We start from the raw sequence: 144,179 nt of genomic DNA, 5'->3' as shown, positions 1-144,179 counted from the left end.
ATATTAGGATGCTCAGACTACAGGGGTCAATGCCCCATTTAATATTTTCTTTTTATCCTATAATTAACACCAGTCTTTGTCAGAACTAACCACTGTTTTCAAAACCTAGTAACTAACCCAGAGATTCTCAACAAGACTCTCAACCCTAGTACACATTAGACTTACCTGGGAAGCTTTTAAAAATACCTAGAAGAAATGGACAAGTTTCTAGAAACATACAACATGCCAAAACTGAATCAAGAACAAAACAGACTGCTTCCTACTAGCTATATATTTTACATTTGGTAGTAGGAAGCAGCCACATAGCACGGGGAGATCAGCTAAGTGCTTTGTGTTCACCTAGAGGGGTGGGTTAGGGAGGGTGGGAGGGAGAAGAAAGAGGGAGGAGATATGAGGATGTGTGTATATGTATAGCTGGTTCACTTTGTTGTATGGCAGAAGCTAACACACCATTGTAAAGCAATTATACTCCAATAAAGATGTTTTTTAAAAAAGAACAAAATAGACAATTTGAACAAATTAATCACTAAGAGTGAAATTTAATTTTTAATTAAAAAAAAAAACTCCCAACAAACAAAAGTCTGGTACTGGACAGATTCACAGGGGAATAAACCAAACATATAAAACAGAGCTAATACCTATCCTTCTCAAGCTATTCCAAAAAATTGGAGGGTGGGACACTCATGAATTCATTCTGCAAGGCTACAATTACCCTGATACCAAAACCAGACAAAAACACTACAAAAAAAGAAAATTACAAGCCAATATCTTTGATGAATATAGATGCAAAAAACACTCAACAAAATATTAACAAACTGAATTCAACAATATATAAAAAGCATCATACACCATGATCAAGTTGGATTTATTCTAGGGATGAAAGAATAGTTCAATATTCACTAATCAATCAATGTGACACACCACATTAACGAAAGGAAAGATAAAAATCACCTGATAATTTCAATCAACACAGAAATAGCATTTTACAAAATTCAACATCCATTTATGATAAAAACTCTCATCAAAGTGGCTATAGAGGGTATAAATCTCAACATAATAAAAGCCATTTACGAAAACTCACAGCTAACATCATACTCAATGGTGAAAAGCTGAAAGCTTTTCCTCAAACATCAGGAACAACACAAGGATGCCCATTCCTGCCACCCTTAGTTAATATAATATTGGAAGTCCTAGCCACAGCAATCAGATAAGAAAAAGAAATAAAAATCATCCAAATTGGAAGGGAAGAAGTAAAACTGTCACTATTTGCAGATAACATGATACTTTATATAGAAAATTCTAAAACCTCCACCAAAAAAAAAACTATTAGAAATAATAAATGAATTTAGCAAAGTTGCAGGATACAAGATTAATATACAGAAATGTGTTGCTTTTCTCTACACTAACAATGAACAGTCAGAAAGAGAAATTTTTTAAAAAATCCCTATTAAAGTTGCATCAAAAAAGAATAAAATGGGCTTCCCTGGTGGCACAGTGGTTGCGGGTCCACCTGCTGATGCAGGGGACGCGGGTTCGTGCCTTGGTCTGGGAAGATCCCACGTGCCGCGGAGCAGCTGGGCCCATGAGCCATGGCCGCTGAGCCTGTGCTCCGCAATGGGAGAGGCCACAGCAGTGAGAGGCCCCTGTACCACAAAAAAAATAAATAAATAAAATAAAATGAAATAAAATAAAATACCTAATAATAAATTTAACCAAAGAGGTGAAAGACCTATACTCTGAAAACTATAAAACATTAATGAAGGAAATTGAAGATGATACAAAGAAATGGAAAGATATCCCATGCTCTTGGATTGGAAGAATGAATATTGTTAAAATGGCCATAGATTGCTTAATCTACAGACAACACAATCCTTATCAAAAGACTCAAGACATTTTTCACAGAACTAGAACAAATAATCCTAAAATTCACATGGAACCACAAAAGACCCTTAACTGCCAAAGCAATCTTGAAAAAAAAGAATAAAGCTGGAGGTATCATGCTCCCTGACTCCAGACTATACTACAAAATTACAGCAATCAAAACAGCATGGTACTATCACAAAAACAGACACATGAATCAATGGAACAGAATAGAGAGTCCAGAAATAAACCCACATACTTATGTTCAATTAACCTTCAACAAACGAGGCAAGAATATCCAGTAGAGAAAAGACTGTCTTTTCAATAAGTGGTGCTGGGAAAACTGGGCAGCCACATGTAAAACAGTGAGATTAGAACATTTCCCCACACCATATACAAAATAAACACAAAATGGTTTAAAGACCTAAATGTAAGACCTAAAGGCATAAAACTCCTAGACAAGAACATAGGCAGAACACTCTTTGACATAAATCATAGCAATAATTTTTGTATCTGTCCCTTAGGCAAAAGAAATAAAAGCAAAAATAAACAAATGGGGCCTAATTAAACTTAAAATCTTTTGCACAGAAAAGGAAACCACTGACAAACCAAAAGACAACCTATGGAGTGGGAGGAAAATATTTGTAAATGATATGATCAACAAGGAGTTAATATTCAAAATATATAAACAATTCATACAACTTGATATCAAAAAAAAAAACACAATAAAAAAAAATGGGAAGAAGACCTGAACAGATATTTTCCAGAGAAGACATACAGATGGCTAACAGGCACATGAAAAGATGCTCAATGTCTTTAGAGCTAATCTTTAGAGCTTTAGAGCTAATACGTAGAGACATACAAATCAAAAAAACAATGAGATATCACCTTATAGCGCTCAGAATGGCTATCATCAGAAAGACCAGAAATATCAAATGTTGGTGAGGATGAAGGGAAAACTTTACATGGTTGGTGGGAAAGTAAATTGGTGCAGCCACTTTTGAAAACAGTATGGAGGTTCCTCAAAAAGCTAAAAACAGAACTACCATATGATCCAGCAATTCTACTCCTGAGTACATATACAGAAAAAATGAAAACACTAATGTGAAAAGATACATGCACCCTAATGTTCATAGCAGTACTAGTCACAGTAGCCAAGATATGGAAGCAACCCAAGTGTTCATCAACAGATGAATGGATAAAGAAGATGTGATATATATACATATATATATATCACATTATATATGATATATAATGGAATATTAGTCAGCCATGAAAAAGAATGAAATCCTGTCATTTGCAGCAACATGGATGGACCTAGAGAACATTATGTTTAGTAAAATAAGTCAGACAAAGACAAATACAGTATGACATCCCTTATATGTGGAATCTAAAAAATAAAGCAAACAAATACATACAGCAAAACAGAAAGAGACCCACAGATATAGAAATCTAGTGATTACCTTTGGGGAGAGGGAAGGTGGAGCGGCAAGATAGGGATATGAGATTAAAAGATACAAATTACTATGTGTAAAGTAGTTTGGCAACAAGGATATATTTTATTTCACAGGGAATTGTATCCATTATCTTATAATAACTTTTAATGGAGTATAATCTTTAAAAATATTGAATCACTATGCTGTACACCTGAAACTGATATAATATTGTAAATCAACTGTTTATCAATTGAAGTATACTTCAATTAAAATTAAAATAATTATCCCTGGGCTTCTCATTAATCAAATTATAGAATTTTAAGGGATGATAAGAGATTACTTACCACAGGATTGTTTTTTAAAAGCTCATCCAGTGACTGTAATATGCAGCCAGGATTGAGATTTGCTGCACTAAGAACATTGATAGTGAAACCTGATCCTCAAGTAGATGCAGATATGACTGCAAACAGACCCAAAATGTGCCACATCAAATTGGGTCCAAAAAAGGAAGAAGAGTCCTTTTCCCAACCCAGGCCACTATGGGGAAAGGATTTTCCTCTCTTAAGTGGCAATGATTATGAAAGAGCATGTCAAACTGCCGAAGTTTTCTGAGTAGTTCTGTATCCATTATGAGACCTTTACTTGTGCTCAGTCCCCTGAGAATATCAAGAGACAACTAGGAAAAGAATACCATTACCCAGGCTTCCTATTGAACTCAATCTCCCATGCAATTCAATCAAAGAACTTTTCCCACAAGATTTATGAGTTACATGCCCTCAGTCTTCAGCATTTCTGAAATAGCTTGGGGAAGACACTTGCATCCTGAACACCGGACACTTCTATCAAGTTTTACCCTGAGAGAGCTAGCTATACTGCAGGATATGTTTGCAAGTCAGGTGAATCCTTGGTTTTATGTGCACACACTCCTGGGACATGAGCGCTGTAAGATCCTTGCCAAGGTTGGTGACAGTCCCAGCATTCTCCAGACCCACTGTAGAGTTTAACATCAAGTTTAGCATCTCTGTCCTGGCCCTGGTATTTAATGTGCTAGGGATAAGCCCTGAGTTCCTGCATTTACATGGGATTGCAGCTCTTCCTTTTTAGCTCTCCATCTCAACAATAACCCTCACTTAAGCCCACCCTCTTTGGCTGGGGAGATCTGACAACTCCCTTCATTTGCAAGCCCTCAACCCCTGGAAGCTAAATATTATACTCTGTGCTCTGTGCCCCTATTCACTAACTGAAAATTTGCTGTGAAGGGATGTGAAAATGGGCACCTTAACTTCCTAAATATTGCTGGCCTTCTTCTGTTTACATGTCCACTATCAAACGCTGAACTAGGCTTTCTGAATTCCAACACCTGCTCCAACAACGTGAATATTTCACAGCCATTTTAACACTGTGTATCGGATCTCTAAGTTATTCACTGTAGTTTTGTCAGTGTCCTTGGGTTCTGTCTCCCCCCTCCCTTTTATTTCCAGCTTTATTGAGATATATTTGACATATAACATTGTATAAGTTTAAGGTGTACAACATGATGATTTGATATATGTATACATTGAAAAATGATTACCACAATATTAGTTAACACATCCATCACAGCACATAGTTTCCTTTTTAGTGTGTGGTGAGAACATTTAGATTAATCTCTTAGTTCTTTCAAACATACAATACAGTAATGTTAATGATAGTCACCATGCTGTACATTACATCCTTAGAACTTATTTCTGTTATAACTAGAATTTTGTACCCTTTGACCATCATCACCCATCCCCTCCACCACCAGCCCCTGGCAACCACCAATCTACTCTCTGTTTCTATGAGTTCAGGCTTTTTAGATTCCACATATAATTGAAATCACATAGTGTTTGTCTTTCTCTGTCTAACTTTTATTTCACTTAGCATAATGTCCTTAAGGTCCATCCATGTTGCCACAAATGGCAGATTTCCTTCCTTTTTATGGATGAATAATATTCCTCTGTGTGTATGTATGTGTATGTGTGCACACATATATGTATATTACATTTTCTTCTTCCATTTACCCGTCAAATGACACTTAGGTTGTTTCCAAGCCTTGACTATTGTGAATAATGCTGCAATGAACATGGGAGTGCAGATATCTCTTCAAGGTAGTGATTTCATTTCCTTCAGATATATACCCAGAAGTGGGATTGCCAGATCATATGGTAACTCTAGTTTTAATTTTCTGCAGAAACTCCATACTATTATTCATAGTGCCTGCAACAATTTACATTCCCTCCAGCAGTCCACAAGCGTTCCCTTTTCTTCACTTCTTTGCCAACACTTGTTATCTCTTGTCTTTTTTATAATAGCCATCCTAACATGTGTGAGGTGATGTCTCATTGTAGTTTCCATTGGCATTCCTTGATGATTAGTGCTGTTGAGCATCTTTTCATGTACCTCCTGGCTATTTGTATGTCTTTTTTTTTTAATATCTATTCAAGTCCTTTACCCATTTTTTAATCATACTATGTGCTTTTTTGCTATTGAGTTGTATGAGTGTCACCTTTATTTTGGATATTAACCCATTATGAGATAGATTGTTTGCAAATATTTTCTCCTATTCTATAGATTGCCTTTTCATTTTGTTGACTGTTTCTGTTGCTGTGCATAAGGTTTTTTAAATTTTATATAGTCCCACTTGTTTATTTTTGCTTTTGTTTCTTGTACTTTTGGTGTTATAGCCCAAAAGATGTTGCCAAGATCAACATCAAGGAGTTTTCTCTGTGTTTTCTTAGGAGTTTTACACTTTCAGTTCTTATGTTTAAGCCTTTCATACATTTCAAGTTAATTTTTTTAAGTGTTGTAGGATAGAGGTCCAGTTTCATTCTTCACATGTCAATATCCCATTTTCCCAACATCATTTATTGAAGAGAGTATCATTTCCATTTAATTATCTTGGTTCCCTTACCAAATATTAGTTAACCATATATGCATGGATATATTTCTCAGTTCTGGAATTTTATTAGTTTCTTTTGACGATGTCATATTTACCTGATTCTTCATGATCTATGTAGATCTGCATTGGTGTCTATGTATTTGAAGGAGCAAACACCTCTTCCAGTCTTTGCAGACTAATTTTGGTAGTTCCCCGGGCTGATGGGATTACCTCCAGAATCAGTCATGTTGCACTGGGGCTGAGGCTGTTACTGGGTTTGCAGGGGGTTCTGCAGTCGGCAGGCTTGTTACCAGAAGCTCAGGTAGGCATGGATCCTATCTGTTCCCTGGGTGGATGGCACTGCCTCCAGGACCCTATTCAGTAGGGTGGCACTGGGACAAGCGTCCACTTCAGGGCCCACAGTTAGGTCATCAGACAGATCACCTATACCAGGTGCATGGGTAGGTATGGCTCCTGCCAGGCCCCTGGGAGGTATCTTGCCAGGTCACTGGGTGGGTCGCTGGGTGGACAAGACTATCCTTGGTCCATGGCTGAGAGAGGCTGGAACCAAATCTCAGGGCTGTTTCAGGGTTCAGAGCGATGAATGAGGTACAGGCCTGGCTTTGGAGGCACAGATGGGCATATCCCTCACAAGGTTCCAAGTAGGCTGGACTGCTCCCTGACCATAGCTGGAAGGGCTCGAGCTGATTACGAGGCCATTTTAGCATCTCCTGAGGCTCATACAGGAGTACCTCGCACCAGCAGGACTGCTCACAGACTGTGGCTGGGAGGGGTTGGAACCAAGTGTGGGGCCCTTTCAGAATCTCCAGTGTTGCAGGTGACAGTGTCTCACTCTGGGTCCCTGAGCCAGTAGCACTGCTGGCAGACTGTGTCAAACTCTGTCTTATTCAGCCCTGACTTACTGCAGCGCCTCCCCAGGACCCTGATATTCTAGCACATCCCATGAAGACCCAATCAGAACTTTGATTTTGGAAATTCAGAGTTCTTCAGATGGAAGGAAATGGTATTTTTCTATAACTTTATCTTTTTCCCAAAAAAATGGACATTAATAGCACATCATACACGGCAATAGAATTTTGGAAGGGAAGAACCGCTTTGCTCTAGACTTGCAAGTAATTTTCATCTCTGGTAACCCTAATCAATTAGCAGGGGCTGCCTAGAGAGCCACCATGAGAAGAATTCTGAAGCTGTCTCTGGGCTTGACTAGAAATCTTAGCTTGCTCTGTTAGCAATGTCTGCCATGGACAAGGAAAGGGAATAACAGGATGTATGTCAAATATCTGCAGATATTGATTTTATTTCAAGTTATCCACAAGGTGAAGCCTAAAATCCAGGTTTCCTAACACCAAGTTGTTCATACATTCCATTAAAAAAACGTCTAAGAAACAGATATCTGAGTTTATCAAATAGAAATTGAGTGTGATCTGTTGCATTACAGAACATTTCTTTGCCTTGAAATCTTTTTACATGGAAAATATGAAGAGTTAGTTAAATTAAAGGGTTGGTTTGCAGATCATTAACTACTTGACAGTGAAACCTGGGAGCAGATCATTAGGACTCTCACTAAATGACCACCAGAGAAAAATTAAGCTAAAATCTAAGCTCAGAGATGAAACTAGTGGTGAAATAAGACATAGTTTAAAAGAATTCCAGGGCTTCCCTGGTGGCGCAGTGGTTAAGAGTCCGCCTGCCGATGCAGGAGACACGGGTTCGTGCCCTGGTCTGGGAAGATCCCACATGCCGAGGAGCGGCTGGGCGAGTGAACCATGGCCGCTGAGCCTGCGTGTCCGGAGCCTGTGCTCCACAACGGGAGAGGCCACAGCAGTGAGAGGCCTGCATAGCAAAAAAAAAAAAAAAAAATAGAATCCCATTTACCCTGAGCTTTTCAGAATCACGGCTTTTGAGGGGATAAATATATATTCAAATTGCAAAGAAAAACGAGAGACATAATATTTCATTTTTAGATCTTCATAAGGAGTGAAAATGATTCTTTTTTGTATACATGACTTATGAAGTTAAACATTCATTTTAAAAAAGAAAAGGTTTTAAAGTTTGAATACCCTTTTAGCTAGCAATTTTGCTTGAGTTGATGGATTAGCCAGAAGTCATGTGAAAGGACTTAATATCCATCTCCTGGGAGAAGAAACCTCAAAGCAACTTTTCTAATTGTAACTGAGGTGTAATGAGACATGATGAAATAAAAAGTAAATTAAAGGAGGATATCCAGGGACTGGAACTCGATAGACATGAGTTTCCTAGGAAGGAGTTAGAGCAAAGAAGGAAGGAGTGAACTCTGGCCCTGAAGATTCAATAAAACAGACTCCCCACTGGTCACTGAGCTCTGCTGAGCTGGCACTGGCTTGGATTCCTGGCTAGTGAGGGTTCTCAGGGGGAATAAAGTGAAAGGAGCTCTTCCTCCAGGATGAAATTAGCTGCGTGTTTCCTGGTTATCTGTCTTTCTGGTTGATTTGATGCCACGCTAGTGATCTGATGCCCTGCAGCAGTGTAATATTTAGCCAGGATTTAGGTAATAGCGTTCCACACTTGCCCCCAGTGAAGACTCAGAACCAGCTGCCTGCCACTGGTCAAATCCCTATCTCACCATTACCTTTTTAATCTTCAGCACAATCTATAGTTGCAGCATCCTGGAAGAATAAAGATCCCCAACAATAAATGAACAGGGGTCTCTACTTCCATTGCAGCATGAGCAGCAAATCAACACTTTTTTAAGATCCAAGGTGTGACCTATATTACATCAGTAAACTTCAGGCACTGCAACTGCATTGAGATTTCTATGTACACTGAAAAAGTTCACTGATTTTTTTAACCTACTTTTTTTTTTTAATAAAAGAAAGCTAAAAAGTATTATATCAATAATTTTTGTGGACTAGAACTATGCATCTATGTCAAGTGGCTGACTTTGGCAATTTTTTTTAACTGCATAATTACAAACTTGTAAGATGCATGGCATATAATGAAGTCTCTGGAATAACCTTAACTGGCTCATTGTTAATAGGTATCTCTCTTGTTTTGCAAATTATAACCTGCAAAATGATGACATGCCTGGAAAGCAGTGATGGGGACTCATGAAGTTTAGCACCAAGAGTCAGAAAACGCCCATGAGGGGCTTTCCTGGTGGCACAGTGGTTGAGAGTCCGCCTGCCGATGCAGGGGACACGGGTTCATGCCCCGATCTGGGAAGATCCCACATGCCGTGGAGCGGCTGGGCCCGTGAGCCATGGTCGCTGAGCCTGTGCGCCCAGATCCTGTGCTCCGCAACGGGAGAGGCCACAACAGTGAGAGGCCCACGTACCGCAAAAAGAAAAAAAAGAAAATGCCCATGAGGACCCATCACTGACAGATTTATGATGACATTAGACAGTATGTGTATGGCATTAATTATACCCTCCGAGTTTTGCAAGACTACAGACCCAGAGTGTGTCAGGCAATAACACCACACCCATAATGTTTCTCAGCCACTTACCAATGACATCTTGACATCTTTGTCAAAAATAACTTGCGCACTAGAAGCCCCAAGACCCAGGCCCAGAGTATGAAGGCTCTAAATGTTCCATCCTGACTCCATCTGGTGGGCAGCCAGGTGAACATAAGCTAATGAAGAGAAAGCAGATTCTCTACGCAAAAGAGCCATCTCAAGATTGAAGGGGAAAATGACAATCACCGAGAAGCTGGAAACAGGACTAGAGAAGAAGGATTTGCAATTTAACTAAGGCAAAAGAAGTTTAGAGATGGGAGCAAGAAAAGAAGTGGGGGAGAGGATATTAATGTAAGTCTTTATATTTTTGAATTAATAATTCTCATGACCAGAAAGGACCTGCAACGTCCAGCCAACCCTTTATTCTTAAACCCTAATATGACATACCACCAATAGGCCATCCTAAACCTCCCTGCACAACTCCAACCACAAAAACTCACTGCCTCCCAAGGCAGCCCATTTTGTCTTTGGACAACTCTGATGATAATCAAGTTCATGTTTCTGTGGAGCCAAAACATGTTTCCCTATAACTGAAAGCTGCTAAAGGAAACAGGGAATGACTCTGCCCCTCCTTCAAGTGACAGCCTTTGAAGTATTTTATAAAAGCTATATGTCCCACAGATGACCCTTCCTCAATTTGGCATAGATGTGTCTCTAACCCATTGGGATGTTACCATCAAAAGGACTAAAGAGAGGGTGGACCTTCAAAATGGTGGAGGACTAAGACATGGAGATCACAATCCTCCAACGAATACAACAAAAATGCATCTACATGTGGAATAACTCCTACAGACCACCTATTGAATGCTGGCAGAAGACCTCAGACTTCCCAAAATGCAAGAAAACCCCCACATACCTGGGTAGGGCAAAAGAAAAAAGAAAAAAATGAGACGAAAGAATAGGAATGGGACCTGCACCTCTGGGAGGGAGCTGTGAAGGAGGAAAAGTTTCCACACACTAGGAATCCCCTTCACTAATGGAGACGGGGATAGGGCAGGAGGAAGCTTCAGAGCCACAGAGGAGAGCACAGAAACAGGGGTGCAGAGGGCAAAGCGGAGAGATTCCACACAGAGGATCGATGCCAACCAGCACTCACCAGCCTGAGAGGCTTGTCTGTTCACCCACCAGGGCAGGTGGAGGCTGGGAGCTGAGGCTTGGGGTTTTGAGGTCAGATCCCAGGGAGAGGACTGGGGTTGACTGTGTGAACACAGCCTAAAAGGGGCTAGTGCACGACAGCTAGCTGTGAGGGAGTCTGGGAAAAAGTCTGGAGCTGCCGAAGAGGCAAGAAACCATTGTTTCAGGTGATGAGGAGAGGGGATTCCTTCCCCATCTGCCCATAGAAGGCAGAGCACCACCTAAACAAGCTCCAGAGATAGGCATGAGCCACGGGTATCAGCTCAGACACAAGAGATGGGAATGAAGAGCTAACACTTCTGCTGCAGCCACCAAGAATCCTGTGTGCAAACACAGGTCACTATCTACACCACACCCCCTGAGAGCCTTGCAGCCCGCCACTGTCAGGGTCCTGTAATCCAGGGACAAGTTCCCTAGGAGAACACACAGTACACCTTTGGCTATTGCAACGTCACGTTGATCTCTGCCGCTGCAGGCACATCCAGCATTCCAATTGTAACTACCATACTCCTCCCTCCCCCTGGTATGAGTGAGCCAGACCCCCTAATCAGCTGCTGCTTTAACCTCATCCTGTCTGGACAGGAATGCCTGAGGGAAACCTACACGCAGAGGTGGGGCCAAAACCAAAGCTGAGCCCCAAGAGCTGTGCAAACAAAGAAGAGAAAGGGAAATTTCTCCCAGCAGCCTCAGGAGCAGCAGATTAAATCCCCACAGTCAACTTGATGCACCCTGCATCTGTGGAATACCTGAATAGAAGACGAATCAAACCAAAATTGAGGGTATGGCCTTTGGGAGCAACTGTAGAATTGGGGTTTGCTGTTTGTGACTGACTTATTTCTGATTATTGTGTTTATCTCAGTATAGTTTTTAGTCCTTGTTATTATTGGTGGTTTTATTTCTTGGTTTGGTTGCACTCTTTTTGTTTTAATTACTTTCTTGTTTTAATAATTTTTAAATTTTAATTATTGTTTTCTAATTTACTTTTTTTTCTCTTTTTTTTCTACCTTTTCCTCTGAGCTGTGTGGCTGACAAGGTCTTGGTGCTGCGACCTGGTGTCAAGCCTGAGACTCTGAGGTGAAAGAGCCGAGTTCAGGACATTGGACCACCAGAGACCTCCCAGCCCCACATAATATCAATTGGCAAGAACTCTACCAGAGATCTCTGACTCAAAGCTAAGACCTAGTTCCACTCAACAATCAGCATGCTCCAGTGCAGGATACACCATGCCAACAACTAGCAAGATAGGAACACAACCCCACCCATTAGCAGAGAGGCTGCCTAAAATGATACTAAGTTCACAGACACCCCAAAACACATCACTGGAGGCGGCCCTGCCCACCAGAAAGACAAGATCAAGCCCCACTCACCAGAACACAGGTACAAGTCCCTTCCACCAAGAAACCTCCACAACCCACTGAACCAACCTAACCCACTGAGGGCAGACACCAAAAAACAATGGGAACTATGAACCTGCAGCCTGTGAAAGGGAGACCCCAAACACAATAAGTTAAGCAAAATGAGAAGACAGAGAAATACGTAGCAGGTGAAGGAGTGAGGTAAAAACCCACCAGACCAAAAAAAGAAGAGGAAATAGTCAGTCTACCTGAAAAAGAATTTAGAGTAATGATTGTAAAGATGATCCAAAATCTTGGAAATAGAATGGAGAAAATACAAGACATGTTTAACAAGGACCTAGAAGAACTAAAGAGGAAACAAACAGTGATGAACAACACAATAAATGAAATTAAAAATTCTCCAAAAGGAATCAATAGCAAAATAACTGAGGCAGAAGAACGGATAAGTGACCTGGAAGATAAACTATTGGAAATAACTACTGTAGAGCAGAATAAAGAAAAAAGAGGAAAAGAATTGAGGACAGTCTTAGAGACATCTGGGACAACATTAAACATACCAACATTCGAATTATAGGGGTCTCAGAAGAAGAAGAGAAAAAGAAAGGGTTTGAGAACATATTTAAAGAGACTATAGTTGAAAACTTCCCTAACATGGGAAAGGAAATAGTCAATCAAGTTCAGGAAGCTTAGAGAGTCCTATACAGGATAAATCCAAGGAGAAACACACCAAGACACATATTAATCAAACTATCAAAAAGTAAATACAAAGAAGAAATATTAAAAGCAGCAAGGGATAAGCAACAAATAACATACAAGGGAATGCCCATAGGGTTAAGAGCTGATCTTTCAGCAGAAACTCTGCAAGCCTGAAGGGAGCAGCAGGACATATTTAAAGTGATGAAAGGGAAAAATCTACAACCAAGATTACTCTATCCAGCAAGGATCTCATTCAGATTTCACAGAGAAATTAAAACCTTTACAGACAAGCAAAAGTTAAGAGAATTCAGCACCACCAAACCAGCATTACAATAAATGCTAAAGGAACTTCTCTAGCAGGAAACACAAGAGAAGGAAAAGACCTAAAAAAACAAACCCAAAACAATTAAGAAAATGGTAATAGGAACATACATATCAATAATTACCTTAAAGGTAAATGGATTAAATGTTCCAACCAAAAGACGTTTGCTGGCTGAATGAATACAAATACAAGACCCATATATATGCTGTCTACAAGAGACCCACTTCAGACCTAGGGACACATACACACTGAAAGTGAGGGAATGGAATAAGATATTCCATGCAAATGGAAATCAAAAGAAAGCTGGAGTAGCAATTCTCATATCAGACGAAATAGACTTTAAAATAAGACTGTTATGGGCTTCCCTGGTGGCGCAGTGGTTGAGAGTCCACCTGCCGAAGCAGAGGACATGGGTTTGTGCCCTGGTCCGGGAAGATCCCACATGCCATGGAGCGGCTAGGCCTGTGAGCCATGGCCACTGAGCCTGCATGTCCGGAGCCTGTACTCCACGACGGGAGAGGCCACAACAGTGAGAGGCCCACATACCACAAAAAAAAAGGCTGTTACAAGAGACAAAGTAGGACCCGAGGTAATGATCAAGGCATCAATCTAAGAAGAAAATATAACAATTGTAAATATTTATGAACCCAACATAGGAGCATCTCAATACATAAGGCAAATACTAACAGCCATAAAAGGGGAAATTGACAGCAATACAATCATAGTAGGGAACTTTAACACCCCACTTTCACCAATGGACAGATCAACCAAAATGAAAATAAATAAGGAAACACAAGCTGTAAATGACACGTTAAACAAGATGGATTTAATTGATATTTATAGGACATTCCATCTGTAACAACAGAATACATTTTCTTCTCAAGTGCTCATGGAACATCCTCCAAGATAGATCATATCTTGGGTCACAAATCAAGCCTTGGTAAATTTAAGAAAATGGAAATAGTATCAAGTATCTTTACCCACCACAATGCTATGAGATAAGGTATCAAATACAGGAAAAAAATTGTGAAAATTTCAAACACATGGAGGCTAAACAATATGCTATTAAATAAACAAGAGATCACTGAAGAAATCAAACAGGAGATCAAAACATACCTACAAACAAATGGCAATGAAAACACAACGACCCAAAACCTATGGGACACAGCAAAAGCAGATCAAAAAGGGAAGTTTATAACAATGCAATCCTACCTCAGGAAACAAGAAAAATTTCAAATAAGCAACCTAAACTTACACCTAAGCTAATTAGAGAAAGAAGAACAAAGAACTCCCAACGTTAGCAGAGGGAAAGAAATCGTAAGGATTGGATCAGAAATAAAGGAAAAAGAAATAAAGGAAACAATAGCAAAGATCAATAAAACTAAAAGCTGGTTTTTTGAGAAGATAAACAAAATTTATAAACCACTAGCCAGACTTATCAAGAGAAAAAGAGAGAAGACTCAAATCAACAGAATAGGAAATGAAAAAGGAGAAGTAACAACTTTCACTGCAGAAATACAAAGAATAATGAGAGATTACTATGAGCAACTATATGCCAACAAAAAGGACAACCTGGAAGAAATGGACAAATTTTTAGAAAAGCACAACCTTCCAAGCCTAAACCAGGAAGAAATAGAAAATATAAAGAGACCAATCACAAGGACTGAATATGAAACTGTGATAAAATATCTTCCAACAAAAAAAAGTCCAGGGCCAGATGGCTTCACAAATTCTATCAAATTCTCTCTATTCTATGGCAAATTCTATCAAACATTTAGAGGAGCGCTAACACCTATCCTTCTCAAACTCTTCCAAAATATAGCAGAGGGAGAAGCACTCCCAAACTCATTCTACAAGGCCACCATCACCCTGATACCAAAACCAGACAAAGCTCTCACAAAAAAAGAAAACTACAGACCAATATCACTGATGAACATAGATGCAAAAATCCTCAACAAAATAATAGCAAACAGAGCCCAGCAGCACATTTAAAGGATCATACACCATGATCAAGTGGGCTTTATTCCAGGAATGCAAGGATTCTTCAATATCCCCAAATCAATCAATGTGATACACCATGTTAACAAACTGAAGGATAAAAACCGTATGATAATTGCAATAGATGCAGAAAAAGCTTTTGACAAAATTCAACACCCACTTATGATGAAAACTCTCCAGAAAGTAGGCATAGAGGGAACTTACCCCAACATAATAAAGGCCATATATGACAAACCCACAGCCAACATGGTTCACAATGGTGAAAAACATATACCACTTCTTCTAAGATCAGGAACAAGACAAGGTTTCCCACTCTCACGACTATTATTCAACATAGGTTTGGAAGTTTTAGCCACAGAAATCAGTGAAGAAAAATAAATAAAAGGAATCCAAATCAGTAAAGAAGAAGTAATGCTGTCACTGTTTGCTGATGACATGATACTATACATAGAGAATCCTTAAATTGCTACCAGAAAACTACTAGAGCTAATCAATGAATTTGGTAAAGTAGCAGGATACTAAATTAATGTACAGAAATCTCTTACATTCCTATTCACTAATGATGAAAAATCTGAAAGAGAAATTAAGAAAACACTCCCATTTACCATTGCAACAAAAAGAATAAAATGCCTAGGAATAAACCTACATAAGGAGACACATGATCTGTATGCAGAAAACTGTAAGACACTGATGAAAAAAATCAATGATGATACAAAGAGATGGAGAGATATACCATGTTCTAGGATCAGAAGAATCAACATTGTGAAAATAACTATGCTACCCAAAACAATCTACAGATTCAATGCAATCCCTATGAAAATACCAATGGCATTTTTCACAGAACTAGAACAAAATTTTTCACAATTTGTATGGAAAAGCAAAAGATTCCAAATAGCCAAAGTAATCTTGAGAAAGAAAAATGGAGCTGGAGGAATCAGGCTCCCAGACTTCAGACTATACTACAAAGCTACAGTAATCAAGACAGTATGGTACTGGCACAAAAACAGAAATATGGATCAATGGAACAGGATAGAAAGCCCAGAGATAAACCCATGCATATGTGGTCACCTTATTTTTGATAAAGGAGGCAAGAATATACAGTGGAGAAAAGACAGCCTCTTCAATAAGTGGTGCTTGGAAAACTGGACAGGTACATGTGAAAGTATGAAATTAGAACACTCCCTAACACCATACACAAAAATAAACTCAAAATGGATTAAAGACCTAAATGTAAGGCCAGACACTATAAAACTCTTACAGGAAAACATAGGAAGAACACTCTTTGACATAAATCACAGCAAGATCCTATTGGCCCACCTCCTAGAGAAATGGAAATAAAAACAAAAATAAACAAAGAGAATCTAATGAAACTTAAAAGCTTTTGCACAGCAAAGGAATCCATAAACAAGATTAAAAGACAACCCTCAGAATGGGAGAAAATATTTGCAAATGAAGCAACTGACAAAGGATTAATCTCCATAATATAAAACAGCTCATGCAGCTCTATATCAAAAAACAAACAACCCAATCCAAAAATGGGTAGAAGATTTAAACAGACATTTCTCCAAAGATATACAGATTGGTAACCAACACATGAAATGATGCTCAACGTCACTAATCATTAGAGAAATGCAAATCAAATCTACAATTTGGTATCACCTCACACCAGTCAGAATGGCCATCATCAAAAACGTCTACCAACAATAAATGCTGGAGAGGGTGTGGAGCAAAGGGAACCATCTTGCACAGCTGGTGGGAATGTAAATTGATACAGCCACTATGGAGAACAGTATGGAGGGTTTTTTTTAAATCTAAAAATAAAACTACCATACTACCTAGCAATCTCACTACTGGGCATATGCCCTGAGAAAACCATAATTCAAAAATTGTCATGTACCAAAATGTTCATTGCAGCTCTATTTACAATAGCCAGGACATGGAAGCAACCTAAGTGTCCATCAACCGATGAATCGATGAAGAAGATGTGGCACATATATACAATGGAATATTACTCAGCTATAAAAAGAAACCAAAATGAGTTATTTGTAGTGAGTTGGATGGACCTAGAGTCTGTCATACAGAGTGAAGTAAGTCAGAAAGGGAAAAACAAATGCCGTATGCTAACACATATATATGGAATTAAAAAAAAATGTTTCGATGAATGTAGGGGCAGAACAGGAATAAAGTCGCAGACGTAGAGAATGGACTTGAGGACACGAGGAGGGGGAAGGGTAAGCTGGGATGAAGTGAGACAGTAGCATTGACATATATACACTACCCAGTGTAAAACAGATAGCTAGTGGGAAGCAGGTGCATCACACAGGGAGATTAGCTAGGTACTTTGTGACCACCTAGAGGGGTGGGATAGGGAGCGTGGGAGGGAGATGTAAGAGGGAGGGTATATGGGGATATATGTATACATAAAGCTGATTCACTTTGTTATAAAGCTGAAACTAAAACAACATTGTAAAGCAATTATACTCCAATAAAGATGTTTTAAAAAAAAGCACTAAAAAGAAAATTGTTAAATAAAGTCGTATATAAATTAAACCCATAGAAGAACTATTTGATAATAAAGAGCTGTTAAAGGAAAAATTTTCTCCAAAAAATGTAAAAGCTTGACTCTCCTACAGGTGTAAAATAGACACGTGTTAAAGATTTTATTTAACTCATTATCAAAAAAGGGAACCAGCAAAATGTTATACTCAGTTCAGAGGAGAAACCAAAGAACCAACACATTTAAATGTGAAGAATCTTGGAATGAATGTGCAAATAGGAGCAAACTGCCTTCTTTCACAGTAGGAGAAGAAAACAAATTAAGCCTCCAGGTGGACAGGACAAAATTTGCACGTCTATAGACAAGGATTATTTGCATTGCTATCAGTTATCTATAATTCACAGAGTTTAAAGTGGCTCAAAGTCATGAAAGGTGGATAAGTTTTCTAGGGCTGCCTTAACAAAGTACCACAAACTGGGTGGCTTAAAAAAACACAAATTTAGAACTATAAGAACTGTCTCACAGTTCTGGAGACTGAAAGTCAGAGACCTACATGTCAGCAGGGCTATTTCTCTCTGGGGGCTGTGAGGGAACCTGTTCCATGCCTCTCAACTGGCTTCTGGTGGTTATCTGTCAATCTTTGATGTTCCTTAGGATGGAATGCATCATCCCGATCTCTGCCTTCATGTTCACATGACATTCTCCCTGTGTGTCTTTGTCCAAATTTACCCATTTGTTAAGGACAACAGTCATATTGAATCAGGGCCCTACCCAAGATGAGGTCCAGTACAACCTCTTCTTAACTAATCACAATCACTTTGTTTCCAAACAAGGTCACATTCTGAGTTACTGGTAGTTAGGACTGCAACATATGAATTGGGCAGAGAGGGGAGCACACAATTCAACCCATAGAGGCTCAAAGCCCCTACAAAATCAGAATTAAATAATCTGAAAGGGTATGCTCTAAACAATACATACTTTTCCACTGAAGCACACATTTCTTACTTATAGAAACATGTAGAGAACTTCCATAAGGCAATTTCAAGAAATATTGGAAAAGTGATACCTGGAGAGCTGGATATTCAGAAGTTTCCCCCAGTTTCTTTGTATAATATGTCAAAAGAGTATAAATTCTGCTCTGCTCATCATTCTCTAATAACCCAAAGGGAAATCACAACTCAAAAAGGGTCAGGAAGTTGCCCATTGCTGCAAATTTCCCCACTTGCCTAAAAATCTTATCTAGCTAATTTGTTCTTAGTGGAAGGTGATTGGGCTGGGTTGAAAAAAAGAAAAAAAGGGGGGGGAATATTTGTTATGATAACAATAGTTCATTTATATAGTGTTTTCTAATGTAGTTCTCATGACCTTTGAGGTAAGTAGTTTGTGTCCCATTCTATAAATGAGAGAACTGAAATCAGAAGATTTAAATGAACTCCCTGGAGCCAGAAAACTCTGCACAGGATGTAGGGCAAGAACCCTTACTCAGTTTTGTTGACCTAAAACAAATAGACTGCCAGTTATTTCTCCAGAAAAATTACATGTATTCATAATCAGCAGAGAATTTTAATTCAGGGTCTTCAACCATTGTGCGCCACACAAGTCCCCAGCAAAAATGGAGAGAACACTTTTATGGGGTGTGGAGGGGGGGAGCTGGGAGAGTATAGTAAACTAAGAGTCCATGGCTTCTCATTCACTGAGCTGTGATATTCTCTCATTTGCTGAGTTCTTGTTTGAAAAGAAGAGGAAGTCTTTCTTCTTCTTGTTGGGTTCTGCTACCATTGTAGGGTATGGAACTCCCCCTTCTGGTCTCCCTACTATTTAATTGATACTTCTGTTTACTAATTTTTCACATTTCCCTTTTTTGATCAAGATTTTTCTCTGAAAGCATTGCTGATCAGGAGTCAGGTTTCCTGGTGTCAGTGGCTTTTTGTCCCTCAATGCCAGGAAGAAACTTTCCTAGGTGTACTGTCCCGCATAGGAGGGAAAGTGCACAGATTGGAAACCTATTGAGGTAACATTTCAGTAACAAGTAAAGGCAGAAAGAAGAACTCAGGCACTTTTTCTCTAAAGTCCACATGTTATCAAGATCATAGAAATTGGAGATCATCTGAAGTGTTATGTCATCATCAAAGGTTTGGTGACAAACTTCCAAAAGGCCTGGTTGGGATATCTTGGGAAAGCTGTCTCATCAGATGTCATCTGCTTTAATTTGGGGAAATCTTTACTTTCAACTCACTAAATGATGTGCAGGTCCAGTCAGGGTTTGGTGCTATTTTACGTGTGTCAGGTGAATCAAGGAATCTATTTCCTGGAGTCTGGCAGCAGAAAAGTTGGTTACAATTACCTGATGGGGGTCTTTCCAGTTGAAACGAGTCCTTCTGGAGGTGTCTTTTCTAATAGATGAAATCTGCATTTTGCAAGGTGTGATGTTCAGGGTCTTTGTCTCCTGAGGATACACTTTGAAAAGATTGCTCCAAAACATGATTATTTTTAATAGAAGCAGTTAAGCCTTTGTAATATTGAACTCTCTCTCCTTTTATCAGTTGTGGTTCAAAAGATACAGGAGCCAAGTGCATTGGGTATCCTATGACTATCTCAAATGGTGAAAGTTTATGAGTTCTAAAAAGGGTGGATCTAAGATGTAAAAGGACCGAAAGCAATGCTTTTATCCAAGGTATTTGAAGGGCCTCTACAAATTTTGCCAATTGAGTCTTAATGCCTTTAGTGCATTCGACTAAACCAGAGAGGACTGAGTGAAAGTGTTGGAAAACCAGCCAAACAGCACAGACTAGTTGAAGTACCTGACCACTAAAGTGGGTTCCTTCATCACTAGGAAGTTAGACAGGAGTTCTCAGGTAGGAATAATCTCTTCCAAAAGGACATTAGTCACAGAAGAGGCAGTAGCCTGCCTGCAAGGGAAGATTTCAGTCCAATGTGAAAGCATACCCACCATGATTAAAACATATTTCTATCCATAAGGTGGAGAAAGTTGTATGGAATCCATTTGCCATACCTTGAATAGTCCATTAGACAGGTTAAAATGGGGACAGTACAAACAAACTTCCCTGGGTTGTATTTCAAACAAGTGGAACAAGTGAGGTGGGCACTTTTTGCAGTCTTGCTAATGTTTCACCCCCAAATATTGATTAATGAATACTATTATTTTGCCAGTAGACCAATATTTTGATGCATGTACCATGGTGGGGAGTGGGAATTTTAGAGTCTCTGGTAGAACTAGAAAGTTATTTAGTCCAAACCAGAGCTTCTCTTTTTATAAAACCAATAATTATTGCCTTTCAAATCTTTTTTTTCCCTTTATGAGGCCAAATGTTGGGCTTCTCTAGCCAGTTTTTATGTTATCATTTGGAGAAATATCCTTTTGGACCATGACAGAGGTCTCACTGCTGCTGGTTCCTTTAAGGGTAGCATTTCTTGCAGAAATGTCAGCAAGGTAATTTCCCTTAGCTTCCAGAGAGTCAAGTTTAGAATGCCCCAGAATCATAACAATAGGTAAAGTGTCAGGTGAAAAATATTGTAACCAGTAATTTCTGAATATAGGGGCCATTTTTAATTTTATTTCTGCTGGAAGTAAGGAAGCCATGTTGCTTCCACAACATTCCAAAATCATGAGCTACTCTAAAAGCATATCTATTATCAGTATAAATATTGGCTGTTTTGACCTTGGCTAAAGTGTAAACTCATGTAAAAGCATAGAATTCAGACTGTTGGGCTGAAGTAGCCATAGGAAAAGATGCTGTCTCAACAAATCAAAAAGAGTTGCAATAGCATACCCAGCACAATATTTGCCATTGTCACCTTTTAAATAATAACCATCAGTGAATGATGAGAAGTCAGCATTACCCAAAGTAATTTCCTGCAGATCACCACCAGGAGTCAGGTGGTGATCCATCAGCATTAACCAGTCATGAGGGACTTTGTCAGTGGGAAGGAGGGGAGAGGGCAGGGTTAAGATTATTACAAAGTGAAAAAGTTGTGTGAAGAACAGTTAATAAAAGGACTTCATAGAAGGTGAGGTGGCTGGCTGAGAAATGTTGAGTGTAATGAGAATTCAGGAGGCTTCTACTGCATGATGTACAAAAATGGTTAAGGGGGATCCCACAACAATTTTCTCAGTGGCCTTAACCAAAAGGGTAGTGGCAGCAATGGCTCTAAAGCAAGAGGGGTATCCCTGTGCCAGAGGCTCCAGTTGTTGGCTATAATATCCTATGAGTATAAGGTGGTCCTCATGTTTTTGGGTGTGTACCCCAAGAGCATTCCCTTCCTTTTCATATACAAAAAGGAAAAAAGGGAATCTGATAATTGAGATGTGATGCTCAAGGGTGAGCGGGTATATCAAACTCTCCTTTAAGGCATTAAAGCTTATGTCGTTTGCTTTTTCTCATAAAGTTGGGTTGGGGCTGTTATTCTTTAGTAAAACATACACAGTTTTGGTCATAAGACAAACGTTTGGAGTCTCATTTTGGCAATAACCAACTAGCCTGGGAAGAGTTCACAGCTGGCGCTTAGTTTTGGGTTTGGGGAAACTTAGGACACCATGAAGTCTATCTAGCTCTACTTGTAGCCCTTGTTCTGATATCAGATGTCCTAAATGTCAAGTCTGGGCTTGAGTAAATTGCAATTTTTCCTTGGTTACCTTAAGTCTCTTTAAAGCTGAAAGCTTTAACACTGTCTTCCCATGAAGAGGCTTGAAAAGAAGAGCAAACAAGCAATCATCCACATATTGTGACAAAGTAGAGCCCCTAGGGAGCATTATATCATCCAGACCAGCCTTCAGGATTTGCGAGAAACAAGGACTCTCACTAAAACCCCGAGGCATTACTATCCAAGTGAGTTGTTTTACCTCCCAACTGAAGATCAAAGGGTAGGCCATCTTCATCAACTGGAATACTAAAGAATGCATTACATAAATCAATTACAATAAAAAATTTTCTTCCTATGATGAATGGGTGTTAGTAACATATGAGGATTAGGAACAACATGTTCTCAAGTTATAACAGTGTTGTTTATCGCTTGAAGGTCCTGGACAAACAAGCACCCTCAGGCCTTAGGTTTTCTCACCAGCAAAATAGGAGTGTTACAGGGACTAGTACAAGGGATAATGAGGCTTTGAACCTTGTAATCTTATCTTATGGACTTTATACCTTGAAGGACTTCTTTACATATATGATATCAATTAATTCTGAGAAGTTTTGAGGGATCTATCTGAATCTTGATGGCAGGTGTGCTGTAAATTTTGCCAGTGTCAGTTGGAGATTTTGCCCATAAGAAGGGTGGTAGCTGATTCAATACAAACGATCAATGTTTCCAGAATCATCTCTGGTGCCACCAGAGATGGAGCAAATAAATAATGTCAAAGTCATTTAATTCACCTGATTGGCTGCTTTGATGACTGCTGTCAAGTTCTAGAATTATTTCCCCCTTTTGGAAGAAAGAAATTCCAGAATGAGTCTTCTCCAAGAAGTTCTCAAAATGGATGGGGGTGGAGGAAATAATAAAAGGGGGGGAGGGGTTGTGTATCTCTCAAAGGACCTAAACAAAGGTTCAGAGGTAGGAACCTCTTGAGGTTTATTAGAGATCCCCACTATTTGAACTATTTTAGTACTCTGAGGCAGGGGCTGCCTTATAATAATGCTGAAAGTGTGGCTCCAGTGTTAATTAGAACTAGAAGAGATTCATCCCCAATCTGGAGACTGATTCTCCAAGCCAATTAAGAGGGAGGAATAGGAAGAGCCCCTGTAGGTCCTTGGAGTCTCATCACTGAGAATTAGAAGAACGTTGTAAAGGCTGGTTAGAGAGCTGAAGGTGCCTGGCATGCTTAAAGTTGGAATAATCTCTTTTCCAATGTCTTGTCTTTTTTCATTAACAGCAGAAACTAGGAGGGTTTTGTTTCTTTTTAGGGGCCTTTATTTCCTGGAGTTGAAGACTGAGAATTTTAGAGGTCTTCCTTTTAGGTTACTCATCTAGAGTGTGAGAGAGCTGGCTTACCAGATTAACTAAATCTGGAGTGGACATAGTTTCCCATTCCATCCTGGTCCTCTTTTCTAGAAGGGTGAGGTCCTGGTTCAACCCATTAATAAACATAGAGCTAAAAGCTACCCAGGTGGAATCAACATCTGAAGGAAGACAAAAATTAAAAAAAAAATCAATCTGAAGTCAATTGTAATAGTCATGAACAGATTCATCAGATTTTTGTGAGCAAGCCTTAATTGTGTTCCAATCAACAGGCTTTGGAAAAGCCCTAGGAATTGCCTGATGAAGTCACTTAGTGATTGCCCAAGCCCAGTCTCCCAGTTGTAATTGTAGAAACCTTTCAGGATTTTCCCAGTTAGCAGTTTCCATCCAGTGTTGGCTCTGGCATTCACTGACAAGCCTATGAACTAGCTGATATAAGTCAGAGAAGCCAGGTTAATAAGTTTGAATTACTGTATTAAATTCCTCAGCAAATCAGTAAGGATCTTCAGTTACTTTGGGAAAATCTTTGACCATGGCTCTCAGTTCAGCTTTAATCCAGGGAATATAAGAAATTAAGGGTTTAGCCTCTGGATCCTCAGAAGTCTTAATTTTAAAGGGACAGGTTCTGATAGGTTCAGAGGAAAAGTGAGTGGGGAGAGTTTCAGAGAAAAAGGGAAGTTCAGTGAGAGAATTAGTATTGGGGAACAGAGAGTATAGAGAAGGTGTAGGCAGTATAGAAGGGAAAGTGAAAGATAGCACTGGAGGCAGGACCTAAGCACAAGGAGCTGGGGAAAAGGCAAGATGGCACTGGAGGTGAAGCCTGAGACAAAGGAGCCAGGGAAGAACATGAGGCTTTGGAAGCCATTTTATCTTTTTTTAATTGTTTGTTTGCCTCAGTTAATCTTAAAATATTATTTGGAAGAAAGGAAATTTAGGCTTCTGATAATGTTTGGAAGTCTCAAAATACCAATTGAAATAAGGATTCCATTCAGTTTTAGAAATTTTAGAGCTATAGTTGCCGAATTTGGTTTTAAGGAAAGTAAGTTTTGGGATTTCAGAATTCCCCATAATTGTCATTGACATTCTAAATTGCCTTTGATTAGGTCGGTCTATTTAGTTAGAAATGATTAGAAGAGCCACGGTTTTCAAACATAAAATCAGCCAGGGTCTCTGTGGAGGGACACCCTCAAAATATTTAGATAAATGGATCCCATTTCTCAGAGATTTTTCTCTAGAGTAAGAGAATAATTTTCCAACAGCTTAAACAGCTCAGATAGCCCAAATAGCTTGCAGGCTTAATATCAGCCAGTTCTTAGAAAACAGTCTGGTCCTGGAGGAGCCAGGCTGAAAGCTGCTCAGCACAGTTCCAATAGAACAGCCTTATTCTAGAGGGAATTGGAATGAAGGCTAAACTGGCACAGTTGCAGTGAAACAGACTGTCCCCAAAGGAATGGGCTGATGGCTAGCCCATACCAGTTGAACAGTCTGATTTCAAAACAAGGTCTAAGAACCAAACAGGTACTCACATACAGAACAAATCCTTAACAGAAAGGACAAAAACCTTAAAACAGATCCCAAAATAAATGTGGAGTGTGTCAAAATGCAAAAGGGGCAGAAGGGTGGATCCAGGAGAAATACCCTCAAACCCCAGGGTCAGTAAGAAAAGCAGTGAGCAACCAGCCTCAGAGTCATCCAGGGTCTTCTCTGGATTCCCATACAGGCCACCAAAATGTTGACCTAAAACAAATAAATTGTCAATTATTTCTCCAGCAAAAATGGGTTTATTCCGGCTCAGCAAAGAATTGCAGTTCAGAATCTGTAACCATCGTAAGCCATATGCAAGTCCTCAGCAAAAATGGAAAGGAGAACTCTTTTATGAAGGCGGAAAGGAAGTTGGGAGGGTTTTAGTAAACAGTCCATGGCTTTCCATTGGCTGAGCTCTTGCCAGGAAAGAAGAGGAGGTCTTTCTTCTTCCTGTTGGGCTCTGCTATGGTCATAGGGTATGAGAGCTCCCCCTTCTGGCTTCCCAGCTCTATTTAATTGAGGTTCTGTTTAGTTTCTTACAGCTTCCTCCTATTATTGTCCTGCCTTCTTTTGCCCTTTGTCTAAATTTTCCTATTGATTATTTAAACTGATGATTACCATTTGTTTCTCATGCTATGTCTAAATGCTTTGTTGAAATGGAGCAAGGAATAAATTAGTTAAAAGCCAGACAACCAGAATTTGAATGCAGTACTTCTGCCAATATCAACACAAGATACCAAGACAGTAAGCCCGGTCCCCCAAACATCACACCCACCCCCACCCCAGCCTCCTGTCAGTGGGTCTGGTGAACAGGGCTGGTGGGCAAAACTGATGTCAGAACCCTAGAGAAAACTGGCAAGTGCTAGGCAAACGTTATTTTATGTTGCTGTTGTTGGAGCATCTGCTTTAGTCAAGGATATTCAGCCAGTAGTTGTTTCCCTTGCTGTGCTTTTGGCTTATGAACTTGTGCAGACCTACTCCTTAATGATTTCTGCTAGACAACTGCCAAGTCAAAGCCATTTGCATCTCAAGATGTGCTGAGCCCATTTTATCTTATCACATTGGAAATGAACTCTTTGGACCATTTCAGGCTACATGGTCTTAAAGATACCATATCTTAAAGAGAAGGTAGAAAAGACAAGATTTCAATCATTGCTTTCTTTCCCAGATCCATTTCATCACCTCTTACTTATTGAATTGTGTTCATTTTCTTCTAATGCTTTAAACACTTAAGCTGAATAAATATTTAAACTTTTGTGTAAGCAACTGGCTTTTAGAATTTCTCGCAGATTGATTGCCTGGGAATGACACTTCTAACCAAGTAAAATACTTTTTTTCAAAATACTTTATATTTTATTTTCTCCATTTATTTGTGAACACTAGAACTAAGCCCATATGAAGGGTATTGTGGAGGGGGGGATGCACTCTTTCAAAAAAAATATTAAGGAACTGGACAGAGTAATGCAAATGGAAAATGTAACTTATGGTACCCAGTCTCTCTCTCTCTATATGTGTGTATGTGATTATATATACATACACACACACACATATACATATATATATATATATATATAATTTTTAAGTAATTGATAAATGAAAAGCAAAGAATAATTATTCTTTACATTAAATGCCTCATTCCAAAAAAAACCGAACAAAATGACAAGTATCCCAGATTCTATATATCACACAGGTAGTCAGGATTTTACAGGCCCCTATAGCATCTTCATGTTAGCAAGATCAACAAAAATGACAAGTGTAGAATCTCAGAACAGTAGAGTACATGGATATGCTGCGTAACAGGGACTGACACCTAGCAGGTGCTCAATAAATATTGATTTAGTTAATTTCCTCCTTTTCCATCCCTTGAGTAAAATCAAACTCATACTGTTTGTGCTCTTAACGCATCCCCTTCAAAACATGTTTTTCTTGCATTTTTCAGAGTTCAAAAGAAGAAGGGACATATAGTTTCAGTTTTACAAGATGAAAAAGTTCTAGAGATCTGTTACACAAAAATGTGAACATACTTAACATAACTGAACTGTATACTTTAAAATGGTTAAGACATTAAATTTTATGTTACATGCCTTTTGCCAAAATTTTTAAAAAGTAAAGTTGAAGGGATATATGGAACTTCCTAATCAAGTGTGTTTATTCCTCAGGTGTTAGTGCTTCAAATGATTTTTTTTCCAAATGGGCGACTGGGTTCTTTTCCCCCACATAATCATGATTGACAGGTGATTAGGGAAAGGGACACTGATGAACTTTGTTTTAATAAAACTTTGTTTTAATAAAATACCTAGTGATGGTGATATCTATATTATTCTACACTTTATTAGTATATACATGTTAACTGCAAAATAATGGGGAGAAAAAGTGAGAAAGCAGTGGAACTGCTTGATCTAGGTAACTTTGGGAAGGAGACTGCTTTTCAAGAGTTTCTCATAATAGCCACTCCCTTTCTCAGATTGATGGTAATATGAATTTTCCAAGGAATCTTGTGTATGAATTCTCTATCCCCAATTCCCTGAACCCACCCTCATCCCATCCCAAGCATACCTATTTCCACAATTTCTCTCTTGGTGAGCAGAAGGAAGCAGCAAGCAGTAAAGCCTACTACTCAAACATAAATTGCATGGTGACAGAATAGGAAACAGCTCTTTTCTCTACCCAGGCTGAGGAAGAAGAATCCTCAAAGTAACATCAAATATTTGCTGAGCACTTACCATGTGCCAGACACCATGATGGTTTCTGCAGACTATATTTCTAGGATGTGGTGGACATTTCTATACAGACTTAGCACTACTGCATAGTGGATGGGCAATTCTGACTCCAACTAGCAAATCATTAGCTGATCTCTTGCACATACCAATGTCACAGTAGAGTGAAAATCCCTCTCTGCCCAGCTTAGCAGTGTTTTAACTTTTCCTGAAGCTCCAAACTAAATACTTTTTCTTGCAAAGAATTCATGTAAATCAAAGGCTTTACCTTGCTTCATAGACTTTTCACAAATAAAAATTAATCCAGCAGGAAGGAGGTATCCGCCGTCCAGGTGATATCCATGTTAAGGCATGAGTACAGGACCAAATCCTTTCAGTCAGACCTCCTCTTGGATCTGAGAAGCACTGAGGACAAGAGCTGAGGAGAATCTCAGGAACTGTCCAGCCCCACCTCTTATAGTTACAATGCGGGAACCTGAGACCCAGAGAAGTTAAGCAACTTGCCCCAAGTCACACAGCTGGAGCCAGAACAGAGATCTCTTAACCCAGGAACAGGGGCTTTTCCAACACATCTTAAAGGTCTTGGTTTGAACTTAAAGCATCCACTCTTTCTGCTCCTAGTGACCTTTAATATCTGCCAGGTTCTTTTATGTTTCCTTGGTTTTGTATTATGGGGGCTTCTTAAATAAAATAATAGAAAATATTGACTTGAGGACTGCTTTTGAAATTTCGTGGAGGACAAGCCCCCAGAACATTTGGTTTTGAAGGCCATGAGAGCTGTGGGAAATGGAGAAACCATTCTTAAAGGGCACACACAAAATGTCACACATTCCAGGACCCAGGGCAGAAGCAAGTAATTTGAAAGGAGCCTGGGTCAGACCTACCCACTGATCCTAGAGAGCCTTTCAGAGAGGCAGGAAGCAACTGGAGCTCATAGACATTGGTAGCAGTCATTTTGGGAAGTACATTCTACCATGAGGACACTGGTGCTGGCAGGTGTCCTTTTGGAATCTTCCCTCTATCTTATTAACCCTAGAACTGGCCCCACCAACAAGCCTGGCCCCACCAATCCTAGGATGCCCCAAGCCAAGCAGATAGCTGGCCAGGGACACAGCCCCACTCACCACCAGTCAGGCTACATTAAGACCTCCTGACCTCACAGCTGCCCCAGGATGTAGCCCTAGCCACCAGGGGCACAGGACCTGGATTGACCTATGAGTGGGCTGGCATTATCCCCAGGACCCCCAGGGCCCTACAGCCAGTGACCCCAGGATGTGGCTCCACCCACCAGTGGGCATGCATCAGTCCCAGGACCCTTTGGAACCCAGCTCCACTCACCAGTGGTCTGACAGACCAACTTCAGGACCCGAAGGACCCTGAAGCCAGAGTCCCCAGGACCCTGTTTCAACCACCAGGGGACCAGCCCTAAACTCAGGATCAACCTCACCCACCAGTAAACAGGCATTAGTCCCAGGCTCCCCTGGGCCAGGCCCTGACCACCTGCAGGTCTGCACCACCTCTAGTCCTTCCCACCAGCAGGCAAAAACCAACTCTAGGACACCTTGGGCCCCTCAGCCAGTGGCCCCAGTATCTGGGCCTATCCACCAGCAGGCAGACAACAGATTCAGGACCCCCAGGGTCCTGCAGCCAGAAATCCTGACACAGCTCCACCCACATGTGAGCCACCACTAGCCTTAGGACCCCTTGGGCCCCAACCTGTCAACCATCAGGCCAACACCAGTCCTGGGACTGCCCAGGTCTTGGCCCCACCCACCAGCAGGCCAACACAAGCTCCACAACACCTTGGATCCCTCAACCAGCCATGGCAGGATATAGCCTCACTCACCAATGGACCAGAATCAGCTTTGGGACACCGCAGAATCTGAAGCCACCCATGTCAGGAAGTAGACCCATCCACCAGCAAGCCAACACTAGATCCAAGAATTCTGTCCCCACAACAACCTACCCCAGGATGCAGCCTTCCCCCCAGAGGGCAAGCACTAACCTCAGGATCCCCCAGGACTCTGTAGCCAGCTAACATGACCTGGATCCACCAAAGAGCAGCCAGCAAACACCACACAAGGCAGGGCCTGGCAACCAACCAGATCAGGAGTCAGCCATACCTACCAGTATGCCTCACAGTAGTCAGCCCGCCACAACAGAAGTACACATGCAGACCACGAAGGAGGCACCCCTAGAGCATATAGCTCTGATAACCAGAGGGGAGTGCACTGCTGGGATGCATAGGATGTCTCCTACAAAAGGTCACTTCTCCAAGCAAGTGGGAAAAATAACCACCCTACCAGAGACATAGAAACAAAAACAACAAACTAGGCAAAATGAAGTAACAGAGGAACATGTTCCAAGTGAAGGAGCAAGATAAAACCCCAAAGAAGAACTAAGTGAAGTGGGGATAGGCAATCTACCCAATAAATACCTTAAAGTAATGATTGTAAGAATAATCAAAGAACTCAGGGGAAGATTGGATGAACAGTGTGAGATGTTAAAAATTTGTAACAAAGAGTTAAAAATATAAGAAGGACCAGAGATAAAGAATATAATAACTGAAATTTAAAATACACTAGAAGGAGGAATTCCCTCGTGGTCCCATGGTTAGGACTCCACGCTTTCACTGCCAAGGGCCCAGGTTCAATTCCTGGTTGGGGAACTAAGATCCCACAAGCTGCATGACACAGTAAAAAAAGAAAAAAAAAAAACACTAGAAGGAATAAATAATTAGATATCAATTAGATGATATGGAGGAACACATCTGGGAGCTGGAAAAGGGAGTAGTGGAAATCAGTGAAGATAAACAGAAAAAAGAATAAAAAGAAATGGGGACATTATAAGAGACCTCTTGGTCCCAGAAACGGAAGAGAGAAAGGAGCAGAGAACATATTTGAAGACATAATAGCTGAAAACTTTTCTAACCTGAGAAAGAAAATAGACCTCCATATCCAGGAAGTACAGAGAGTATCAAACAGGATCAACTCAAAAGGAAAACATCAAGACACATAATTAAGATGGCAAAAATTAAAGATAAAGAGAAAATATTAAAGGCAGTAAAAGAAAAGCAACAAGTTATGTACAATGGAACTCCCATCAGACTATCAGCTGACTTTTTGGCAGAAACTGTGCAGACCAGAAGGGAGTGGCATGAAATATTTAACATGATGAAATGGGAAAGCCTACAACCAAGTATACTCTACCCAGCAGGGCTTTCATTCAGATTTGATGGAGAGATCAAAAGTTTTACAGACAGGCAAAAGCCAAAAAGTTCAGCACCACAAAACCAGATTTACAAGAAATGTTAAAGGGACTTCTCTAAGTAAAAAAGAAAAGGACATAACTAAAAACATGAAAATTATGAAAGGAAAAAGCTCATTGGTAAAGGCAAATATACAGTAAAGGTAGTAAATCAACCATATATTAAACTAATAGGAAGGTTAAAAGACAAAAGTAGTAAAAATCATCCATGTCTGCAATAAGCAAGTGAGGAATATACAAAACAAAAAGATGTAAAATACGATGTCAAAACAGTAATTGTAGAGATTGGGGAGTAAAAAATTAAGAGACCAGCTACTTAAAACAATCATGTATAAATATAGATTGCTGTATATACATCTCATGGTAACCACAAACCAAAAATCTATAATAGATACAAAACAAGAGAAAGGAATCCAAACATAACACTAAAGATAGTAATCAAATCACAAGGAAGAGAACAAAAGAAGAACTACAAAAACAACCTAAAACAATTAACAAAATGGCAATAAGTACATACTTATCAATAATTACTTTAAATGGACTAGATGATCCAGTCATAGCTATAGGTTCTTATTTCTCCTCTTTCACTTCTTATTTTGTTTACTTGGGTCCTCTCTCTTTTCTTCTTGATGAGCCTGGCTAAGAATTTATCAATTTTGTTTATATTTTCAAAAACAGCAAGCTCTTGTTTTCAATGATCTTTTCTATTGTTTGCCTCTATTTTGTTTATTTCCTCTCTGATCTTTTTATTTCCATCCTGCTGGCTTGGGGCTTTGCTTGTTCTTCTTTTTCTAATTCCTTTAAATGAAAGATTAGGCTGTCTATTTGTGATTATTCTTGTTTCTTGAGGAAGGCCTGTACAGATATAAACTTCCCTATTAGAACTGCTTTTGCTGCCTTGCACAGATTTGGCAAGTTGTATTTCCATTTTCATTTGTCTTGAGGTATTTTCTGATTTCCTCTTGATTTCTATGTTGACCCATTTGTTTTTGAGTAGCATATTGTTTAGTCTCCATGTGTTTGTGCTTTTTCCATTTTTCTTCCTGTAATTGATTTCTAGTTTCTGACCATTATGGTCAGAAAAAAATACTTGATATAACTTTTATACTCTTAAATTTGTTGAGACTTGTTTTGTGGCCTAGTATGTGATCTCTCATAGAGAACACAATGAGAAAACTACCAAGTTATATTCCAACAAATTAGACAAACTAGAAGAAATGGGTATATTACTAGAAACATACAACCTGCCAAGACTGACTCAGGAAGAAACAGACAATCTAAACAGACCAATTACTAGTAGTGAAACTGAATTTGTAATTTAAAAAAAATTCACCACAAACAGAAATCCAGGACCAGATGACTACACAACCAAACATATAGAGAAGAGTTAACACCTATCCTTCTCAAACTACTCCAAAAAATTACAGAGGAGGGAATGCTCCCAAACTCAATCTATGAGGTCAGAATCAACCTGATACCAAACTGGACAATGATATCACCAAAAAGAAAACTACAGGCCAATGTCACTGATTAACAGAGATACAAAAATCCTCAACAAAATACTAGCAAACTTAATTCAACAATACATTTAAAGGATCATACACTGTGATCAAGTGGGATTTATCCCAGGGATAAAAGGATGGCTCAATATCTGAAAATCTATTAATGTGATGCACACATTAATAAACTGAAGAATAAAAATCATGTGACCATCTCATCTCAATAGATTCAGAAAAAGCATTTGATAGAATTCAACATCCATTCATGATAAAAACTCTTAACAAAGTGGGTATAGAGAGAACATATCTCAACTTAATAAAAGCTATTTATGACACACCCACAGCCAACTTAATACTCAACGATGAAAAGCTGAAAGACTTCCCACTAAAATTTGGAACAAGACAAGGATGCCCACTCTCACCACTTCTATTCAACATAGTATTGGAAGTTCTAGTCACAGCATTCAGATAGAAAAAAGAAATAAAAGTTATACAAATTGGAAGAGAAGAGGTAAAATTTTCATTATATTCAGATTACATAATATTCTATAGAGAAAACTCTAAAGACTCCACACAAAAACTACTGGAATTGATAAACAATTCAGGAAGGTAGCAAGATACAAGATTAACATACAGAAATATGTTGCATTTCTTTACACTAACAATTAAATATCAGAAAGGGAAAGTAAAAAAAAAATTCCTTTTAAAATCACATCCAAAAAAAAAAAAAAACTTGGGAATAAACCTGACCAAGGAGTTGAAAGTTTTATACTCTGAGAACTATAAAACGTTGATAAAGGAAATTGAAGATGATTCAAAGAAATGGAAAGATATCCCATGCTCTTGGATTGGAAGAATTAATATTGTTAAAATGGCCATACCCCCAAAGCAATCTACAGATTTAATGCAATCCCTACCAAATTACTCATGACATTTTTCACAGAACTAGAACAAATAATACAAAAATTGATATGGAACCATAAAAGACCCAGAATTGACAAAGCAATCCTGAGGAAAAAGAACAAAGCTGGAGGCATAACCCTCCCAGACTTCAGACAATTCCACAAACCTACAGTAATCAAAACAGCATGGTATTTGTACAAAAACAGATATATGGATCAATGCAACAGAAGAGAGAGCCCAGAAATAAGCCAACTCACCTATGGCCAATTAATCTTCAACAAAGTAGGCAATAATATACAATGGAGAAAATGTCTCTTCAGCAAGTGGTGTTGGGAAAGCAGGACAGCAGCATGTAAACCAATGAAGGTAGAACACACCCTCACACCACACACAAAAATAAACTCAAAATGTCCTAAAGACTTAAATATTAGACATGACACCATAAAACTCCTAGAAGAGAACATAGGTGAAACATTCTCTGACATAAATTGTACCAATCTTTTCTTAGGTCAGTCTCCCAAGCAAATAGAAATAAAAGCAAAAATGAACAAATGGGAACTAATCAAACTTATAAGCTTTTGTACAGAAAAGAAAACCATGTACAAAACAAAAAGACAACCTACAGAATGGGAGAAAATATTTGTGAACAATATGACTGCCAAGAGCTTAATTTCCAAAATATACAAACAGCTCAATAACAGAAAAACAAACAACTCAATCAAAAAAATGGGCAGAAGACCTAAATAGACATTTTTCCAAAAGAGACATACATGATGACCAACAGGCATAAGAAAAGATGCTCAACATTGCTAATTATTAGAGAAATGCTAATCAAAACTACAATGAGGTATCACCTCACACTGGTCAGAATGGCCATCACTTAAAAGTCTACAAATAATTAGTGCTGGAGAGGGTGTGGAGAAAAGGGAACCTTCCTACACTATTGGCAGGAATGTAAAATGGTGCAGCCGCTATGGAAAACTATGGAAACGTGTGGAGGATCCTTAAAAAGACTAAAAATAGAGTTTCCATGTGATCTAGCAATCCCACTCCTGTGCATACATCCACAGAAATCTATAATTCAAAAAGGCACATGCACCCCAATGTTCTTGCAACACTATTTACAATAGCAAAAACAGGGAAGCAACCTAAATGTTCATCAATAGGTGAATGGATAAATAAGATGTGGTATATATATATACAATGGAATATTACTCATCCATAAAAAAGAATGAAATAATGCCATTTGTAGCAACATGAATGGAGCTGGAGATTATCATACTAAGTGAAGTAAGTCAGACAAAGACAAATATCATATGATATTGCTTATATGTGGAATCTAAAAAAAAAGATACAAATGAACTTATTTACAAAACAGAAATAGATTCACAGACATAGAAAATAAGAAATGTCCTGGCTATTGTAAATAGTGCTGCAATGAACATTGGAGTACATGCGTCATTTTGAATAATGGTTTTCTCAGGGTATATGCCCAGTAGTGGGATTGCTGGGTCGTATGGTAGTTCCATTTTTCGTTTTTTAAGGAAGCTCCATACTGTTCTCCACAGTAGCTGTATCAATTTACATTCCTACCAACAGTGCAAGAGGGTTCCGTTTTCTCCACAACCTCTCATACAGAGTGAAGTAAGCCAGAAAGAGAAAAACAAACACCGTATATTAATGCACATATATGGAATCTAGAAAAATGGTACAGATGAACCTATTTGCAGAGCAGGAATAGAGACGTAGACGTAGAGAATGGACATGTGGACACGGCGGGGGGGGGGGGGGGGGGGGGGGGGGGGGGGGGTGTGAAGGGGAGTGTGGCACAAACTGGGAGATTAGGATTGACATATATACACTACCATGCATAAAATAGATGGCTAGTGGGAACATGCTATAAAGCACAGGAGGCTCAGCTCTGTCCTCTCTGATGACCTAGATGGCTGGGATGGGAGGTGTGGGAGGGAGGTCCAAGAGGGAGGGGATATATATATACATATAGCTGATTCACTTCATTGTACAGCAGAAACTAACACAACATTGTAAAGCAATTATACTCCAATAAATAAATAAATAGGTTTACCAAGTCGGAAAAAAAAGTTAGAGGAAAGCACACACACATACTCTCCCCTTCCACCATAAAAACATAGAAATGTTAGATGTAATATTTTAAATATATAAAAATACATAGTTATGGGATAGACAAATTAATTGCCTTGTATTCATACAGTAGAATAGTATTTAGCAATAAAAATAATAAATCACTGAGACAAGTATCAATATGAATGAATCTCAAAATCTTTACTTTGAACAAAAGAAGCCAGATACAAAATAGTACATACAAAATAGTACATGTTGTGTGATTGCATTTACACCAAGTTCAAACACAGACAAAACTAACCTATGATGATAAAAGTCAGGTTAACTCTTAGAGGGAATGATACTGCCTAGAAAGGACTTTCTGGGGTGAGAAAAATGTTCTGTCTTGGTCTCAGGGTTCCATCTTTTTTTGCGGTACACGGGACTCTCACTGTTGTGGCCCCTCCCGTTGCGGAGCACAGGCTCCGGACGCGCAGGCTCAACGGCCATGGCTCACGGGCCTAGCCGCTCCGCGGCACGTGGGATCTTCCCGGACCTGGACACGAACGCGTGTCCCCTGCATCGGCAGGCGGACTCACAACCACTGCGCCACCAGGAAAGACCTCAGGGTTACATCTTAAGAACACTTAAGCTTTTATCTTTTACTGTGTATAAATTATACCTCAATAAAGCATTGTTTATATGAAAAAGCAGAAAGACAAAATACAAAGTGGTGCTCAAAAATAAGAGGAGAATAAAGAACTGGAAGAACATCAAATTCACGATGATAACTGCCTGTAGAAAGAGAAGGAATGGGTCTGCTTGGGGGTGAAAAGAAGCTCACCTTTATCTATAATATTCTCTATCTTCTATAAAAAATGAAATAGGATTTAATATTTTTAAATTCTGGACTACTAGGCTATGGTATTGTTAAATTAACCTATCTACTTTTCTGTTGTTTTGTTGTGTTTTAAGAAGGAGAAATAAGTGTGAAGGAGAACACAAGATCATAAAGCAGTAAGCAGAAGCATGTCTTCTGTCACCTATTTCAGCAATCTTTCTGCTCTCAAACCTGGCTCATAGGGATATTCTTCCTCAAACATGTGCATTCAAGATTCAGCAGAAATTAACACAACATTGTAAAGCAATTATACTCCAATAAAAATGTTAAAAAAAAAAAAAAGAACACATGGTGTTATGGGGATGGATGGTGGTGATGGCTGCACAACAATGTGAAAGCATTTAATACCACTGAACTGTACATTTAAAAATGGTAAATTTTATATTATGTTTAACACAATTTAAAAAAGGAAGAAAAGAACATATGATAGACCTAGGTTTTTAATTTTGTGTGAACCCAATCAGGAACTAGAATATAGCCTAGAATAAAGTCCTATACATATAATATATCCTTAGAAAACAGTAGTAATTTGATAATTATTAGCATCCTGATTTAAATTAGTAGATATAGGAGAAAAATTTATTCTGTATGTGACTTGCTATTCGTATGATGGTATACAATCACTTTTGTTTACTTCTCATCAACCATCTTGTACCTTGCAATTTGGGGTTTTAGTCCTCAGCATTAAAATGTTTTTGGTATTTCTTCCTGTTCCAGGACAAAAATCAGAAAAATAAAAGGTAGTTGTTTAATAAATTCCTGTACTTTAAAAAAAAAAAAGAAGAAGAAGAAGCTTTTCAATGAAAAGATGTGTGTTAACTGATGTTATGCCTTGTAGTGTTTGCATTTTTTACTCACTTTGGGATGTTAATGGACTCCCTTTATTCACTCAGATTGAAAGATGAGCCGCAGCTCCTCCTCTGAATGATGTTTTATATCTTAGGCTCCTCATCTATAAAATGAATTGTTTGAACAAACTGATCTATAAGTTCCTTTCATTCATTCATTCAGGCAGTTGATCAGCTATTTTTTGAGTTTTCACTACTTGCCAAGCTCGGACCCTATGTCCCTTTCAGGTCTGATGGTCCATGGACACATTCATTCCATATTTATTGAGCATTTCCTGAAAGAGAAGCTCTGTGCCACGTACTGGCCAAGAAAGATGAGAGAGGAGCTGAGGGCACTACTGATCCGTAGGCACGGAATGTGTGAACTGGACAGGAACTCATCAAGTCCAGCCCTATCTTTTCACACGTGAGGGAACAGACTCCCCACCAAGGGATATGACTAATTGTTGCCGAAATATCGGCTTCCCTGTGCACCAATGTCGAACAGAAATATGGAGACAGGGATTTTGGAGGAAGAGGCAGATGGCTTTATTTTTCTGCTTGGCAGAAAGGAAGACACAGCAGGCTAGTGCCTCAAGAACTGTGCCGCCCCCCCCACCCCCACCGGCTAGGTAATCAGGGAAGATTTTTTTTTTTAATTGGAGTATAATTGCTTTACAATGGTGTGTTAGTTTCTGCTTTATAACAAAGTGAATTAGTTATATATATACATATGTTCCCATATCTCTTCCCTCTTGCATCTCCCTCCCTCCCACCCTCCCTATCCCACCCCTCCAGGCGGTCACAAAGCACCAAGCTGATCTCCCTGTGCCATGCGGCTGCTTCCCACTAGCTATCTACCTTACGTTTGGTAGTGTATATATGTCCATGCCTCTCTCTCGCTTTGTCACAGCTTACCCTGCCCCCTCCCCATATCGTCAAATTCGTTCTCTAGTAGGTCTGTGTCTTTATTCCTGTCTTACCCCTAGTTTATTCATGACATCTTTTTTCTTAAATTCCATATATATGTGTTAGTACACGGTATTTGTCTTTCTCTTTCTGACTTACTTCACTCTGTATGACAGACTCTAGGTCTGTCCACCTCATTACAAATAGCTCAATTTCATTTCTTTTTATGGCTGAGTAATATTCCATTGTATATATGTGCCACATCATCTTTATCCATTCATATGATGATGGACACTGAGGTTGTTTCCATTTCCTGGCTATTGTAAATAGAGCTGCAATGAACATTCTGGTACATGACTCTTTTTGAATTATGGTTTTCTCAGGGTATATGCCCAGTAGTGGGATTGCTGGGTCCTATGGTAGTTCTATTTGTAGTTTTTTAAGGAACCTCCGTACTGTTCTCCACAGTGGCTGTATCAATTTACATTCCCACCAACCGTGCAAGAGTGTCCACTTTTCTCCACACCCTCTCCAGCATTTATTGTTTCTAGATTTTTTGTTGATGACCATTCTGACTGGTGTGAGATTTTTATATGTGGGGCTCGCAGTCCTGGGTATAAGATAAGGATCAAAGTAGTAAAGGTCTTTCATTCTTCCTTTCCTTTGCATTATTTCAAAACAGTCCCAGCTGGCGTCAGGCCACCCGGTAATTGGGGTCCGGCAGCCTGGTAATTGAGTCCTTTTGCCTCTGGTTTATCGGCCGGTGACCTTGTTTCTGAAATGCAGATACCACAGAGGTGATTTGTTACGAGAGGCGTATAGAATGTAAGCGCTGGGACGTAATAGGGTTAGGAAGTGAGAGGGATGGGATGTAACTCACACAGAATTGGGGTGATAGGTGCGGAATGTAAATTACATAGTGTCAGGGAGTGAGGTTAGCTTTGTAAAGTACAAATCTAGTTACTACAAATTAGTGACAAAGTAAAACAAGGAGTGATTAACTCTTTCAGGCCAGATTATGCTTCTTCTCTAGCCTGGTTGCTGTTCCCTTTGTTTTCCTTGCTCTCAAGGAGAAGAAGAAAGAAAACTCTCACTTCTATTTACATTGCAACATAACCCAAAGTCAGGTGCCTGGTTAGAGACAAAGCCAAGAAAAAAACCCGATCTAACTAACTCCAGACCAGTGCTATGACTATTTCCATTCTAGCATCTCACCAAGAGCCTTTAGGGTTCTTTCAGTGTAAGCCTGCCATTTTGATGTGATTACTAGGTGACTCTCTCCTTTCCCCTGGCTTGCTGTATTGGACCAAGTCATCTTGAAACTACAAGTTCAAGACCTGTCTCTTTGATAAAGTAAACCCAAGGAATTGTGTCTGTTTTTTCCCTAATCTCACCAGCATCTACAATACCAAACATATACAGGCATTCAATAAACATTAGTTGTACAAATGAATGAATGATCAGTTTGACTCCAAAAAGCTTCTTCTATGGCAGCTATTCAAGTAAAGAAAAAATAATGTAACATAACAGAATGGATTAGAGTATATCATGAGCAAGTAATATTTCTCACAACTTTTATGAGTCATGATATAAAATGTATTTCTTATTATGGGGGTCTCAGTCAAAGAAGTTTGAATGTCCTCTGCTAGAAAATGGAGATGCTTTAATCAGAAACAGGAAATATGGGAAGATGGAGAAGTTTGGGGTTGAGATGGTGAATTGAAATGAAAACTTGTCGCTTCTGAAGTGCAGATGAAGACACTTAGCAGCCAATTGAAATTGAGGTTGTAACAACGACATGTGAGGCAAGCTTACCCCAATGAGAGTGATGACATATCAAAAGGACAATAGAATAACTGTCAAGGGCAGTACATATGTAAATGCAAAGTTGATTTCACACGTCACACTTGATAATGGTTATAGGAGCCAGAGGAGGAAGGCACAGATTCAGCTAGGGTAGAGAGGGAAGCTTAAAGGACAGGTAGCATGCGAAACACGTGAGAAAACAAGAGCAAACCAGGCAGGACAAAGAGAAGATGGCCAGAGGCAAGAAAACATACAGAGTTAGTGAGGAAACCACCTTGGCTTGAGCAGACAATTCAGGATATAATCCTGGGAAAAGATTATCATTCATAAAATTTCTGGTGGATTTGGATGTTTGTGGGCCTGGTGTTGTGGCAAGAGCACTGGAAAGAATTAGAAAACTCAATCCTTCATTCAAAAAATCAATTGAGCAGCTCCTGTTGAGTTCCAGGCTCTGTACTAGGCCACTGGTGCCACTGAAGCCTGAACAAGGCCACTGTGACTACACATTACAATTACTTGGGGAGTGTATTAGCTCAGGCCACATAACAAAATACCACAGACTTCTGGTGGCTTATACAACAGAAAGTTATTTTATCACAATTCAGGAGGCTAAAAGTGTGAGATGGAGGGTTGGTTTTTTCTGAGGGCTCTCTCCTTGGCTTATAGATGACCTTCTTCTTCTGGTGTCTTCACATGGCCTACCTTCTGTGGTTGTCCATGTCTTAATCTCATCTTATAGGAACCCTAGTCTTATTGGATTAGGGTCTATCCATAAGACCTCATTTTCACTTAATTACTTTTTAAAGGCCCTCACTTCAAATACAATCACATTCTGAGGCACAGGGGTTAGAATTTCAACATATGGATTTTGAAGGGACACAATTCAGTCCATAACAGTGAGTTCTGAAAAAAACAGCAATGCTGGGGCCCCACCATAAACATGATTTCATTGGTCTGAGTGGAGCCTGGCATTGGTACATTTTTAAATCTCCCAGGTGATTCTAAGGCATGTCCAGCATTAAGAAGCACTAGGTAGGCCCTCAGTGGAGATTCTAGCCCCAGTTCAAGCTAAAAGAATGTGGACCATAGTTTTCCCAGCTATAAAGTGAACCAGCTGGACAAAATAATTTTAAAGTTCCTTTTCAAGATACATGCACCCCAATGCTCATAGCAGTGCTATTTACAATAGCCAAGACATGAGAAATGGAACATTTCCTGCCATATCAGTAAACAAGGATGTCACAGTCATCAGCAATTGCAGCCCTCCAACATGAGCTGGTGAGCCCTGAGGAAACTCAGGAAAGAAAATAATACCTGACGTCTAGCAGCAATCAGACTGCAGCCACTCCCCACAGTGAGCCTTGAGGAAACTCAGGATGTGAAAATACAGTATACTGGTCCCAGATAGATGAGGTGCATATCAAAGGAATGATTTCAGTGAGCCCAAACTCTTGCATCTTCTCATACATAGAAAAGTGTTAAATTCCTTAACTTGAGATATCTGGTTTTCTTTAATTAATAATCTTTTGATGTTCCTGACTACCTGCCCTTTGTTTCAAAACTCCTGTATATCCTAACTCCCCCCTCGCTTCCTCAGAGCAGCTTCTCAGAGCTATCTGAAACACTGTCTCCTGGGATGCAGTCCTCACTTTGCCCCAAATAAAACTTAACTTGCAGCTCTCACATTATGCTTTTTTTTTAACACATGGAAATACCCATATATATGTATGTATATATACATATACATACAGATATATTGGAATATTTCTCAGCCATAAAAAAGAATGAAATATTGCCATTTACAGCAACATGGATGGACCTAGAGAATGTTATTCTTAATGAAATAAGTCAGAGAAAGACAGACACTATATGATATCACTTTTATGTGGAATTAAAAAAAAATACAAACATATCTATATACAAAACTCATGGATATAGAAAACAAACTTATGGTTACCAAAGGGGAGATGGAGGAGGGAGGGACAAACTAGGACTATGGGATTAACAGATAAAGACTACTATGCATAAAATAAATAAGCAACAAGGATTTACTGTATAACACAGGGAATTATATTCAATATCTTGTAATAATCTATAATGGAATATAATCAGAAAAAATAACTGAATCACTATGCTGATACTAACCTGAGACTATACCTGACACACAATACTGTAAATCAACAATACTTCAGTAAAAATAAATAAAGTCCCTTTTTAGCATTGAAATTTCATGGCACAGAGGAAAGAAAATAGTCCATAGTCTAATTCTTCATTTCATCCTAGACACTGCCACCTTTTACAGCATTCTGATAAGTGACACAATTGAGGTTTAAGAATAAATGCAAAGAAACAGAGGAAAATTACAAGAGGATCAACTTCTGGCCAATCAGGTGTTCCCCAGTAATACACTTGGGCAAGATGCTCATGGTGTTCTGCCCAAATGCTTTTACATCTTAAAGCAATTGGGAAAACATCAAGGGTCCTGTCATTAGCATCTCCACGCAGTTGCAATGAGGCTCCTCTGAGAGCAAATTTGCACAAAGAGTGTCATATGCTAATTAAAATGTAATTCTGTATGGGCTTTTCACTTGTGGATTAGTTAAATGCAATTAGCATCTGGGGCAGAAGGGGTACTGTGGGAAAGAGGCTGAGCTGTTTACTTTTTTGAGTGGAATGGAACAGTTAGGCTTTGGCGAGAGTGCTTAAGCGAGCTGACTGCAATCTCCTTGGGTGCTCTGTCACAGTGAGATGAAATCCACAAAACAGGCTGGGGGAATCCAAAATGCCAGGCCACAAGACAGATTGTCTGGATTCTTGAGCTTACGTCGTCCTGCCTTCTGCTTCTTATATTGCTCACTACCTTTAGAAGTATACGTTTTGCCGAAAGCCTTACTTTCGGTTGGGAAGGTCCGGGGCTGTGTGTCCACCCCACGGGTGAGACTTCAGTTTGCCACACGAAGAAGCCCAGCTTTTAGCACCAGGCCGCAGGCTGATAACAATCAGCCTATGTTCAAGTTTGCAGCTCTGGTTATTGTCATAAATGTCTTGGTCTTAACCTGTAAGTCTTAGAATGTTCTTGATCCCCAAGGGCTGACCAGACCCTCAAGGCACAAGAAGTCCCATGACTTACTCTCTCTCTTATCTAGTGGTTTATGATGCGTGCTGGTGCCCTACTGGCCTGGGTGTAGCTCAGCAGTTTGACATGCAGCCAACATTAGCGTCATTGTCTGGTCAAGAGAGAGGCCTAGTGCCGCCTCTGAAGCCTGAACAAGACTACTTTACTAGCTTCCCCGACAGCATAATATAATAAAAGCAGATTCAGGAATTCCCTGGCGGCCCAGTGTTTAGGATGCCATGCAGGGGGTGAGGGTTTGACCCCTGGTGGCGAACAAAGATCCCGCATGCCACACAGACAAGAAAAGATTAATAGTAATAATAATAAAAGCAGATTAATACATGACATATGCATTTGTAGCCAACTGGTAATTTGAGACATTAAATGTTTCTAGAAATCACCTACAAACAACTTTTTTTAAAAAGGGGCTGGGGGCAGGTCCCAAGGTGCTAAGTGCGGTGGACAGTGGGCCAAGTGAGAGAAATCACTGGAGGGCATGTATGAACTGGGAGAATTGATTTTTCAAGATAAAGAGGCCTGGAAATGAGAGACAAGAGTTGGTGGAAGATGAAACAAGTTAGAGAGGGTATAGCGACTGAGGGTCCCCAGCTAATGAGAGGAAGATGAGGGAAAGGGAAGAAAATATGAGAGGATCCCCCTGGAGTTTGGGTGTATCTGTAAATGGGTGAACTGATGTGCTCTTTCTTAACTGATATTAGAAATTGAGAATCCCACTGATGTCACACAGAGCACAAGACACGGGACAGACAGCAGCAGGGGTTCCAGACAGGAAATGGCAGAGAATGTCCCCTGGTTCCTTGCAGATTGCACTTGACATGGTGGAGGCCCAGAAGGTCCCCTGTGCCCAGTGGAAAAGAGGGGAGAGAGTCACAGAAGCTGAGAGTCTTGGTTAGCACGCTTGACCAGGGATTTGCATGGCAGGAAACAAGGTGACCCTGGGGTGGAAGGCTTGAAAGGCAGTCTGTCCCAGACCCAGGGGATCCTCAATTCCCGCCAGAAATAAGCCTAAAGTTCCCCCTAAAAAGACTGGTAGGTATCAGACACGGTCCAGTCAGGAGACCCAAACCATACCATTTATTTGTAAAAGAGAAAATTTACTATAAAAACTGTTAACTAGGTAATTGGAAATGACAAAAAGGAATTCCAAGGTATCATGGAAGTAGCAACTGCAGAAAGAGCCACAACCCCTCATGACTGAGAGAAGAGGAAAGAGATTGGGTGACTGGGGTGGGTTCAACCACAACATCCTGACTAACAAATCTTCCCACCTATGAACTGGATGCCCTGTCACTCACCTGTAAAATTATTCTCACCCTCTTAGAACCCACAGTTAATCTCTCTGTCTCTGTCTCTTGGTCTCTGTGCATCTCTCTGTCTCTGTCTCTCTCTGTCTCTGACTTCTTTTGCATCTGCACTTAAATGCACTCAGGTCTACTTAATCTTTAAAAATCCTCCCTTCTACAATTCTCCTCTATAGATTCCCTTCCTCCTCTGGACGTCCTCAAGCCTCTTAAAAGAGTTGTCTATGGCTCTCACCTCCCATTTAATCCTCAACGCATTCAATATTCTTACCATTCATCTAACATGGCTCTTGCAAAGTCTCTTCTCAGGGGAAACCTTTCATCCTTTCAATGATCATAGCTACCCTTCACAGAGCTACATTTGTTGCCTGGTTTTCTCCACTAGACTATACGCTTCCTGAAGGCAGGGACTTTCTATCTTGTTCACATCAGAATCTTTAGCACATAGTATAGTGCATGACCCATAGTGAATGGTCAATTATTGACTGTTGAAAAAAATGTTTAGAGTGATTTCTTTAAATCATGAATCTCATCACTTGGTGAAAAGTCATTAGAATTTATATTATTCCCTTGAAGTTTTATACTCATTTACATTCTCATCATTGTGTGTATCTAATTAATTTTAATATATCACCATATTTTGCCATTTTTCATGCTAGTGTTGAATGTATTAGATCTTAGCCCTGAATGATTTCACTAAGAGTAAGTTTAATAAAAGCAAGCTGCAAATTGGTAAGGGCCACTTGTATGAAACTCTATATTTGGTCACTAATTGTGTCTTAAATGATATAGCTACTGCATTCAAATAAAGAGTTCTCAACTCCCTGACTTTTCAGGAGCTTCAATTAAACCTGTTTGCCAGCTGGTTCCCTTGAGAAGCCTCAGGGACTGAGCAGAGAGTCTGTGTGATTAATGCAGAGGTGTCATTCTAAGTCAAGGCAGATGCCAAGGACCAGATCTTAAAATGTAGCAAACATTTTTCCTTTTTTTTTTTTTTTTTGCACATATAATTGACCTAAAACATTGTTAGTTGCATGTGCACAAAATAGTGATTCAATATTTCTATGCAAAATGTTCACCACGATAAGTCTAGTTACCATCTGTCACCATACAAAAATATCACACTATTATTGACTATATTCCTGATGCTGTATATTTCAACTCCATGACTCATTTATTTTGTAACTGTAAGTTTGTGTCTTTTAATCTCCCTTACCTATTTCACTCATCCCCCACACACACCTTCCCCTCTGGCAACCACTGGCTTGATCTCTGCATCTATGACTCTGTTTCTGTTTTGTTATGTTTATTAATTTGTTTTGTTTTGTTTTAGATTCCACATATAAAAGAAAACATACTGTATTTGTCTTTCTCTGTGTGGCTTTCTCTCTCTGACAAATGGCAAGATTTCATTCTTTTTATGGCTGAGTAACCTATCACACCTTCTTTATCCATTCATGAATCAATGGACACTTAGACTGCTTCTACCTCTTGGCTATTGTGAATAATGCTGCAATGAACACAGGAATGCATATATCTATTGGAATTAGTGGTTTTGTTTTCTTCAGAAGAATACCCAGAAGTGGAATTGCTGGATCATATGGGGGCCCGTAGTCCTATTTTTAATTTTTTGAGGAACCTCCATAATGTTTTCCATGGTGGCTGCACCAATTTACATTCCCACCAACCCTGCATGAGTGTTCCCTTTTCTCTGTACCCCCACCAACACTTGCTTTTGTTCGTTGGTTGGTTTCTTCTGCCACACCACTAGGCTTGCAGGATCTTAATTCCCCAACCAGGAATTGAACCCGGGCTATTGACATTAAAAGCACGGAGTCCAGGCTTCCCTGGTGGCTCAGTGGTTGAGAGTCCGCCTGCCGATGCAGGGGACACGAGTTCATGCCACGGTCCGGGAAGATCCCACATGCCGCAGAGCGGCTGGGCCCGTGAGCCATGGCTGCTGAGCCTGCGCGTCCGGCTCCGCAACGGGAGAAGCCACATCAGTGAGAGGCCCTCGTACTGCAAAAAAAAAAGCACGGAGTCCTAACCACTGGACCGCCAGGGAATTCCCAACACTTGTTATTTCTTGTCTCTTTGATAATAGCCATTCTGACAGGTGTGAGGTGATATCTCATTGTGGTTATCATTTGCATTTCCCTGATGATTAATGATGTAGGGCATCTTTTTATGTGTCTGTTAGCCATCTGTATGTCTTGTTTGTAAAAAAAAAATCTGTTCAGGTCCTCTGCCCATTTTTTAATCGAGTTTATTTTGTTGATATTGATTGTACGAGTTCTTTGTGCATTTTGGATATTAACCCCTTGTCAGATGTATCGTTTGCAAATATCTTCTCCTGTTTAGTAGGTGGCCTTTTTGTTTCCTTGATAGTTTTCTTTTGCCATGCAAATACTCTTTAGTTTGATGTAGTCCAGTTTTATTGAGATATAAGTGACATACAGCACTGTACAAGTTTAAGGTATACAGCATAATGATTTGGCTTACATATATCATGAATAATAACCACAATAATTTAGAAAACATCCATCATTTCATATAGAAACTACATTAAAGAAATAGAAAAAAAAATTTCATGCTGATGAGAACCTTAGGATTTACTCTCAACAGCTTTTATTTATAACACACAGCAGTGTTAATTATATTTATCATGCTGTACATTACATCCCTATTACTTATTTACCTTATAACTGGAAGTTTGTCATTTTGGCTACCCTCATCCAATCTCCACTCCCCACATCCCCCGCCTCTGGTAAACACAGATCTAATCTCTTTTTCTGGAGTTTGTTTGTTTTTGAAGTATAATTTACCTATAACACTTTGTTAGTTCCTGGTACAACGCATAATGTTTTGATGTTTCTATGCATTTATTTCAAAATGATCACCATGATAAGTCAAGTGACCATCTGTCACCATACAAAGCTATTACATAATTATTGGCTATGTACCCCACACTGTACATTTCATACCCATAACTCGTTTATTCTGTAACTGAAAGCTTGCACCTCTTAATCTCCCTCACCTGTTTCTCTCCTTCCCATACTCTGCTCTCCTCTGGCAACCACCTGTTTACTCCTGTATCTGTTTCTGCTTTGTGATGTTTGTTCATTTGTTTGGTTTTCTAACATTCAACATATAAGTGAAATCATACTTCTTTGTCTTTGTCTAACTTATTTCACTTAGCATAATACCCTACGGGTTCATCCATGTTGTCACAAATGACAAGATGTCTTTCTTTTTTATGGCTGAGCAATATTCTGTTATATAAACGTATCACATGATCTTTATCCATTTATCTATTTCTGGGCACTGAGTTTGCTTCCATACCATGGCTATTGTAAATAATGCTGCAATGAACATACTAGTGCATATGTCTTTTTGAGATAGTGATTTCATTTTCTTCAGATAAGTACCCAAGCATGGATTACTGGATCATACAGTAGTTCTCTCTTTTAATTTTTCAAGGAATCTCCATACTGTTTCCATAATATCTGAACCAATTTACATTCCCACCAACAGTGCACAAGTGTTCCTTTATCTCCACATCCTCATCAACACTCATTATTTGTTGTCGTTTGATAATAGCCATTCTGATTAGTGTAAGGTAATATCTCTTTGTGGTTTTGTTTGGCATTTCCCTGATTATTCATAATAATGTCGAGCATCTATTCATGTATCTGTTGGCCATTGGTATGTCTTCTTTGGAGAAAAGTCTATTCAGGTTCTCTGTCCGTTTTTTTTCTTGCATAGAGTATTTTATTTTATTTTATTTTTAATTAATTTTTATTGGAGTACAACTGCTTTACAATGTTGTGTTAGTTTCTACTGTACAGCAAAGGGAATCAGCTATATGTATACATATATCCCCTCTTTTTCTTGGATTTCTCTCCCATTTAGGTCATCACAGAGCATTGAGTTCCCTGAGCTATACAGTAAGTTCTTACTATTCATCTATTTTATACATAGTATCAATAGTGTATATATGTCAATCTCAATCTCCCAGTTCTTTCTCCCCTTCCCCCCTTGGTGTCCATATGTTTGTTCTCTATGTGTACCCATTTTTTAATTGGGTCATTCATGTTTTTGATATTGAGTTGTAGGAGTTTTTTTTTAATATTATGGATTTTAACCCATCGTCAGGTATACCATTTCCAAATATTTTCTGTCATCTAGTAGGTGACATTTTCATTTTGCTGATAGTTTCCTTCACCGTGTGTAACTTTTTATTTTGATGTAGTCCCATTTGTTTATTTATGCTTTTGTTACCTTTGCCTGAGAAGACATATACAAAAAATAAGATTACTAAAACTGATGTCAAAGAGCATACTGCCTATATTTTCTTCTAGGACTTTTATAGCTTCTGGTCTTACATTTAACTCTTTAATCAATTTTGATCTTATTTTTGTATATGATATGAGAAAGCAGTCCATTTTTATTCTTTTGCATGTAACAGTCCAGTTTTCCCATCACCATTTATTTAAGAGGCTGTCTTTTCCCCATTATGTATATCTTTCCTCCTTTGCCATGGATTAATTGACCATATAAACATGAGTTTATTTCTGGGCTCTTGATTCTGTTCCATTGATCTATGTGTCTGTTTTTGCACCATACCACACTATTTTGATTATTGTAAATTTGTAGAATAGTTTGAAGTCAGGGAGTTTGATAGTTTCGGTTTTGTTCTTTCTCAAGATTGCTTGGACATTTGAGGTGTTTTGTGTTCCCACACAAATTTCAGAACTATTTGTTCTAGTTCTGTGAAAAATTCTATTTATTTTATTCATTTTGCTGCAACTGTAAATGGGATTGTCTTCTTAATTTCTCTTCTGATAGCTCCTCATTAATGTATAAAAGTGCAACAGATTTCTGTATATTAGCTTCATATCCTGCAACTTTACTGAATTCATTTATCTGAAAATATTGAAGCTTTCCTTCTTCCTTTCCAGTTTGGATTCCTTTTATTTCTTTTTCTTGTCTGATTGCTGTGGCTAGGAAATCCAAAATCATGTTGAATAAAGGAGGCAAGAATGTACATCCTTGTCTTGTTCCTGATCTTAGAGGAAATGCTTTCAGCTTTTCACCACTGACTATGACGTTAGTTGTGGCCTTATCATATCATATATGACCTTTATTATGTTGAGGTATGTTCCCTTTATACCAGCTTTGTTGAAGCTTTTTATCATAAATGGATGTTGAACTTTGTCAAAAGTTTCTTCTGTATCTATTCAGAAGGTCATACGATTTTTATTCTTCAATTTATTAATATGTATATCACATTGATTGATATTGAATGATCCTCCTATACCTGGGATAAATCCCACTTGATTATGATGTATGACTCTTTTCATATATTGTTGACTTTGGTTTGCTAATAGATTGTTGAGGTCTTTGCATCTATGTTCATCAGTGATATTGGCCTGTAATTTTCTTTTTTTGTGATATCTTTGGTTTTGTATCAGGGTGATGCTGGCCTCATAGAATGAGTTCAGGAGCATTCTGTACTCTGCAAATTTTTGGAATAGTTTGAGAAGGATAGGTATTAACTGTTCTTTAAATGTTTGGTAGAATTCACCTGTGAAGCCATCTGGTCCTGAACTTTTGTTTGTTGGGAGAGTTTTTTAAAATTACTGATTCAACTTCATTAATGGTAATTGGTGTTCATATTTTCTATTTCTTGCTGGTTCAGTGTTGGGAGGTTGTATGTTTGTAGGAATATTTCTTCTAGGTTGTCCATTTTATTGGTGTATAAATATTTGTAGGAATGTCTTATGACCCTTTGTATTTATGTGGTATCAGTTGTAACTTCTCCTCCATTTCTTAGTTTAGATAGAATATATATATATATATATATATATATATATATATATATATATAGTCTAACTGGTGTAATGTGTCATTTAAGGCCAGTGTTTCCTTATTGATTTTCTGTCTAGATGATCTGTCCATTGATGGAGGTGGGGTTATAGTTCCCTACTATTATTGTGTCTGTCAATTTCTCCCTTTATGTCTGTTAATATTTGCTTTATGTATTTAGATGCTCCTATGTTGGTTACATATATACTTACAATTATATATTCTTCTTGGAACAGTCCCTTTATCATTATATAATCTCCTTCTTTGTCCCTTTTCATGGTCTTTGTTTTATAGTCTGTTTTTTCCAAAGAAAGACAAATACTGTATGTTGTCACGTATATGTGGAATCTAAAAAATAAAACAAGTGAATGAATATAAGAAAACAGAAACAGACTCACTGATATATAGAACAAACTAGTGGTTACCAATGAGGAGAGGGAATGGGGAAGGGTGATATATGGGAAGAGGATTAAGAGTTACAAACTACTACTTAAAAAATAAATAACCGGGCTTCCCTGGTGGTGCAGTGGGTAAGAATCCGCCTGCCAATGCAGGGGACATGCTTTCAAGCCCTGGTCCAGGAAGATCCCACACGCCACAGAGCAACTAAGTCCTTGTGCCACAACTACTGAGGCCGCGTGCCACAACTACTGAAGCCTGTGCACCTAGAGCCTGTGCTCTGCAACAAGAGAAGCCACCGCAGTGAGAAGCCTGTGTACCACAATGAAAAGTAACCCCCACTCACCACAACTAGAGAAAGCCTGCATGCAGCAACAAAGACCCAATGCAGCCAAAAATAAATAAATAAATAAATACATAAACTTATAAAAACTAAAACTAAAAATAAATAAATAAATAACCAATGGAACAGGATAGAAAGTCCAGAGATAAACCCACACACCTATGGTCACCTAATCTATGACAAAGGAGGCAAGACTATACAATGGAGAAAAGACAGTCTCTTCAATAAGTAGTGCTGGGAAAACTGGACAGCTACATGTAAAAGAATGAAATTAGAACACTCCCTAGCACCACACACAAAAATAAACTCAAAATGGATTAAAGACCTAAATGTAAGGCCAGATACTATAAAACTCTTAGAGTAAGACATAGGCAGAACACGCTCTGACATAAATCACAGCAAGATCCTTTTTGATCCACCTCTGAGAGTAATGAAAATAAAAACAAAAATAAACAAATGTGACCTAATGAAACTTAAAAGCTTTTGCACAGCAAAGGAAACCATCAACAAAACGAGAAGGAAACCCACAGAATGGGAGAAAATATTTGCAAACAAAGTGATCCATCTGGGATTAATCTTCAAAATATACAAACAGCTCATGAAGCTCAATGTCAAAAAAAAAAAAAAAACGAAAACAACCCAATCCAAAAAATGGGTGGAAGATCTAAATAGACATTTTTCCAAAAAAGACATACAGATGACCAAAAAGCACATGAAAAGATGCTCAACATCACTAATCATTAGAGAAATGCAAAGCAAAACTACAATGAGGTATCACCTCACACCGGTTAGAATGGCCATTATCAAAAACTCTACAAACAATAAATGCTGGAGAGAGTGCAGAGAAAAGGGAACCCTCCTACACTGTTGGTAGGAATGCAAACTAGTACAACCACTATGGAGGTTCCTTAAAAACTAAAAATAAAGCTACCATATTATGCAGCAATCCCACTCCTGGGCATATATCCAGAGAAAACCATAATTTGAAAGGATACATGCACCCCAATGTTCATTGCAGCACTACTTACAAAAACCAGGACATGAAATCAACCTAAATGTCCATTGACAGAGGAATGGATAAAGAAGATGTGGTACCTATATACAATGGAATATTACTCAGCCAGAAAAAAAGAATGAAATAATGTCATTTGCAGCAACATGGATGGACTTAGAGATTGCCATACAGAGTTAAATAAGTCAGACAGGGAAAGACAAATATCATATGATATCACTTATATGTGGAATCTAAAAAAAGAACCTATTTACAAAACAGAAATTGAGTGACAGATGTAGAAAAAAAACTTATGGTTACCAAGGGGGAAAATGGGGGGAGGGATAAATTGGGAGATTGGGATTGACATATACACACTACTATATATAAAACAGGTAACAAATAAGAACCTACTGTATAGCACTGGAAACTCTATTCAATGCTCTGTAATGACCTATATAGGAACAGAATCTACAAAAGAGTGGATAGATGTATATGTATAACTGACTCACTTTGCTGTACAGCAGAAACTAACACAACATTGTAAATCAACTATACTCCAATAAAAAATTAATTTAAAAAATTTAAAATAAAAAAATAAATTTTACAAATTTAAATATATAAATAAGCTACAAGTATATATTGTACAGCACAGGGAATATAACCAATATTTTATAATAACTTTAACTGGGGTATAATCTATAAAATTTTGAATCACTGTGTTGTGCACCTGAAATTAATATATTTTAAAGCAACTATACCTCAATTTTGAAATAAATAAATAAATAAAATTTAATAAATAAATAAATATATAAATAAAGTCTATTTTGTCTGCTATAAGTATTGCTACCCCAGCTTTCTTTTCATTTCCATCTCTATGTAATACCTTTTTCCATCCCCTCAGTTTGTTTGTGTGGGTCTTTAGATCTGAAGTGAGTCTCTTATAGGCAGTATATATGAATATGTATGTGTGTGAGTGTGTGTGTACATATATATATATATATATATACACACACACGTGTGTGTGTGTGTGTATGTATATGAGTCATTTTTTTTAATTTTTTTGCCCATTCATCCACTCTATGTTTTTCCATTGGAGTATTTAGTCCATTTAAAGTAATTATTGATAGGTATATAATTGTTGCAATTTTGTTAATTGTATTCAGGTTATTTTTATAGTTCTTTTTTGTTCCTTTATTCTTTTGCTCTCTTCCCTTGTGATTTGATAACTATATTTAGTGTTATGTTTGGATTCCTTTCTTTTTTTAGTGTTGTGGTTACCATGGGGCTTATATATAGCTATATATATATTTTTTTTTTAACTTTATGTTGATGATCTCTTAAGTTCAAATGTATTCTAACATTACTGCATTTTTACTCCCACCTCCACATTTAATGTTTTTGATATCACATTTTACATTTTTTTTGTTTTGTGTATCCCTTAACTACTTATTGTGGATATAGGTGATTTTACTACTTTTGTCTTTTAACTTTCTGACTAGTTTTACAAGTAGCTGATCTACTATTTTTACTTTATATTTGCCTTTACCAATGAGATATTTCCTTTGGTAAATTTTACATTTCTAGTTATGTTTTTATGTTTTCTGCTTCAAGAAGTCCCTTTAGCGTCTCTTGTAAAACCAGTTTAGTGGTGCTGAACTTTTGCTTGTCTGTAAAACTCTTGATCTCTCCTTCAAATCTGAATGGTAGCATGGCAGGGTCGAGTATTCTTGGTTGTAGGGTTTTTCTTTTTATCACTTTAAATATATTGTGTCATTCCCTTCTGACCTACAGAGTTTCTGCTGAAAAGTGAGATATAGTCTTATCAGAGTTCCCTTGTTTGTAACTAGTTGCTTTTCCCTTGCTGCTTTTCAGATTCTCTCTTTATTTTTAATTTTTGCCATTTTAATTACAATATGTCTTGTTGTGGTCCTCTTTGGATTGATCGTGTTTGAGACTCTGTGCTTCATGGACCTGGATGTCTATTTCATTTCCCAAGTTAAGAAATTTTTCAGGTATTATGTCATCAAATAAGTTCTCTGCTCCTTTCTCTCTCTTCTCCTATGAGACCCCTATAATGCAAATGATAGTATGCTTGATGTTGTCCCAGAGGTCTCTTAAACTGTCCTCATTTTTTAAAATTCTTTTTTCTTTAAATTCAACTTGGGTGATTTCCACTAGTCTGTGCTTCAGTTCACTGATCTGTTCCTCTGTATCATCTATACTACTGTTGATTCCACCAGAGCTCTTCTTTGTATTTTCTCTTTGTTAAACTTCCCACTGTGTTCATCCATTCTTCTTCCAAGTTCATTGAGCATCTTTATGATCATATCCTTTAACTCTTTATCAAGTAGATTGCTTATCTCCACTTCATTTAGTTTTCCTCCTAAGGTTTTATATTATTCCTTCATTTGAAACATAGTCCTCTGTCGCCTCATTTTGCTTAACTCTCTGTTTTAATTTCTAAGTATTAAGTAGGTCATTTACATTTCCCAATCTTAGAGAAGTGGCCTTATGTAGAAAACATCCTATGGGGCCCAGGAGCACAATCTGCTTTGGTCACCAGAGCTATATGTTTTAGGGGTGCTCCCCATGTGGGCTGTGTGGGCTCTTCTGTTATGGCAGGGCCAGCTACTTGGGCATAACCAGGACATGAAATCAACCTAAATGTCCATTGACAGAGGATTGGATAAAGAAGATGTGGTACCTATATACGATGGAATATTACTCAGCCAGAAAAAAGAATGAAATAATGGTAGATGGGGCTGACCCACAGCCCAGTTTGCTGCCAGGCACTGCCTCATGCTGAGGCTGTCAGCTGCTGGTGGGCTGGGCCAAGTCCCAGGATGGCTGACTCATGGGGCCCTGAAGCAGTTAAGCCTCCAGCACTAGTAGGCTAGAGGGAGAACTCCCAAATGGTACTTGTAGCACCCATGTCCTTGTGGTAGAATGAGCTCCCTAAAATGGCTCCAACTAGCATCTGTATTCCTATGGGGAGTCCCAGTTGCCTCCTCCCTCTCCATGAGGCTCTCCAAGACCAGCAAGTGGGTCTGATCCTGACTCCTTGTAAATTACTGCCTCTTCTGGGACTTGGAGCATGTGAGATTTTGCATGCCCTTTAAGATTAGATTCTATTTCCTACTGCCTTCTGGCTCTCACATACGCAAGCCCCACTGACCTTCAAGGCCTGACCTTCTGGGGGCTTGTCTTACCATTACAGGACCCCTATGCTGGGGAGCCTGATGTGTGGCTCAAGTCTCTTGCTCCTTGGGGAGAACCACTGTAATTGTGATTATCCTCTTGTTTGTTGGTCACCTACCTGGGGTGTGGGTCTTGACTATACCACATCTCTGCCCCTCCTACTCATCATGTGGTTCCTTCTTTATATCTTTAGATATGGTAAATCTTTTCTGCTAGTCTTCAATTTGTTCTCATCAATAGTTGATCTGTAAGTAGTTGCAATTTTGCTGTGGGAGATGTGTCTTCCTGCTCCACCATCTTGGCCACTCCCCAGTACAGGAAAACTTGGTTCCCTCTGAGACCATAGTCTTGTTGACCATGCCTGACAAAGAGTTCAGCTTCTCTTTTCCCCTGAATTTCATGCAAACATAAATGGGAAGTGGAGATGTTTATGTAACACCTTGATTTCTGTCATTAATCATAAGCATGAGCAGCAGCCTCTTGACTGGCAATTTTAAAATTCATTATGTTCTGAGTCAAGAATGACATCAGCACGATCCCAGTTTTGATATATAAGGTGATGACAACCCTGACTGATGCCCACTTTTAGCTTCTCATTTTTGAAAGCCTAAATGTGTCCTTTCTCCTTCCAGATACAGTAAATTCACATTGGCTTAGGAGATACCTTACCAAGTAAGATGTCAAATTTTATCTAAAGGATTTCTCTTTAGGACAGTGGATGTTGCCATTGGCTCAGCTGACTGCTCTGACCATGCAGAATTCTTCAGTGTTACTGAGGCTAGGATCACCTTCTCAGTAGTTGTGGCTTTTATTCTAGGGAAGCTTAAAAATAGACAGAAACCAATCTGGTTTCCATTCACTAGAGAGGCTCTGTCACATTCTTAGAGCCAAAGGATCTGAAAGGAAAGTTAATACAGTCCCTAGTCCTCTCTCAAATGTGCACATTTGTTGATCAAGACTACAGTTGCTTAGCTCCATAATGGCCACCATCCTGTGGCCATTCTTTCCTCCCTGTACACATATGCCACCCTTCTATCAAGAAGCAAAGCCCATTTGTGGGTGCAGAAATAAATGGAAAATGCTTCCCCTGGCATTGGCTCATAGGCAAAGCTTTCCTTGAGTCCTCCAGACTGATGTGAGCTTCCTCCTTTTGGTACCCATGGCACTTTATAGATTTCTCCATGACAGCACTTACCTTATTATGCATAACTGTTCTATACCCATCAGATTTTGAGGCCCTTGAGAGTATCAAGTACAAGGTCTATCAGGTAGTGAGAAGCATATCACAACGATTAACCCCAAGACATTCATTACCAGGTTCAAATCCTGACTCTACCACTTAGTTAGATGTGTGACTTTGGGCAGTTTCTTAACTTCTCTGATTCTTAGTTTCTTTACCTGAAAAAGGAGGTAAAGATGTCTATCTCATAGTGTTGTGTGAGCATTAAAATGAGATAATGTGTGTAAATCACTCAGCACAGGGCCTGACAGAGCAAAGCTTTCAATAATTGGTAGTTATTATTATTATTAGGCACTCAGCAAACATTATATAACAAATGAAAACACTTCTAAATTCTCACCTGCTCTACTAAGATAGCTCCTTCTCTTATTCCTCTTCTGTAATCACCTTCGATCAATAGCTCTCTACCTTAGCTGCACAGTATAATTACCAAGAGAGCTTTAAAGTATCTGATGCCCAGGCTGGCTTCCAAGTCAATGAAATCAGAATATCTGGGGGTGGGACCAATGCATCAGGAGCTTATATAGTCTCCAGGCGATTCTAACATGGAGCCAAGGTTGAGAACCACTACTCTAAACAGGGGCGCTTCTTAAGGACCAGCCCTTTGTCCTCTGCTCTTCCTGCTCTGCATGTTCTCCCTGTAGGATCCCTTCCCCACTCACTGCTTCACAGCTGTCCCCTAGGCTGGTGTCTCTCAGGACTCAACTTCCTATGTTCTCTCCCTAGCTCCAAACATGCATTTCCTTATGCTGCTTGGCCCTTTCATCTGGATATCTCACAAAGCTCTCAATCAACAAATCCAAAACAGAAGTCTCTTTCATCCCAACCCTCCATCTACCCTCTTCCTGGGTGTCCCATCTCAGTTAAGGACAGGAGTAGCTTCCCAAATGCTCAAGCTAAAAATCACAAAATCATATTTTCTCCTTACTTATTCTCCCTTCAGCCCCACAAAATCAGTCATGCAAACTTCTCAGGCTCATCTTCACATTGACTGCATTATCCCAACTTTTTGCTCAAATTGCCTAGGCCCTAAATCAAACCCCAAATGCCTCTTGCTCAGTCTATTACAGGGATCTCCCATCTAGTCTGTCCTCTCATAAATCTTTCCATACTTCCTGCAAGATATCTCTAAAACACAGCTCTGGTCAAGTCACTTCTCTGCTTTAACATATCATGGCTTCCCATTGTCCTCAATCCAACTCCTTGCCTGGGCTCAGAGCATTCTGAGATTTGAAACCAGCTGTCTTTCCTATCTCCCACCTAACCCCATTAGCAGCTTGCTCTCCACTCATGGCTTACTGCTCATTACCATGAAAACATACTCTTATGCTCTGCACTATGGCCTTTTTGACCTTTGTTCAAGCTTAAGTTTCTATTTAAGCCTCTCTCTCTCTCTCTCTCTCTCTCTCTCTCTCTCTCTCTCTCTATCTATCTATCTATCTGCCTATCTATCTCTCTATCTCTCTTTCTCCTCTTTCCTCATTCTCAACTTTCATCCTTCTTCAGAATTAATGCATCACTCATACCTCCAAAAAGAGTTCCATCTTCCTGAGTCAGCCATAAGGCCTCAGCTAGTTTACCTATTCCTGGGTCTCCTCCAATGATAGCCTTGAAGTGGAAAATTCCAAGGAAAACTCCATGATCCTCACTCTTTCATTCTATCCTCCACTGCCCAGACTAGGGTAATTGAGCCCTTTGAGGGTCCATTGCCCCAAACCTAAAGGATGGAAACTGGTAGCCCCTCTCCCTTGTGAGCTTCCATGATTGAATATAGGGTTTCCAAGCCACTGGATTACTATTTTGATGCTGAGAGATTTATTATCTGTTATGCATGAGATTAAGAACACAGATTCTGGAGCTAGGGTGCTTCTTAGGTTTGACTCCTGGCTCTGCCACTTATCTCCAGTAAGAACTTAAACAAGTTATTTAACTTCTTTGCTTCAGCTTTTTCATTTGTAATAGAAATAATAATAGTACTGACTTACAGAGTTGTCATGAGAATTAAATGGCAATATTATAAGATCTTTAGAAAATTATCTGGCACATGGTAAGCATTGTGTAAGGGCTTGTTAAATAAATAAGGAATCTTAGTATGTGTTATACAGCCATTTAGTAGAATGTAAACTCCCTCAGGGAAAAAATAATTTCTATTTGTCTGGAACAGAGTAAGTGTTCAAAACATATGTGAGTGCTGATAGCTGCTAGAAAGTGGAAACTGGTATATTCCTGGAGGATTGTTGGATAATATGTATCAAAATTTTTAATATAACTGCTCTTTGATCCAGTAATTCCACCTCTCAGAATATTTTCTATGGATATAACTAAAAAATGTGAAAAGATGCATGTATGAAGATATTCGCTGTATATGGTATGAAAAATATGGAAACAACCTTAATGTCCTTAATGTCAGTTACATCAGCCATGGAATATCATGTATCTATTAAAAGATGATGGTGTGTATCTATATTTTGAGGACATGGAAAGATGTGTAAGGTACATTATTAGGTTTCATGTCCATCAACAGAAAAATGAATAAAGAAGATGTGGTACATATATACAATGGAATATTACTCAGCCATTAAAAAGAATGAAATAATGCCATTTGCAGCAACATGGATGGACCTAGAGGTTGTCATACTAAGTGAAGTCAGACAGAGAAAGAGAAATATCGCATGATATCCCTTATATGCGTAATCTAAAAAGAAATGATACAAATGAACTTATTTACAAAACAGAAACAGACTCACAGACTTAGAGAATGAACTTATGGTTACCAAGGGGGAAGGATGGGGTGAAGGGATAGTTAGGGAATATGGGACTGACATGTACACACTGCTATATTTAGAACGGATAACCAACAAGCACTTACTGTATAGCACAGGGAACTCAGCTCAATGTTACATGGCAGCCTGGATGGGAGGGGAGTTTGGGGGGGAATAGAAACACATTTATGTATGGCTGAGTCCCTTTGCTGTGCACCTGAAATGATCACAACATTGTTAATTGGCTATACAACAACATAACAAAGTTTAAAAAATTAAAAATAAATAAAATTTTTAAATTTTTTAAAAATTTGAAAAAGATATTATTAGCTTCCAAAGGCAGGCTACACAACAAATATAGTATGATCTCATTTTTTACATGTACATGTATATGTGTTTACACATGAATAGAAACATCAGGAAGAATACACATCAAATGTTAAAAATTATCACACCTGGGCAATGAGCTTATGAGAGGTTTGTGCCTTTTTTATTTTTAAATAATAAAATGGTACATTTTTAATTAATAAGTTTGTATTGAAATAATACTGGAGTATATGTAGAGAAAAAAGTGAAGGTTCCCTCAACTTACCAATCACTCACATAAAGTAACACTCCCTAGATGTAGCTAAAGCTTGATATGGTCTTCCTGAACTTTTTCTTCCTGACCTTTATCTATGTGCATCCATATAAACTCAGGTATTAGATGAGATTTTTCTAAGCTTTAGGGTTTAAATAAAACTGGCACCAATGCCTATGTCCACATTCTGCAGGGAGTCCAATGCCCTCCCCAAGAGTTCTATGAATCCCCAAAGGCATATGTTCTGCTAACCTCTGCTGACTTTCAATCCCTGCTCCTACCGAATTCTCTGTCTCATTTATGAATTCCCTTCCCCACCTCTTCTTTCCTCCCCTCACCAATCCTAATGTGCAACAGAGTTCCTTTTTCCTGACTTTGCCCAAAACCATGCCCCAATACCTTACTTTTCCTTAACAATGGCAGTTTTTATAGAAATGTACTATTTGAATAAGTAATTCATTTTCCTTCATTTCATTTATTCACTCACTCATTCAATAAACATTTATTTTGATTACAAAAATAAAACACACACACACACACCCTAAGCCATATGTCTAGAAGAATTTACTGAGGGTTTGGTCACAATAGGTAAGGATTTATTTCAAAGAAAAACAACTTGCAGTTTAATACCAAAAATCCCCATTCTTAAAAATCTTATGTCTCCTTCCCCCAAGCAATGGAAATTTCTTCTCACCATTTTCCTCAGCAGATTGAAGACTCCAGCCAGTTCTCTTAAACTTTCTATACCACACAAGACCCTCCTCATATTTACTTTTGCATATTTGAATACATAACTCTGCTCAATGAAATGTCATGTTCTCTGGGTCTCATCCTTATGGTGAAATACTGGAGACCCCAGAACACATTGTACAACAAAACATCCAGATGTTCCCCCAGATGGTGTCCCGAGGTGGAAGGGCACTGCATTCCAGAGCACTGATCCACGTAGGCAAAGTCTTCATCTCATACTCCAGGGGTTCTAGAAATGATTCAAGATAAGGATGAATTTCTAACTCTCTCTCTAGAGACATCCATCCTGTTTCATTTCCTTTAGAGAGTCTTCTTCCTACCACTGACATTCCATGTTACTTCTGCTGCACAGAAGCCTTGGTTCAGTTGACTGATGTAAGGGGCCCCATATTTAGCTTCAGATCACAGTGTGGTTGGCAGGTATGATTCTACCTTCAAGGGCATCATCTGTCCCACTTTCATCCTCAGATTTATTGTTCACCCCATCTTCCTTCTTTCCTAACAGTTTAGAAAATATCCTTAGGAATATCTCCCAAAAGTCAGAAGGAAGTTATGGAACTCTTTTGACATGAACCTTACAAATTGGGGTTGGGGACAGGTAACCTGTCAGAGAACCAGGCATGCAGAGTATGAAGTCCATAAATTTCCCTGGATAAAATCAAGCAAAGGAGGCCCCTGGAAGCTGGTCACAAAAACTCAGCATCTATAGACACAGGATTTCATTAAAAGTTTAAGTCTACTGGGAAGACATGCTTGGACTGATCAAAAATCTCTATCCACCTCTACCTGCCAAGGCACAAAGATTGTTGTAATGTGTGGTTAGACACTCTGCAGATGTCATTACAATTCCTGCAGAGCAGAGGAGTGGAGTTGACAGTAAGTCTCCAAGTCCCCACTTAAAAGCCAGCAGCTGAAAAAAAAATAAAAATTAAAAAAAATAAAAATAAAAAAGGGCCTCCCTGGTGGCGCAGTGGTTGAGAGTCAGCCTGCCGATGCAGGGGACACAGGTTCGTGCCCCGGTCTGGGAGGATCCCGCATGCTGCGGAGAGGCTGGGCCCGTGAGCCATGGCCGCTGAGCCTGCGCGTCCGGAGCCTGTGCTCCGCAACGGGAGAGGCCACAACAGTGAGAGGCCCGCATACCGCAAAATAAATAAATAAATAAATAATAAAAATAAAAAGCCAGCGGCTGCCTCAAAGCTTCAAATGCCTTGGTCCCCGTGGCTGACTGCCTAACAATGTTCAAACAGGTGGTTGGATATGCAGAGGGAAGCACGGACCCAGATGTTAACATTTTGACGATATACCAACAGAAAGGAGAAAAGATGTCTTTGTATATGTGTGCTGGGAACAGCATGGGAATGCTGAGCTTGCTGCAGAGAGAGGCTCACCCCAGGCTGCATCGAGGTGGGGTGGCTGGGCCTCTGGAGCTCTGCCCCTGACATTCAAGCATCATGGAAGTGAGATAGATCCCTATCTCCGTCAGAAGGATCCTAGCACAGACCAACCCAGAGTCGGCAATCCTGACCACTATTTGGCCACCATTGGAGATGGCTACAAACATGTTAGTTATGATCAAGAGGTAAAATACCTCCTGGAGCTTAGCAAAGAGAATGTGGCAGATCCAGGGCAAAGAATGTTAGCAATCCTGGCGTTGTGGACTCAGGGTCTCCGAACTGTTCCTGAACTGGCTGCAGGCACACTTAGCTATAGAATAGATGCAGTGACAGGAGAGTTTCAAAGGTTCATGCAGTGGAACAGGGAAGTCAGTAAGCAACAAGCTTCAAGCATGAATCCAAAACTTGTTGGCCCCATGTCCTTTCAACCACAGTAGACCCACCTGTATGATGCTTCAGAATATTTTTTACTCTGTTTTGGGAGGTGTTAAAGGTATTGATACGTCTTAGCATGTCAACAGGTGACCTCACTTCCAACTATAAAGCACTGTAAGGTGGTTAACGAGTAAAATCTATACTACAACACCTGTGCCTGAACCATTCAAATCAACCAATAGGAATTAGGATCTAAGTAGCGCTGGTGCATGTGTTGGACAGGCATGGGCATCACCATTCAATTATATAATCACACTATAGAAGCTGCATTTATTGACATCTTCCTACAGTGCTGGTGTTTTACACAGATAATCTTCACAGAACCCATTGCTCCAAATGAAGAACCTAAAGCTCAGAGAGATTAATTTTCCCCAAGTTGCACAGCAAATATGTTAAGGAACTGAGGCTCCAAAAGCCATGCTCTTAACTACTCTCTACAGTGCCTCCAGAGAGAGAACAGAAGGATCTGGCATTTATTGGGTTACTACTATGTGCCAAGAGCTCTTCTACAGGCTGGAGAGGCAGAATTGAAAAGAAATGCTCTCTGCTCTTGAAGAAGCATAAGGTCTTTTGGAGAGAGTTACACAATGCAAATTATAAAGCAGTAATATGAGGTCAGTGGTTTCTCGTTGCTACTCTGGGAGCCCTTCCAGGACTGGTTGTTTGCTCACCTCCAAGCCCGTGGCACCCTCTGCTTACGTTCCAAATCACTGCCTGTTCCTGCCTCTGTATCCCCTACTGAGCATATGAGAGATGGTGCCATGGCTTGGTCAGCACCGTGTCCCTGCTTGCAGCACCAAGCCTCACAAATGCAAATGCACCTCAAGTGGAAGATTCATTTATTAAAATGAAAATTAAATACTGAATATCTGTGTTCACTGGAGTGTGAAAACTGATGGAAATTCCCTGGCGGTCCCGTGGTTAGGACCCAGTGCTTTCACTGCTAGGGATCCTGCAAGCTGTGCAGCGCGGCCAAAAAAAAAAAAAAAAAAACTGAGATATTCACACCCTGGAGGAACAGTGCAAAGCAAGGACATGGGGAAGAAGGAGGGTAGAAGAGACAGGCATGGCAGTGCGCAGACCTAGAGCTCCCCTCTCACAGGAAACTGGTAAACCATCGTGGAAAGAACACAAGGCAAAAGCCACAGGGCTGGAGTTATGGTTCCATGGGCCTCTAGCAAAATGTGTGGACAGTTGACCAACCTCCAGAACCCCACTTCCACTGTCTCTAAAATGGAACTATCATGCCTGCTCAGCCTACCTCATGAAGCTGTTGTGGGGATCACACAGTCAATGAAAAGACAGAACATTAAGAAGCTCTTTCTAAACTATCAAGAGATATTCAGGGGACTTCCCTGGTGGTCCAGTGGTTAACACTCTGCGCTTCCAATGTAGGGGGCGAGGTTTCGATCCCTGGTTGGGGAACTAAGATCCCACATGCTGCGTGGTGTGGCCAAAAAAGAAAAAAAAAAAGAGGGCTATTCAGGAGTCAGGGGCTACAATTGTTCCCATGTTTCCCATTGGGTGGGCATGCAGGTCACTAGAGGCCAGCGGGGGAAGTGGCATCTCGGGACTTCCTACCAATCTCCTTCAGTAGCACCCAGCTTGTGCTGGTTCCAAGGACACCCCATAGTGCCCTTCCTCCCAGGGTCCTGGACCCCATGGATAAATCAGCAGACTAGAAGCAGCTCTTCCTCAAAGAGAGAGACCTGTGCAGGCCCTTACCTGGCCTGGACAATTTAAGTTGAGTTGCACGGGACCCCTCCTTTCCATCCAAAACCCATTCCTGTACCCCTTGACTGAGGCCATGCAGCACAGTGTAAATATCACTCACTTTGCGGGCAGCAAACCTGGGTTCTGGTCTCATGTCTGCCTCACAAAAGCTGTGCTTCCTGGGGCAGGGCACCTCACCTCTTGGAACCCTGTTTACACACCTTGTAAATACAGGATACCAAGATCAGGCTTTCTCAGTCTTGGCATCACTGACACTTTAGGTCAGATGATTCTGTGATGTGGTGGCTGTCCTGTAGCTTGCAAGACACTCAGTGGCATCCCTGGCCTCTACCCACTAGAGGCTAGCAGCCCCACCATTCCCGTGATGACAACCAAAAACGTTTGTAGACATTACCAAAACCACCACCAGTGGAAGACCACTGACCCAATGGTTTCTAAGTTCCTCCAACCTGCTTCAACTTCTCCAGCATAAGCATTTCATGCATTAGACAAAAACCCCTCACATCAATTGTCACCTCCTCTTCAACAACCACAGCCAAAACCAAGGCATTCACATCTATTTTATCTGGGATTTTATAAATTATCTGCATTCTTGTATTTCATTTAAATGGTGGTCAGAGATGGAAATCTTAGCAGAAAGGCCCAAAGGAAAGAGATTTCTGGAATGACCCTAGAGTCAAGCAGATCTTGAATCCTAGCTCTACAGTTTCAGTTTCCTGTCTGTAAGGTAGGATAATACAATTGCATTGGGGGGTTGGCTTGGTGATTAAGTGAGGTAGGTCTTGGATGGGTCTGTTGCTGTGTCTCCCCACAGCAGGCTCTCAGTGTGTGGTCACTCCTTCCTGGCTCTCTATGTGTGTCACCAGTGAAGAACTCACTGAAGGGAAGCCCCTCTGGCTCTTTGACTGAACTCCTTGTTACAGCCTCCATTTACACCCCATGGCTTTGCTCCATCTTTCTTTCAGCTGTGCAGGTGTGTGGCCAGAACACTAGCCAGTCTCCCCTCTGGCCTCAGCAGCAGATGTCTGGTCCCTGGGCCAGCTTCCCAAGAGGAGCTGCAACCTTCCAAGCTGCAACTTGGGCAGAGCAATGAAGCCCATCTTCACATCCTATCAAGACATCTGGACTAAGTGGGGAAGACTACCAGAAAATTCATTACTTACTGAAGACAGTCCTCTTGTAACCCTGCTTAACCTCCCTTCCTGCTCGCCCTCTCCAACCTTGAAGTTCGGTAACTTAGTGGGAATGAAATTGAACCAACAGGAAACAGAGCTGCCTGTCTGTTTGCAATAAATACAGTAAGATCTCACTTCAAGAACAAATCCAGGAGCACAGGCTATGAGTCGTACCTACCGATGAAGCTGCCTCCCTCCCCGAATGCAGTGGCAATGCCTTCCCTGAGACCAGGAGAGGGATGCAGAGAAAGCATAGAGTTCTGCACTGCATGTATTGTACGATGTCAGCCTGTCTGCCCTGACTTCTCCAGGTCAGAAAACATCAGAGCAGGTAAAGTGCTTCTGGAGGCCTTAGAAAGTTATTTAACTGCTCTATGCCTCAATTCCTCATTTATAAAGTGGTGGTAATAATAGTACCCTATGTTAGAAGGATTACATGAGTTAATAGGGACAGTAGCTGGAACATAGTAAGTGCTTATATTAGTGTGCACTGCTGCTGCTGCTGTTGTTCTCAGTCTCTGTTCCTAGTGATTTTGGGCCTCTAGAGACAGATGAGACCTAACACAGCATCACCAACAATCCAAGTTTCCATGATTGCAATCACAATCAGATTCAGTGTTTATTGAGAACTTACTATGAATATTTTTTAAAATCTTTACAGCCATTCAGTGTGGCTGGTATTATTATTATCCCCATGTAATTGACAAAACATAAAAACAAAAAACTGAGGCTTAGGAAGATTTAGAAAGTTATCCAAGGATAGGAATAACCAAAGGTGACTCCAGACATCACATTCAATTTGGCTTAGATGTGTTTCATTCCAGAGCCTTAATATCACTAGATGGCATGACCCATATTTCCCAGAACTCTGGAATTATCTGAAACTAAGGCAAATGTTCTCTCCACAAGTTCACATTTAAGAAGTTTAGCAGAAACTTTCTCAATATTTACAGATCTATGGTTGCAAATAATAGAAACTGATATTGTCTAATGTAAGAAAAAAGGGATTACACTGAAGGAGGTCAGGGGCTCTCAGAATCAACTGGAAGGCTGGGACCCAGGCCTGGACACTGCTAGGGCATAGACAGCTCCTAGAAGCAAGAAGTATAGGAAGGTCCTGCTGCATGAGTGGCCGCATCCAGATGCCAACCGGAGTGGGCAACACCAGACATTGGCAGTCTTTTCCTATTTGCTCAAGATTCAAATTCCAGGAAAGGAACATCTGGATGGCCTGGTTTGGGTCACATGTCCCTGTGTTTACAGAAGGACAGGACGCCATCAGACTAATATCCCCAGGGAAGAGGTAATTGCCCAAAAAGATATTGGGGTGCTGTTAGGAATTGGAAATGGATGTCAGATGGCCAAAAGAACACTCTCCACTACCATAATGCTCCCTAAAGTTTTCACATGGTGGCACTCAAAGAAAAGAATAAGGGACTTCTCTGGTGGTGCAGTGGTTAAGAATCTGCCTGCCAATACAGGGGACACAGGTTCAAGCCTTGGGCCAGAAAGATCCCATGTGCCGCAGAGCGCATGCCGGTGCACCACAACTACTGAGCCTGTGCTCTAGAGCCCGCAAGCCACAACTATTGAGCCCGCGTGTCTAGAGCCCGTGCTCCACGACAAGAGAAGCCACCGCAATAAGAAGTCCGTGCACTGCCATAAAGAGTAACCCCCACTTGCCTCAACTAGTGAAAGCCTGTGCGCAGCAACGAAGACCCAACACAGCCAATAAATAAATAAATTTATTTTAAAAAAAAAGAAAGAAAGAAAAGAAGTCCTCTGGTGAGGGCTGAGGCAAGCTATCTTGGGTGCAAAATAGTTAATAAGAATCATCGTTTGCTAGACTTCGAAGGAAACTTAGAATTATCTAATCCACAACCCCTTTTTCTTTTCACAAACAAGGAAACTAAAGATAGTGAATTAGCCCAAATCTCACCACAGATTAGTGGCAGAACCAGGACTCTCCCACCTGAGAGTGGGCACAACCATATATAACAAATCCAGGGACATCATTAGCCTGTCAACTCCATGTATTCCCTGTTCACATACTAAGTCAGGGTCATGGAGATAATAAATTAAGTACTGCTCAGCCAAACTTCTGTATAGGGACGAAAACTCATTTCCCCAACTGCCTTCTGAATAATCTCCCGCGAATATTGATGACACTACCGGAAAAATGGCTTAGATGAGAGCAGATTTCCACTGAGAAGGCAGAAAATAATAAATTGTTCTTCCTCCTTTTCAAATGCAAGAGAACTTGCATTTTGCTAAATTAAAATGGAGTACTCTTCAAAACTTTCAAGATCGAAAAAGAAGAAAAGACTGAGATAACTATCACAGATGGGAGGAGGCTAAGGGCCTATGATAACTGAATGCAATGTGGGATCCTGGATTAGATCTTGGAATAGAAAAAGGGCATTAGTGAAAAACCTGGTGAATTCTGAAGTCTATAGTTTTGCATATAGTATTAGGCCAAAAGATGTTAATATTAAGGGAAGTTGGGTGAAGGGTATTTAAGAACTCTCTACAACTTTTCTGATAATCCAAAACAAAAAGTTAACTCAAGGGAGGGGGAGTCCTCAGTTCAAATGATGTATCACCCCTTGGTACCAAGCTCAGCATGAGTATAGGGGACCCTTGCGTGAAGCACAGTTAAGAGCAAATTTAGCTCAATGTCACTCAGGCCCTCAGCGTTCAGAGATACTGGAGTTGACAAGCAACACTAGCAAAAAGCCAGGAGAGGTCAACTGGCCATCTCTTCCCTGCCATAGGAATTTCTCTCATCCTTGTGAAAAATAGAAAGCAAATAAACATCGAGCTGGGCCATTTTGTGTGCTAAGCTCCCAGATTTTATAAATTACACACACACACACACACAGAGTGCTTTTTAATAAAGGAAAATCTTAAAAATTTTAAAGTAGCTTTAAAAAGGGAGCCAAGGGTTCAGGCAAACAAATGGTAGGGAGGGGAGAAAGATGAGCACCAGGTCTCCTCAGGTCACAGGGGACAAGAAACCAATGTGACTGAACAAACAAACTCATTGGAAACCCAGCACGCCCTTGCCAAGCCTCCAGGTCACCATTCCAATGCTTTCTGCCAGGTTGACTCCTGGTAAATAGCAGGATAGCACAGGCTGGCACCCAGCATGGTGAGCAGATTGAGTCTCACACAGGGGCCCATCTGGCTGTACATGTGGACTTGGGAGATCATAAAGCCCCACACTCCCGCCAACACCTCCAGCTACATTCTGCAGCCACCTCTTGGCTGAGCTCACTGAAAACACTTTCAGCTAAAAAGCAAAGGCAGCAAATGCTCCATGGAACAGTCTTCATGTCCAGGATACATTTCAGAGTCTGTAGGCTTTGACTCTGTTTTTCTTCAATTTGTATGCATCCATTTGTTCATCCAGCAATTTTGCTCTACGGTTCTCAGAATTTCTGTAGATTTGATCCTCTTGACCTTGAAAACTAGCCTGCCAAGGTATTCCCATCTTAGAGTTGAAGAAGCTGAGGGTCAATGATGTTAGTGGTTTACTTGTAACTGACAAGTGGCAGAGCTGGAACAAATACAAGTTAAACTTCAGGGCCAATTCTATGTCTCCTACAGCACACTACCAGTGTGAATTGCCTACCAGGTGGAAGGTTCTGGGGTAATATAGGGAACTGTTTTTTTTAATAGTCCCTGTCCTCAAGTCAATGAGCAAAGAGACGAAAAGTGTCTCCTACAATTCAACTGAATAAACACTTATTAATAATTAAGTCTAAGTAAATTAAACTGCAATGCAAGGGTTAATGGATTCTTGAAATATAAGAGGCATTTCAAAGGGACATGGTCATTACTTCATTTTTGTAATTGTTAGAAAATGTAAGTTTAAATATGTATATTAAATGTTTAAATGTAAACACTAGTAGAATATAAATTCACATTAGAACTTCCAATTCATTGGATAGAAAAAAATGAAAAAGAAAATTTCATCAATTTAACAAATATATTGGGTTGGCCAAAAAGGTCATTCAGGTTTTTCAGTAAGATGTTACGGAAAAACCCAAACGAATTTTTTGGCCAACCCAATAAGTAAAGGGGAAATGAGGAAACAAGTAGAAAGTGTAATAGAAAGTATCAATATAAAATTATTAAATGGCAGGAATAAGACCAAACATCTTGAATCCCAAATAAATGTTGAATTCTGCTATAGAAAGACAAAGATCCTTAGAATGGGTTTGAAAAACAAAAGTCCAATTATATGTTGTCTTAAAGAAATTAAGCTAAAACAAAATGACACAGTGAAGTTGGAAAATATTAGATGAGCAAATGGATATCAGATAAAAGCAAACAAAAAGAAACAGAGGTAGTACACTTAAAACTAACACAGTATTGTAAATCAACTATACTTCAATAAAAAAAGAAGCAGAGGTAGAAATATTAAGGATTAAAGATAGAATGTTAGGTCAAATTTTTAAATAGTTCAAAGAAGAATATTCTAAGTGACAAAAGGACACTCCTTGAACAAGTTACAAAAGGCATGAAAAATTATGCACTAAACAATAGCTAAGAGCAAAGCTCTTAAAAATGCAAAGATAATTCAATGATAAAAGAAAAGCATAATGAGAGAGTCTAAAACACCTCTCCAATTTTTTTAATTAAACAGACAAAAAAGGAATAAGTACATAAACTATTTTGACAACATAATTATCAGTCTTGATTTAATAGATATATAGAAAGAAACCATGTACACTAAAAGAAAGAATATATTCTTTATGCCCATAGAGCTTGAAAAAACTATGAGCATGTACTTGGCAATAACTGTATGCTTTTCTTAAAAAGTTAGTATTTTACAGGTCATGTTCATTGACTACAATGTCATAAATTCAGAAGAAAATAATTAAGAGATAGGCAAGTAATAGCCACTGAGGCAATCTCTAAATGATCCTTTATTACTTAGGAATTTTTAGCAATTATTGGAAATAAAATGACAGAATTATTTAGAACTAAAAAATGTAGAACCCTTCTTTTCAAACCCTTTGGGATATGACTAAACTTACACTCAGAGGAAAATTCAGTCTTAAATTATTTTTATTTAATTATAAGAAAGATTTTTAAATGAATTACACACAAATAATCAATAAGCACATTAAAAATACATTAGTCTTCAGCAAAATTAAAACCATGATGAAATACCACTACATACATGATAAAATTGATAAAGTGAAAAAGATAGACAGTAACCAGGACTCTCTGGTAGGAACGTAAAACAGCATAACCAGTCTGCAAAACTGATTGGCAGTTTTTTTTAAAGTTAAACATATATCTACCCTGTAATCCAGAAGTTCCACCACTAGGCATTTATCTGAGATTTAATTAATTAATTCCTAAAAAGAGTCTAGAATGATGCCTGGCACACAGTTACTATTATTTCAAAAGAAAGGAGCCAGTGGCTGAGAGGCCAAATTATTTGATAAAGTCAAACCTTCTTGTCCTATGAGAATGTCTTGTATTTCAATGATGTACAACTGTATAGCAGATCAAGTAGTGTGATCACCCTTCTCACCAAGGGATTTCTCTTCTGTCTTTTTCTGTGAACAGTAGCAGGAAACAGCTGAACAGGGATAATACCCACTAGGTCCCTTGAGTCAAAAAATAAGGTGTGAACTGTAAACACCCTGCTGCCCATTTCCTCTAATCTCCTTTCTTGAGAAGCAGAGACCATCTAAGAGCAGAAGATCAATACTAAGGGACATTGGCAAGTCTCCCTGCTCATCTCCGATTAAAATAACATCTCACCTGTGCTCCTGTTTGCAGATACCCATCCACTGAGAGCAGCACCATGTGGATGAATAACCATGCATGGGGACAACCCTGGCCTGCCTCCCAGCCCTGCAGACACGGGCACCCAAGGGTCCCTTTCCTCATGTGTAGAGCCAAGGTGTTCATATGCAGCTCTCAGAGTGTGCAGAAGTTCAGCTGTGAAACTTCACCAATGCAGCACCAGGAACAGCAGTTTTGGATACTTTTTTTTTTTTTAATTGAAGTACAGTTGATTTACAATGTTGTGTTAGTTTCTGGTGTACAGCAAAGTGATTCAGTTATATATATATTCTTTTTCAGACTATTTTCCATTATAATATTACAAGATACTGAATATAGTTCCTTGTGCTTTACAGTAGGTTCTTGCTGTTTATCTATTTTATATATAATATTTATATATGTTAATCCCAAACTCTTAATTTATCCCTCCCCCATTTTCCCCTTTGTTAAGCATGTTTGTTTTCTAAGTCTATAAGTCTATTTCCATTTTGTAAATAAGTTCATTTGTATCTTTTTTTTAGATTCCACATATAAGTTATATCATATGATATTTGTCTTTCTCTGTCTTACTTCAATTAGTATGATAATCTCTAGGTCCATCCATGTTGCTGCAAATGGCATTATTTCATTCTTTTTATGGCTGAGTAATATTCCATTATATATATATATCACATCCTTTTTAACCATTCATCTGTTGAGGGACATTTAAGTTGCTTCCATGTCTTGCCTATTGTAAATAGTACTGCTATGAACATTGGGGTACATGTACCTTTTCAAATTATAGTTTTCTTTTGATATATGCCCAGGAGTGGGATTGCAGAATGACATGGTAACTCTTTTCAGTTTTTTTAAGGAACCTCCATACTGTTCTCCATAGTGGCTGTACCAATTTACATTCACACCAACAGTGTAGGAGGGTTCCTTTTTCTCCACACCCTCCCCAGCATTTATTATTTGTAGACCTTTTTTTTTTTTTTTGGCGGTACGCGGGCCTCTCACTGCTGTGGCCTCTCCCGTTACAGAGCACAGGCTCCAGACGCGCAGGCTCAGCGGCCATGGCTCACGGTCCCTGTCGCTCCGCGGCATGTGGGATCTTCCCGGACCGGGACACGAACCCGTGTCCCCTGCATTGGCAGGCGCACTCTCAACCACTGCGCCACCAGGGAAGCCCTATTTGTAGACTTTTTAATGATGGTCATTCTGATCAGAGTGAGGTGATAACGTCACTGTAGTTTTGATTTGCATTTCTTTAATAATTAGCAATGTTGAGCATTTTTTCATGTGCCTGTCAGCCATCTGTATGTTGGCCCACTTGAGGCTTGAGATTACTGTAGCCTTGAGCTACAGCTTGATAACAACCTCATGAGACACCCAAAGTCGGAGGCACCCAGCTAAGCTCAGCCTAAACTCCTGACCAACAGAAACCAGGAGATAATAAATGTTTATTGTTTTAAGCCACTAAGTTTTGATATAATTTGTTGCTGCAGGGATAGGTAGCTAATACAATGAATGAAAAATTCTTTGAGTTAGATAAAAGCAGTATTATCATTATCCCCTGTTTATGAATGAGGAAGCCAGTGCCCTGCCTAAGGTCAAAGAGCCTGGCAGACCTTCTCAAGACAGTGTAAGAGGAAGCCAAAGATAAGCTTGGCCTCAAACAAGTTTTCCCTTGGGCTACCCTGCTAGGCCTGTCCAGCTGAGGCCAACGATACCAAGAACATTCCTGAAATACCCCAGAGTGTTACTTTAATGGTCTCCTTGGAGTCTTTGCTGCCAAATAGAGTTTTAAAAGAACTGGTATTTTAACAAGGTTCACCTTCGTAACCTTACCACATGCAATAATGAGGTCCGTGAGGAATAAAGACACAGACCTACTGGAGAACGGACTTGAGGATATGGGGAGGGGGAAGGGTGAGCTGTGACAGGGCAAGAGAGAGTCATGGACATATATACACTAACAAACGTAAGGTAGATAGCTAGTGGGAAGCAGCCACATGGCACAGGGATATCAGCTCCGTGCTTTGTGACCGCCTGGAGGGGTGGGATAGGGAGGGTGGGAGGGAGGGAGACGCAAGTGGGAAGAGATATGGGAACATATGTATATGTATAACTGATTCACTTTATAAAGCAGAAACTAACACACCATTGTAAAGCAAGTATACCCCAATAAATATGTTTAAAAAATAATAAAAATAATAATAACGAGGTCCATGGATGTGGTCTAAGAGAAACATCAGCCTCAAAACAAACAGTGTGCTTTTGAGGGTGATGCTTAAAAGAACTCTAATGTGTGGGATCTTATCAGAAAGTATAATAGTGATGAAATAAAATTTATATTTTAAGTCAAGATAAGAAAAAATTACACATAAAATCCTCTCTCTGTGTTTGTTTGGTCCTGCTCCTTTCCTAATGTGCAGTGTGCATCTGCATTACACCTTAACCTCAGCTCCTCAAAAATGGGACTACCCGCTCAACCTTAAAGATCTATTTTTTTCTTTCTTCTAAGACTAGCAACGTAACCTTTTAAAAGAATAGTGTTCTTTCCAAGCTCTGTAGGTGCTCATAGTGACTTGCTGCTTGCTTTGTATGTGGTCACCTGGACTATGGTGAATTATGTAAAGTATCAGTATGTCGTGTTTTTTTTTTTTTTTTACATCTTTATTGGAGTATAATTGTTTTACAATGGTGTGTTAGTTTCTGCTTTATAATAAAGTGAATCAGTTTTACATATGCATATGTTCCCATATCTCTTCCCTCTTGTGTCTCCCTCCCTCCCACCCTCCCTATCCCACCCTTCCAGGTGGTCACAAAGCACCAAGCTGATCTCCCTGTGCTATGCGGCTGCTTCCCACTAGCTATCTATTTTACATTTTTTACATTTGGTAGTGTATATATGTCCACGCCACTCGCTCGCTTTGTCACAGCTTACCCTTCCCCCTCCCCATATTGTCAAGTCCATTCTCTAGTAGGTCTGTGTCTTTATTCCTGTCTTACCCCTAGGTTATTCATGACATTTTTTTTTGTTAAATTCCATATATATGTGTTAGTACACGGTATTTGTCTTTCTCTTTCTGACTTACTTCACTCTGTATGACAGACTCTAGGTCCATCCACCTCATTACAAATAGCTCAATTTCATTTCTTTTTATGGCTGAGTAATATTCCATTGTATATATGTGCCACATCATCTTTACCCATTCATATGATGATGGACACTGAGGTTGTTTCCATTTCCTGGCTATTGTAAATAGAGCTGCAATGAACATTCTGGTACATGACTCTTTTTGAATTATGGTTTTCTCAGGGTATATGCCCAGTAGTGGGATTGCTGGGTCATATGGCAATTCTATTTGTAGTTTTTTAAGTAACCTCCATACTGTTCTCCATAGTGGCTGTACCAACTCACATTCCCACCAGCAGTGCAAGAGTGTTCCCTTATCTCCAGACCCTCTCCAGCATTTATTGTTTCTAGATTTTTTGATGATGGCCATTCTGACTGGTGTGAGATGATATCTCATTGTAGTTTGATTTGCATTTCTCTAATGATTAATGATGTTGAGCATTCTTTCATGTGCTTGTTGGCAGTCTGCATATCTTCTTTGGAGAAATGTCTATTTAGGTTTTCTGCCCATTTTTGGATTGGATTGTTTGTTTTATTGCTATTGAGCGTCATGAGTTGCTTGTAAATTTTGTAGATTAATCCTTTGTCAGTTGCTTCATTTGAAAATATTTTCTCCCATTCTGAGGGTTGTCTTTTCGTCTTGTTTATGGTTTCCTTTGCTGTGCAAAAGCTTTGAAGTTTCATTAAGTCCCATTTGTTTATTTTTGTTTCTATTTCCTTTTCTCTAGGAGGTGGGTCAAAAAGGATCTTGCTGTGATTTATGTCATAGAGTGTTCTGCCTATGTTTTCCTCTAAGAGTTTCATAGTTTCTGGCCTTACATTTAGGTCTTTAATCCATTTTGAGCTTATTTTTGTGTGTGGTGTTAGGGAGTAATCTAATCTCATACATTTACATGTACCTGTCCAGTTTTCCCAGCACCACTTATTGAAGAGGCTGTCCTTTCTCCACTGTACGTTCCTGCCTCCTTTATGAAACATAAGATGACCATATCTGCGTGGGTTTATCTCTTGGGTTTCTATCCTGTTCCATTGATCTATATTTCTTTTTTTGTGCCAGTACCACACTGTCTTGATTACTGTAGCTTTGTAGTATAGTCTGAAGTCAGGGAGCCTGATTCCTCCAGCTCCGTTTTTCGTTCTCAAGAATGCTTTGGCTATTCGGGGTCTTTTGTGTTTCCATAGAAATTGTGAAATTTTTTGTTCTACTTCTGTGAAAAATGCCAGTGGTAGTTTGACAGGTATTGCATTGAATCTGTAGATTGCTTTGGGTAGTAGAGTCATTTTCACAATGTTGATTCTTCCAATCCAAGAACATGGTATCTGCATCTATTTGTATCATCTTTAATTTATTTCATCAGTGTCATAATCTTCTGCACACAGATCTTTTGTCTCCTTAGGTAAGTTTATTCCTAGATATTTTATTATTTTTCTTGCAATGGTAAATGGGAGTGTTTTCTTGATTTCACTTTCTGATTTTTCATCATTAGTGTATAGGAATGCAAGAGATTTCTGTGCATTAACTTTGTATCCTGCAACTTTACCAAATTCATTGATTAGCTCTAGTAGTTTTCAGGTAGCATCTTTAGGATTCTCTATGTATAGTATCATGTCATCAGCAAACAGTGACAGCTTTACTTCTTCTTTTCTGATTTGGATTCCTTTTATTTCCTTTTCTTCTCTGATTGCTGTGGCTACAACTTCCAAGCCTATGTTGAATAAGAGTGGTGAGAGTGGGCAACCTTGTCTTGTTCCTGATCTTAGTGGAAATGCTTTCACTTGTTCACCATTGAGGATGATGTTGGCTGTGGGTTTGTCATATATGGCCTTTATTATGTTGAGGAAAGTTCCCTCTATGCCTACTTTCTGCAGGGTTTTTATCATAAATGGGTGTTGAATTTTGAAGAAAGCTTTCTCTGCATCTATTGAGATGATCATATGGTTTTTCTCCTTCAATTTGTTAATATGGTTTATCACATTGATAGATTAGCATATATTTTAGAATCCTTGCATTCCTGGAATAAACCCCACTTGATCATGGTGGATGATCCTTTTAATGTGCTGTTGGATTCTGTTTGCTACTATTTTCTTGAGGATTTTTGCATCTATGTTCATCAGTGATATTGGCCTGTCATTTTCTTTCTTTGTGACATCCTTCTCTGGTTTTGGTATCAAGGTGATGGTGACCTTGTAGAATGAATTTGGGAGTGTTCCTCTCTCTGCTACATTTTGGAAGATTTTGAGAAGGATAGGTGTTAGCTCTTCTCTAAATGTTTGATAGAATTCGCCTGTGAAGCCATCTGGTCCTGGGCTTTTGTTTGTTGGAAGATTTTTAATCACAGTTTCAATTTCAGTGCTTGTGATTCATCTGTTCATATTTTCTATTTCTTCCTGATTCAGTCTTGGCAGCTTGTGCATTTCTAAGAATTTGTCCATTTCTTCCAGGTTGTCCATTTTATTGGCATAGAGTTGCCTGTAGTAATCTCTCATAATCTTTTGTATTTCTGCAGTGTCAGTTGTTACTTCTCCTTTTTCATTTCTAATTCCAGTCTTCTCCCGTTTTTTCTTGATGAGTCTGGCTAATGGTTTATCTATTTTGTTTATCTTCTCAAAGAACCAGCTTTTAGTTTTATTGATCTTTGCTATCGTTTCCTTCATTTCTTTTTCATTTATCTCTGATCTGATTTTTATGATTTCTTTCCTTCTGCTAACTTTAGGTTTGTTTTGTTTCTCTTTCTCTAATTGCTTTAGGTGCAATGTTAGGTTGTTTATTCGAGATGTTTCCTGTTTCTTAAGGTGGGCTTGTATTGCTATAAACTTCCCTCTTAGAACTGCTTTTTCTGCGTCCCATAGGTTGTGGGTCGTCGTGTCTCCATTGTCATTTGTTTCTAGGTATTTTTTTATTTCCTCTTTGATTTCTTCAATGATCACTTCGTTATTAAGTAGTGTATTGTTTAGCCTCTATGTGTTTGTATTTTTTACAGATCTTTTCCTGTAATTGATATCTAGTCTCATGGCGTTGTGGTCGGAAAAGATACTTGATACAATTTCAATTTTCTTAAATTTACCAAGGCTTGATTTGTGACCCAAGATATGATCTATCCTGGAGAGTGTTCCATGAGCACTTGAGAAAAATGTGTATTCTGCTGTTTTTGGATGGAGTGTCCTATAAATTTCAATTAAGTCCATCTTGTTTAATGTATCATTTAAAGCTTGTGTTTCCTTATTTATTTTCATTTTAGATGATCTGTCCATTGGTGAAAGTGGGGTGTTAAAGTCCCCTACTATGAATGTGTTACTGTCGATTTCCCCTTTTATGGCTGTTAGTATCTGCCTTATGTATTGAGGTGCTCCTATGTTGGGTGCGTTAATATTTATAATTGTTATAACTTATTCTTGGATGGATCCATTGATCATTATGTAGGGTTCTTCTTTGTCTCTTGTAATAGTCTTTATTTTAAAGTCTATTTTGTCTGATATGAGAATTGCTACTCTAGCTTTCATTTGGTTTCCATTTGCATGGAACATCTTTTTCCATCCCCTTACTTTCAGTCTGTATGTGTCTCTAGGTCTGAAGTGGGTCTCTTGTAGACAGCATATATATGGGTCTTATTTTTGTATCCATTTACCCAGTCTGTGTCTTTTGGTGCGAGCATTTAATCCATTTACATTTAAGGTAATTGTCAATATGTATGCTCCTATTACCATTTTCTTAATTGTTTGGGGTTTGTTATTGTAGGTCTTTTCCTTCTCTTGTGTTTCTTGGCTAGAGAAGTTCCTTTAGCATTTGTTGTAAAGCTGGTTTGGTGGTGCTGAACTCTCTCAGCTTTTGCTTGTCTGTAAAGGTTTTAATTTCTCCATCAAATCTGAATGAGATCCTTGCTGGGTAGAGTAATCTTGGTTGCAGGTTTTTCTCCTTCATCACGTTAACTATGTCCTGCCAGCCCCTCCTGGCTTGCAGAGTTTCTGCTGAACGTTCAGCTGTTAACCTTATGGGGATTCCCTTGTGTGTTATTTGTTTTTTTTCCTTTGCTGCTTTTAATATGTTTTCTTTGTATTTAATTTTTGACAGTTTGATTAATATGTGTCTTGGCCTGTTTCTCCTTGGATTTATCCTGTATGGGACTCTCTGTGCTTCCTGGAATTGATTAACTATTTCCTTTCCCATATTAGGGAAGTTTTCAACTATAATCTCTACAAATATTTTCTCAGTCCCTTTCTTTTTCTCTTCTTCTTCTGGAACCCCTATAATTCGAATGTTGGTGCGTTTAATGTTGTTCCAGAGGTCTCTGAGACTGTCCTCAGTTCTTTTCATTCTTTTTTCTGTATTGTGGTCTGCAGTAGTTATTTCCACTATTTTATCTTCCAGGTCTCTTATCTGTTCTTCTACCTCAGTTATTCTGCTATTGATCCCATCTAGAGTATTTTTAATTTCATTTATTGTGTTTTCATCTTTGCTTGTTTCATCTTTAGTTCTTCTAGGTCCTTGTTAAATGTTTCTTGCATTTTGTCTATTCTATTTCCAAGATTTTGGATCATCTTTACTATCATTATTCTGAATTCTTTTTCAGGTAGACTGCCTATTTCCTCTTCATTTTTTAGGTTTGGTGGGTTTTTATCTTGCTCTTTCATCTGCTGTGTGTTTTTCTGTCTTCTCATTTTGCTTATCTTACTGTGTTTGGGGTCTTCTTTTTGCAGGCTGCAGGTTCATAGTTCCTGTTGTGTTTGGTGTCTGTCCTCAGTGGCTAAATTTGTTTCAGTGGGTTGTGAAGGCTTCCTTGTGAAGGGGACTAGTGCCTGTGTTCTGGTGGATGAGGCTGGATCTTGTCTTTCTGGTGGGCAGGTCCACGTTTGTTGGTGTGTTTGGGTATGTCTGTGGACTTATTATGATTTTAGGCAGCCTCTCTGCTAATGGGTGGGTGTTCCTGTCTTGCTAGTTGTTTGTCATATGGTGTCCAGTACTGTAGCTTGCTGGTCATTGAGTGAAGCTGGGTGTTCGTGTTGAGACGGAGAGGTCTGGGAGATTTTCCCCATTTGATATTATATGGAGCTGGGAGGTCTCTTGTGGAGCAGTGTCCTGAAGTTGTCTCTCCCACCTCAGAGGCACAGCACTGACTCCTGGCTGCAGCACCAAGAGTCTTTCATCCCCACGGCACATAAGTGCTTAATAAATGTTAGCTATAATCTTCCATCTACAGTTCACTCACCATACCACAGCCAAAATGTAGAAGGTCACTCCATTGTTAAAACTGTCTACTGGCTTCCGGTCTCACTCTGCACACACACCTTGGCCAGGGCTGAAGATTCACTCTAGCTGCCCCCTTCACCCCAGTATGTCATTTTGATGTACATCCTCAAAATTATATATGATTGTGCCTCCAACTTCTAACAGGGGTAACAGTTCTCAGAGCTTTCTGAGAATCTGCTTCCCAGGTTATAATCCTCAATTTGGCTCAAATAAAATTCCCTTTTTTCATCTTAACTTGATAGTTAATTGAATTTTCATTGAAAATAGCAAAGACTTATAGAACTTTAAATGTATTCTAGGCAGTGCTCTAAGCACTTCATTATATTCATTTAATTTTCTGAAGCAATAAGGCTATTATCCCCATTTTATAGATGAGGAAACTGAGGCACCAAAGAGTTGAGCAATTTGCCCAAGGTCATACAGCTAGCAAGTGATAGAACCAAGATTTAAAACCAAACATTTTAGCTCCAGAGTTAATGCTTTGACATATTTTTCTCTAGGACTTCACATTTTTTAATATCTATGATGTAATAATAACTTGTTGGCAAGTTTCCATCCCATAGCCTCCCTAAGTTTTAAAATAGTGAAAAGTAATCACAACACATGAAGTATATCTTGCCATGCCCCATGGAAAACACTTTAGGGGCTCCCTGCTGCCCTGGGGGTGACTCATGAGCCTTCCAGGCTCTGACTCCTGTTTCGTTCCCATCCTGAGCCCACGGCTTCCCCCTCCATTCACACAGGCCCATTTCCTCTTTGCTGTAATCAGTCAGCCAGCTCCACTGTGTCCCTGCTTTGCACAGGCTCTGCCTGGAAAACTGTCCTCACTCATCCCTCTTCCTTCTAAACACTCCTCATCGTTCATCTCTTCTGGGAAGTGGTGCTGCCACTTTCACACCAATAAGGAGCCTTAGCCCTGCCCCCAGCACACCGTGAATCCCCCTGGCCTAGCACTGTCCTACCCTCTTCTTTCCCTCTCCTACTGGACCACGGCTTCTGCAAGAGCAGAAACAGCTTATTTGTCTTTATAGTCCCAGCAATTAGCACAGCACCTGGCACCTACCAGTTTGTTGAATGAATACAAAGCCCTCCAAAGAACCTAGTGACATTTTAAATTATTCACTCCAACTGTCTCCACTAGACAGACCTGGAATCATACAAAATCACCCTGGAAGAGACCCAGGAGAGATCCTGGTCTAGTCCAATGCTAGACTAGACCAGGTGAAATAGATAGGTGAAAAAACGAACTGACTTGGTTTTTTTTGTTGTTGCTGTTTTGTTTTTTTGCGGTACGCGGGCCTCTCACTGTTGTGGCCTCTCCGGACGCGCAGGCTCAGCGTCCATGGCTCGCGGGCCTAGCCGCTCTGCGTCATGTGGGATCTTCCCGGACCGGGGCACGAGCCCGTGTCCCCTGCATCGTCAGGCGAACTCTCAACCACTGCACCACCAGGGAAGCCCTGTCTTGTTGTTTTTGAGAATTGGCTTGTCTCAAATAGTCAAAGGCAGCTACAGGAGCACAGTGGGGTCAAGTTTCCCGGTGTCTGATTCCACCCCACCCCCACCCCACCCCAACCCTCAAAGGTGTCTGTATTGTTTCCTATTGCTGCTATGACAAATTATCAAAAACTTAGTGGGTTAAAAACAACACAAATTTATTATCTTACAGTTCTAGAGATGAGAAGTCCTAAATGAATCTCACTGGCCTAAAATTAAGGTGTTGGTAGGGCTGGATTCCTGCTGAAGGAGGCTCTAGGGGAAAATTGGTTCCCTTGCCTTTTCCAGCTTCTACAGGTCACTGCATTCCTTGACTTGTGACCCCTTCCTTCTTCGGAAGCAGCATTGTAGCATCTTCATATCTCCTTCTCTCTGATCTCTGCTCTTGTCCTCTCTTCTCCTGCCTCCCTCTTTCCCTTATAAGTACCCAGATGACAATTCAAGATAATCTCCTCACCTCAAGATCATTAACTTAATCACAATTGCAAGATTAGGATGTGGACATCTTTGAGGAACCATTATCTCTCTATGACAGCAAGCTAATGTTTCTGATATAGAAACAGATTCATGTTGTGTACCTGAAACTAATACAATGTTATATGTCAATTATACTTCAATTAAAAATTTAAAAATAAATAAAGCAGATTCGTGATCTGACAGCATCTTCTATACACAGGAAAAAAGCAAACAAAAAAACACCTTCACCAATGTTCAAGCATATCTTGTTCTCTTTTTCACTTCTAAATGTCTAGTTTTAAAGAACTGGTAGGAGAAGTTGTTCCCAATATATTTATATAAAATATAGTATTATGAACAACTATGGCATACTCCTCTGTATTGCTTATGTTTTAGGCATACACTTCTATTCTGATTCCATACAGAGTCAGGAATATCTAATTTGTAAAGAGAAAGAGTGGAAAGAAATACAATGTAGTGAGTATTGCCATGTGCCTGGTACTCTAGGCCTTATTTAATTTAAACCTTACAATAGCCTTCTGAGCTCGGCTCTATTATCTCTCATTTGAAACTGACTCTCAAAGAGATGAGGTAACTTATCTAGCTCATAGAGTCAGTAAGTGGCAGAACAGGTTTGAAATACATATTTATTTGGCTCTAGAATTCATGCTTTTTCCACTAGCCCTTGTTGCTTCCCCCAAATTTCAACTTTCTTTTAACTGACTGGTTAACTGACAGATGCAGAGAAACAGAGAAAATGGGGGAGGAGAAAGAAAAACAGAGACTGAGAGAGACCATCCAGATGGATAAATTTGGTTGAAAATTTCCATGAGCAAGCAACTATGGGAACCCCTTCTGAAGGCAGTGTGAACGCTGCCACCAATATCTGCAGTGAGTTCCCGGCAACTGTTGGTTGCTAGGCAACTCCTCACCAACCACAGTCCATACCAATCTAATTAGCAGATTTCACCTGAAGTCCAACTGTTGCTAGGTAACCCTCAGACTGGGACATTTTCCCCTCCCCTCTAACTCAATACTGATCCCAAAGGAAAAGGAGTGGGTGTTTGTAAAAAAAAAATTCACTGAAGATAGATGATAGATAGATAAATAGATAGGTAGATAGAAGATAGATAAAATTCCCCCTGTGGCTTCACTATATCCACCAAGAGTAAGCAAATCCAGGATATATCATTCAGTGGCACTGGTATTGATTCTTCAGAGGGGCAAGAGACTTATGGGACCAGAGACCAGGCAGACCTATCTTTGGAAACCACTTCAGACAAGAACTCTTGTTGAAGATTCTGAAAGGACTGATTCTTTGGAGCAATCTGAGAGGGAGGAAAGAAGACTAATATTTATGGAAAACCTACTATTACCTGGCAACGGATTAGATGTTTTCATAAAGACGTCATCTAATCTTCACAAAATTCTTGTCAATAGGTAGCTGTTACCATCTACATTTTACCAATAAGAAATTGACCTTCAGAAATAGTAAGTAATTTGATCATGATCACTTGCCCAAAGGAACTAGAAGTTAAAGCCGGGACAGCCTGACTAAATTTCATGCATGAACTTTCCACTACTCCCTGCATGGGGCTATCTCCACAGGATGACAAGTACTGTCATTCATTCAATATAATCTCAGTATTCAAACGAACTACCGGTAACAAAAATACAAGCTGGCAAAACAGAATTCCCGTCCCCTGTCCACTGTCAGGGATTTACCACTACCTTAAGGCAGTGATTCTCAAACTTTTGGTCCCAGGACCAAATTTTTACACTCTTAAAAATTAATGAGGACTCCAAAGAGCTTCTGTTTATGTAGGTTATATCTATTAAAACCTAGCATATTAGAAACTAAAACAGAGACAAATTTTTAATATTTATATATTAATCTCAAAAATAACAATAAACCCATTAATTAATCTCAAAAATAACAATAAACCCATTTCATGATTAACATAACTTATTTTTATGTAAAATAACTACTTTCAAAAAACTAGAAGAGTGACACTCTTTTACATTTTTGCAGACCTCTTTGATGTCAGGCTCCATAGAAGAGTTGGATTCTCATACCTGCTTCTGCATTCAGTCTGTGGCATTATCACATGGCAGACAGTCCCTGGAAGATTTCACTTTCCTTCTTGACTGTACAATTTCAGAGAATGAGAGTGAAACAAGCAAATCTATTTTTGTTTGCTTGTTTGCCCTATATTATTATGAAAATATTTTTGACCTCGAGGACCCTCTGAAAGGGGGTTCCCAGGGACTCCCCAGACCACACTTCGAGAAACACTGCCTTAAGGCATAATAATTTGAACGCCCAGAATACATTCAGAGCTTGACTGTGTTCCTTGCATTTCCCCAGCCAATTGTTTAAGAATATCCCACATCTTTCTTGCCTGTAGCATTTTATGGTCCCTTAGAACCCCAGACTACCCCTTCCGGTATGAGATCTGTACAATACTATCTACCAAAAACAATATAGAGATCCTGGCTCCAGACTGACTGAAATGTTTGGAAACATTAGAATGTAGCTTCTATCTTCCCAGTAGCTTTCCCCCCACCTTTTCTGGTAATTGGTACAGAAAGAACCATGAGACCTCCTGGCCTCTGTGATTGGCAGAAGGGATGGCTATTGGACCCAACCAAGCTAATCAGAACCTGTCCCTGAGTTTTTTTATCCTGGCTTGTGATTTCTTTTTCTCCTAAGGTATTAGCATGTTGTACTGAATCAACTTTATGTGCTAGTGCTTTAGAGTCATCCACTGCCATCCCACACTCACAGTTTCACATGCTAAGGATTATACCAGATAATTTCTATTGGCTCTTTTTTTTTTTTTTTTTTGCGGTACGCGGGCCTCTCACTGTTGTGGCCTCTCCCATTGCAGAGCACAGGCTCCGGACGCGCAGGCTCAACGGCCATGGCTCACAGGCCCAGCCGCTCTGCGGCATGTGGGATCTTCCCGGACCAGGGCACGAACCCGTGTCCCCTGCATCGGCAGGCAGACTCTCAACCACTGCGCCACCAGGGAAGCCCTCTATTGGCTCTTTTAACACTGAAGTTCTATTCCAGTTTTCTTGCTGAACACCTTATTCCCCTGTGAAATTCCACCTTGGCTGTCCTGCCGATCAGAATCCATGGTGCCTGAATTACTCCCCATAGCTTGAAACATTAATGTTCTTCTCTCTGCTCCCTCGAACCCTCCCACACACTTGCACAAATTCCTTTTTAGGGAGCTCAACTCTTCTCTTTCACAATAGGGGTGAAGTGGCCCAGGGTGTTCTATCACCGTGCAACAAATGGCCACCCATTCCAGCACCCACATTTATTGACTTCACAGTCTGCTGTGGTGGGGTGTGCCTTGTGTTTTTGCATGAGCCATTCCCTCTGCATGGAATTCAGTTTGATTCACTTTAGCAAGCATTTACTGAGCATCTACTCTGTGCCAGACACTTCACTGAGAATACAGAAGCATAAAGGACGGTCCCTACCCTCGAAAAGTTCACATCTAGCAGGAAAGATGAGACATAACCAATAACTACAATAGCAGCTAGATGGTAAGATTTATGTTTCACATAGGACTCTGGTAGTACAAATCAGACAACAGCCAACCAAAACTGGCTTACGCAAAAAGGAGGATTACTGGCTCTCTGTCAAACCTAATAGGACATCAAGAGCAGCTCTGTGCTGGTTTTCTCCATTTACCTCCCCAACTTCAGATCCATTCTGTGCCCTTCTCTACCGTGCACTGACCTGGGCTTGATTGCTGGCTTTGATTGTGTCCAGCCAGTGCAAGAAACAGCATAAGATTTGAAAGCTTGAGGTGGGTAAGGTCAGAGTATTTACTTCCCCCCAGCACATCCCCACTTCCTCTCTGCCTTGATAGTCTGGCAGTGACTGCATTCCTCTTCTAACTCTTGTCAGGCTCTGGTAACACTGTTCCCTCCTCTCCCCTCTTCAGAATTAAGGGTTCCAAGGCCCACTGTTACAAGTCCCTGGGTACTTCACTATGTTTTCTATGTTCTCATAATCCTCCCCGATGCCTCTGTAAATAGTTATGACGTTAACCTCACTTCACTTAGCCCTTTTGAGTATTCCATGTCCCCTCATGGTGGGGCAAGGTGGCTACTGGTGTCTAGAGTCTCCCATCCTCACACCATCAAGATCCAAGGCAGCAAAAAGAGACCACCTCTCCTCCTGTAGTGCCCACTAAATCCTGGTCATGTGCCCACCCCTGAACCAATCACCATGGCTAGAGGAATTCAGTGTTCTCATCATCCAGGTGTGGTCACATGATCCACCCCCAAAGCCAGCAGTGGAGCTATCTTCACCCAAAGCTGTGGCCTGACAGTAAGGGAGGAGGAGTCGCCCAAAGGAAGTTTTGGGTGCTGTTACCAAAAGAAGGAATGGGCCTGGGTAGCCCCAAAACAAGGAATTTCCACTTCAACATGTCAAAAGAGAGAGAAACACATAAAAGGCTGGTGGAGTTAGAGATGAGAGAGGTCACCAGTGGCAAGGATTGTCCCTCTGTTGACTACCTGTGCCAGGAAGTTCTTTCTTTTTTACTTCAAAGGCAATTCTCAACTCAATCCTCTTCACTTCCCTCCCTCACTGGGAAGGAGCCAACCTTAGCATTTCCCTCTATGGTTCTCTAGACTGTAGACTTGTTCCAGTGCAGTCACAGGAACTACCTGCTGTCATTTTGTTTCAAGATAATAAGCTACCCCAAAACTTGAAGTTGAGGTATGTGCTAAATCCTATCAGAGTCAATCACTTCCTAAATTATCATAATACGCATGGACACATTTGAACTTCCAAGTAATAACTTGTAACAGAGACTCCCCTTTATTCAGTTTAATGCAGCAAATACATTGCATGATGACCTAGAAGTAATTTGGAAATTGAAAAGCATCATACAAATACCAGGCATAATTAAGCCCATGTTTGAGGCATTGTCCTGGGCCCTGTCCACCTGCTCAGCCATTTAGGAGCAATCCTATCCCCCATGTCATGCAGCAAATACCATCAAAGCATATCTTTCATGTCTACTGTCTGTTCATAACCTCAAAACTGCCTGCTCCACCCACACCACATCCCAACCCTCTCAAATCCCAAGGCCTCTTGACCTCGTTGCTCTTTCTCTCCTCCTTCTTCAGACTTGAAACCTTCCTGGATATGACCTTGCTTCTACTCCTGCACCAAGAAGGCTCCCCACCTGCTACACTGTCTCATGATACAGGGCCTCCTTCTGATCCAGGATGGTCAAACATTCCTTTCAAGATGCTGCTAATTCTGGTGTCTTCCTAATCCTTAAGAAAGAAAGTAGATGACTCTGAAGAATCCTGAGCTATGACCTCTGAGGAGAATATACTTTCAAGGGTGCTCATGAAGTTTAGCGGTGGTAGAGGGTGATGAAATACTGCAAGCACCTAGAAAGAGTTCCTTGATTGTGAGACTTTGGCACACCTGTCCGTCAGTGTGCTCAGAGAGTCTAAAATGATGACTAAGAATCTTGTAACCAGCTAAATCTGATCCCCTCTGACCAACTTGTTGCCCTTCTGCACTTTATTCTCCCTCATGTTGGATCTCTATATTTATAGCCATATAGCAGAAATATTAAAAACAAAAGTTACAGGATCATATGACCTGTTTTTCAAATTTAGGCAATGTCCCTTAACAGATATGTGACCTCAGCAATTAACTTAACCTCTTTGAAGCTCAACAGTAAAATTGGGATAAGAGTTCTGCCCGGCCCACGTCACGGATGTCTGAGAATTCATTAAGACAGTGATCAGAACCCAGTAGGTGCTCAAAACAATGTGAGCTATTATTTTATTATTATCATTACTATTAATAAAACTCAAGGGGACATAAATTCTATTTACCTCCTCTTTCCCATCACCACACCACTCAAATTGCCCTTTGAATACAGCCAGCTACTCCACCCAAGCCCAAGTTCCTCCCTGACCACCAGGAAACTATTTTCCTTATATATCCCTTTTTAAAAGGACAACTACTCAGAGCTCATCTCTCCATAGAAACTCAGAGAATAAATAGAAGCAGGAGATTTTCTGCCGTTTCCATTCTGACTGCTTCAATTAAATTAAAGCCCACACAACTCTTCCATTAACATGCGGGTGGAGAAGCCAGAGATGTCTCAGTGACCCTGGCTCCGTGGTTGGCTTAGACCTTCCAATTATTTTCAGCCAACATCTCATCTCCTTGACTGGTACTGTTACAAGTAACCCGCACTGATGTCTGTGTGAAGAGATGTGGTCAGGACAAATCTGCTGTAACTTTAACATCTTTTTCAAGTGCCAAAATTATCGTTATGTTTTTCCAAATCATGAAATTCTTTATCAAGTACTTTTCTTTTTTCTCCCAGTGGGCTCACTCTCCAATAAATGCCCTTCCTCTGTTAGCAGACACTGAGACTTATAAAAAGGTAAGTGATAAAGAAATGGAAACAGGACTGCTCAGTTCAGATGAGAATGTACCATATAATAGAGTGTGTATATTCAGAGCCCCATGGCTGTGAGGGCACATCACAAGTCAATGTGCCATATATAGGATTCTCAAATCTTTCATCTATGAAGGATTTTTTCAAGAACAGGAATGCAGACAGCAAGCTTCCTTGTTCCCACTAGATATAGCCAGATGGCAACTCAAAGATGTGGCATGGCCAGCTGCCAGGAAAATACTTTTAGCTGAAGTGACATGGAGATCCTGGGGAACAAGAAGGGAAGCCCTAGTTTTGGTATCAGAAGGAGATATGAGGAGGAAAGGATGAGGATGTTCATGGTCCCAACCTAGTGCAAGGGAAGCAGTTATACATTTGGATCAACCTTGAGTATGCAATAGAAAAGTGGTATCACCATACCAAGAGACAGCAATTTAAAAGAATGAATCAGCTGCCTGATTTCAAACTATACCACAAAGCCTACAGTAATCAAAACAGTATGGCACTGGCACAAAAACAGACACATAGATCAATGGAATAAAATAATCCAGAAATGAACCCACACTTATATGACCAATTAATAAATGGCAAAGGAAGCAAGAATACACAATGGAGAAAAGATAGCCTCTTCAAATAAATGATGTTCAGAAAACTGGACAGTTATATGCAAAAGAAGCAAACTGAACTACTCTCTCACATCATACACAAAAACAAATTCAAAATGGATTAAAGACTTACCTGAAGCCATAAAACTCCTAGAAGAAAACATAGGCAGTATGCTCAATATATTTTTGGATCTGTCTCCTCAGGCAAGAGAAACAAAAGCAAAAATAAACAAATGGGACTACATCAAACTAAAAAGCTTTTGCATAGCAAAGGAAATTATCAACAAAATGAAAAGGCCACCTATTGAATGGAAGAAGATATTTGTAAATGATATATCTGACAAAGGATTAAATATCCAAAATAGTTTTTAAAACTCATATAACTCAACAATAAAAAAACAAACAACCAGATTAAATAATGGGCAGACGACCTGAATAGACATTTTTCCAAAGAAGACATACAGATAGATGGCCAACAGACATATGAAAAGATGCTCAGTATCCTTAATCATCAGGGAAATTCAATTCAAAACCACAATGAGATATCACCTCACACCTGTCAGAATGACTATTCTTAAAAAGACAAGAAATAACAAATGTTGGCAAGGATGTGGAGAAAATGGAACCCTGTGCACTGCTGGTGGTAATGTAAATTGGTACAGCTACTATGTAAAACAATGTAGAGATCCCTCAAAAACCTAAAAATAGAACAACCATGTGGTCTAGATTCCACTTCTAGGTATTTTTCCAAAGAAAACAAAAACACTAATTAGGAAAGATATATGTACCAATATATATGGGTACAATACGAACCATATATGCAATGTTTCATTGCACCATTATTCACAATAGCTAAGATATGAAAGCAACCTAAGTGCCCATCAATAGATGAACAGATAAAGAAGATGTTTTATATATATATATATATATATATATATATATATATATATGATGGAATATTACTCAGCCATAAAAAAAGAATGAAATCTTGCTGTTTGTGACAACATGAATGGACCTAGAGGGTCTGTAAGTGTAATAGTCAAACAGAGAAAGACAAATGACAAATGCTGTATGATTTCACTTTTATGTGGAATCTAAAAACAAAACAAATGAACAAATATAACAAAACAGAAAGAGTCATAAATACAGAGAACAAACAAGTGGTTTACCAGAGGGGAAAGGGATGAGGGATGAGTGAAATAGGTGAGGGAGATTAAGAGGTACAAACTTCCAGTTACAAAATAAATTAGTCACAGGGGTAAAATGTACAGCATGGGGATTATGGTCAATAACAAAGTAATATAGTTGGTGACAGATGGTAATGAGATTTATCCTTGTGATCATTTTTGTAATGTATACAAAAAGTGAATCACTAGATTGCATAACAGGATCTAACATAGTATTGTAGGTCAATTATACTTCAAAAAACAAACAAATTAACATAGATGAATGCATAAAGTTGTGGTATAGATATAAAATGGAATATTATTCAGCCATAAAAAAGAAAATCTTGCCATTTGTGACAACATGGATAGACCTTGGGGGCATTATGCTAAGTGAAATAAGTCAGAGAAACACAAATACTTCACAATGCAAAGACAAATTGTCTTACTTATATGTGGACCTAAAAAAAGCAAACTCATAGGAAGAGAACAGATTGGTGGTTGCCAGAGGTGGGGGTTGGTGGGTGGGTGGGTGAAATGGGTGAAGATGGTCAAAAGGTACAAAATTCCAGTTATAAGACAAATAAGTCCTGAGGATGTAATGTACAGCATGATGGCTATAGTTAACAACACTGAATTGTACATTTGAAAATTGATGAGAGAGTGAATCAAAAGTTCTCATCACAAGAAAAAAATTGTAACTCTGTGAAGTAATGTATGCTAACTAGACTTACTGTGGTAATATTTTGCAATATACACATACATCAAATCATTCTGCTGTATATCTTTTAAAAAGAAAATTTCTTAAATTAACCCTAAAAAGAAACACACATGCACACTCAAAATAAAACTATGTACTTCCGTAGAAATATATATACCTACATGTACAAGCATAGAAGATGATCTGGAAGGTTAAACACCAAACTCTTCACAGCATATACCTCCCGAGAGGAGACTGGGTTTTGTGAAGGAAGAGAACACAAACCCCATCACTTGGGAACTTCTGCATTAGAGCTAATTCTGATTTTCTCCACCCTGAACTTGGGAAGTCTCTGGACTTTTCTGTGAACATTGAACATCTTCCCTTTTATAAGTGAAGATGATGTCCTCTGCTCCCTAATGCAGATTTTTGTGCCCATGTGTCCTACTAGCTGGTGAATCTCAGACACCATGTATGTGCATCATCCTAAAGTATTATTGCATTTAACCTAGACACTGAAGTGGAGTCTGACTTTTGAGTTCTATCAATTTAGAATCATTCTACTGCTTACAATATCTTCCAAAGACCATTACTCCCAATTAACTTTACCCTACTCTTGCCCCCCATCAGCCAGAGAAGCCCATGCTTGTTGCCCTTTTCCAAACCAGAACTAGCTATTTAGGCCTCGGGTGAGTGTTCAGTGCTTACCTGTACTCTGCTTCTGTGGCCTTATCAGTATGTCTCTGCATCCTGGCTACCACTACTGTGGTCAGGGCATATTCAACTTCCAACAGGATTATTTCAAGAGGCCTTTAGATGGTCTCCCTGCTTTTATCTAATCTAATACTCTCCAGGGCAAGTTAGCTAAACCATGGATTCAGCAACATCACCACTTGAAACTCTTCAGTGACCCTTGTCTCCGTAAGTGGCAGCTGTAAACTTCAGTGTACTCCAGAATCACCTGGTATGTTCTCTAAAATGCAGATTTCTGGCTGCTTCTCCAAAAGCTCTGAATCAGTAAATCCTGAATTTTTAACAAGCACCTAAGAGGATTCTGATGCAAAGAGTATAGGGATCAAACTTTGAAAAACACTAACCTTAGGCTAACAGCAGCCCTAGTTCCTTGCAATGGTAATCAGGTCCCTCATAACACGATTCTTACCTCTCTAGCCTCACCATGCACCTCTCCCCACCTCACATATTTCTTTCCAGCAATACAGAACAGCATCTTGTCCCCCACTCACTTTTTTGTCCCCCAATACAATTGTTCTCAACTGTGCCCATAATGCCCTCCTTGCTCATCTGAAAACACACTTCATCAACCCAATGCCTACTCAACCTTCATAACACAACTCAGGTATCACCTCCCCCAGGAAACCTTCCCTGACATTCCTGGTTATGTTCTGCCCCCATATTGTCCTTCTAATGCCCAAACTTTGTCAGACAAAGCTCTTACTCCATTTCCTAGATTTTCTAGATATCCTGGATTCTGAGGTCCTTGCAGCAAGCCATGTCTTACCCTCCAAAATCTCAAGGAGCTACCACAGAGCCTAGCACAGTGTGGGTAGTTACAGTGGTGCACTGTAGGTAGTTAGACAGGTACACTGTAGGGAGTCACACTGGTGTGCTCTAGGTAGTTTGCTGGTAGTTGGATAGGCCACAAAAAGAGAAGACTTTTTAGTTGACACCTTTCTGAATCCACCAAGCAATTTAGCCATATGATGATAGACATGCTCCCTCCTTCCTCTTCAACCAAAAGATGTTGCTGCCCAACATAAGGGTTAATCTTTTTTCCAACCCTATTTAAAAAAAATTGTTATGACTTAATGATTTCTAGCAGCAGTTTCACTCTAAAAATTCAATATCCAAGTTGACATCTACCAAGCTCATACCGCTTACACTGCTTCTGAGAAAGAGGATTTTGTTGGACCCCCTCAGCAAGGCAGACAACGTCATACTGATGCAGTCACTATTCATCCCACAACTTTCCTCTGCTACCATTCCACTCCCAACCACATTCTCATTACTAAACAATTTTTGAATTCTGGTTAGTACTCATAAAAACCCTATTCCCTGGAGAACTATGTCTGCCCTTAGGAGCAAAAGTAAAGAACAATCCTCTCCCTCCCTCCTTTCCCTCAACATGGGCCTGGAGGCCTTTGATGAGTGACTTCATGAACGTTCAACTCATTTCTGAAGAATTCATGCTAATCCACCATAACCCTGCTCAGCTCTAAGCCACAATTCTTTAGCTTTCATTGTACATCTCTAAGGGGAGATAAGAAATGCATTTCTGAAACTTACTTGACAGAATATCTTACAGGACTAGTGTTCCCTGAATATATTTTGGTAAATGCTGCCTGAGAAACCACTCTACCTTAAGATATGCTCAGGTGCAACAAATGTCCTAGTTACTCAATCATGTCTCAAGATCCAAGCTTCATTCCATTTCCAGGGCAAGCTATGGATTTGGAGTTGAGGAAAGAATTGACCTCAATGAATTGGGATGATTCCATTTCTCTGAGACTTCGGAAGGAACAGAGTCCCTTAGAAAATGTGAAAACTGGGAGGTATCCTAGAGATTGTATCATCCAGTGGTTTTATTTCCCAGCCCAGGATCCTGAGACCCAGAAAGCTGAAGGAATTTGCCTCAGTTTATAACCACACAGTTATGGAGCTGGGATCCAGGACAAGGTTCTGATTAAACTCCAGAAATCTTTCCACTACACCATGCTGCCTTCAAATCATTTTTATACATGTAGGGTATACTTTCAGGTCTACAGTAGAATAAGTCTGTGGTAATGTAGTCAGGTGACAGAAGTCTCATAAATGGATAATGTATTTCTGCAAGATTTTCCTAGTTCTTTCCTCTCTGTTTCAAAGACCCTTTCATAATCATCCCTCCCTTCCATCTCAAACCCAGCACCAAACAATTTTTAAATTCTAGCAATTATACACTAAGATATCACTCTTTTGGAAAGCAATGCCTACCCTTTGGGGTAAAGTCAAAGAACAAAGCCTTCCTCTCATTCCTTGCCCATCACGTGACTTTGGAAATACCTGATATTTGAATCTGGCTAATTCTGAAAAATTCCCCCAAAGCTGTTTCTGACCCATGGAATTACACTGTCTCAGTCCTTCCTTCCATAGCCAAATTTGCCAAAAAATGATGTACTATCAATCACCACCTCCTTAAAAACCATTCACTCTTTTTAATCCAATATGGCAATCTATCAGTTAGCTGGTGAGTTCAATCCATTTATGTTTATTGTCATTGATATATACAAACTGGGCTTCTGCCATCTTACTTTGTGCTTTGTACTTCTCTTCATTTACTTTTTATTTGCTTCCTCTTTCTCTTGTACTACACTATTGGAGACATGGAGGGGAGAGAGAATTGTGCTTTTGTTACTGGGAAAAGGAGGAGTGGATATGAGTAGAAAAAATGGGAATTTACTACATGCTGTTCAAATAACTCAAAACTAGCTTTGCATACTAAAAATATGCAAGAAAATAGATGCATGTAAAAAGTAGACCAAAATGCACCAACTAGTAGTTGAATTGATGTGATGAAATTAACTGTAACTTTTTCCTTTTATCTATTTTTCATAATGAGATTAAACTACCTTTTCAACTAAAAAAAAATATTTATTAAAATTAAAACTCTGATGGGGTCTCATCACCTATAGTAGAATTTTCCAAAGTGTGTTGGGATGTTAACATGTCTTGTGTGAAAAAAGGGAAACTTGATGATCAAGTAAATTTTGGAAATATTTAATTAAACAAAGTTAAACAGATCTCTTTGCTATAGGACTTCTTGAAGACTTTAAATTATTAATGTTAATTATGAATTTTCAAATGAGGACAAGAGTGTACAATGATACCCAGAGTTATTTGATCTTTGGACCCTGTCTGCTGAACATGTTAAGGGACAGGACACTATTTTGGAATATCTGTCTTACTGGGAAAGAGAGTGTAACCTATGAAGCTTTTCATAGCCTCCTCTCCTTCAGTCTCTCTTCCTGAGCTGTATCACTTTCCTACTGCAACTGTAACAAACTACCACAACCTTGGTGGGTTAAACAACACAATTTTATTATAATTCTGGAAGTTAGAAGTCCAACAGGGGTCTCACTGAACAAAAATCAAGGTGTCAGCAGGGCTGTGCTTTTTTCTTGAGAATCTAGGGGAGAATTCATTTCCTTTCCTTTTACAACTTCTAGAGACAAGCTGCAGTCTTTGGCTCATGGCTCTTTTCTGCATCCTCAAAGCCAGTTGAGGTCAAAGAGAGTTGAGTCCTTTTCACATTGCATCACTTTAACTCTGTTTCTCCCTCCCTCTATCACTTTTAATAACAGTTGGTTTTGGTTTTTTGTTTCTTTAATTTTTTTTTATTGAAGTATAGTTAATGTACAATGTTGTGTTAGTTTCTGGTGTATAGCAAAGTGATTTAGATACAGATATAGGTATAGATATTCTTTTTCGTATTCTATTACAGGATACTGAATATAGTTCCCTGTGCTATACAGTAGGACCTTGTTGTTTATCCATTCTATACATAATAGTTTGCATCTGCTAATTCCAAACTCCCAGTCCATCCCTCCCCCAACCTTGACAACCACAAGTATGTTCTCTATGTCTGTGTTTCTGTTTCATAGATAGGTTCATTTGTGTCATATTTTAGATTCCACATATAAGTGATATCATATGGTATTTGTCTCTCTCTTTCTGATTTACTTCTTTAGTATGATAATCTCTAGGTCCATCCATGTTGCTGCAAATGGCATTATTTCATTTTTTATGGCTGAGTAATATTCCACTGTGTATATCCCACATCTCCTTTATCCATTTATCTAAATGCCAGTGGACATTTAGGTTGTTTCCATGTCTTAGCTATTGTAAATGGTGCTGCTATGAATATTGGGGTGCATGTATCTCTTCAAATTATAGTTTTGTCTGGATATATGCCCAGGAGTGGGATTGCAGGATCATATGGCAATTCTATTTTTAACTTTTTAAGGAACCTCCATATTGTTTTCCATAGTAGCTGCACCAATTTACATTCCCACCAACAGTGTAGGAAGGTTCCCTTTTCTCCATACCCTCTCCAGCATTTGTTATTTGGGGACTTAATGATGGCTATTCTCACCAGTGTGAGGTGGTAACTCATTGCAGTTTTGATTTGCATTTCTCTAATAATTAGTGATGTTGAGCATCTTTTCATGTGCCTGTTGGCCATCTGTATGTCTTCTTGCAAAAGTGCCTATTTAGGTCTTCTGCCTATTTTTTGATTGGGTTGTTCATTTTTTGTTTTTCAGCTGTGTGAGCTATTTGCGTATTTTAGAAATTAAGCCCTTGTTGGTCACATTGTTTGCAAATGTTTTCTCCAATTCTGTAGATTGACTTTTCATTCTGTTTATGGTTTCCTTTACTGTGCAAAATCTTGTAGGTTTGATTAGGTCCCATCTTTTTTTTTTCATTTTTATTTCTATCGCCTTTGGAGACTGACCTAAGAAAATATTGGTATGATTTATGTCAGAGCATGTTCCGCTTAAGTTCTTTTCGAGAAGTTTTATGGTTCATGTCTTATGTTTAAGTCTGTTAACCATTTTGAGTTTATTTTTGTGTATGGTGTGAGGGTGTGTTCTAACTTCATTGATTTACATATGGCTGTCCAACTTTCCCAGCACCACTTGCTGAAGAAACTGTCTTTTCTCCATTGTATATTCTTGCCTCCTTTATCGAAGATTAATTGACCGTAGGTATGTGGGTTTATTTCTGGGCTCTCTATTCTGTTCCATTGATCTATATGTATGTTTCTGTGCCAATACCATGCTGTTTTGATTACTATAGCTTTGTAGTATAGTCTGAAGTCTTGGGAGGGTTATGCCTCCTGCTTTGTTCTTTTTCCTCAAGATAGCTTTGGCAATTCTGGGTCTTTCATGGTTCCATATAAATTTTAGGATTATTTGTTCTAGTTCTGTGAAAAATGTCATGGGTAATTTGATAGGGATTGCATTAAATCTGTAGGTTGTTTTGGGTGTATGACCATTTTAATAATGTTAATTCTTCCAGTCCAAGAGCATGGGATACCTTTCCATTGAGGCCATCCAGGATAATCTCCCTATTTTTAGGTCAACTGATCAACAACCTTAATTTCATTTACAATTTTAATTCCCTTTGCCATGTAAGGTAATATATTCACAAGTACCAGGGATGTAGGCATTTGGTGGGGGTTGGAGGAGAGAAATACATATTCTGTCTACCGCATCTTTTCCATTTCCCTCCTTTCTCCTGTAGTACCCACTAAACTCTTTACTGAAGTTCCTGTTATACTCAGAAAAAAAATTATTTTCATACCCATTGTTTCCTCTCCCTCTAATGCCCACCCCTACCCTTACCACTGCCTAATCTATCTGAAGCATCCCTACACATTCATTAGGGTGTTGTTGAAATCTTACTTCTCCTGTTAATGTCTCCCTGAATTCCCTAGGCAAAATTAGATACTCTGTGCTCTAAAAGTATTTTGTATACATCACAGAGATAACACTCATTACACTGTATTGTATATGTAATAATATAACAGCTAATACTAACTGAGCACTTACTAAAGCACCCAGCACTGTGCTATGTGTTTTACCTGCTGCACTATCTCATTCACTCCTCACAGCAGCTGTAACAGGTGGGCATTACTGATAATCTATCTCTTCCTTCAGCCTCAGACTGTGAGCACTTACAATTCATGAACAGTACATGCCTTATTCATCTCCATGCTATTAACACCTCACTCAAGGGTTAGCACTTAATTCAGACTCAATTCATTTGAATCAATTTAACTGCACTGCTGGTTTCTGAGCCAAAAAGTACTGTCAGCCACCCTACTATATGATGGAATCAAAGCTTTCCCAATGGTCAAATTAAAGGTATGTGACATCGGATTTGTCTCAAGTTTTGGGGTCAGGAGCCAATTTGTCTGATCTAGGCACGTGATGAATCACAATGCAGCCCAGCTGTTTGAAGATCATCATGAGAAGGCCACGATGATCAAGAGAGAACAGCTTGCAAAGCAAATGCTTTTTCAGGTGCAGATTTCTCCTGCAACAACTGCAGGCACCACTGGAATGTCTAGCTGATCATGTGCTGCTTCTAAAAGAATGGGTCATCCATCATTGACTGATGACTCTGTTCTTAAACCACTTGGGAAATAAATATTTGTTGAGCATACCCCATTATGTATCAGTATAAAATAAACTCATCAATCAATAAATATATTAATGTATTGAATGGCAACATATCTTCATACAATAAATAGCTTCTGAGAACATGTCATTTTCAAGCATAGAAAGTGAATGAAATTAGACCCCTGCCTGTGAGGAGCTCAGACTGGAAAACAAATCAGTACAATGAACTGCAATATAATAATAAAGCCCTTGGACATTTGCTTTGTCTCATAAACCTCAGGTTCCTAAGTTTTGAATCTGAGATAACAGTACCTACTTCACAGAGTTTGTGTGAGGATCATTAAGGGTTAATGCATATAAAGAGCTCAGAACAGGGTCTGCACATAGGAAAATCTGATCAATATTAACAATAGGCAAAATGCTATGGAAGCAGAGAGGGACTGGGCTCATGCAGGACTAGGGAAAGGTTTCCTGGGGTGGTGGTGTTTAGTCTGGGCCTGGAAGGATGAGGAGATGCTTACATGCCCAGAAAAGCAGGGCAAGGAGAGTCCCTGCCTCTGGGCTCTGACTTCAGGATCTGAAACTTGATGTTTCTTGGAAATCTGTTATCCTCTACCAATGGCATTTCATCCCCTGCAAAGACAATGGAATTAAAGGGAGCAGATTTATCAATTTCCTAATATTTTCTGTCTTTGGGAGCTATTTCTGCTAAAGGTCTTTATTCTCCCTTCATTCTCCTCTGTCCCTTCCCTAGAAGCTAGTGTTTTCTCCCAAATCTTTCTCTTCTTAAACCTTTCAAGGGTTTCCTCAATTTCTTCATTCTGTGATTCCCCACTCTGCAATTCCTTCCACCTAAGAAGGTAACAACAGTCTACACCAGGGATGGGCAAACTTTCTCTCTAAAGTACCAGATAATAGATATCTTAGGTTATGTGGCCATGCAAGCTCAACTCTGCTGTTGAGCCCTAGACAATATGTAATTGAATGAGCATGGCTATTTTCCAATAGATATACTTACAGAAATAGGCAGTTGGGCCAAGTTTGACTTGACCCATAGACCACAGTTTGCCAACTCCTGCTCTGGAGAGACCCAGGGCCATACTGGAGCAGAAGCCACAGGAAGCAAGGAGCCTGAGCTGTGGTCTGGTTTTACTGTGTCTACATGAGCAAAGCATATAATCTCTCTGGACCCAAGATCAGGGATAACAGGGATAGTTTTCTGTCATTCTTGCCCTCCCTGATACTGCAGATAAACAAGGAGAAGGGAACCAACTGCTGTTGCATGCCAACAAGGTGCTAGAAATTTTACATTCCATATTTTATTTAATCTGTAGAGGAACTCCATAATGTATTCTTATGCCCACCTTTCCGATGAGAAAGGCAAGTCTCAGAGGGATTAAGTAAGCATCTCAACACACATTGCTAAGAAATTACAAAGCTAGGTTTTGACCATGGGTCCACCCTGTTCCAAGTTCAAGCCCTGTCCAGCATATCACACTCTCTCCCAAGAATAGATATTGCCAGGGAAAGACCAGCTCTGGCCAGAGAAGTCCTCAGGCTCACCACCCCCTTTCTGGGTCTTGTGTTCAGTCAAGTTCAAGAGTTGATTAACCAATTACTCTGGATAGACTCCCACTAACCAAGCTCATAATGAACTAGTTATAAATCAGGATGCCAAAATGCCTTTTTCTCATGGGGGACACCATTCCCCTGTTTTGTAACTAGAATTTTCTAGTCTGTTAACTAGTACACACCCCTTCCCGATATCAGGGTACACTAAGTTCAAATTTTAAATCCCAGTGAGTGTGAGAAACAGACTTAGACATAGAAAACAAACTTGTGGTTGCCAAGGGGGAGGGTGTGGGGGAGGGCAGGACTGGGAGTGTGGGGTTAGTAGATGCAAACTATTATATATAGGACAGATAAACATCAAGGTCCTACTGTATAGCACAGGGAACTATATTCAATATTCTGTGATAAACCATAATGGAAAATAATATTAAAAAAGATTGTCTCTATGTGTATAACTGGATCACTTTGCTGTACAGCAGAGATTACCACAACATTGTAAACCAACTATACTTCAATTAAAAAAATAATTTTTTAAAAAAAAGAAAAAAAGAAAATCCCAGTGGGTATGGAGTCAGAGCCAGGGGAGGAAGGAAGCCAAGGTGAGACCCAGCTCTGGACGCAACGGGGCCTAGAATTCTCAAATTCAGGTCTCAATGATGAGGAGACTGCTGTAAACTGCACCTTTCTATTCTCTTCCTGGCTCCCCATTTTCCTGAGCTTGACATCAAGTACCTCCTTTGAGTGGATTGTCCTTTCCTCCTTTTATAAATGTTTATCTTATTTCAAATACATTTCCATAAAAAAAAAAAAAACTTCAATAATACTACCGAAAAGAACAAAATTCTAAATCATCCACAGTCTCACCACCCTGAGATAACCACAGTCAATATTTTGGACTATAAACATCCAACATCTTTTCTGTACATGGTAAAACATATATATATAGATATATACATATATACACATGTGTGTCTTTATAAGAAAGATCATGCTGTACATACTTGCTGGTGAACTTTTCTTCACTAAATAATATATAGCAACGAAATTTTCATGTTGCCAAATATTCTTCTCAATCATTAATTTAATGGTTGCATGGTAGTCTATTACACATATGTGTTCATTTGACTAGTTTCCTACTTTTGGACTCATTCTTCCTTAAGTTACATTAATATCCACCAGTTTGACTCCAGCTTGGCCTGGGAACCATCTGGTCTCTTGACTTACTTGTATTAGTCGTACTCCCTGCCTCCTCACCTGAGCCCACTCCTCCCTCACAGCACACTCTGAGGTCTCAGTGAGGTGTGTGCATTAAAGCTCAATGTAGGCTGCAGATTATAGTCCCCAAGGGAGGGTTAATTGAACCTGCATACGAGGAGCCTGCAGGAGGCTGTGGCTAGCACCCGAGACAAAGGTGCCATGGAGTGGTGGTGGGAAATGACCCTGAGCCCACCATCCCTGGCTTCCCCCTGCAAAGGAGCTCCAGAAGCCCACCCTAGAGAACGAGGACAGGGGATTGGGCAGGCAAAGGCCGAGGTGCATCGGCAGCCAGCACGCTTCACTGGTATGGTACAGGATGCTCCCGTGCCAGCTGCAGCTGCCCTTACGAACACACATACACATGCACACATATCTACACTCACATGCACACACACATACACACACACAAAGTCAGAGCGTGCTGAGAGTAAGAAGTGCTTCAATGTCAATGTCAAAGTGAGATGTTCCCTTCTTCTGTCGCTGCTAGCAGAGCAGGGCTAAATGCAAGCAGTGGTGGTGATGGACTCTGTCAAGAAGTAGTCCTTGTTTTCATTTCAGTAATCTCTATTTATCTCCACAGCGGCTGTTAGTTTGGAGAGCAAACAAAGCACTCGGAATTAATATCCATAAAAAATAAAAATTAAATAAAACTAAAAACCCTGGATTCAGGCTAAGTTTGAATTCCCAGCTCAAATCCTGCCAACCTTGTGGCCTAGGAAACATGGCTTAACTTCAACATGTGTCCGTCTCCTCACCTGTAAATTAATGATTGAATAATGTCTACCTTAGAAGACAGTTTGAGGAGCATGAAATAACGTATGTTGAGTGTTAACATATGTGCCAGTCACATACTAAAGTGTTAGCAGGCATGAGCTATTTATTATTATTATTATTATTACTGTTATTGATACTAACAGAGGTTAAGTGATATCTCAGAGCCAGCTCCACAGAGAAGAACCTGGGCCTTGATAAATTCCAGCTCACTGGGGCCTGTTAACAAGTCCATTATCACAGCCATAAACCACTGAGGGCACCTTCAACATAGTGGCTGATATATTGCTGTACTCTGGGAGACAGAGGCCAGCCCATAAATAAATCATACCAAGCTTCCAAGCCATGGTATTCAGACTCCTAAAATTTAATGGTATACTTTCTCATCACTGCTTATACCATTTTCCCATCAGCAGGATCCGAGTTTTCTGTCACCACTCGCTGGCCCAATTAAGAAGGGAGGTGGTAAGGATCATGGTGGAAGTTAGGGAGGGCATGAGTAGAAGGAGCAGAAGGGGAGGAGGCCTGATGTTGCTAGTGGTGGGTATATCTGGGGATGGACAGACCACAAGACAACTACTACCACAGTCTTTAAAAGGTTCAAACCGGTGCTGTTCATGTCCTCTGCATTTCAAAGTGAATAGAAACAGACCCAGGGCACAGCAGGCAGGATGCAAGGCAGACCTAGGGCACAACTTTGTGGCCAGAACAACAGTTAAAACAGAAGCCTGAGGAGCTAGTTATTTTAGCATCCCTTTCCCTGGGGTATTATTTTTGTCAATAAAATTTTATTGGAGTATAGTTGCTTTACAGTTTTGTGTTAGTTTCTACTGTACAGCAAAATGAATTAGCCACACATATACATACATCCTTCCTTTTTGGATTTCCCTCCCATTTAGGTCACCACTGTGCATTAAGTAGAGTTCCCTGTGCTATACAGTATGTTTTCATTAGTTGTCTACTATATACATAATATCAATAGTGCATATGTGTCAATCCCAATCTCCCAATTCCTCCCAACCCCTCATTCCCCCTTGGTATCCATACATTTGTTCTCTACATCTGTGTCTCTATTTCTCCTTTGCAAATAAGATCATCTATACCATTTTTCTGGATTCCACATATATGCGTTAATATACGATATTTGGTTTTCTCTTTCTGAGTTACTTCACTCTGTATGACACCCTCTAGGTCCATCCACATCTCTTCAAATGACCCAACTTCGTTCCTTTTAATGGATGAGTAATATTCCATTGTATATATATATATATATATACACCACATCTTTATCCATTTATCTGTTGATGGACATTTAGGTTGCTTCCATGTCCTGGCTATTGTAAATAGGGCTGCAGTGAACATTGGGGTGCGTGTGTCTTTCTGAATTACAGTTTTCTCATAGAATATGCCCAGTAGTGGGAATGCTGCATCATATGATAGTCCTTTTTTTTAGTTTTTAAGGAACCTCCATATAGCTCTCCAAAGTGGTTGTATCAATATACATTCCCACCAACAGTGCAAGAGGGTTGCCTTTTGTCCACACCCTCTCCAGCATTCGTTAATTTTTTTAGCATCTTTATTGTAGTATAATTGCTTTACAATGTGTTAGTTTCTGCTGTACAACAAAGTGAATCAGCTGTATGTATACATATATCCCCATACCCCTTCCCTCTTGAGCCTCCCTTCCACCCTCCCTATCCCACCCCTCTAGGTCGTCACAAAGCATCAAGCTAATTTCCCTGTGCTGTGTCCCAGCTTCCCACTAGCCATCCACTTTACATTTGGTAGTGTATACATGTCAATGCTACTCTCTCACTTTGTCTCAGCTTCCTCTCCCACCCCATTTCCTCAAGTCTGTTCTCTACGTTGGTGTCCTTATTCCTGCCCTGCTGCTGGGTTCCTCAGTATCGTTTTTATAGATACCATATTTGCATTAGCATATGGTACTTTTTTCTCTTTCTGACTTACTTCAATCTCTATGAAAGACTCTAGGTGCATCCACCTCATTACAAATAACTCAATTTCGTTCCTTTTTATGGCTGAGTAATATTTCATTGTATATATGTGCCACATCTTCTTTTATTTATTTATTTCTTGCAGTACGCTGGTCTCTCTAGGAGGTGGGTTAGAAAAGATCTTGCTGCAATTTATGTCAAAGAGTGTTCTGCCTATGTTTTCCTCTAAGAGTTTGATAGTTTCTGGCCTTACATTTAGGTCTTTAATCCATTTTGAGTTTATTTTTGTGTATGGTGTTAGGAAATGTTCTAATTTCATTCTTTTACATGTAGTTGTCCAGTTTTCCCAGCACTACTTATTGAAGAGACTGTCTTTTCTCCATTGTATATGTTTGCCTCCTTTGTCATAGATTAGGTGACCATAGGTGTTTGGGTTTATCTCTGGGATTTCTATCCTATTCCATTGATCTGTATTTCTATTTTTGTGTCAGTACCATACTGTCTTGATTACTTAAAAGCTTTGTAGTATAGTGTGAAGTTGGGGAGCCTGACTCCTCCAGCTCTGTTTTTCTTTCTGAAGATTGCCTTGGCTATTCGGGGTCTTTTGTGTTTCCATGCAAATTGTAAAATTTTTTATTCTAGTTCTGTGAAATATGCCATTGGTAATTTGATAGGGATTGCATTGAATCTGTAGATTGCTTTGGGTGTTATAGTCATTTTCACAATATTGATTCTTCCAAACCAAGAACATGGTATATCTCTCCATGTGTTTGTGTCATCTTTTATTTCTTTCATCAGTATCTTATAGTTTTCTGTGTACAGGTCTTTTGCCTCTTTAAGTAGGTTTATTCCTAGGTATTTTTTCCTTTTCTTTGCAATGGTAAATAGGATTGTTTCCTTAATTTCTCTTTCAGATTTTTCATTGTTAGTGTATAGGAATGCAAGAGAATTCTGTGCAGTATCCTGCAACTTTCCTAAATTCATTGATTAGCTCTAATACTTTTCTGATGACATATTTAGGATTTTCTATGTATAGTGTCATGCCATCTGCAAACAGTGACAGTTTTACTTCTTTCCAATTTTGGTTCCTTTTATTTCTTTTTCTTCTCTGGTTGCTATGGCTAGGACTTCCAAGACTATGTTGAATGATAGTGGTGAGAGTGGGCACCCTTGTCTTGTTCCTGATCTTAGAGGTAATGTTTTCATTTTTTCACCCTTGAGAATAATGTTTAAAGTGTGTTTGTCATATATGGCTTTTATTATGTTGAGTAGATTCCCTCTATGCCCACTTTCTGGAGAGTTTTTCTCATAAATGGGTGTTGAAGTTTGTCAAAAGCTTTTTCTGCATCTATTGAGATGATCATGTGGTTTTTCTTCTTCAATTTGTTAATATGGTGTATCACATTGATTGATTTGCGTATATTGAAGAATCCTTGCATACCTGGGATAAATCCCACTTGATCATGATCCTATTAATGTGTTGTTGGATTCTGTTTGCTAGTATTTTGTTGAGGATTTTGCATCTATGTTCATCAGTGATACTGGCCTGTAATTTTCTTTTTTTGTAGTATCTTTGTCTAGTTTTGGTATCAGGTTGATGGTGTCCTCATAGAATGAGCTTGGGAGTGTTCCACCCTCTGAAATTTTTTGGGAGAGTTTGAGAAGGATAGGTGTTAGTTCTTCTCTGAATGATAGAATTCGCCTGTGAAGCCATCTGGTCCTGGACTAGTCATCTTTATTTAACCAGACTCCCATTGTTTTTGTTGTACAAGTTCTGACTTAAGTGAACTTAAGATAATGCCACCAGTTCCAGTTGATGTAATATGCAAATTTCTGAACTTCTGTGCACATTACTCCAAAGGTGAAACAGGCGTCATGAATTGTTTCCCAAAATGCTTATCTCGGTGCTATAGGGTTGTCTCCTGCAGCTATGCCCCATCTTCAATCCCCCATAGCAGACCCCACTCTGCCAAACACGAGCTGTGTGTACAGGTGGGAAGCACACACTCTCTGACCACTGGCCCGCTGTGCCCAGGATCTCCCTAGGGTATCAATAAAAAGAAAAGCAGATGGGTTCTCATTGGATCAGGACAGGGAAGAAGAGGGTGAGGTGGGGAAGAGAAGGCAGTGAACTAAATATCAGATGTGCAACCTCTATCTCTTTATCACGTTCTCACTTTGCTTGGAAATCAATTACATAACAAGTTTATATGCTCTAAAGTCAAACGTGACATTGATTCCAAAACGAGATTTATTTCCTCACCTGAGTGGAAAGTCCCATATTGACACACATCTGTTACTTGACGCCCTTCTTATAAATTAATGGCTCTTTCCTTCAGGGTCTGCATGGTGATGAGAGCAGGTGGTTTTCAGTAACAGAGTCAGGTTCCAGCTGCATGGTTTGAAATTAAACTCCAGGGTGCAGCTTGATCGCAAGCAAGTCACTCGCTCCAGGCTAATGAGAGCCCTCACCACCACCCCCAGGAAAGGTGCTCTGGGAAGCTGTCCCTCATTCTCCCCTTCCCACAGTCACCCCTTCCTGAGCAGAGGTCCTTGGTAAGGCAGAAAATGAGCCACTTTGCTAAGATAATAATGCCGCTAGCTTCTCCTGTAAGAGGCTCTAGATAATAGCAAAGCAAAAGTTTTTGGTCTTAGGGAGGTTTCACTCTGACAACACAGCAGGACCTGGGGCTGGGGCTATGGGGAGGTCCTTCAGGATGGAGCCAGGGCTCTGGAGAGAAGTGAGAGCCTAGAAAAACCAAAAGCATCCCTGAGTGGGAAGTGGTCAGAGAGAGAAGAGCCTCCCAATCATCTAACAATGAGAGTTCAATGTGGACTGAGAGGTGATCACATGGAGCAGCAAAGAAACAGCTTTTACTCTCTGAACTCCATGTATTTTTCTTGGTTAGCTGCAGGTAAGACTTTCTTTCTGGCAATAGTTCATATCAGCACACTGCTACAGATGTCATGGGCATTACCAAGGGTTCCATCCTGTTGTGACGCTGTTGGCCTTTCTCTGACAGCCCATTGAGAGCCCAAGAATGACAGCATGATAATAATAGTAACAGTAGACAGGCATTTCATGTCTATTGCATGTCACACGCTGGTCTAAGGGCTTTACACATATTTGATCATCTAATCATCTCAGTAGTCTTCTGAAGGGCACAGCTATTATCCCCATTTCACCATCAGGGAACTGAGGAGCAGAGGGGTTAAGGAATTTGCCCAAGGCCACACAGCTAGACAGTGAGTGAAGTTTAAATTCAGAAACCCAGGCACTCTGGCTCCAAGAAAAGACCATGGGCCAGGATCAAAGCTGAGGAGTAGAGCTTGTGGCCATGTCAAGGAATTTGGAACAAGGAGACAAAATGAAAAGGAGAGAAGTTCAGAGGCAAAAGTGAGCAATGAGGGAGGACTTGAGTGATTACCTGGAACATTCTCAGGCATTCAGGACTTGTTTGGGAGGCATAAAGGAGTATGGGGCATGGTGTGTGAATGTTTCCACCTGGCTTAGTGGGCCAGGAGTAGCAGGTAAACTGTATAAGCATCACCCATTACATTAGGGAGTGAGATACTGACTGACTGGTTCCCACCTCTCAACTCACTGCCTCTGCATGTGACCTTTTACCCCTCTCTAACCCTCCCACTATGGTGACTAGGAAGAGCCCATCAATTAATCAACAAAGATAAATTGAGAGCCTCCCGTGAGCTATGCTATGCACTGTCCTAGAAGCTGGAGCATACAGCAGTGAACAAGACACAGTCATGCCCTTAACGTGCTTGCATTCAAATGGGCCCAGAGAAATAAATTTTGAGCTAGAGAATGAGTGAGTGAATGGGGAAAACACATCCAAAAGGATGCTTTGAAAATAAAAGTCCAAATATACTCTAGAACAAGACAATGTTTTTACAGCCCTCTGGGCCAATCTGTAGGGAATGTCAGTGTTAAGGAAACAGGTTTGATGATTTCAGGGAATTTTCTTGCATGTGGTACAATAAGTCATTTAAGGTTTAGCTTAGACACCAATAAATTGTCCCAACAAATTCATCATAATCAGTCATTTGTATCAGCCTTCATGAATCCCATATTTTTAAGCGATAGTATTTGAATGCACATTGCAAATTATGGTGCCTCCCTCAAATGATATCTTAAAGTTCATGATAATTTTCAGTGACAGCATTTGTGTGAGTGTGTGTGTCATTTCCTCACTTACATATTCAACAAGCAACCACTGACAACAACTGCTCTGTACTGGGCACTTGGCATGCAGTGGTGAAGAAGACAAAGTCTTTGCCCTCAAGGATTCATGGTAGAGGGGGGGACACAGATGAGGAGCAGACAATTACAATACAGCAGTTAACACAGCACTGGGTGGACGAGTACCCAATACTAAGGAGAATGTGGACTTGAAGATAAGGCAGACTGCATGAAACAAATGACACCTGAGCTGAGACCTGCAGGATTTACAGGAGCAGACAATAAAATACCCAAATAAAGCACATGCTATCACTTCTGGAAACAATAAGCACTCCAGATTCAAAAACCTAGGTTTGAATTCTAGCTGACCACTTGGGTGTTGTTGGGGAAATTCCTTCATTTATCTGAGCTTTGCTTCCCAATTTATGAGATGAGCCTAGTAACATTTACTTTGCATGCTCAGTTTAAAGATTACTTGTAAATTGCCTAGCACAGTGCCTGGCACACAGTAAATGCTTAATAAGTGAGAACCATTGTTTTTATGTTAGTGGGAAGTCCATAAACCTTCGTTCCTTTCAACAGAGCAGGAGTAACCCTGAGCTGACTGACAGGCATGAGGCAGTGAGGGAAAAGAAGGTAAAAAACATTGCCTTATTTCTTCATTAAAACCTGGCTTCGCTTTGGAAACAAGGAGATTTTTCCTCCCTCTCCTCCCATATGCAGTGATTAAATAACTTATTCCAAAGTAGGAGAAATGCCACTTCCCCCTCCAATAAATAATAAGCTAAAATTTTCCTACATGCTCCAGGCCACTCCCAGTCTCATCTTTGTAAGCCAGCAGGAAACCTCTCCTGAGTGCAGAGGGAAACTGTAATTGAATAATTTGGCATGAAATTGGGGAATGCATCATAATAAATCAGACCTACTCCTGCAACCTCAAAGAAGCAGGCACCTAAAAGACCCCAATGCCAGATCTAGATGGGAGGGCCCAGCTGCTAAGGCCACAGGAGATTATGTGCACATCTACACAGTTGGCAAAAATTGTACTTCTTGGCATTGCTAAAAGGAAAGATATTGAGAGGCCATCCCACCCATCCTCTGGCTCCAGGTAGCCCTGCATTAATCTGTTGGACACAAACCGAGCCTTTGTTGTGTTCAAAATGCACTTAGGAAAGAAGATTCCACTGGCAGCAAAATCAGATAGTAGGAAATGCAGAGGCTCTGAGTCTGACAGTGTTGGGACCAAAGCTTTGTTCCATCTCTTACTAGCTGTGTGTTCTTGGGCATGTTACTCAACCCCACTGAGCTTTCCTTGTTTGTAAAAACAGGGATTACAAAAACAATACTGTATTAGTGTGCTACTGCTGCTATAACAAATTGCCACAAATTTAGAGGCTTTAACACAGATTTACTCTCTCACAGTTCTGGAGGTCAGAAGTCTAAACTTGGATTCACTGGGCTAAAGTCAAGGTGTCAGCAGGACTGGTTCCTTCTGGAGGTTCTGAGGGGAAGATTCATTTCCTTGCATTTTTCAGCATTTTATAGCTGTTAATATTCCTTGGCTTGTGGCCCCTTTCTCCACCTTCAAAGTATATCACTCACTCTTGACTTCATCCCATAACCTTCTCCTCTGACACTGACCCTCATGTCTCCCTTTTATAAAGACCCTTGCGATTATACCAGGCCCACCTGGATGACCCAGGATAATCCCCATCTCAAAATTCTTAGCTTAATCACATCACAAAGTCCCTTTTACCATATAAAATTACAAAGGTTCTGGGCATTAGGAAGTGGGCATGTTTGGGAGGCCATTCTTCTACCTACCACAACTACCGAAGGACAAAAGACATCTGTGTAAAGCACCTAACCCAGTGCCTGGAACCCCCTAGACCTTCAACCTTCCACTCTTTCTCTTCCCTGCTCTCTACAGGACACTTGTGCTCAGAGGGACCATCGCACAGCATGCCCTACCTGGGACAAATGGCACGCTCTGGCTCCAAGGAAGACTCTTTGGCCCAACTGGAAGCTGCAAACCTTTACACTGATAGTCTGACAATTCCTAACTCTGTGATCAGTCACCTCTGGTCAGCAGAGACCATTATTCTGGTCAGGGGTTATTTGCTTGCAAGGAAGAGAAACCCACTCAAACTAGGCACTGTAGGACAACAAGCAGTTGAGCAACCAGGAAACTGGGCCCAGATGGACTGAGGATACTTCCAAAACCCTCCCTCTGTACCAGGTACTCCCACATCCCTGCTTCTCTCAACTCATGTTCTCCAAAGACCAGCTTCTGGGCAAGGTTCCAGAGTCTCTCCCCATACCTTCAGCTTGCCCACAGAACCAGCTGACCATGGCTCCAACTCTGGCTCCAACATTGTGTTGACCTTTCCTGCCCAGTACCATCTCATCCGGCCATTCTCTTTAGCCTTTTATTCAATTTAGCAGTAGAAATAATAGACTGGCTCAAAGAATCATAGATCCCTGTCTTAGTCAGTTAGGGCTGCTATAGCAAGTACCATAGGCTGGGTGGCTTATAACAAGAAGGAATATATTTCTCACAGTTCTAGAAGTTGGAAGCCCAAGATCAAGGTGCCAGCATGGTTGGATTCTGGTGAGACCCCTCTTCTGGGTTGTAGACAATGGATTACTCATTGTGTCCTCACATGGTGGAGAGAGAAAGAGGAAGCAAGCTCTCTTGTGACACTTATATGGGCAATAATCCCATTCATTAGGGCTCCATCCTCATGACCTCATCTAATCCTGATTACCTCCCAAAGGCTTTACCTCCTAATACCATCATGTTACGGAGTAGGGTTTCAACATATGAATTTGGGGGCAACACAAATACTTGTTTCCTAACAGTCTCCCTGAGTTAGGTGTCCAGCCTTGGCTTAATCAACTGTATGTGGCTAAGGGACTAAGATCACATAGCACAGATATAAGCTCTTAGAGGTCCACACTGAGGGGGAAAGAACATTTGCCAAAAAAGGCAACTCAGGCTGGACACTCACTCTGAAATATATATACTTGACAGCCATCTATCTCTAAAAGGGACATAGAAATCTGCTAAACTGCCTAGTCATTAAGAATGAGGACTACATGAATTGCTAATCACAAATTCCCACTGCCTTGCTCTACAGCTGGCAGCCTAGTATAGTAAAGACACCAACAGGGCCTAGGATCTAATGCAAAACTGTCCATTTCCTGTAAGTGTCCATGGAGCTCAGAACATGGACAAGAGCTTAGGACCTTAGGAATGTCCTTCTATGCTCTTAGACCTAAGACACTCATTGTCCAGCAAGACAAGTAACCTAAGCCCCACTGTCTGCGCTTTCAGTGACTAATGAAAATTCTCCCACTTAGGGAAATACGGAGTTGAGTATTGACCTCAAAAAGCCAAGAATTCAAAAGCAGACATAACAGCTATTAGAGAAGAAAAAGAAATAAAAGGAATCCAAACTGGAAAAAAACAAGTAAAATTGTCACTGCAGATGACATGATAATATACATAGAAACCCTAAAGACGCTACCAGAAAACTACTAGAGCTCATCAGTGAATTCAGTAAAGTTGTAGGGTACAAAATTTAATATATAGAAATCTATTGCATTTCTATACACTAACAACGAACTATCAGAAAAAGAAATTAAGGAAACAATCCCATTTACCATCACATCAAAAAGAATAAAATACTTAGGAATAAACCTACCTAAGGAGGCAAAAGACCTGTACCCTGAAAACTATAAGATGCTGATGAAAGAAATCAAAGATGACACAAATAGATGGAAAGATATACCGTGTTCTTGGATTGGAAAAATCGATATTGTCAAAATGACTATAGTATCCAAGGCAATCCACAGATTCAATGCAATCTCTATCAAAATACCAAAGGCATTTTTCACAGAAATAGAACAAAAAATTTCACAATTTGTATGGAAACACAAAAGATCCTGAACAGCCAAAACAATCTTGAGAAAGAAGAAGGGAGCTGAAGGAATCATGCTCCCTAACTTCAGACTATACTACAGAGCTACGGTAATCAAACCAGTATGGTATTGGCAAAAAAAAAAAAAAACAAACAGACACAGATCAATGGAACAGAATAAAAAGCCCAGAAATAAACCCACACACGTATGGTCAGTTAACCTATGAAAAAGAAGGCAAGAATATACAGTGGAGAAAAGACAGTCTCTTCAGTAAGTGGTGCTGGGAAAACTGGACAGCTACATGTAAAAGAATGAAATTAAAACATTCTCTAACACCATATACAAAAATAAACTCAAAGTGGATTAAAGGCCTAAATGTAAGACCAGATACTATAAAACTTCTTGAGGAAAACCTAGGCAGAACACTGTTTGACATAAATTGCAGCAAGATTTTTTTGGATCTGTCTCTTAGCATAATGGAAATAAAAACAAAATTAAACAAATGGGACCTAATGAAACTTAAAAGTTTTGCACAGCAAAGGAAACCATAAACAAAGCAAAAAGACAAGCTACAGAATGGGAGAAAACATTTGCAAACAATGTGACCACCAAGGGATTAATATACAAAATATACAAACAGCTCATACAGTTCAATATGAAAAAAACAAACAACCCAATTCAAAAATGGGCAGGAGACCTAAATAGACATTTCTCCAAAGAAGACACACAGATGGCCAACAGGCACAAGAAAAGATGCTCAGCATCACCAATTATTAGAGAAATGAAAATACAATGAGATATCACCTAACATTGGTCAGAATACCCATCATTAAAAAGTCTACAAATAATAAATGGTGGAGAGGGTGTGGAGAAAAGGGAACCCTCCTACACTGTTGGTGAGAATGTAAATCAGTACAGCCACTATGGAGAACAGGATAGAAGTTCCTTAAAAAATTAAAAATAGACTTACCATATGATCCTGAAATCCCACTCCTGGGCATATATCCAGAAAAGACAAAAGCTGTAATTCAAAAAGGTACATGCATCGCAATATTCATTGCAGCGCTATTTACAATAGCCAAGATATGGAAGCAAACTAAATGTTCGTCGACAGGTGAATGGGTAAAGATGTGGTATATATACACAATGGAATATTATTCAGCCATAAAAAAGAATGAAATAATGCCATTTGCAGCAACATGGACGGACCTGGAGATTATCATACTATGTGAAGTAAGTCAGACAAAGACAAATATCATATGATTCACTTGTATGTGGAATCTTTTAAAATGATACAGTGAACTTATTTGCAAAAGAGAAATAGACTCACAAACATAGAAAACAAACTTATGGTTACCAAAGGGGAAGTAGTAGGGGATAAATTAGGAGTTTGGGATTAACAGATACACTTTTATATACTACTACATATAAAATAGATAAAACAACAAGAACCTACTGTATAGCACAGGGAATTGTATTCAATATCTTGTAATAACCTATAATGCAAAAGAGTCTGAAATCAAATATAAATATATGTATATACACACATATGTATATTCTGAATCACTTTGCTATACACCTGCAACTAACACAACAATGTAAATCAACTATACTTCAATAAAAAGTTGTTTGTTTTGAAAAAAAAAATAAAGGGCAGGCAGAGAAAGAGATTCTGATCAGTGAAAGACCTCAGCCACACCCCAGAATCATGGGGGATGGAGTCACCATGCCCAGGGAATATCAGTGGTATCATTTGTCACTAAGAACTTGTGGGCTTTATGATCACATGGCTGTTCTCCCCAAAGAGAGGTGGGGACATCACTGTGTAGGTAAGCTTTGGCCCATTCTCCCAGCCCATGCAAAGGCAGCTAAATAAATGTGAGCTTGCTCCCATCTGGCCCTTTCTAGACATTGTTTCAAACACACTGGGGAAATGGAGGTAGTTTAGGAGACTCGTGATTGGAACAAAGGGGCTCCTTCCCATCAGGGAGGAAAAAGAGGATCCTTCTAGGCCAGAGTTGACAGCGTTCTGCCTCTGTGCTGAGCCCAGCATTACAGAACACAGAGGCAGTGGGAGTAGGATGCGTGCTGCGTATGTTTATCAGCCCGTTTCCAATTTTGTGTCTGAAATCAAACAGCCAAGGATCTGCATGCTTTGAATTTTAATCTGTCCCTTAAGGGCAGTCACAGGTTATGAATACAGAGAACAAGTTCTGGGTACAATGAGTCAGCTATGTACACACATTTATCCCTTGTGTTTCCCTCTGCCAAGGCCGCAGCATAGAGGTCCTCCTGGTCTTATTTTAGCCAAATTCTTGTGCCAAAAAATAAATAAATTAAGAGACATTTTCATTTCCATCCAATAAAGACCATCTGACCATGCTCTGGAGGCAACAGGGTAGCTAATGAAACCTCATTTCCTCTCTCTAACAGTTATCTACTCTGACACCTCAGTCTCCAGGTGACTGAGTTAGGAAAGGACTTTGTTTATCACTGGAGCTTGGGCACCACAAAAGTGGGTTCTCAGTTTTAAAAAAAATCTTCTTCATGGTGGCAAAAAGAAACCAAATATTCTATGAGATCTCAAAATTGAAATGGAAGTTAAAATAAATATCAAAAAATAAATCTTTAAAACTTTGTGAGTCACCATTGATTTTAGATATTTTGAACTTATGTATTCCTTTTATGTTGCTTTATGTTATGCATTTCAGTATCTTTAGCCATTCTCTGCATTCTCAAGAGTTATATGCTGTCTATAGATATGAGAGAGAGAGGTCTAAATTATGAGAGGAGAAAAAAGACATATTTTCTGAGTAGGAAAGCTCCTGAAGTTCCCTATAAATCAAAGCACCTGACACTCAACTTGGCCATGAGGAGATCTGACTCTCAGCCAAGTCTAATTCTACATATTTGGCAAGTGTATACTGAATGGCTGATTGGGATTTAATCCTAATTTACTTGAAAAAATGAAATGAGAAAGGAATTGAGGTAAGTTTTTCAAGGCAAGTTGGTTTTATTTTTGCAGAATCAAAGGGCAGTACTACTTTCTTTTCCCATTTCAGATGCTATTCAAGATGTCTGTTTAAATCTAATCAAAGGCTTCTTCTCTTGCATACCACATCAGTGTTTCTGAAATGATGGGTGATCAACCACCAGTCAACTCAAAAAATATGAAACAGTGTTATTGTTGTTTTTTTAATTTAGGATCTGCTTTGGTAAATGGGCTAAACTATTAAGTGAGCCAACAAATTTCATGTCAGTTATACTTCCTCTGGGACTGGCAAAGAAAAAAAAAATAAAAGACTCAACCTTCTCTACAGGGAAATCTTTGGCCATGAGTCATTTATGCAAACACAATTGAAGAAAAGAACCCCAGTTTGCACTCAGACATTTATCCTTGTACCTTTCCCACTTTAAATTTGTCTCAGTGCTAAACGGAGCCCTGCAGCTCATTGATTTCTTTCTCTGTTGCCTTCAAGGACAAAATTTCCTAGAAACAGGGCTACTAGGAGACTTAACTCTGCAAAGTAGGTAGAGAAAGCTGAGAATAGTAGATGTTCTCCAAAGGGATGGCCAGTGGGGCATTTTTCTGGAGCCAGGAGGTAATCTCAGTGAAAAACCAAGGGAAACTGAGAGCTGTACCCAGAAGCTTAAAATTCTAAAGATACATTTGACCTGCTCTTTGCTCTGCCTCTAATGCTCTTTTTTACCCTCTCTCTTATCTTTCTCAGCTGGAAGAAATGCCCATCCTTTGAGGCCCAGCCACAGTGGCCCCTCCTCTCTAAAGCCTTGTTGGCCTTATTGGCCAGATGATAACCTCAGAGGAGAAGAGTTTTTCCCATAAGGATGCATGAGTAATGGTCTGAAAATGGCAATGAGGACCAAGAATAAGGCCAATAATTACTCTATACCCCATTGAAAAGGACCACTCGGGTTCATCCACCCTCAACCATTTGACTGCATGTCCCTAGGGGCAAGGACTGTATTCCCAGGACCTCCCATAGAGCTGGGGACATAATCAGCTCTCAGAAAACTGTTGAATGGATGAATGATGGAGGCCATCTATTCTTAGACACAAAGAAAGACGGGCATTGTTGTTCTCTAAATTGGGAGCCATTAAGCATGAAGGGAATCAGGGGGATTCTGAAGGCAGGAACCCCTAAAGAAGGAAGTGCTGATGGACCCCACAGCTCAGCCACAAATCTTCCATAATGAGCCACTCTTTCGCGTCTAAAGTATTTTTGACTGCTACGCAGAAATTTGTAGTCTTCTTTATTTTCTCTCTTACAGGTGCCTAGGTCTGAGCTAGCCAGTTCTTAGAGATAGTGAAGGACTCAGCCAGGAACATGCCTTTGGTATATAAACTAGCTAATCCAGAGCCATACCTCCTCTATCTGACCTATACACCCCAAGAGGTAATATCCTTCTTCCTTAATCATCCCAGGGCCAGGGAGCAGAAAGTACAGACCACCTCTATAATGTGGAGCCTGCCAAAATTATTAAACTAGCCAATTCTAAGCTCTTTACCCTGCCCTGCTTTGCCTTTCCCATGGAAACTCAAAAAAGGGCTGTGGCCTAGGCTCTCACCTTGCTCCAGCCCCTTCTGCCTCCTGACCGATGTTGGTGCTTCCCCACGTGACCCTGCATGGAGTACCATGCATCCTGTTTCTAAGACCTGTGAACATAACAGACTGTTTTCCTGAGCCTCTCCTGTGCCTCCTCTTGTGGCTGCACCTGACTGATAATCACTGAAAAGAACAAGCCTTGACTCATACAACATAGATGCTAGAAGACATTTTTCTTCCCCAACAGTTCTGGATGCCCAGTGGAGCTGGACCACTGTATCCTTCCTTCACTATCACTGTAACATGATAAGGCTCTATCTACCTTCTCTGCACTAGCTGTAATCTTGATTTTCCCCATACTCTTTCATTCCCTACTTCTGGATTATGCCCAACCTGTGGCCAATAAAAGAATCAAATATCCCTCAACAAATATGACCCAAGCTGGGACCATGAGGGTCTTTTTGCACTGGAGCTCACAAGAAATACTCTCTTGCTTTGGGCGTCATGGAGAAAGTCCCTCTGCAGGAAAAGGGAATGAAATTAAACAAAGCCAAGTGGAGAGAGGTAGAGATGAGAGAGACACCAAGAGACACATAGAGAAATGGGGACTCAGCTCCAGAGCCCTTCCTTTCATTCTATGCACATGTGCCACCCTGTATTCTTTAAAAAACAAAACCAAAAACTGTTCTTTTTAGCCAGTTCCATCTCTTCCCCTAGACACCCACCACCACCCTCTCCTGATTTTCATCATCAAACTGTGGACATAATACAGGGTCATCCCTTCTCAGCTGTGGCCTGTTTTGTTTCCCAAGAGCACCATTTCCTAAAGACTGTTCCCTAAACCACAAATTCCTCAATAGTGCCAAGGATTTCCCCATCTACTAAGATGGAGAAACACTGACTATTATGGGCTGAATTCTATCCCACCCCCCCAAATTCATATGTGGATAACCTAACCCTCATTACCTCAGAGGGGAACTGTATTTGGAGATAGGGGTTTTAAAAGGTGATTAAGTTTAAATAAGGCTCAAAAGAATGATTATATGTACATGTATAACTGAATCACTTTGCTGTATACCTGAAATTAACACAACATTGTAAATCAACTATACTCCAATCAAATTTTTTTAAACGTTTAAATGAGGCCTTTAGAGTGGGCCCTAACCTAATCTCACGGGTGTCCTTATAAGAAGAGGAAATTTTCACATACAGAGAGACACCAGGGAGGCACACACGGAAGAAAGAGTATGTGAAGAGATACAACAAGAAGGTAACCATCCAAAAGGCAAGGAGAGAGGCCTCAGAGGAAATCAACCCTGGGTGAAAACATACCTCAGACTCCAGCCTCCAGAGCTGTGAGAAAATTAATTTCTGTTGTTGAAGCCACCCAGCGTGTGGTATTTTATTATGGCAACCCCAGGAAACTAATACACTGACTATACATCTCCTTGAAGAGTTATAGTGCGTGCAAACAAAGTAAAGGCTCTGCGAAGACCTGCTGTAAAGACAACTGTTTCCCTTCAAACTGCACTTCCTGAACTTCTATATTTACTTCCTGCACAGAAGTGCCATTACCAAGACTGGTGGCAGAGAAAAGGCCATCTGGATATCAGTTAAAATAATGTTCTTGTGCTTCAGAGGTGGATAGATAATTGTCAAAAACATTACCCAAATTATTAAAAAAGGAGGATGTCATAAAAATGTAGAAGGCTTCATGGCACAATGATGAAAGCACCAAAGTTAAAACCAAAGCTCAAGACTCCATCTCTGCTCTTAACTGATTCAGTGATCTTGGTCAAGCCCCTTTCCTTCTCTGACCTCAGCTTCCCCATTTGTAAAGTGAGTGGACTGTCTAGATTATCTCTTTAGCTAGATTGTGCCTGAGTCATCAAATGCTGGTGTGCCTAGGTTTCTTAGAATTCCTCTAGTCAACCTGCCAAGGCCGCCTCTTCTTGATTTTCAACATTCACGTTGGAGTTTTCTCGTAGTTGCTGTTTTCAGCTTAGAAGCACACATCATGACTAAGTGCCCAAGTCCTCCTGCTTCCAGTGTTCCTGATCTTTAATTTTTCTAGTCTTTATCTATTGTAGCAGAATAATATTTTGATAAATTACCAGGGTGTCCCACCTCCATACATTTCCTTTTCCTTCTCTAGCCATGAATCTGAGCATACTTTCCATGCTACCCATCTTAGGAAAGGGATCACATAGCAAAATACAGAAGGCAAGTGAGTCAATTCTTGGCTTTTGAACTGAAAATCGTAAGTCCCAAGTGGATTTAGGGCATAGAAGATACATGAAGAAGGGCAAAACTGGACTGACTAGCTGGGGCTCCCTGGAAAGACTTCTGATTCCAAAATGGGAAAGCAAAACTCTTTCTACCCCCTTCCCGTCTCAAAAATCATCCCAAAATAACAAGGAGAACAAGATACAGAAACAGAAACTCCGCATTAATGAGGCTACAGGTTATCTGTAAAATCAAACCGTGACACACAAAAACGGAAACGGAAAGAGGAATGAAAAATGACACAGCAGAGAAAGGTCATAGCTGAGTGCCCAGAGGAAGAGATTTTGAGAAACAAACCAGTCCAGGCTCTCAGGCCCACAGAAAGGTAAAAAGTCCTGGAAGCAAAAGATACCCTGAAAAGTGGGGCACTGAAAACTGGAGACTTCTTGAAAATCTGTATGAAGAACAAATAGACCCTATGACAGCCTCTATGATGGCCCGCAAGGATCCCCAGGGCCTACTGTTCACACATTTGTATTATTTCCTCTCACATGTACCAGGGTCAGTCTGTGTGACCAACAGAACACAGCAGAAGCAATGTTAAGTCGCTTCCAAGATTGGGTTATAAAAGACAGACTGCAGCTTCCATCTGGGTCTCAGTCTCTCTCTCTCGCTCTTTCTCATCACTTGCTCTAAAGGGCTGGCTCAGGACTTCTCAGCAGCAATACTGGAAGCTAGAAAAAATGACGCAACACAACATTCTAACTGAAAATTACTTTCAGCCTAAAATTCTTGCCCTGCCTGGCCAAACTATCAATCAAGTGTGAGGCTATAATAAAGATACTTTCAGACATTCCTGGATTCAAAAAGTTTACCTCCACGCACCCCATCTCAAGAAACTGCTAGAAGCTGTACCCAGCCAACATGAAGGACTAAATCATGAAAAACAGAGCTATGGGGTTGAGGAAACAGAATTTCCAACACAGGCAAGAAATAAAGGGAACCCCTGGATGATGGCCCAGCGAGCTGAGACAGATGGGAGCAGGAGGACAGAGAACTCTCAGAGGAATACATCCAGAGGGGGGGAAAAAAGGGTTTGACTATGTGAAAATGTGTACCAAAAAATGTCATACAGAGTTATTGGAGGATGTGAGAAGGTTTAACCAGAAATGCAAAGAAAACAAATAAAATGTCACAATTATTAACTTTTTAAACGAGTTGTTCAAGAACGGACATAGGATCATAGTGCATTCAATAGTGAACAATAATAGTATAATTATAATAATAAAACATTTTGTATTGTCAAAAGCTATACTATAACCGAATTGAAAGGATGACAGACTTGAAGCGGGTGAACAAACAAACAAACAAATTTTCCTCTACCAGAAAAAGAATTAAGCAGAGAATGTCTGAAGTGGACAAATTAAAAGAGAGCCATAGACACATATTATTTATGAACCTGGAGAAATAGCTTTTAAAATTTGAAAGGGATGCCTCTGGGGAATGAGAAGGTGTAGAGGAGGGGAGGGAAGGCCAGAGTTGCTCCTTCTCATTATACAACTTTCAGCTCTCTTGTCCTTCATGGGCTAATGCTGGGATGAGGAGGAGGATGTCCTGGGAATAACAGGGTGGCTGGCACTAAGTCCCCGCCTGAGACCTTGGCATGACATAAGGCTCCTAGAATTTGTCCCACCACAGGAAAAGGGAGAGGGACCTCAAATAGACCAGTAAGAGTCCCTCACCCAGCAGAATGGGGCCTTGAAATTGAAAGTACATTCAGTCATAAAAAGTGAAATTACATTTCTTAGCCACCTAAGCATGAAGTGAATGGACCGATATTCATACTTTCTAACAACACAGCCCAGTAAGACTTTCTGCAGTGGTGGAAACGGTCTGCACTGTCCAACACTGTAGCCAGTAGCCACAAGTGGCTACCGAGCACTTGAAATGTGGCCAGAGTGTCTGAGTAACTGAATTTCAAATTTTATTTCATTTAAATTAATTTAAATTTAAGTAACCACATGTGGCCAGTGGTTAGCATATTGGATGGCAGAGTAGAGTGTTGTTCTTTAAGTCAGTCTGTCATTCAATAAATATTGGTGACTACTGTGTGCCAGGCTCTGTTTAAGGCTATTGAGCAAAACAATCCTCATCCCTTTCCTCACAGCGTGTGCAGGCAAGTAGGTCAGACATCATCATTCTAATTAGTATCTTATTGTAAATTATGGTAAGTGCAGTGAAGGAAAAGGATGGGGTAGTAAAAGAGAGTGTAATTGTGGCCCCTAATTTAGATTGAGGAGGCCTCTCTGGAAAGAAAAAGAAAAGCCAAGAATAAAAATCTGACTGAAGGCCAGGGCGTCTGCAGCCCAGGGCAGAGTTGACACTGGAGAGGTGAGCAAAGACCAGATTGTAAGGGGCTCACAGGCCCAGTTGGGGGCTTTAAATTTTATTTTAAGTGAAATGAGTGTAAAAGCTTTCCATACAAGTGGCAGGAGCACACTTCCACTTTTAAAAGACCAAAAGATTCTCCGGAGCTGTGAGAGGGCGCAGTGAGAAAGAGACTTGTATGAGGCTGTCTTGGCGGTCTAGGGAGAAGTGACAACGACAGTGACTCGGCCAAGTCAGAGGCAGCTGGAGCCATGTGAACAGGTCCTGTGTGTCCGGGGGGAAGTACCCATGGAGAGATGGGTTAGGTAAGGGAGGGATGGAGAATCATGTAAAGGAGACGCCCTGCTCCCAGGACACGCGAACCGGTGTGGTCCTCCCCGAGCGGAAGAGGGTGTGAAGAGACCGCTGGAGGGGAAAGGTCAAGGGCTGACTCTTCCCGCGCTTGGCCACCTCCCAGGCCCGGAAGGATGGGGGAGGCGGGGCGGGGCCCTCAGCCGCCTGGTGGAGCCTCCCTCGGGGGACTGGGCCTGAGCTCCGCGGCGGCTTGGTCCTCGGCCACCGCACCCACTGCGGGCCAAGCTCCCTCTCACGCTCCACACCCCCACCTCCTACACCAGGCTGGGTTTTCACGGCAGGTCCTTACTTTCACCTAGGGTTCTTGCCACCAACATGCCTGTGCTAGAGGGGTAGGAGGGGTCCCCAGGAACCTGTCCCAAGCTTTCTAGTGCAAGGACCCAGTGCATGCTCAGGGCAGGGTGTTCAGCAGGAGGGGCTGAGCATGGGCGTAGGCTGGATTCAGAGCGAGGTGCCTGGTGTCTGTTTGCAGGACAAAAGCATGACTGGAAATCCAGGGAGGAGCCAGATCAATAAGGGCAAGGAGCAGGAACAGAGCCCAAGCAGAAAGGAAGGTGGGGGAGGCATCCAGGCAGAAGGTGAATTTGGGAGAGGTCCTGGGACAGACATCCCCTCTTCCCCGAGAGTGAGATGCAAAGTGAGGGGCCTTCTATGGCCTACATGCAAAGGAGCTCCTGGGTTGACTTGGGAAAACATTTCCTGATTAACTCTGAAGGGCTGGGTTCATTCTTCTCTACACAGAAGAGGCACCACCCCAAACTCAGCAAAAGCCTCACTACCAAGGACCACCTGGCCAGAGCATCTGCTCCCTGACCAAGCTCAGCCTGCTAGGACTCTGGGGAAATGTGGCTCTGACCATATCTCTCAGGTCCAGCCAGTCCATAGGCCTGGTCATGACCCGAATGACCTCCAAGGCTCTGCTCAGGGCCAGCCTAGGCCCCTGATGAGCTTATGTTGGTCTTTTATATGTCCCGTAACCTGACTCTTAAAACATTCTGAGCTCTCAGGTATGTGTGCTTTCTCCATCTGGGATGAGGGTCCCAGTCTGAAGGGCTAAGCTGAGGGGCCCCTAGAATTTAGGCCTATCTGGGAAATCTGAAGACTCTGTGAGACCATCCCATGAGTGATCTGTGTACAAAGAGGAAATGGGGACCTCCTGGGAGAGGAATCTAATAAGGGAAGAGGAAGGGTGATCTATAATTTTTTTAGAAAGGTTCATGGGGGTGGAGGTGATTCTGGCCACAGCCCTGGGAAGAGGAATTGGTTAGATAAGAGTTCCATGACAGTTTCTCCAAGGTGGTGTGAGCAGAAGCCAGCCCTGCTTCATAGCCTATGCTCCATGCTTCCAGGTGACACACACAAGCCCCTGCATAAATATTACCTCTTCCAGGAGGGCCTCGTTGTACTCCAGACTAGGTAAGTTTCCCCTGCTATATAACCCCATGGATGTATGCTTCCTTCTCTCAATGTTCGTCAACTTTCTAACAATTGCCTATTGACTGACCTGTTTTCTCTTGCTGGGTGTCACCACCAAGAGCTTAGGGTCCACGTCTGTCTTGTTTGCTGTTTATGCCCAGCACCTGCAGCAGAGCCTGTCACAGAACCTGGCATGTCATGGTGCAAGCGTAGGCACCTTTTCCCCTTTTCAATAAGGGACCCAGTTTTCTTCCTCAGGGAAGACACCTCAACACCCACTGCCCTTCAGTGCCAGATACCTCTTCAAGGAGCTGGTAGGAATGCAGAAGATGCTGCAGTTTCCTCAAAGCATAGAAATGCTGCATTCGTGTGCCTGTATGCATACATTTGCCCAGCTAGCAAACAAGTAGTACACATACTTGAACATCCTAAGCAAAGGATGCCAAGGTCAGGGCCACATCTCTCCCATCACAGGTTAAAAATGTTTGGACTAAGGTGTTGCAGATAAATGTATGTTAAATAAAAGGTCTAACAGAAGCAACATCTCTTCAGCTTTATGGAAGCTGTCAGATGCCACTACAATATTCACTCTCTTTTCTCCAGACTTAAACCATTACCTCAGCCATAGGGACCATCAGTTTAGAATCTGATGTACAGCTATCAGAGAGAATAACAGACATGTGCTGCTCCAACCTTGACTCCTAAAATTAGATAATAATTCTTTTGACACCTCAGAGAATATACCATCAATTGGTCAAAAATGGATGAAGTCATCTAACTATATTTTCAGGACCCAGTAGGGGTTGATTTAAGCACATTAGTTTTAAAGAACTGAAGGTGGGGGAAGGAGATTGCTGATTCTTAAATCCAGAAAAGTCTTGGATTTACTACTTGACCACAGGCTAAAATCATGTTAATTTTACTTCAAATGTATGTATCCAAGCTTAGAGGTTGTCATGAAAGGTTTAAATCTTAAATCAAATGTTCTTTCCAATAAGGTCATTAGTGACAGGCTGAAATGTTGCAAGAGATGTATTACATGATGGATGTTTATCATTTATTCAAAGAAAAATGCTACAGTGAGCCTAAAGGTTCATTTCCCAACCATAAGGTATTCTCAAGAGGCAAAGCTGCCAAGGATGAAATGCAAATTGCTTCCCCCGCCCCCTCTCACCATGTTAATTACTCTTGCACTTTGCAAGGACAAGCATCCTGCTAGTGCTCCGCTGTCTCCCCACGTTGCCTGGCTAAGGAACTTAAATCAGCACTTCGTACGAATGCTCCTCAGTAGACCACCAAACCCCAGGAAAGGGAGAAAGAAAGAAACCCTGTGCCATTAGAGAGGTCTAGAGGCTTCTCCCAAGTGTGATGTTTATGGACATTTCTGCATGTTTGTAATTGGAGATAACCAAGATAACCAAGGATATGGGTTGTGGATTCAAAGGTGAATGTGGGCCAGAGGTGGATGTGGATTCAAATTCCACCAGTCAGTACAAGACCTGTCACTGGGAGATTAAGTAATAATATCACTGCTATATCCTCAGCTTCTACAACAGTGACAATCAGGCATTTGCAGAATCCCTGAAGTCTCCACAAACAGTCTAAGATTCCACGGAGCATTGTTCAAAAATCATTGGGGAATTTGAGTTTGCGTGTGTGTAGGCAAGGTCAAAGCCTGACCCCACCACTTCTCAGCTGGGTGACCATGTATAAATAGCGTAACAAAGTAAACAACTTTGTTTGCTTTTTTACCCTAGTGCCCTCTAATTCCTCCCTGAATCTCCTCTTTCACCCCAAAGACTGAGCCTCACTGACAAGTACCTATAATAATCAATAAGCAACTGTGGTTGCAATAAGAAGAATATCTCTCATATATTGTTGTTCAAGTATCAACTGTAGTGTTTTACATTTTGCAAAGCATTTTTAACATATGTTATCTCACACGCCCCTTCTGACAATTTTACCTGGGAGGGAGGGAGCACAGGGCTATCTCCCTATGTTATAGACCAAGAAACTGAAGCTCAGAGATGAAACAACTGGCCCAAAACCACACAGCAAAGAAGGAGACATGCCAGGACTGAGGCTGGGAATTTCTGTCTCTAGCTCCAATGTTCTCTCCCCTACACAGTCCAGGCTTCTCACCCAGCACCTGGAATTACCCATCACTCAGCACACACCTGGGCACATCACCATGCACAGTACATTCCAAGAGGCCTGCAGTCAGCCTGTGGTCCCGAGAAAAATGGCTGATCATGTCACATGACTACTCTGGGCTGAACTTCATCAAGGGATGAGCAAATAAATTAGCTCTCGCATAATACCCAAACCCATTTCTTGAGTATTACAAACAAGAGTTTGTGGATGTCCATAGAAATGGCCATATTATGGTGGTACTGCTGCTCTGGCTCCTCTTTTCTACTGTCATCCACAGTATTGGATTTTCTGTTTCAAAACTACATAGAGAAATATTATAAAATGATAGTTCTCTGTACTAGTTGTAAATTACCAGATGGACAGTCATCTATGATATCATATTCAAGAGGAACTTGGTATTGAAAAACTGTAATTCACAAGTCTTCCTGGACTGGCAACTTCAAGCTGTAATAGCAAAGCACAAAATCAAATGGCAGGGAGGCCTCTTTCCTTCATACACAAACACTCCCTGCTCAGGTCTTTCCACATCACTGGATTCAGAAGGAGCCACCCTCTGTTTCTAGCAGTCTTGTAAGTGGTCTTACAAGTCTTGTAGGTTTTGGGGGACTCATGCTCCTTTCCCAGAAGACCAAATGTACCTGGGCTTCCTTACCAGGAAGGACTTTGGAGATGATCTTATCTTACAACTTCATTTTTCAGTTGAGAAACTGAGGCCAAAAGAGTTGAAGCCCCTTGCCCAGAGACAGTTAGCAATTTAAGGTATGAGCTAGGACACGGATAAAGAGAGACAGTGGATAAACCAAAGCAGTGGGTGTTGTTCCTAACCAACTGTGCAATAATATATTCAACAGTTTTTGTTTCTTTAGGGTAAACATAACTCCTTTGTATCAGCAAGCTAAGCTCTGTGCCTTATAATTCTTATATCAATAAAACAAAAGATATACATTATTAACCTCATTTTAGAGACCAGGAAGCTGAGATTGTGTTGTCCAAGGTCACATAACTAGTAAGAAGCAGCACCAGAGTGCAAAGAGTTTTGCATGGCTCCAAAGAGCATGCTCATTCTCCTTCCTCAAGCTGGGGAGTCGATCGAAGCACTCAGTTGAGTTGGTCTGAAGGCTGGAGCTCACCTGGATTTTGGAATTACGGTTCCAGGTAGGCTGCTAGGCACCTGGTCTTTGCTCTTACAGCAAGGAACTTTTTCTGCCTAGATGTCAGTGGAACCTGTGGCAGCTAGGTGCTTACTACTGCCCACCTGAAGATATGGGAGCCATTCTCCTGACTGCTGCCCAGAATGTGCCTTTTATGAATGGACGAGCTGGAAATCCCCATCTTTACCTGTCACCATCATGCCTGAGCCCCAGATTCATAGCCATTCCTCCTCTGGCACTAGGAAGCCAGCCAACTTCAAAGACCCCAATCAGGAAAAGTGGAAAACCTCCTGGACCAAGAAAGAGAGCAAAGGTCTAGGAGAGGCATGCAACTCAGACCCCTGTGATCCAGAATGCCACCTGAAACCTGCCTCATACTGGCAGGAAGACCCTTCAAACCAGGCAGCCTGCCTCCCCTGGGCCCTGGGCTCCATGTTTCAGGAGTCTGCTTGCTCAGAGGAACAACAGACTGCCTCTGTATGCTGGTCAAAAAGGAAAGCAATTGATTTTGTTTGGGGGAATTTTATGTTAGTCCTTTTTATTATCTCAAGAAGGGCCATGAAATCCTCTAAAACAAAATCAATTACAGCCATGCTCAGGGAGGCCAGAGCAGCCCTTTGGCTTATAAGCAACAGGCAGTTCTCCAGATGAGAAGCCCCAGCCTTGAGTAGCTGCTGTTCCTCCCCCGCTGCAGACTTGGATCCATGTCACCATCTGCCCTCCATCAGCTTACGGGATGGCTCTGTCCTGAGATCCTCAGTAGTTAATGGGACCATGGGGACACCTTGTCCAAGCTAGACCAGTTGATTTCCCCTCCCAGATATTAGGAAGTGGATCCAGAGCCTCTGAATATGATGAGAACAGAAGGGATATTAACCGGGTGTTTGGGGAGAGGGCATCTTCTGACACAGGCTCTGAAAAGCAGAGAACCTGCCTAAGCAGGCAAAGAAGCAACTGATGGGTAGAAAGAAGTAGAAATGGAAGACAGAGTTCTGGCAAGTCTTCCAACCCTGGCACCAAGACCCTCTGACTGGGCTTGACTTCCGGAAGGAATTCAGGTGGATCGGTAATCCCCCTTTTCTCAGTTTAACTGGATCAAGCTGGTCTGTGTTGTTTGCACCAATATCAGAAATAACATTTTTTCTTTAGTTTGTTTGGTAACTATTAAAAAATATCCCACAAATTTGTTTAGCTGTTTTCATTAAGAATATCCAGAATAGTTAAATCCATAGAGACAGAAAGCAGATTGGTGGTTACCAGGGGCTGGGGGAGGGATTAATGCGGAATGACTGCTTCATAGGTATGGGGTTTTCTTTGGGGTTGATGAAGGTGTTCTGGAACTTGATGTAGGTGCTGGCTGCACAACATTGTGAATGCACTATATACCAATGAATTATACATTTTTAGATGGCTAATGTTATACCGTGCAAATTTGAAATAATTAAAAAAAAAAAAAGGAAACAGTGTGTTATACCTGTGAATACCAGGAAGTCCCATTAAAGATGCAGATTTTGCCAACTAACTTACTGAAGTACCTTATTCACTTGTTCATTTATTCTAACAAATATATATTAAGCATTGACTATGTGCGAAGCACTACCCTGAGGATACTACGGTGAGGAAGACACAGTCCTTGCCTTGGAGAGGTCAGAGAGGACAATTAACAAGCTATAACATTAAAGTACTGCGGGGACTGTATTTGTCCTCGAGTATCCACTCCTTCCTTTCTTCTAGCAATAGAACTCCCCTTTCCAACAGGTAATGCATTCTCTGTGATACAGAAAGGAGGATCATTCCACCCACTTCTTCCAAGAGGCTTATCAAGATACACCCATAAATGGACACATGACCAAAGGTGAGCCAGTCAGAATCTCCCTGGAACTTTTCAGCCATTGCTATCCTGAAAGGCCCTGTCTTTCCACTGGTGTTGCTAAACAGTAGAATGTTAAGTATGGGATTCTGGTGGCCACCTGGCCCATCAGTGGAGATAACTGCTCCAAGAAATTGCAAGTGAGAGAGACCCAGAGTCCTAAAATTAGCTGCCCCACTGATGTTTCCAGTGATAGAGCCAAGAAATTCTTTTCTTTTTGGCTTAAGTTAGTTTGAGTTGCATTCTGTCACTTTTATTTAAGATTATTTTCTTGCAAGGAAGGTAAGTGTTTTGACAAGAGAAGTATTTTGACCTGGTCCCATGGAAGCTGGAGCATCTGTCACAGGTTATATGAGGTACCTTGTCCTATAATTACATGTATATTCTAGATTTCAGTGTTGACTACTGAACATTTATGCTCAACCTGCTGTTGCTGTATATTGCTACATTATGATTTCTAAAATGTTTTATGGTCATCAATGCTTGGGAAACAATACATCACAACATACTGTCTCTAAGCCCTGGGAGAATGGTGTATAATGGAAATACTCCTGGAGTGTCTGTGTTTCTAGAGCCCTGAGAGAATAGCAAGCTGAAGCTACGCGTGGTCCTGGCAGTACAGGGGGAACCCTCAGTCGCTGTCAGCTCTGAAGAGCCTGAATTGATCATGAATATCTGGCATCCTGCATCGCATCCTTCATCCCAGCAGGACTGAGGCTGGTTCCCTAGCAACCCTGCTTCCTTCCTGTCCATCCACCCAGAATTGCAGTCCATTCTTCCTCCCTAGGCTACTGGGATCACTCCCTGATGGTCTGATTCTCAAAGTCTCAGAGAAACTACCTCCTCCCTCCCTTAACTGCCCTCCAGGAAGAGAATTCTCACTGTTCATCACACATGACAGTGACTTACAGGTTGAACAGTTTATAACATGCTTCCACTTACCTTTCTTCATCAGATGCTCACTGCCATCCCATTAGGGAGGAATTGTTCTCTCAATTTTACAGATGAGGAAATAGGCTGAGAGGACCTAAGTAACTTGCCCAAGGTCACACAGCTAGCAAACGAAGGGACTGTGGTAGGATAGTTAAAGAAGCTATCACCCCATCACAGCAGACTGCATTCCACATGAATATTCATAGACCAAACACTCTCCTACCCAGATTTCTGGACTTTTCCAGGTCATTCTATAATCAGTCTCATTGAAACTTTGTGCCTGCTGCTGTTTTAACTGGCAAAGGCCCTGATGCTGTTTTACCATCCTGGATGGGGTTTTCACATCCTGCCACATTCTCAAGGACATCTAGTCTCTTACTGTTTTCCTTCTCACCCATGTACATCTTAGGGGGTCACAAGGTCACCGGCATAGGACAATTATTGAGAAGCACCAAATCCAGGAGGTCTTTTGACAACCAGAAAGTTTAGGCACCCCCCCAGACAGTTACAGCTAATATGTAAGTTGACAGTAGCAATACACAAAATAATTCAAGGTGTGGCTGACATTTCCAAAACTATTGTGGGCTTTGTGGCCAAGAGAACTTGACCCCAGCAAGACTATGCCCTGGATCTCTGGGACAGACCAGAGGGGCACATTCCACCAAGGCTGGAAAAACCAGAAGCAACGTAGTTTCTCCAGAAGAAGGCACTGGAGATTGTGTAAACTTGTTCAATTCAATTTAAAGTCCTGAGAAAAACTCCAGGAGACATCCTGTCATAATGTCAGTTACTGTGTCAGGGCTGGCCTTTCTGAGCCTATTTGCCAACCCCTGGTAATAAAAGCCTATCTGTACCTGACAGTACATGTTTATGTGCATGTGTGTATCTGTGTATGTGTGTAGTTTTATGATCATGACATGTAACTTGCTGTTTTTGTAGATCCAAAGCAGAGAAGTATTGGAAATTTTACTTGTTTGACCTAATGTTTTGAAAAATGGAAAATTCCATTCATGAATGATCTATTCACACCTTCCTCTGAAGATCTGCTTTTCGGAAACAACAAGCAACCAAAAAGAACTATTTGGTTTATATTTGATGAGTGTTAGAGACAGGGGCTTGGACAGAGCAGGCCTTGTTCCCAGTTACACCCAGTAACCTGGCAGCCCTGGAAGGAGGGCTCACAGCTGCCCTTGCAAAGGCACCATCTGCTGGAGTCAAGTCAGACCCTCCCATGTTCTGCTCTGAGCCCCTGTTTGCCTCATTTGCTGGCAAGATTACCCTGTTCTCTGCTTCTGTCTCCTTACCATGGATTCAAGAGCTTCCTATTCTTCGGAGTTTGAAGGCTTTCAGGGCTTGGGCCCAGCCTGCAGCTCCACCCCTGGCTTCTCAGACTGGAATTGTCTCTCCCTTGTTTCTGTTCCCCTCCACAAACCCTCTCCCTTCCCTCACTCTCTTGTTATGCCCCATTCCATGCCAGCACACCACAGGACAGCCTTTGCAAATGTTTTTTAAGGTCTAGGAAATGCATTACAATGAAAATGCTTGTCATTTTTATGCAAGTCTGTTCACCCTAAAAAAAGTGGGCAGTCTTGAGAAAACCTTAAAAAGGCAGCATGCTGCTTTCAGGGAGAAGCTGGGAGTCTTGCAAACTTGTTGAGAACCTGGGGAAAGAGAGACCTGGGAGCTGGCAACCCAGAAAGGGGCAGAGTCGCCCAAAGAAAGGGGCTGCCAAAGTGGGTGAGTCCAGAAAAGGCACCCAGAGGAGTCGGCAGGGTCTGACTTGCCCCAGAAGGGATTTTCCAGGGGATACATCCTGCAGTAATACACCCTCAGGCTGGCAATGCAGCCCTGGGTTTGGATACCGCCTCTGGCAGTCCTGGAAGAGGAAGGCAGAGGTTGGGAAGAGGGAAAGGAGGTGGGCAGAGGGAGTCAGGGCTTTGGGGCCTGACTATGATAGTGCTTATACAACTCCCTCACTTCTTAAAAAGCAGGCATTTGACCAAAACAAGGCTCTTGAGTTGAGAGTTATATGATAGGTACGATATTTAGGACATACTTGTACTAAAAAATGATTCACTCTTTATCAGAAATTTAAATTTAACGGGGCATCCTGTATGTTACCTGGCAACCCTAGGACAGTGAGGAAGCTCTCAGAAGGGATACAGAACGAGCTGCTGAGCCTGGGATGACATCTATCCCCAGCCATCCCTCTCCCTGGAGGCTAAACACTACTCAGCACAGATGAGAGACATGCTCACACTTCAAGAGGGGATGTCAAGAAGGTCTCAGGATGAATGAATACACAGGAGAGAAGTGTCAGCTCCCATCCCAGTCCCCCACCTCCAAGCGTCCCAGCTCCTCAAGCCCAGGCTGGGCTCTGCCTCAGCTCCCAGACTAAGGGTCTGAGCATAACTGTTTTAAGTAGCTCCGCACACCTCAACCATCATTGACAGGAGTTGCAGTCCTAGTCCCTACACAGCCTTTTTTAAGAACAACTGTTTCTTTTAATCTTGACTATGCAAATGATAGATATGAATGATTATGCAAATAAGTTGCTGTAAAAAATGGGAAATAGAGAAAATTCTAAATAAAAGAACACAACACAATGCTATTATGCTGGTTTGTTCTCGTGCAGTCTTTTTATATGCCTCTATGAACTTCTTTTTACATAGCTGGCGTCGTATTAAATGTTCAGGGTTTTTACTTGCTTTTTTCACTCAAGTTGTTTTATCCTTTAACGTCATCACATTCAAGTCAACTTTAGTCAATAAATATTTAGCAAATGCCTACTATCAGCCCACACTGTGTATAGAGCAGTAAACAAACCTGACACAGTCCCTGCCCTGTGAGGCTTCGGGGCTGGTGGGTCAGGGGGTTGGGGGAGGGGAAGGGTCAGACATTGAACCAGGGAGAAAAGAGCAAATGAAAGTCTTCTACAAAGTTTGCGGTAAAATCCAACTGTAAATTTTGCTTTTGAAGAAATATGTTCCTAAAACTACAGAGGAAATATTTTAAATAGTTATATTTAAATATTTTGTATATGACTCTTAAGTGGTAGAACATTTAAATGGAATAGATAAAGCTTGATTGCATTTTATTTTTTTCCCTAGTCACTCAAAAACTTTTAAGTAGCTTATTTTAGTGTTATACTTTTAATTTTTACAGTATCACCTTTATTTATGACCTAGGTAAAACATAAAACACAAGAGATATGACTGTTCCCAAGCTAAGAACAAGGCTTTCTCTTGAAAAAGAAGTAAACAAACAAATACACAAAACCAACAACTATAAATCATATGCTAAAACCAGGTAAACACCCAATTATCTGTACATCAACAATAAGTGAATTGCCTGAATCTTACACTTTTAAAAATAACCTAATGAAATGGATAATGCCTGATTGCATTTTATTTTTGACTCACTTGGGTCCTGGGGCTTCCTAGGATTACTCCTTACTAAAGCACTATGATGACTGTGGGGCCAAAACACATCGCTCTACAGCACAGCTTTTAGTGGCAGCATACACTTCCTTTGTGTGAAAAGATCATAAATTTTTTAATGCCTTATTGCCAAATATTTAAATTGATTCTAAATATTTACTTTTATAATAACAGAGCAGTGAGCATCTTCATGCACAAATATCCATGTGTGCAAATCTGATGATTTTTTTGGGATAAACTCTATAGTCGACTATTTCAATAATGAGCCTTAGGCAGAGACTGTCTCATCACACACAAAACCCACTTCCTCATCCCCCTGAGCACGCACTAGGCCACATCTCCCAGGCCGCTTTGTTGTTAGGCATGGCTGTGAGATGCATTTCTGGCCAATGGAATGGAGATGGGAGCGATGCCTCCACCCACGCTGGCCTGACCCATAAAGCTTCCCGTGTACACTCTTCCATGCTCTTTCCCCTGCTCTTCAGGGTCCTTAGAAGACATGCACTGAAAATGGCAGAACCATAAGGTAGAAGGAGCCTGGTCATGGAATCACCCATTTTGAACATTCCACAAAGAGGAAATGAACTTCTGTTGTGTTAAGCCTCTGAGATTTGAAGTTGCATCTGTTATAGCAGCTAGTGTTACCTGATACAGGACTCCTGCCCCCATTTCCCACACCTGAATCCAGTTCCTGTTGGGCATCTCAGGCAGTAGATATGCAGTGGTCCCACTCCAAATGCCCCCCCTCTAGTTACTCTGCACCTCCCCATTTTCACCACAAGAACCAGAGCCTATCTTGTTCATGGGAGTCTTCCTTCCTGGGGAATGGACCTAAAGCTGGGCCTCAGTTGAAGCTGTCCTACCCAGCCACTCACCTGGAAAGACCCTAGTGAAGGCTGCCAACTTCCTGTCCTGGGACTTGCTTTGTAGCCTCTATCCCTGAAAGGCTAGCACCAATCCCTCTCCATGGAGCAAAAAGAATCTACACAAGGCACAGGATAAATAACTCATTCAAATAACAGATCACAAATAACCCATTCTCCAGGCTCGCCGGCACTTATTTTGTGTCGGGAAACCTCTATGTCATTTTGTCTCTATGTCTCTTTCATCAGAAAGCAAAATGGATAATGCAGTTCTGTTCTGGGGAGGGCTGTGGGTTACTGGGAATGGAAGCATCTGAATATGACTGCCCGGCTGCCTGGGGTTTGGGTCAACAGGGGGTGTTGCCTTTGCAGTCCCCCTTTAAAAGCTCCTTCCTCCCACTGTACACTGGGGAAGAGTCTCTGTAGTTGGCAGACAGATGCTCAAGTGTTGCCCTTGTGCAGGCTATAGGCCGGTCCATCATGTGCCATGATTGCCATCTTGTGGCAGAGAAAGCATGAGGCTCTGGAGTGTCCCTGGTAGGCATCAAGAAGACCCATTCGACTACAAACAGCTTACAAAGAGCACAGGAAGATGATGGTCAAGACCAAAGTTTCTTCCTCACACTGCCTCTCAAAGCCCTTTCCTTTGCCTGACCAAAAATAGCCTAATCCCTGCTTCCTATTTAGCCTCCTGTAAATCATATGCTTTGGGGATTATCTGCAAATCTTATATTTCATTATTATCAAAATGATACATGTACATGATTTAAAAACTAAAACACTAATGAAGACTTTTCAAAAGACTGTCGCAAATCACCCCAAATCAAGCCACTCAGAAGTAGCAATGTTAGTACTTGGGGCAAGTCACTGCAGGCAGCTAACTCTCCGTGTCACCTACAGGTAGAGAAGCAGCCTGGCTTCTAGTAGTTCAGGGCCTAGGCTCTGGCACCAGGCTGCAGGGGCTCCTGGCTGGCTCTGGGCAAGTTACTTAACCTCTGTATATCTCATTTTCTCATCTTAAAAACAGGGATAATAGTGGTATCTCCCTTACAATGTGACTATGAGGACTTAACTCTGAGCTACTCAGCACAGTGCTCGGCACATGGAAAACCTTCACGTGTCAGCCTTTATTATAATGGATGGATGAACAGGCAGAGAGCAAGATGCACTTTTAGGAGAAGAATATTGAACTATGCATGTTATTTTTTATATTAAAAAAGAGAATTACCATGTAGTCTAGCAATTCCAATTCTGGGTATTTATCCAAAGAAAACAAAAAGATATCTGCACCCCCATGTTCACTGCAGCATTATTTACAATAGCCAAGATATGGAAACAAACTAAGTCCATCAATAGATGAATGGATAAAGAAAATGTGGTAGAAACATGCCATGTAATATTATTCAGCCATTAAAAAAGAAGGAAATCTTTCCATTGGCCACAATATGGATGGATCTCGAGGGCATTATGTTAAGTAAAATAAGTCAGACAGAGAAAGACAAATACAGTATGATCTCACTTATATGTGGAATCTTTAAAAAAAATTTAATAAACAAATAACAAAGCCAAGCTGATAGTTACAGAGAACAGATTGGTGGTTGCCAGAGGCACAGGGTGGGTGAAATGGGTGAAGCTGGTCAAAAGGTACAAACTTCCAGTTATAAAATAAATAATAAGTCATAGGGATGGATGATGTAGTTAATAATGCTGTATAGCATATTTGAAAGTTACTCAGAGTAGATCTTAAAAGTTCTTATCACACACATAAAAAAAAATTAACTATTTATGGTGACAGATGTTAACTAGACTTTCTGTGATCAGATTGCAATATATACAAATACTGAATCATTATTTGATATACCTGAAAATAATATAATGTTACATACCAATTATACTTCAATTTTAAAAAGTTATGGACAGGGCTTCCCTGGTGGCGCAGTGGTTGAGTCCGCCTGCCGACGATGCAGGGGACATGGGTTCGTGCCCCTATCCAGGAAGATCCCACATGCCGCGGAGCGGCTGGGCCCGTGAGCCATGGCCGCTGAGCCTGCGCGTCCGGAGCCTGTGCTCCGCAACGGGAGAGGCCACAACAGTGAGAGGCCCGTGTACCGCAAAAAAAAAAAAAAAAAAAAAGTTATGGATAATGAAAAGATGAGTGATAGGGAATCCACAATTGGAGAGACTAGGAACTGAGTAGCTGAATCCCCCTGGGTCCACAGGTGATCAACTGTGTGTCTCTTGGCTGGTTCTTAACCCCCTGCTGCCTGCATGCCCCCAGGGATGCTGCCCCTAGCAGTACAGTTCCCCTTAAGCAGTTCCCACTCAGAAGGAATAAAGAGTGCTAGCAATCAACCAGGAGAAACAGAATTAGGAGAGAAAACCCATCCTGCTGTGGTACAAATCTGTGAGTTTCCCGAGGGCGGACGCTGGCTGTCACACACCGAGTTGTCCCCACTCTTCTTTCCGCACCTGGCTTGTCATGGATGCTCAGTCACATGCACTGAAGGAACAGGGACTGTGAGGTAGGCCTGGAAGGCCAGGCCTAGAGCCACTCCCAGGAGATGCCACACACACAGAAGTCATTCTGGCAAAATCCCTGCTCCCCATCAACAGACGTGGTCCATGATGGAAAGTTCCTACCCAACACCCCCAGAAGGTACCATAGACACACCTGTCACTTCACCCTCTGGGTTAGATATTATTATCTCAATTTCTCAGTTAGGTAAACTGAGGGTCAGAAAGACAAAGAAATTTATCTAGGAGCAATTTGCTAGTAAGTAGCAGAGCTGGGATTTAAATTCAGGATCCAAAATGTCTGACCCCAAATCTCTTTCAACTGATCCTGTTCTTATAGCAAAGGGAAATAATCATCAACCCATTTCCCTGTTACTTCTGAAGAACTTCAGGGAGTTTCCACATCTGTCCACAACCTACATTTAGTCTAGCCAATGAATCCCAGAGGTAATTAGAAGCTTGTTTTTTAATCCTTAATCCTTTAACAAGCATCAAATGGAGTAAAATCCTGGCCATATAGAATCCTTATGAAATTGGGGTGGGGTGGAGAAGAGGAGGTTAGTTGGCTGGTTTGTTGGTTCATTTCAAAGATATAACTCTAACTTCTTCAGAAATCCATACTAAGAAAGAGTCATCACAGGTCATCCAGAAAACTGTGATGGATGCAGGAGTGATCTTCTCTTTCTTGTCTCTTCTGTACAATCCATTGCCAACATAGCCACTGTCTTATTCAGTTCAGGCTGCTATAACAAAGTGCTACAGACTGAGTGGCTTATAAACATCAGAAATTTATTTCTTACAGTTCTGGAGGCTGAAAGTTCTAGATCAGGGTATCAGTATGGTCAGGTCCTGATGAGAACTCACTTTCTGGTTCATAGACGGCAGTCTTCTTACTATGTCCTCACATGGCTGACGGGGCAAGGGAACTTTCTGGGATCTCTTTTATAAGGACACTAATCCCTTTCATGAGATTACCTGATTATCTCCCAAAGGCCCCACTTCCAAATACCATCACAATGGGGATTTGGTTTCAACATATGAGTTTTGGGCAGGACACAAACATTCAACCTAGGGAAGGCCCCTAGTGACAGCATCTTCTCAAAAACAGAGCCAACCGTGTTTACTCTCTCACTTAAAACCCTTGCCTGGCTCCCTATCACCAAAGAAAAAAGCCTAAGACTCCCTTGCATGACATACAGGGGCATTCATGGTCTGGCCTTAGCTACCGAGTCTGTACTTCCTCCTCTGAAAAAGCCCATGCCCCTATTCAAGCTGTTCCCTCTACCTGGAAATTCTTTTCCATTTTTTACATCAAGAATTCCTTGAGAAACACCAAAGCCCAACAAAAAAAGAAAACAAAATCATTACTTCTGGAAAGCTCTCTCTAATATCCCTCAGTCAAAATTGATCAATCCCTTCTTTGTGTTCAGCTAAAACAACTGGTGTTGCTTGGGTCCCCTTCATGGGCACCCAACATTTACTCAACAAACATTTGTTGATTGTTCAGAACAGATACAGAATAACCAACATGATGGGAGACAAGCCTTTATGGAGTAATGCTCTGGTCTATCAGTGCTCCATCCAGGGTCTTCAAAGCCACTGAGGAGGATGAAAGAAATCAAGTGTCATTCTTGTCCTTGCATCCTAGGTACCATACCTCCTCAGTGCCCCCATCCACTGCACAATGCAGACCAAAGCAGAATGTGAACTTGTCCTGGCTCTGACTACCCAAGAACCCAGAGGCGGTGGTTGGACCCATTTCCCACTCTGAACTGTGGGTGAGACGGCCAAGTGGGGCAGAGCTGACCAGCATGCGTTCCAGCTCCCTAGCTTCCCCATCCAGAATTTGAAGAATATACCCTGAGTTTCCAAAGCATGAAACAGAGACCCTGAGAACAATCACAGGGCTGGAAGGAAAGTTTCTAGTAAAGTCTTTCCCCCTTATCTCTGGGATCTGCTGCCTAGTAATGGGGCATGAAAGGTTATGTCTAATTCCCCTTGGGAGTCCCAGAGCCTTGTGGGGAAAAAAGGCTGACAGGCTGGGAATGTGCTGTTAATAATGGTCAGAGCCCCAAAGGGCTGAGGGCAGGATAGAGGCACATGCCCTGCGGCCAATATTCTCTTTCCTTCCTTGCTTCCCCTCCTCCAATGAGTGGAGGCCATATGCGTGATGAGGAACTGAGAAAGGGGAGCATTGTGTTCCCGGAAATGTGTCCCAGAATCCCACTAGTCCACAGATTTGTCACATTTGGGTGGTCCTGAGAGGGTCCCTAGATCTCTTGGTTGTACTTGTTTGGCTTTGTACATAGACATTGGATTTGGAGTCTGAAAGCCTGGGTTCAAGTCCAAATCCACCCACTTACTAGCCACATGATTGTATGTAAGGCACTCCCCATCTCTGGCCTGTTTGCTCAGGAGCGAGAGAAGGTAAAATAAGAGCTTTTTGGCCTCTTCCAAGTCTAACTCTACAGTCATCAGTGGTGATGAAAGTGGGCGAAAGGAGCGGAGGAGTTCCATGGAAGGCTCCTGCTCAGCTTAGCTCATCCCCAGATGTAGCAAATGGATGACTAATTGGCTGTGTTTCCACTTACCCTGTCTATTCAAAATGTGACCGCACCTTGATTAAGGAAGGAGATTCCTAATTTTCATCTTGACTTCATATAAGACAGATATAAGCAGGACTTCCCTGGTGGTCCAGTTGTTAAGACTCTGCACTTCCAATACAGGGAGCATGAGTTTGATCCCTGGTTAGGGAACTAAGATCCCACATGCTGTGTGACACGGGCAAAAAAAAAAAAAAAAGATGTAAGCAAAATGAAGTTTAGGGGAGACTCAGAGACCATCTGGGCAATACCCACGTTTTCCAGGCAAGGGAGATAAAGCCCTGGAGGCAGCAGCAGAGCCCAGGACCACCGCCATCCAGTGACTGCAGGATTTCTGGGTCATCATATCCTTCTGACTCAGAGCACCCAGAACAATTGGGGCCAAAATGGCACTAGACGGGCTAGTGTGGTGTGCACAGAGTATAAACATGGGGAAAAAATGTTTAATATTTATTTATTTTGGCTGTGTTGGATCTTAATTGTGGCATGCAGGATCTTCGTTTTGGGATATTTAGTTGTGGTATGCGGACTTCTTAGTTGGGACATGTGGGATCTAGTTCCCCAACCAGGGATTTAACCTGGCCCCCTACATTGGGAGCACGGAGTTCCACCCACTGGACCACCAGGGAAGTCCCTGAACATGGAAATTATTAATTCTAGGAATCCAACTGCATTAGAGCCCAATTATTTGCATGATCTCAGCAATGGCAGTTTCAAATATTTGGAGTTTACTAAACAATTTTTGTCTCTTATAAGAAAGTCAGCAATAATGCAATGGCTCATCCTACGGTCCTAAAGAAAGCAATGGGCCCTGTCTCCAAATCATAAATACCCAATTTTGAAACTATTTCAAAGGGGCCCCAAACCCAATGAATCCTACCAACAATCCAATAAGTGTTCTTGGACCCCAGATTGAGAACTCCAGAAGAAAGACCTCAGGCTTTTTGCTTGAAAGTCCAAGGTTCAAATGTTGGCTCCACCACATACTATTTACATGATCTTGGTCCAGTTCCCAAATCTCTGAGCTTCCATTTCCTCATCTATGAAATGAAATAATACCTCCTACCTCATAGGGTAGTTGTGGGATTAAACCGTAGAATATAGGGCTGTCACAGGGTTTGCAGACAGTAAATAAAGCTATTAGATTCTGGGTACTGTCTCAGCACCAGGCTCTGTCCTATGCACTTAATATGCACTTACCTCAACAATTCTATGAGACAGGTACTGTCATTTTCCCTGTCATAGATGAGGAAGCTGAGAAACAGAGAGGTTAGGAATTTTCCCAAGATGATACAAATCATTAAGGCCAGATACTGGGCTCCAGAGTCCATGTTCTCAACCACTACACCATATTGTCTCATTAAATGACAATTTAATTTACTCCAGAAGCATTGTTTTATAAAAAAAAAGAAAAAAAGTTAAAAGCAGAGAAGATAGAAGAATAGAAAGAAACAGATCTTATGAGAAAAAGAATGAAAAAGATCTTATGACCCAAAGACAGCTTTGCAAACCTGCCCACTTTGCCCCTTTCTAGGGACAGAGGCAGAAAATCAGAGTCCCAAGCCCAGGGGCAGCAGAAGCCCGTAAAAGTCAGTCTCACCCACATTCTGGCAGGCTAGTGCTTTGAAGACACATCTTTACATGTGCAAACAATGTTCTAAAATACCTTCTATAAATCATCCTATTCAATTCTTGTTCTCCCTATAAGATAGATACTACCACTAGCTCCATTTTATAGATGAGGAAACCCAAACACAGGTTAAAAATATCCCTCAAGCATCCCATCCTCGTCACCAAAAAAAAAATATATATATATATCCCTCAAGACCACAAGCTAGAAAGAGGCAGAGCTATGCCAAAAACCCCAACTGGTCTGAGGCCAAAGCTCTTTTCCTTCTTTTTTTTTTTTTTTAACAATTATGGCTCTGTTTATTAAACATTTATGTGCCAATAAAGTTTAAAGAATTTTGCATATAATAATTAATTTAATAAAAATATCAACAAATGGAAAACATAAAACAATCTGTATCATGAACCTTCACAATATTTTTTTTTAACATCTTTATTGGAGTATAATTTCTTTACAATGGTGTGTTAGTTTCTGCTGTATAACCAAGTGAATCAGCTATATGTATACATATATCCCCATATTCCCTCCCTCTTGCGTCACCCACCCACCCTCCATATCCCACCCCTCTAGGTGGTCACAAAGCACCGAGCTGATCTCCCTGTGCAATGCAGCTGCTTCCCACTAGCTATATATTTTACATTTGGTAGTGTATATATATGTCAGTGCTACACTCTCACTTCGTCCGAGCTTACCCTTCCACCCACAGTGTCCTCAAGTCCATTCTCTATGTCTGCAACTTTATTCTTGTCCTGCCCCTATGTTCTTCAGAACCATTTTTTTTTTTTAGATTCCATATATATGTGTTAGCATATGGTATTTGTTTTTCCCTTTCTGACTTACTTCACTCTGTATGACAGACACTAGGTCCATTCACCTCAATACAAATAACTCAATTTCGTTTCTTTTTATGGCTGAGTAAGATTCCATTGTATACATGAGCCACATCTTCTTTATCCAGTCATCTGTTGATGGACACTTAGGTTGCTTCCATGTCCTGGCTATTGTAAATACAGCTACAATGAACATTTTGGTCCATGACTTTTTTGAATTATGGTTTTCTCAGGGTATATGCCCAGTAGTGGGATTGCTGGGACATATGGTAGTTCTATTTTTAGTTTTCTAAAGAACCTCCATACTGTTCTCCATCATGGCTGTATCAATTTACATTCCCACCAACAGTGCAAGAGGGTTCCTTTTCCTCCACACCCTCTCCAGCATTTATTGTTTCTAGATTTTTTGATGATGGCCATTCTGACTGTTGTGAGATGATATCTCATTGTAGTTTTGATTTGTATTTCTCTAATGATTAATGATGTTGAGCATTCTTTCATGTGTTTGTTGGCATTCTGTATATCTTCTTTGGAGAAATGTCTATTTAGGTCTTCTGCCCATTTTTGGATTGGGTTATTTGTTTTTTAGATATCGAGCTGCATGAGCTGCTTGTAAATTTTGGAGATTCATCCTTTGTCAGTTACTTCATTTGCAAATATTTTCTTCCATTCTGAGGGTTGTCTTTTCATCTTGTTTATGGATTCCTTTGCTATGCAAAAGTTTTTAAGTTTCATTAGGTCCCATTGCTTTAGTTTTGTTTTTATTTCCATTACTCTAGGAGGTGGGTCAGAAAGGACCTTGCTGTGATTTATGTCATAGAGTGTTCTGCCTATGTTTTCCTCTAAGAGTTTGATAGTTTCTGGCCTTACATTTAGGTCTTTAATCCATTTTGAGCTTATTTTTGTGTATGGTGTTAGGGAGTGATCTAATCTCATACTTTCACATGTACCTGTCCAGTTTTGCCAGCACCAATTATTGAAGAGGCTGGCTTTTCTTCACTGTATATTCTTGCCTCCTTTATCAAAGATAAGGCAAACATATGTGTGTGGATTTATCTCTGGGCTTTCTATCCTGTTCCATTGATCTATATTTCTTGTTTTGTGCCAGTACCATACACTCTTGATTACTGTAGCTTCGTAGTATAGTCTGAAGTCAGGGAGACTGATGCCTCCAGCTCCGTTTTTCTTTCTCAAGATTGCTTTGGCTATTTGGGGGCTCTTGTATTTCCATACAAATTGTGAAATTTTTTGTTCTACTTCTGTGAAAAATGCCAGTGGTATTTTTGTTTGTTTGTTTGCAGTACGTAGGCCTCTCACTGTTGTGGCCTCTCCCGCTGCGGAGCAGAGGCTCCGGACACACAGGCTCAGTGGCAATGGCTCACGGGCTCAGCCGCTCCATGGCTGTGGGATCCTCCTGGACTGGGTCACGAACCCGTGTCCCCTGCTTTGGCAGGCAGACTCTCAACCACTGTGCCAGCAAGGAAGCCCCGCCAGTGGTAGTTTCATAGGGATTGCATTGAATCTGTAGATTGCTTTGGGTACTAGAATCATTTTCACAATGTTGATTCTTCTAATTGAAGAACATGGTATATATCTCCATCTATTTGTATTACCTTTAATTTCTTTCATCAGTATCTTATAATTTTCTGCATACAAGTCTTTTGTCTCCTTAGGTAGGTTTATTCCTAGGTATTTTATTTTTTTGTTGCAGTGGTAAATGGGAGTGTTTCCTTAATTTCACTTTCAGATTTTTCATCATTAGCGTATAGGAATGCTAGAGATTTATGTGCATTAATTTTGTATCCTGCTACTTTACCAAATTCATTGATTAGCTCTAGTAGTTTTCTGATAGCATCTTTAGGATTCCCTATGTATAGTATCATGTCATCTACAAACAGTTACAGCTTTACTTCTTCTTTTCCGATTCAGATTCCTTTTATTCCTTTTTCTTCTCTGATTGCTGTGGCTAAAACTTCCAAAACTATGTTGAATAATAGTGGTGACAGTGGGCAGTCTTGTCTTCTTCATGATCATAGTGGAAATGGTTTCAGCTTTTCACCATTGAGGACGATGTTGGCTGTGGGTTTTTCATATATGGCCTTTATTATGTTGAGAAAAGTTCCTTCTATGCCTGCTTTCTGGAGGGTTTTCATCATAAATGGGTGTTGAATTTTGTCAAAAGCTTTCTGTGCATCTATTGAGATGATCGTATGGTTTTTCTCCTTCAATTTGATAAGATGGTGTATCACATTGATTGATTTGCATGTATTGAAGAATCCTTGCATTCCTGGAATAAACCTCACTTGATCATGGTGGATGATCCTTTTAATGTGCTGTTGGATTCTGTTTGTTAGTATTTTGCTGAGGATTTTTGTATCTATGTTCATCAGTGATATTGGCCTGTAGTTTTCTTTCTCTGTGACATCTTTGGCTGGTTTTGGTATCAGGGTGATGGTGGCGTCTTAGAATGAGTTTGGGAGTGTTCCTCCCTCTGCTATATTTTGGAAGAGTTTGAGAAGGATAGGTTTTAGCTCTTCTCTAAATGTTTGACAGAATTCTCCTGTGAAGCCATCTGGTGCTGGGCTTTTGTTTGTTGGAAGATATTTAATCACAATCTCAATTTCAGACCTTGTGATTGGTCTCCTTATATTTTCTATTTCTTCCTGGTTCAGTCTCAGAAGGTTGTGCTTTTCTAAGAATTTGTCCATTTATTCCAGGTTGTCCATTTTATTGGCATAGGGTTGCTTGTAGTAATCTCTCATGATCCTTCGTATTTTTTCAGTGTTAGTTTTTACTTCTCCTTTTTCATTTCTAATTCTATTAATTTGAGTCTTCTCCCTTTTTTCTTGATGAGTCTGGCTAATGGTTTATCAATTTTGTTTATCTTCTCAAAGAACCAGCTTTTAATTTTATTGATCTTTGCTATTGTTTCCTTCATTTCTTTCTGATCTGATCTTTATGATTTCTTTCCTTCTGCTAACTTTGTTGTTGTTGTTTTTCCTTCTCTAATTGCTTTAGGTGTAAGGTTAGGTTGTTCATTTGAGATGTTTCTTGTTTCTTAAGGTAGGATTGTATTGCAATAAACTTCCCTCTTAGAACTGTTCTGGCTGCATCCCATAGGTTTTGGGTTGTCGTGTTTTCATTGTCATTTGTTTCTAGGTATTTTTTGATTATCTCTTTGATTTTTTCAGTGATCTCTTCGTTATTAAGTAGTGTATTGTTTAGCCTCCATGTGTTTATTTTTTACAGATTTTTTCCTGTAATTGATATCTAGTCTCATAGCATTGTGGTCGGAAAAGATACTTGATACAATTTCAATTTTCTTAAATTTACCAAGGATTGATTTGTGACCCAAGATATGATCTATCCTGGAGAATGTTCCATGAGCACTAGAGAAGAATGTGTATTCTCTTCTTTTTGGATGCAATGTCCTATAAATTTCATACAAGTCCATCTTGTTTAATGTATCATTTAAAGCTTCTGTTTCCTTATTTATTTTCATTTTGGATGATCTGTCCATTGGTGAAAGTGGGGTGTTAAAGTACCCTACTATGATTGTTTTACTGTCAATTTCACCTTTTACAGTGGTTAGTATTTGCCTTTTGTATTGAGGTGCTCCTGTGTTGGGTGCATAAACATTTACAATTGTCATACCTTCTTCTTGGATTGATCCCTTGGCCATTATGTAAGTCCTTCTTTGTCTCTTGTAATAGTCTTTATTTTAAACTCTATTTTGTCTGGTATGAGAATTGCTGCTCCAGCTTTCTGTTGATTTCCATTTGCATGGAATATCTCTTTCCATCCCCTAACTTTCAGTCTGTATGTGTCCCTAGGTCTGAAGTGGGTCTCTTGTAGACAACATATGTACGGGTCTTGATTTTGTATCCATTCAGCCAG

The sequence above is a fragment of the Monodon monoceros genome, unplaced genomic scaffold (assembly GCF_005190385.1).
Source record: "Monodon monoceros isolate NGI ecotype Baffin Bay Population unplaced genomic scaffold, NGI_Narwhal_1 Super_Scaffold_9, whole genome shotgun sequence".
Lineage (NCBI taxonomy): Eukaryota > Metazoa > Chordata > Mammalia > Artiodactyla > Monodontidae > Monodon > Monodon monoceros.
Note: the sequence above shows the minus strand (reverse complement) of the source record.